The sequence below is a fragment of the Python bivittatus genome, unplaced genomic scaffold, assembly GCF_059951505.1.
Source record: "Python bivittatus isolate LINGU-HERP-01145 unplaced genomic scaffold, Pbiv_v1 ctg000960_np1212, whole genome shotgun sequence".
Lineage (NCBI taxonomy): Eukaryota > Metazoa > Chordata > Lepidosauria > Squamata > Pythonidae > Python > Python bivittatus.
In genome coordinates, this window is record NW_028277124.1 from 7,605,414 (window position 1) to 7,749,592 (window position 144,179).

A 144,179-nucleotide genomic window follows, 5' to 3' on the forward strand; every position below is an offset into this window, starting at 1 on the left:
ACTGATGACAGAGTTCCAAGGTAACATTCCTTTAAAGCAGTGTTTCCCAACCTTGGCAACTTGAAGATGTGTGGACTTCAACTCCCAGAATTCCCCATGATGGCTGGGGAATTCTGGGAGTTGAAGTCCACATGTCTTCAAGTTGTCAAGGTTGGGAAACACTGCTTTAAAGTGTCAGACATTGGAAACTAATACAACACTGGATAGATTGTTCCTGCCAGGAGCCCACAGACAAGTTTGCTTACTTGTCCTGCATTATCCCAGATCCTATTTCTGTGCTGCCCAGAAGGTTGACTGAAAGCAGGAAAGAGAGCTGGGTTCTTCTACCAGCCGTGTACTGCGGGCTCTGTCACCAGTGAGTGAACGTCAGGCTTCCACAATGATTGTACTTTTTATTCTTTTTATTACATTGGTGGTGGTAGGAGAGCTGCCATTTTGTCTACTCTGGTTACCACACCTAGGTGCAGTTGGCCATGGCCGCAGACTGCCAGTGGTACCACAGCCTTGCTGAGGGATGAAGCTTGCTTGTTATTGATCTCTCCTCCCATTTCACCTTGACCCTCTCCTCCATGGCTGCAACCTGTTAGCCAGTTTATTTTTGGACATGAGTTCGCATGCTGGATTTTTTTTTCATGAACCACTGAGACTCATTTTTGATTGCAGTGGCATACAAATATGTTTAATAAACAAATACTAGATCCATGTTCCAAAATAGCCTGACTGACAGGTAACAGGCACAGAGCACCTCTTCACCTGCACCGTGTTAGTTGGTCAACTTGATCAGTAGCAAAACCAGTCACTTTGAGCATCTTCCTACATTCTCTCATCCCTGATGTCCTTTCTTCCTGTTAAAGAGAGAGACTGGAGATTGTCCTTCCCACCTGCAGGTGATATTCCATGGGAAGGGAAAGGAAGCAGGAAATCCATCATTCACCTTCTTTGACTTCTCCTGCACTAGGACAGTAAGGACAACACCACATGCTGGTGTTGTTACTAAGACAGAAGCAATAAGGGTGGCAGAATCAATGTCAGTATACTTTTTCTTCTGGATCATGGACTGGAGGAAACCATTTTGCTCTGAAACTACAAATCCTAAAGCTTTGCAAGTGGTAACCTGCAGTAAAAGCTAGCTGTGCAGAAGTGTTGAACACTGAGGTCTGCACTGTGAATGTGTAGACTAAGTGACCAACTGCACAACTCAGAACTTTGGTGGGGACTGATGGGAAAATGGAAGCGTAGATCTGCCCTCCCCAATGCAGTTCCCTCCAACTGTGTTAGACTACAATTCCTATCAACCCCAGCCAGACATCTTGGCCTGATTAATGGGAATTGCAGTCTATCATGTGTGGAGGGCATAGCCTTGAGAAAGGCTGGTACAGAGTTCTGAAGCTTTTTAAATCCTGTGGTTGTTTTTGTCGTAAGAAAAATCAGCACTTTTATTACAGGGCTTGCCCATATGTGCAAAAGGAGGTTGGCAGATGGAGACAGCCGTGTCAACTTGGGTTCTGGCATTTCTGAAATCAAATTTGTTATCAAAGAGTGTGAGATGGGAGGAGAACAATGTCCCTTCTTCTGGAACATCATTGCTATGCATGTGGTAACAAGCACCTCTCTCTGCATATGAAGGGCCCTCTTTCATTAGCAATAAATTAAATGGAAAGCTATTGTTTTTGTGCTCTGTGTGAATGAAACTGTACTGTTCTCAGCTCTCACATGGAGTGTTTATATAGGCCTGAGCATATCCAGTCATGAATGAACAAAAAGGAATAATAGCATGTGGTCATCCTGAGTTTAAGCCAGCTGTTTTTTCTCCTACCTTCAGTTATCCTGTTGGTGAAAGCAGCTTAGGAACGGTTTTGCCAGTCTTGGAATTTTGTCAAACTCAAGCCGGGAAGGATATGGAAAGTCAGCCTTCAGTGTCTGGGAGATGAAAGACAATTAAAAAAAACACGTTTATTTCTGTGATGTGAAAGATATGGTTCTGGTTCAACTCTGGTGTTCAATTTTCTTCTTTTATTTGGAAAAAATACTCTCAGAATGTCTCAGAAAACCAGCAAAGTTCCATTCTTTCCATCTTGGGGAGAATCACATACATTGAATGCTCTTCTTGTGACCCAGGCCACATTGGAAGAAAGAAGTTCCTCAGTCTGACAGTAGTAGATATTTGGAGTCCTTCCAGCTCCATTTTCAAGTGTTATGGGGGAATTGAACTCAGCCTTGCCATCATAGAAAAAGTCTCTCAGAAAAATTCCTCTCAGGGCTTCTACCTCTGGATGGCTATGCCAGCTGCCTACTCAAACAGGCATGATTTTAGGCAAAAAAGTGCTATCTTCTCTCCCTCTTTGGGCTGGGCAATTCTCATAAGCCATTGGCCCAGCCTCGACCTAATTCAATGCATCAGGACCCCCAGGATTGCAGCAGCTCAGTTAATAATCCCCCAGGAGGTAAGAGTGGTGCAAAATTCACAAAGCCTTTTGGCCCTTGAGGAGACAGCAAATTCTTGTGTAATGGGCAGTCCAGTTCTTTGGATGCACAAAGCAGGATCCTCAGTTGGTAAATGGGTGGGTATCCATGTGTATGTTTCCATGTGTCATGTGTCATATGTCAGAAATGCCAAATGTATAAACTGTGTTGTCAATAATGTTTTGGCATAAATATATGTAAAGCAATTGCACTGATCATTCACCAAGCCATGCCGGTGTTACCATAAACCTGTACAAAGATTTAACACTTCCAGTGGGATTAAAACCCACTTACTTGATTCAGACCACTATGGATAAAATACTTTGATAAGTTCTAATTGAACAATTCTATGCATCTTTAGGTAACTGGTTTTTGTATGCTTGTGCCATAATAAATGTATCCAATTCCCAAATAAGGATAGGCCACCTTTGTTGGCTGGTTGGCCATCAGCCACCCTCCTGACCAGCTGACCATGACCCAAGGAGCCTGGGCTGAATCTTATTGGCTGCCTTTCAACAGCTTGGGATGGGGGTTAAAGATGGGGATAGAAGCATTTTATTTCACACATAATTTATTTGCTCCCCAATTCCCATCTTTATTATACTATTTGGGGGCCTAAGAATTGTGCTTTCAAAAATGTTCGTTGTGCCTGCAAATTTCAGTCGTGGCAAATGGGATGGTGGGGTAGCTGCACATGACCTGCTGGAGGTTGCCCACCTTCCACTCCTTAATGATAAAAATCAGAGCAGGCTAACATGATATAAATTTGAGACTCTGTTCTGACCATTCCCACAAAAAAGCTGATGTGGGGACCGGTTTTGCCTTACTACAAAATGATTGCTGTGGTGGGGCATTTGCATGGTCAGTCCCAAAAGCAAACCAGGGTGATTTTTCCCTCACATCCCTCTGGCGATCCTGGATGTGTTTTAATATCCACACTTATTTTTGTTCTTTTTTTTTTTTTCTGGGCATGCCCACTCTTCCACAGTAAACAGTTGGCAGCAGTCACCTGCCATTTTGTTTTCTAAGAAACCTTATGGCCTATGTCTAGAGACATTACTGGGAAGCAAAATGCTGCTAGAGGCTGGGGGTTTGCTTTGGAGCCTGCCAGCTTCCTATTTATATGTGTAGGAATACATACATACATACATACATACATACACACACACACATACACACACATACATACACATACACACACATACATACACATACACACACATACACACACACATACACATACACACACATACATACACACATACACACACACATACTGTACATACATACATACAATAAATAAATAAACAAACAAACAGTCAGAGGGTGGGGAACCTGGTAGATGTCAAAATGCTAGTTCCACCAGCACATTGGTGCCAAAAACCATATTGCCTAGTCTAGGCATAAAACTTGTATTGTTTTTCTGCTGTTGGCGAAGATGACTCCTCCATAAGAAACTGTTAGAATTATGGTTTCCAGGATTCAGACTCAATTCAGGCATTATAAAATTTGCCCTTCTTAGATGGGGGGGGGGGCAAGGGGGCTTCAGACTGTCACTCATGCCCTGGTCACCTCACAGTTTGACTACTGCAATGCACTTTATATGGAGCTGCCCTTGAAGACCACCCAGAAGCTTCATCTGGTCCAGCAGCAGTGCAGACAGTGATGGGCTTGCCTCAGAATGACTATGTAACACCTCTGCTTTGCAAGCGGCACTGGTTGCCAGTTTGCTTCTGGGTGCAATTCAAGGTGCTGGTTGCTACCTATAAAGCCCTGCATGGCATAGGACCTGTCTCCCATAGTATTTGCTTGGCTGACTCAATCTTGCAGGGTTGGTGCTCTCACGGTTCCTTTGATTAAACAATGCCATCTATCAGGACTCCAGAAGCATGCTTTCACTGTAGCAGCGCCTGCCCTCTGGAATGAGGTTCCTCCCAAGATCTGTAAGACCCCACTCTGTGGGTGTTTCAAAGAGCCTCGAAGACCTGGCTCTTCTCTCAGGCCTTTGGCGATGGTGAGTGAAGGCCTCTTTAGACTATGTGAGTTGCTTTTCTTTGTTCCCATCCAGTTTTGCCCTCCTGCCATCGTTGTCCTTTTTTTTTTTTGTCTCGTTGTTTTTCTTGTTATTGTTTTAAACAATTTGTAAACTGGCCAGAGTCGCTGGGCGTCAGGTGGCATATTGTTCCCTTTAGCACCAAAGTTAAAAGACCTCTACTCCATAATTGGTCAAAGACATGTGATTGCCACTTCTGCCCCAGTCACAGTCCAAACAATATTATTTGCCTCGGTTCCCAGGCAAACTCAGAAGAAATCTGAGCTCCTGAGCACTTTGTCAGAACAGCCAAAAATGGAAGACTGGAAAGTCTATACAGATTTATTAGATTTAAGCTTATCCCTCTTTGCTGCTGTTCTAATCTGCAGAATTTAAACAGCACTTTCTGTACTATGCTAGACTTTGAGAGCAGCACTTAGAAGTAGTACTCAGTATTTCTATGGTGCCCTGAGAAATTGGAGAAATGGATGCATAGGTACATAACAATTTACAAGTCTTCAGTCGTTGGCTTCTTTTTTTGATCCTCTGGCAGTGCAAACCTGGACATGTCTACCTAGAAGAAGGTCAAAATGACTGTGAGTTTGAAGCCTAAGCCTAATTGATCTCATTTCCATAGTAAGCACAAGTCCACAGTAAGCACTATAGTTTGGAAGCAAGAAGCTGACATTGAAAAATAAATGCTTGGAGAAATGTTTTTAATTAATCCTCCTCTCCCAAACTGTGAACTCCTACAGTTACACACTTCTCAGGACCCAGTATTAGCCTGATTAATGACCTAGCCAGTGACAACATTACTTTCTGTACTTTAACAATGACTGAACCAACCCCTTACTGTTAACACCTCTGTTCTCATTAGAAAAAAAAACCCTTCTGAGCTGGAGCCCTTGACAGATGGGCTACAGTGTCTGACCCCCTGACTTTGCTTTTGGTGCTTTGTTTTCCAAGAGTTAAAGGCTCATCTATGGAAGAAAAATAAATGAACTTCAGCTCATTTGTTTTTCCATCGCCAGTAGGCATTGCTGGAAAAGTCTACTGAGGAGATTAAAGCGATAGGGTTTGGAGGGAGAGTGTAAACGTTTATACCCTGTAAAGGAACACTCAGCATTCCTCTGGTTCAGGAGGAGATTATGGCAAATGTGCAAAACACATTTACTTAGGAGTAAATCTAATCAACTCTGTTGGGTTTACCTCTGAATAAACATCCATCAGGCTGTCTGGGCTATGCAGAATAAACATCCACCCCAAAATAAACTAAAACCAAACTATGAGAAGTACAGTCCAACTAAATTTAAGCATTTTAATTCATACAATAAAGTATATTATGCCTTTTTTTTTAGAAATGAACTGATAATTTCCTTGACAGCAAACAGATCTCAGTGACTGAATACTCCAGATTATAATACTAAATTATGAGCAGAGAAAAGCTATTTCACACACACGCACAGCATTGATACTGTGTACCCATATAACAAGTAATTTAAACACATATTTCAGCATGTATTTTCTCACAAATTGCTTGAAAGTCCTCAGTCTTACCCCATTGAAGAAAAGAAGATTAATGCTGACAGACAATCATGAATCTCCACAGTGACAGTCACTGGCTTAAAAATGGTGGGCATTTTTGGTTGATCAAAGTCCTGACCTTTTTTACATGTGGGCTATGTGTCTGACACATGACAAAAAGGAACTGGACTTTCATTGCTAGATCTGCCTTTCGAAGCTAGCGACAGTCGCTGAGGATGCTTCTGAAGACAGCATTTATCAACAGTCCATTGCTGCAAATCAGATCTAGATTTATTTTTTCATGTTATATAATCCTTGCTTTAACCATCCCCATTGTACAAAAGGTCTAGCATTTTTGATAGAGTCCAAAATATTGGGAGTATAAAAAAAAGAACAGAGATATCTCTGAAACACAATCAGTCTATGTTAATAATCTTGTGGGTTTCAGTCCAAATTCAGGCAATGGGAACAGAAGCTCAGACCACATGATCTAATGCATCAAAGCCTGAATATGTGTACTTGATGTGGGATAAAATTCTTAACCCTTATAAGGTTGAGTAAGCTCATCCCAGGATGATATGGTTATTTCTGTCGATTTTAATCTAATGAGTCAGATCAGCAGTAGCTTCAAGATGAAGTATTTGTGGGCAGAATGAATGAGCAATAGAATTTCCTACTATAATAGAGAAAAATAGATTGGTCTGAAACCAACCAAACAAATTAATGCAGGATAAATCTATCAGTCATTACTAGTTTTCATAGTTATATGGGCTCTTTGTGTCAAAAATAATAGTAGCATACCAAAATAAAGTATATCCAGAGCTGAACTCCCAGCAGTACAGTAATATACAGTGGTACCTCGGTTCACGAACTTAATTCGTTCCACGATTCTGGTCGCGAACCGAATTGGTCGGCAACCGAATCAAATTTTCCCATAAGGTTCAATGTAAATAAGGTTAATCCGTTCTGAACTATATGTATTTTTTTTTAACCACAAAAATATGAAACAAAGTACAGTACAGTACAGTATGAAGAGAGAGAACACTAACCTTGCTTGAGGCGACACCAAAAAGCTTCACAGCAAGTGTCTGTCTGCAACCGCGATCTCGCCTAGACCACATGTCTAAGCGACCACATGTCAGAGGAGGGAAGATGGCAGCGAGTTGTGTTTGTCACCTGATGCGGAGTTCACAAATGGAAGCAAAAATTTGTGAACGCTGCTGTTTGCGAACCAAATTGTTTGTGAACAGAAGCGTTTGTGAACCGAGGTATTACTATTGTTTCCTTAAGATTTGTGTCACTGAGGCAATGGGTTTATCAAGGCTGTTGCTGACTGAAATGACTACTCAGAAGCACCACCATCTTTTACCAATGAGCACCCAGCCAGGTGACTCAGGGAATCAACAGAAGACCACCAACTTGATGCTATAATGAATCTTTCTCAGCTGCTTTTCCTCCAGTTCCTGTTGAACCACATATTCAATATCCTCCAGGCAAATACTATAATTATTGGAGGGAAAGAAGTTGTAGCATAACACACTAAGAAGAGACCAGGTTGAGAAAGGCTACTTTGAAGCCACAGATGTGATGCCCTATTTTCAGATCAATTTTAAGGAGAAGATTGGGTCTCACTCTTCTCCTACACCTAAGGGTCACTGAAGGCCTATATTCAACTAGCCTTCATCTGGCCTTCTCCAGCATGACGGCTAACTTTATCCTCTCCTGCAGGTTCCATTCATAGTACATTTTAAAATAGTAATAATGTCTTGCAGATAAGCACATAAAAAGTTACCAGCTCAGAAATATTTTTACTTGTCTGCCAGCAAATCCTGGGCCAGTCATTTGTTGGGGGGAAAAAAGGCCTGTCACCACAAATAATCAGGCAAATCTTTTTGTTTTTAGAAACTTGTTTCAAAGTAGTACCAATTGGTGTTATGTAAGAATGGGAGGGAGAAAGCAGCTGCTTATTCAGTTGTCTATATTGATCTATTAGTTGTCTGTTAGTATCAATAGAATTAAGCTCTTGATATACATTACTGCTCACCCAGGCTTTGGGCTAGAATAGAAGTGAGCCCAGCAAATATAAGAGCATGGGAAGCCTATGTGATGTTGTAGTGCTGTGTTTGGCATAGGTGTTGTCGTGGGGTTGGTTTGTTTTATTTCTTCTGTTTTTATTTAATATTATTGTGAGCCACCTAAGATTATCTTGCATAAGATAGGGGATCATATAAGTTTCTAAATAAATAAACAGTTGCCTTTTGCAATATTCTAGTGAGGGTTAGAAAATGATATGGCTGTAACAGCATGGCTGGTAACTACAAGAGGAAGCTTAGAGAGGCTCCTCATTCAATCCTCGGCATCACAGCAATTCTCTAGTACACCGTATGGAAATGTATACCGAGAGATGCACATTTACATTAGAGATCTGGGTAGGGATCTTAGCAGTTTGAGAATACAGAAAAGGTGCTTCAGAGTATGTAGGAACATGATGTAGCACCTTTAGAAGAAACACATTTATGGAACTGAATCCGAAGCAGTGCAAATCCTGGTACTCTCTTAACTTCATGGTACACGCAGAAGGTGGGAATATATCATCCATCACATCCGGTCAGCCTCTGTGTCCAACGTGGACATTTTGAGGGCTGTCCTACCTCTGACTAGCTTGCTTGTTAACAAGCTGATTTTGGGTGAAGGGGGTTGTGTGTGCATGCATGTGTGTGCATGCGTGTGCATGCGTGTTTGTGTGTACATGCATGTGGGTGCCATTGAGTCATGGAACTTCCTCACTTGCAAAAATTAACAGGCATGAAAGGTACTTCAAAAACTTGAACGTGATAAAATAGCAAGTTCTGTCAGGAAGGACTGAAAGAGACTGGATATCAGTCCTCCAATGAGTGGTGATTGCAAGGAAGCAGGTTTCAGGTAAAATTAGTCGCTTGTTGGTGGAGCAGATGGCCTTGGAAGGGGATGTTCTCTCCTTTGTTGGAGACAGTTAGACAGTAACTGGGCAGATTCTGTCTTTGTATCTTGCACTGCAGATCTTCCATTGAGCAAGGGTGCAGCTACATGATCTCCAGGTCCTTGTCAGCTCTAGGCTTCCAGGATTCTGAGTGCCTTGAGTGGATGGAAAGATGGTATAGAAATTGTAAAACTAACTATATAATAAAGTGTATATTACTGAACTGGACAAATTCAGTAACAGATACATAATTTAACAAATAACTATACAATTTATTCAATTCAACATTATTGAATTCTGTAGATAGGTTAGGTAATGTACTGTGTTGCTTTCTCAGTTCAGTACCTGTTAGAAGTAATGTATTATATTTTTAATATTATTTTCACTAGTATTTCTTCAGTGAGGTCAGGGCTGGAATGTGTTGTTTCTTCCTTCTCCCTGCCACTAAATTTTTTTCCTCACAACAACTATGTGGGATAATTTAGGTTGAAAATTAATGACTGGCTCAAGGTCAATTTGTGAGCTTTGCCACAGAACAAGCATTCAGATCCCAGTCCTTGCAATGTTACTCTCACCGGCTTACTGCACCACCCTGGTTTGTGAAAAAGCAGAACACTCCACCCTCTGGGTTATTTTCTTTTTCATGGTGTCATAACTATAATATCTAAGAGATCAACCACAGTCAGCACATACAGTTGCTTCTGCCCAAAGACTTGGGAAAAGTTGTCACAAGGGAGGGCTAAGACAGACAAGACAGAATTGTGGCAATTTGTATGTAGATTTTAAATACCTGTTTAATTAATTGGTAAATAATAAAGTTATATGCTCTCATTAGTTTACTATAAACATACATCTGCTTGATTAAAAATGGGTATAGGTAAAGATAACCTCAAGTCAAGCATGACTCCCAGTGACTACATGGACATAGCTATGCTGTTTTCTTAGCAATAGTACAGAAGTGGTTTGCCACTGGGTTCCTCCATTCTTTTTCACTCTCCAATCTAGCCTATAGCTGCCGTTTCCCAGGAGCGTCCCATCCCAAGTATTCACAGGCCTGCTCTGGCTTAACTCCCAGACAAGATCAGCCACATGTGCCACCTGCTGATTCAACAACAAAAAGTGTGCTTGATCAAACGAAAAACTATGGAACCCTGGTGGTATTAGTATTGACATTATACTCTATCTAAGGTTCATAAAGAATAATATAAGGAACATAAGTCATTCTTTTTGTGATGATGCTAAATTATCTCACTGGCTTTTGAGAAGGAACAACTGCATTTCTTTGCTTTTATAAACCTATCACTTAGCTTTAACTACAACAACAATCTTTGGTGGCTCATCGTGCATGAGCAGCAGTCCCCTAGCCAATCTTAGGGAGAATTCTAATCCACTTTGTCCCCTTCTCATTTTCTGCACATAAAACTATGGAACAATCATGTAATAACCAAGAGCCAATAACCAAAAGCATGATAGTAGATGCTTTCATAACAATTTTAAGTGACGTTGCAGGCACCAAAATAATAATCAAAATTATTAAAATTGCCATAATAAAATTAATTTCAAAAATTGAAAATTAAACTTAAAAATGCGGTCAATATACTCAGCATCTCAAGATGAGATTTTTGGGCATTTTGAGTTTTTAAAATGTTATTAATAAAATTATAATGTTATTAACAATATTGAGGTCAGTAATGCCACCTTGTAGCATTTTGGATGCCATAGTGCCATAGCTCCAACACTGCTGACCCCTTTTGTAAGACCTAGTGATAACTGTGGCTCTCACAAAATCAGGATGCTCACACGTCCAAAGCCCAGACATAGCTTATTGGGCCCTTCTCATGCTCAGCCTCCAAACAAATAAACAGCAGCTGTAGAAGAGCACAGCAGAGCTGCTGCTCAGTTGTTATTCACATCAGTGGAGCAGATTCTAACTCAGTGCCCAAAGAGCCAGTATCTATATTCTCAGAGGCTAGAATATTAGCTACGGATCCAGAGGAGGTAGTTCAATCATGGACACAGTCAGGGAGGCGAACCATTTGCAGCAACAGAGATTGAATTCCCCTCCCCCCATTTCTTTGGAGTCTTTTACAGGGGGGATTTAAATGTTTATAGGTGTGTTAAGTCTCTCAAACTTTTTTTCCCATTGCCTTTTATTATGAATATGAATTATGAATTTCTATGTTCCAATAGAAGAGAATATAAGTAGCTTAGGGTTGAACTGCGGAGTCCTTGGTGCTCTCTGAGCTTGATTGTTTGCTTGTAGACATTTGATTACCCAACTAGGTAACATCATCAGTGCTAGTGAGTGTAGGTCTTGCTCCCTGCTACAATACAGTAGCTTGCCCTGCCAGTGTTGGTGGGGTTATGTTTTCTTCTTGGTAGTTCCTTGATTAGGGTATTGTTTTCTGCTTGATTGTTTGTCTGGTGTTAATCCCTGCTTATCTGGGTGATGGTTGCTGGAGAATGTGTTCTGGTGTTTTTGGTTCCTTCTTAGCTTTTTTTAATTGTCTCTTTTGAATGATGTGTAAATGTGGTTTATCTCTATGTATCTATTGATGGCTGATTTGTCTGAATGCCATGTTTCCAGGAATTCCCTACAGCTTTTGGATTTAGCTTGGTCTAGGATGCTCAGTTTCCCAGCTGAAACTATGGTTGAGTCTGTCCATATGTTGTGAGATTAAGAATTCATTGTGTCTTCTGACCGCTAGTTGGTCTGACTGCTAGTTGGCCATTTTTCAGTCAGGATTCAGGACTGGGCATGGACTGGAGATATCACTGGTCATGCTAGTGGATTACTTTTGTTGGCACTGTGATAGGAGTAATATACCCATTTCTAATGGGCAGGAGGGACAGGAGGAAGAGCCACAACCAAGAAAATCGTCAGATAAAAGAAATTTGACTCCGAGGCAGAAATATAATTTGAGAAAGCATCTCAGACTTGACTCTCTCTAGTTCTCACAAAGATAAAGGGAGGGAGGAGGGAAGTGTATTCAGATTTGCAAGATTCTTTTACTTGTAATAAAAGTAGTATTAGCATTCATAATTTTGGTTTCCTAGTCTGGTTTACCTTGAAGGGCTGACACCATTAGACCCCTTTGGTGGTTTATGATGCCACTGAGTATGATAGCCTCCTGGGTGGCCTGAAGGGGCTAGGAGTTGGGGCTATAGTTCTGCTGTAATTCTATTCTCTTCCTATGTGAATGGGTGAGTCTAGTCAGTGCTAGTGGATAAGAAGAAGTTAGCCCAATGGCCATTTTCTTCTGTGATGCCATAGGGGTTGATCCTCTCCACGTGCTGTTTAATATCTATACAAAATCAGTGGGACACATCATCTAGTGGTTTGGGATGCAGTGGCATCAATATGCTGATGATATTTAGCTTCAGTTTGTCATCCAGGCTCTAGCTAAAGATACCACTGGTGCCTGGAGGCTATTGGTGTCTGGATGGGATAAATTAGTTAAACCCCAGCAAGATGGAATTACTGTTTGTTTAGTGTAGTACTGTCAAGTGTTGTCTTTCAGAGGGGTGGCACTACCCCTAAGGGAGCAGATCCAAGACTTGGCATCCTCTTAGATACATTTTTGCAAGATCAGGTTGTAGCCAGGGGCCTTTGCTTAGCTCCAGCTGATATGCCATTTGTGACACTTCCTGGAGCAGAAGGACCCACCTATAGTGATGGATGCCTTATCATTATCAAGTTAGACTTCTACAATGCAGTCTTCACTGAACTGCTCCCCAAGTCCACTTGGAAATTGTGGTTGCTACAAAATGCAACAGCCCACATGTTGACTCGCACTTATTATGATCACATTACACCTATCTTGTAGACCCTACATTGGTTATCATCCAGCTTCCAGGTGCAAATAAAAGGCTGGTTTGATTTGTAAAGCCATATATGGCTTGGCACTGACCAGAAATTGCCTACACCAACCAGAATCAAGCCTACTGTCAAGTCCTCCTGGGAGAAACTGTTCATGGTACCCAGTTTTATGAGGTGAGGAGGCCAGAGGCCAGCAAGGGCTGTTTTTCTTTCATGGCACCAATACTCGGGAAGTGCCTCCCCTAGAAACTAGATTTCTCCCTTGGTGGAGGCCTTCCAGAAGTTGGAGAAGACTGAACTTTTTCAGAGGGACTTCAGGGAATGATGGCTTGCCATCAGTATTTGGGTGTCTAGTGTCTTGTGTCTTGTCATTGCTGTTTTGGTTTTGAGTTATGAATTTATATTGTTAATTTTCTCATTTCTTACCATGGACATTTTACTGTATTGTATTATGTTGTTGTAAGCAGTGTGAGTCTGGAAGGATTCTACAGCATACTAATTTAAATGATAAATAATATGATAAATGATAAAATAAAATTATTGTTATTATTATTCAGGTTTTTCTGGAGACAAGAAACTATTCTACATGTATCAAAAGTATCAACCCCTAAAATATGTAAGTTTTGTTTTATGGGCAATAAAAAAATAAAAAAAAAATAAAAATAAAAAAGTAATTGTTTTGTGCAGGTTTTATGTTTTATGTTTTATGTAATTGTATATTTATTTATTGTTTTAATGAGTTGTGAACCACCCAGAGTCCCCCATCAGGGGGAGATGGGCAGGGATACGTTTAATAAACAAATAAATAAATAAATATGAGGTTTTGACAATGAAAGATACAATATTTAAACTCTGTTTCAATATATATTACATGACGAGAATCATAGAATTGCAGAATTAGAAGTTCCCTCAGAGGTCATCTAGTCTAACGTCCATTTGATGCAGGATCTGCTAAGGCACATTGGACAGATAGCTACCAAGTGTCTGTCTGAGGACCTCCAGAGAAGGGCAATATAATGTTTCAAGAGGCAGCCTTACATTACACACACACACACACACACACACACACACACACACACTTATACATTAACATTTAATACATGTAAATGTCAAAAATATGCATCTGAAACTATTTTAAGATTATCTATATATGTACGTGTGTGTTAATTAACCAGAAAATCTTTCTGCCCCCATTATTTATAGCTAATCTAAAAAATATCCTATGATCGTAACATATATTAAAGCATTCCTCAGTACACAGTCCTACAACAGTTAGAGAAAATTCCAACTATATAATCAAACATTTTAAAAATTCTGGTAGGTCAAGCTTCCCTCATCTTTCATCTAGTGTTTATAAAAGTGACAGCACAATTATCAGATCATGCATATAACACACAAGAATAATTTCTAGGGAGGAAACTGGGAGGTTTCAAACTTTGCACCAAGAAATTCACTCTCCCACCTTGCTTCTTTTTCAGATCGTTTCAATTTAATTTTTCAGTTTAATTTTAAATCTACTTGCGCTTCATTCAGTGTTTTTTTGAGCTTCTGTATTTTTAAAATTACTGTGGAAGAATCTCCTGAGAGATTTTAATTCAGTGAGTTAATCCATATTATCCAGACCAACAATACTTTGAGAATTCTTGACCTACCTGAATATGTATGAAAATCTGAAAGGAAATCAATAGTCTCTTGAAGAACTAACTCCATATTTAATATTATCAAGAAATAACCAGTGTGGAAACTGTGGGGCAAATTAATGTCATGATACATGAGATATTATTTCCCCTCATTCATCATTTCCCTGTGTTTGTTATTATAATTTTTGTTTGTTTTTTTGCAAATTGTTCTCTGCCTGCCTTCTGGTTTTGATGTACCATATGTTCAAATTCTGTATTTAGAGAAACAAACCCATGGAGTGTTCTCATGAAAATATCAAATGCTGCTTGGAATTATAGACCCAAGAAAGCCTCAACCACTGCTATTTGCCTTTTCCATGAAATATTATTAGCTTTGAATCGCAGAAAGAAATAAAAGCCAAGGATACCATCTGGTGCCTTTTAAAAGTGACAAAATAGGAAAATAATAATACAGTCTTTGTGCAAAACACTCTTTTGCATTGGTTTAAGCTCAAGAATTTGGAGCAGTTAGTATGACCTTGTTGTCAAAGCACATTCACCACCTTTGCAGCTGTACATTTATGCTGATAGCGACTGATTCATTGGAAGCTAATTGTGTCATGAGGCACCGTGGAATTCCCAGCTTCACCAGGTACATGAAACATTCTCTCAGGTAGTACTTTCTCGTCTGTATCTATACACAAAACAAACATATTCCTTTGTTATTTGTTAGATTTATGTCCACCTTCTCAACTGTAGTATCCTTATTGTGACTTAGTGTGACTCCTTGCTCACTAGTTTTGTAAACTTTGTTTCACGCATCTGTTCACTTTTCACTCTGGGCAGCTGGGTCTTTGGTTGTTGTTGCTATTCTGCTTCTTTTTAATTTGTTGGAATTCAGGTAGTTTCACTTTTTTTTTTTACCCAGCTTTGGGATTATTTCATTAATAGTAACTACAGGTAGTCCACGCTTAACAACGGTAACTGGGACCGTTGCTGTTGTTGAGAAAGGATCGTCAGTTGCTAAGTGAGGACCTCCTTGCAACTTCCTGCTGGCTTCCAACGACCAAAGCCTGTGGGGAAGCTGGCAAGAAGTTGCAAGTCCCAGGCAGCTCACAAGCAAGCTGGTGGGCAGGATAAGTGGCTGCTGCTGGGGGGGGGAGAGGGCCAGGGGGCCGCAGCGGCACACACAACCAATTTCAGGCCCAGGGCTGGCTGCTGAATCCACTGAAATACAACTGTGAGTTGGACCACAACTTTCATGTTCATCATGCTTCTATTTAAACCTGCTTCCAGTCAGCTTTCAAGCCAGGATACAGTACTGAGGCAGCTTTGGTTACACTTGCAGCTCAGAATGGAGATAGTGGATCCACCCTAGTCCACCTTGACTTTTTGATGGCCTTCAATACCATTGACCATAGTATACTTCTGGACCTGCTTAGAGGGTTGGGTGTGGGGGGCACTGTTTTGCAGTAGTTCGCCTCCTTCCTCCAGGGCCAGTTCCAGTTGACGTTGAGGGAGTGGTCTAGTCCTAGACCCCTGCTTTATGGGGGAATGCAGGACTCTCCTCTCTCCTTTTTAACATGAATGAAGGTGCTAGCAGAGGTTATCCATCTGCATGGGCATGGTATCATTAGTATGTTGATGATACGCAATTGTACATCTCTGACCCGGCCACCCAAGTGAAGTTGTCAAGGTTCTGTTCTAGTGTCTGGGGGCTGTGGGGATCTGGATGGGGAAGAACAGGCTTCGGCTCAACCCTTCCAAGATTGAGCATCTATGGGATTTGGGCTCTGCAGGTCCTGGAACTGGAGATTCTACCCTTGACTCTGAGCAGAGCTGCACTGCCCTGCTCAGATTCAGTACACAAGTTGGGAGTCCTCCTGGCTGCACAGGTCCTCCTGGAACAGCAGATGGCAGCTATGGCCAGGGGCTTTTGCACTTTGTCATGCTCCAATTGCACTCATTCCTGGACAGGGAAGCACTTCTCACAGTCACGCATGCCTTAGTTACCTCCCGATTGGATTATTGCAACGTGCTGTACTTGGCACTGCCCCTGTAGACCATCTGGAAGCTTTAACTGGTCCAGAACACAGTAGCATGAGTAGTTACGGACATTCCTTATCGTGCCCAATGTGACATTTCCACCCTTTAGCTGCACTGTCTCCCAATTGGTTTCTGGATGCAATTCAAGATGCTGGCTATCACCTATAAAGCCCTACATGGCATAGGACTGGATTATTTGGGGGACTGCCTGCTCTGAGGGGAACAGGCCATCCCACACTAACAAGGAGGGCATACTCCAGGTCATCTCATTGAAACAATTACACCTTGTAAGACCTCAGAGGCATGCCTTCTCAGGGGCAGCCTGTTTTTTTGGAATGATCTGCCCCCATGATATACAGTTGACCCCAATCCTGTGGACCTTTAGAGAAGACATGGTCCTTTTCCCAAGCTTTTCAGGTCAGTCCCAATTGGATAAGTAGCACAATATTTTAGCCTGGTTGTCATTTTACTGTTTTAGTGAGTTTTAATGCATTGTGTGGTTTTCCTTACATTGCATTTGCTGTGTATGCTTTCTTTCTTGTACACCACCCAGAGTCATGCTGTTTGAGTTGAGCAGCCATATAAATGTTATAAATAAAATAATAAATTGATTGATGTGTAGGTAAAGGCATGAGATAATAATATATTGACCAGTCACTTTGGTGATGCTTTCAAGACCCAGCTTAATGCACAAACATTAGATGCTCCTGAAAACTTTGAAAAGCCCATTTTTGTCTGACCTGGCCAGGATTTGTTTTGGATTAGTATTCAAGGGCATCTTTACATATATAGTCAAACCATAGCCAAATTCCATGAAATGCTTGGAAATTTGGGATGCCTTTTTGTATAGTATTTTATCCTTTTATAAATATACCTTGTTTGGTGTAAACAAAAATGGGTTAGCTAGAGGCTTTTCTTCATGACAAGGCCAGAATTTTAACGTTAGTTTCTCATATACTCACAAAATGTCTTGCTTTCCCGCTATTTTTTATATTAGGATTACAAAGAAGAGAACTCTAATTTAGGATTTTCTCATTATAATTTCTTCATAATTTTTCTATATGTTGCAAGAGGCATGAAATTGTACCCACTCTTTCTCTCTATGTCACACCCACACCCATATATATATACATGTACAGGTAATCTTGCTTAACGACCATTCGTTTATGATGGACTGGAGTTACAACCGCCTTGGGGAAAGTGCTTTACAACCCCTGCGGTCACATGATCACAATTTGCAACCTTTTTTACGACTCTCATTAAATGAATCACCACGGTTGTTAAGCGAATCACCACGGTCGTTAAGCGAATTCCAGCAAAAAATGTGCATTGGGGAAGCTGGATTCGCTTAATGGCTGCAGCTTAACGGCTGCAGTGATTCGCTTAATGGCTGTGATTCGTTTAATGACTGTTGTAAAAAAGGTCATAAAATCAGCTCCCATTCGCTTAATGACCAAATTGCTTAGCGACCTAAATTCTGGTCCCTATTGTGGTCAGATAGTGAGGACTACCTGTACATATGTATACATACATACATACATACATAATACAGTACATACATACATATACATAGATACATACACGCACCTGTGTGGGTCATTCAAATAAAGAAATTATGGGGATTTTCTCTAGCACCCATGGCTCTGAGCTGCACTGCAGAGGTGAATTTGTGGAAAAAAAATAATACGCTATTACTATTAATCAATCTGACACACTAAACATTCATATAGCTTTAAAGGAAATGTAAACTTGAACAGCTATGTTTTCCATTAAAATACTCCACATTTTAATCTCATCCTCCTCTATAACCAACATCTTGACTAGAGAGAAAAAGAGATATGTAATTGCCAGGAAGTAGTTCAGATCTTTGCATACTCTTTGAGAATCATCTCGAGTTTATGACTGAGCAGAATATTGCCCTTCACCTTCACCTTGCCAATTAGAAAAGCCTTCTGGGGCTTTATCTTGCCCAAAGCAAGCTCCATGAAATCATGATCAGAGAGAATGAAAACCGTGTTGGCAGGCTTGTGAGATACTCCTGGATAGATCTCACCAGAACCAGTCTTCAGATCTAGGGTCCACTGGGCCACAATCTTTCCTCCATTCATGATGTCCCACTGAAAGACAGCATTCACCTTTTTTACAAGTTGACTGCCAACGCCTTTGATGCGGCGACCAATTTCCTCAAAAATAAGATCACTCTGAAGCCCAGTGCCTTTTGGTGAAGAATTTGTAGATGCCATCAGAGGTGGATACAAATCTGAAGCAACAGTTTGTTCACTTGTGTTGATTTTCATTTGAAGACACTGTTTCTGTCTTTCTTTCCACATCTTCTTTTATAAATGTTTGAAGAATGAGCAATTGTTCTATCACTTTGGATATAAGAGCTAGGGGTGTTACCATACCTCCTTGTTTCACAAACAGCATTTACATTAATAAAATGAAGTAGAAATCATTGTTGGGTGGACACATTGTGCAATCAGATATGATAGCCAGTCAGCATCAAGATTTAGTTGGTTTGTATGCTGTAATCTCATTGGTGGATATACTTTATTGTAATAGACAGGATTTCTTACAGTTAAAGGTATGTGTGTGTGTGCATGTGTATACAATGTGTATACAGATTGTGTGCCTACATAATTGTGTTTTAATGAAGATATTTTTGCCATGCATTTTGCCTAAATTCTCAATAAAATTTAAAATTTTTTGAAGAATTTTGACTATATGAAGCCTGGGGGTTGGCAAAAATATTATTTATGTAGATGTAAAAAATGTAATACTCCTTGATATTAAGGAATGGGTTCAAGTTATGAGTCCTTTATCGATTTTGTTGAAATGTCTTCATATTCTAAAAATGAGAAAATGGAACAATGTATTTTGGTATGGTCTAAATTTAGTAATACTATTAAGGTTTGAAGTAATTTCATATTGATATTTATTTATTTAACATATTTATAAAGCCACCCAACTCCAGATGGCTCTGGGAGATGAACAGGAATAAAAATGGGAAAGATGAAAGACAATCAATGAAAGACAATAATTAACTCAGAGGTAAAACCCCATGTTCTTCTAACATAATCACATTTTCAAGGAGCCAAAAAGCCTGGGAAGAGCCAGGTCCCAAGGGTCCACCTAAAGGAGAGCAGGGTGGAGGTCCTTTGGACTTCAGGGAATACTATTCCAGAGGGCAAGCACCACAACAGAGGAGACCTGCTTCCTGGGTCCCATCAGATGGCATCTTCAGGACCCAGAACATGCCAACTCTGACTGCACAGGATAGGCAGAAACCATGGGGGACAGATGGGCCCTCAAATAACTAGGCCTTATGCAGTGTAAGGCTTTATAGGTGATAACCAGCACCTTGAATTGCACCTAAACTTTATTGGTAACCAGTGCAGCTTGTGGAGCAGAGGTGTTACATGGGCATACTAAGACTTGCCCATTACTGTGCATGCTGCTGCATTTTGGATTAGCTCAGTTTCTGAGTGGTCTTCAGGGCAGCCCCATATAGAATACATTGCAATAGTCCACACATGATGTGAACAAGCACGAATGACTGTGAGGAAGGCCCCCCAGACCAGAAACAGTCCAACTCGTGCACAAGATGGATCTGTGCAAAGGCCCTTCTGGTTACAGCTTCCTCTTGCTCTTTGAGGAGGAGCATGGAGTTCAGAAGGAACCCCAGATTGCATACTAATTTCAAATGGGGAAGTGCACTATTGTCTAGAACTATAGGTGGAAAGTCCCCAGACACTGATTCTCCCAGTACCCGCAGCCCCTCGCTCTTGCTAGGATTGAACCTGTACCTGTTTCTTCCCCATCCAAACCCCAACAACCTCCAAGTACTGAGATATGATCTATAAGCATCACTTGGACAGCCAGGGGTCAAAATGTACAGGTGAATACCATTAGTACACTGATAACACCTGACCCTGAAATCAATGGAAGACCTCACTCAGCAGCCTCACGTGAATGTTAAACAGGAGAGGTGAGAGCATCAAACTCTGTTGCACCCTGCAGATGTAGAGAGTAAGGAAGATGACCTTGACAGAGTTTTGCAAGATCTGTTACCAAACAACAAGGGGCGAAATATACCTTAAGCCCATAACAGGCAGAAAATATGTGGAAGATACTCAGACACCTCCCTAATTCACAAGACTATAAGAAGGGGGAGGAGGTACAGGACAACTGGACTTGCAAGATAATATTATTAAAGCCACTCTTAATAAAAGTAATTTTAGCCTTCCTGTAGAGCCTTTCTACCTGGTGGGGCTGACATCAGTTCAGGGGCTTTGGGCTTGATCTCGCCTGTCCTGTCAACACTACTGGAATTGGCCACTTAGAAAGGAGCAGAGCCACCTCAGAACAGTACCTCTTACTCCCAATCCCTGTAAACAGTCCAGAAGGATACCATAGACTGCTGAGAGATCAAGGACCAATATGGTCCTTCAGATGTTGTGGAATCACAACTTCCTCAAATCCTAATTAGCATGACTAGTACTGAAGAAAGATAAAGTGTTGTACTTTAATAGTATATGGCCAGAGCCACTTCAAACTGGACCAGCATCCAAAATGATCTGAGTTCCGATTTTCAACTTAAACTTTGGAGTTTGCTGCTATCTCCAAACAACAGGCTTAAAATTGCTAATTGTAATGCAAGCAAAATGCCTGGAAATCAGAGTGTTTTAAGACTTGTCTCAAAAACAGCCTACTAAGGACTGTAGTTCTAAAAAAGTTCTTTCCCAGTTCAGCCACTTTGATACATATCAGTCAGTACTTTATACGAAGACCTTACACCTAAAATATAGTGTTTCTTGCTTAAAACCCTCAAGCTGTATCAATAAGGAAGCATGGTTGACAAGGAGTATAAGAGAGAGGGGGGGAGTAAACTTTAGAAACGAATGACCAATTTAAATAAATATGTATTGTAGCAGCAGAAAGGGAGAATGCACTTGGAGTGGATAGACCTAGTTATTTCAGTCTGTTTCACCACTCTGTGCCTGTTCCATAAGCCTATAATTTCCCAGTTCCATGTTTGTCAGCATGGAAAGATCTGCATAGAATATTACATTTAAAATATTTAAATAATATTTTAAATGTAATTTATCAGCAAAGGTATATTTAAAAACATTTTCCTTATCTCAAAATACCAGTTGTTAAATGCATCCTGCTCTTTTAGAAGCAAAACTTACTTGCGAAAGATACCTATCACTTAATAAACGTATTTGTCTCTGAAGGCAGATCAGATGAGACAGCTCAGTTCAGTTTACATCTGAATTCACAATGTCAGAAATTTTCAAATACTCCTAGTCTGTACTTCTTTCAAAGAATTAAATGCATACATGAAAGCAAAAGATTTGAAAATAGCAAGTTCATAACTTTAATGGCAAGAGGTTATTTTTGTGAACTCTGGGCCATTCTAAACATTTAGCAGACAATATTTATCTGCCAAATGTTCAGCAGGCAGTTTTACTAATTCTGGCTCATTGACAAGAACATCTATGCTAAATATATATATATATATATATATATATATATATATATATATATATATATTATAGATGTTCTTGTCAATGAGCCAGAATTAGTGAATATATATACACAGCTGAATATATGTTTATTGGTGTACGTTTAAAAAATAGCATTAAGGCTTGCTGATAAGAGATACTTCAAATTAAGATAAAATTCAAGTTTTCATAGTGTTCTTTATTCAAATGTGTAGCCTAACCTAGTATGAAAGCTCAAGAAATACATATACTGCAATATGTATAACTTACATACATTAAATTAAACAATATCTTGCCATCATACAATCCATATTATTAAATAGTGACACTAGCAGATCACAATGGCATCTTAAATGACTGTTGTTTCCTAGGATACCGATAACCATGAATCACAGGCTAGTATAAAATCAAAAGATACACCATTTGGAGTCATAGCAAATTCTGTATTTGACAAAGCCGGTAGTAAGCAAATAAATTTGCTAACCCTGATTTATAAAAATATGAAATTCCCTTGCTTTTCAACATAACAGGGTGGTTGTTTTTGCAGACTGCTGCCTCTACTTTTTCACTTTTGTGTAAGGGTTGCTTGGCAAGATCAGACTGTCTTTACTAGCTCTGCAAAAATGTCACCATATTAAGAGGAGCATCAGTGACTCTCACGGCCAAATTATTTATGTTCGTAGTCAAACAGCCCTTTTCAAAAAGAAACAGCAGCTTGCAGAAACATGGCAGCAGAACCTCTCCTTTGTTCCACCTCTACTCCTACTGTAGCTTTCTTTCCCATATGACTGGGTAAAAAGTGCAGGACTGGGTGGGCCTGGTGCTTCAATGGTAGACCTTCCCATGCTGGGTGCAATTTGGTCATCAGCAGCCAGCCAACCCAAGAGATGGAAAATACCTAAGGAAAGTAAGAATTGCCTCAGCGATATTTAAAAGAAAAGAATGTGCTGGTGTGGGTCTTCCGGGCTGTGTGGCCGTGTTCTGGAGGTTTTGTTTCCTAACGTTTCGCCAGCACCTGTGACCGGCATCTTCAGGGGCACAGAGAGAACTGCTCCTGTCTGTGCTCCTGCACTCTGAAGATGCCGGTCACAGGTGCTGGCGAAACGTTAGGAAACAAAACTTCCAGAACACGGCCACACAGCCCGGAAGACCCACACCAGCCATCGTATGCCGGCCGTGAAAGCCTTCGACAATACACAAAAGAATGTTTTCATTAAACTTTCTTAACAGACAATTTTGATATCTAACACACTGTGCATCACTAAAACCTACTGAATTTCTTGAAAAAAAACAGGCTTACCAAACAGAAAAGTTGTTCAGATGCCATACTTTATTAATAAAGTTCTTCCCTTTGAAAAAATTTAAAAGACACATATAAACACACACAGTTCACAGGATAAATAACTGGCAAATTAATCTAATTTGAATTCAGTTTTTTCCACAGATTATACAGCCAGACACACCCAACACACAATCAATGCATATACATTTTATACTTTGTTTTGAAAAGATACATTAGATGGACCAAGAGTAGAAGCATGCTCTTACAAGGAAAGATGTAAGAGAAAAAAATATTTTTAATGAAATGGATCATAAGATTCATTACATTTATGCTGCTACAACTTGCATAACAAACCTTTCCTCATCAATAATGGAGGCCCCCCGTTACCATTGGTGAGATGAGGGCTAATGCAGCACAGCTCCTTCAGGGAGAGCCAAAGAAGTACAAACAGTCTTGTGCACAGAGAAGGAGCTTCTGCTGTGACTATCCCTCACTTCAGTTTCTGGAAGGTATAAGGAGAAATTGCAGGAGAGTCTTTCCTACATTGTGTGGGCCTTCTCATATTGTCTGGCAGTGTGGAAAGGAAGCACAGAAAAATGTCAGAAGGGGATCTGTAGAGAACCACACACAGAGCTCATTTTTAAACAACAATTGTGGTATAGTTGTCCCATCACACTAGCAATGCTTAGATTATGAAAAACATTCACACATTTCAGCTGGAAAAGGATTCTAACTATCAGGATTTAACTCATCCTTTACTGAGGGAGGGACAAGTTAAATTTCAAGTATTGAGCTGAGCTTTAAGAGACATTCTAAATGTTACAAAGCTCAAAATACAAATGATGGGCTATCCTCTGCCCTCTTCATCGGCTTGGAAAATACAACACAAAAAAGCCTGGGGATTCCACTGAGGATTAAGATTGTTTGGGGCAGGGAGTGGGGAGTGGGGAACACCTGCAGTTGTACTGAGCTTCCAAGATGCAGGAGGCATTTTTATTCTGCTCCTCCAGCCTTCCTCTCCAACTGTTAAGAGATTGATCATACCCACTGGAGGAGTAGAGGGGGGAACTGTTGTCATGATGAGAGCATTTATGCCAAGAACCATATACACTGCTCAAATAATGTGGGTGCTTCACAGTTATATGAAACCTAACTATACAGTTACATAATTTTTGCAAAGAAAATACTGCATAAACTGCAAATAAGAAATGACCCAAATGAATAGAAACTTGCTTTAAAACCTATTAACAGTGGACACAGATAACATTCCTTTGGTTGTTTGTAATACAGCATGATGGAGATCCTTACTTCTGATTCAAATTCTCCTTCTGCCTCAATTAATTTTTCATCTAGAAATTTAGCATCCTCGGCTAATGAGCACAGAAGGTCACCAGCAGTGTTTTATGAGCTTTCCTATTAAAAAAAAAAAAAGGGAAGAGAGAAAGCAAATCATAATGTGATAGAGAAAAAAACTCACATTCTCCAGATACAGGTTAAGTTGTCACTGGCTTTAACTCTCAACTTAAACTTTAAAAAAAGGAAACAATTTGATTTAGAGTATCATTTTAAACACCTGTTCAAATTTCCAAAATAATCTTCCTATAAGTTACCATGAGCAATTTGGCTGGCATTTCCCAGTATAAATTGCTGGAACAGTTTTTCTGGAAAATCCTTCCACTTAATAGCTACAAGCACATTTCGTACAGCGTACCCTGAACAACAGGCTAGTGATCTCATTGGATTTGTGTACTGTTAATGCTCCCCAGGAAACCTCTGCGGCTACCCTCCCCTTTACTCAGGAGTAATTGCCAAATATTATGCTACAATATGGGCACACCTTGGCTAGATGAATGATGCTACTGCCAATATTACTGGTGAAAGTGAAAGAGAAATAATTGAATAGGTTTTTTTTATGCTCAAGTGGCATGAAACGATGGATCCTTCCATCATGGGTACTTGTTTATTCTAGCCCCTGACAAGTGGTCCATGTTTTGGGAACCAAAGCTTTAATTGGGCCTAACCCCTTCTCACTATGCATCATCTATTATTTTGTCTATGGAATTAACTATACACAAGTGAAACATCACCACAGGAAACTGCTACATACAGTACAACTTCCCAATATGACATTAGCCTACTGGTAGTCCTCAGTTAACAACAGTAATTGGGACTGGAATTTCTGTCGCTAAGCAATGTAGTTGTAAAGTGTGATGTCACATGGACGCATCACTTAGCAGCAGCAATCCCAGCACTCCCCATTGTGTCATTAAGCAAGTCCCAGGTGGATTGCAAGCAGGTCGGCAGGCAGGTAAGATGCGGTGCAAGGTGTGGTGCAGGCACAGCACGGCCAAGGCTGGCTGTTGCCAGGCAGGGGAAGGTGCATGGGAGGCCTGCAAGGTGAGGTGCAAGTGTGGCTGGGGTGGGGGTGGCTGCTGCTGAGTGGGGGAGGGTGTGAGTGACTTACCAGAGTGACTTGCAACATTTCCTGCCAGCTTCCCCATGACTGTGCTTGTGGAAAACCTGGCAGAGAAGGTGGCAAATGACGATCATGTGACCGCGGGACACCATAACTGTTGTAAGTGCGAGCCGATTGCCAAGCACCCAGATCATGTTTACATGACTGCATGGGTGCTGGGACAGCCAGAACTTTGAGGACTGCTTGTAAGTACCACTCATTCAGTGCCATTGTAACTTTGAACAGTCGCTGAATGAGTGATCATTGAACAAGGACTACCTGTAGTTCATAATTTCTTCACTATCAATATCCCTCATGCTGTAGTACACAATAGAAGAGGATGCTGCATAAAACAGAAAAAAAACCCCAAACCCCATTGATGTAGTCTTTAAAAGGATGAAACAAGCCAATGGAATGTTAAGAACAATGCCCTTGTTCTTGTGGTATTTTCTTGAACAGATCTGCTATACACTTGTTTTTTTTTATCTTGATTGTATATTTTTTGTTCTGTTTTTATGCTGTGAGCTGCCCAGTTGATTGGAATTGGGCAGTGTTTAAGTCAAAATAATACAAGAAATATATATCTAATAAAAAAACAACAAACTAAGATAATCTGCAGAGAGACATCACGTTTTCTGACAATAGTGCTTACATTAATACATGATCAAAACATGTATTTTGTCAAGAATGCAAAGAAGAATGGAAAGAGAACAGGGAGGATAAAAAATGGGGGTGGGGGAATAAAAGCTTTATGGAAAACTAAGAATTGAGGCAGACAAACAGAAGAAGACAGAGAAGACAGATCAACCTTGATGCCAGAATAGCAACCACTGAATTTTGCAATGAATAAATGATCTGAATTGTAAAAGTAATCCAGGGTGTAGGAGTAATGGCACTGGAAGAAAGTCAAGAACAACATATAGCATAGGTTTGAAAGCAAAGGAAAGCAATAGGTTTGGCAGAAAATTAGCAGGAAGAAACACACTATCTTCCCAACCATGTGCCCTTCTGATGTTAGAGAATCATAGAATTGTAGAGCTGGAATGGCCCACAAGGTCTACTCCAACCTGAATGTGTGGAAAACCATTTAACTCATCCATGAGAGAGAGCTATCTAAAAACTTCTTTAAATCTCCAGAGATGGAGAACACACAACCTTCATAAGTAGACTGTTCCACTGTTATACAGATCTTACTCTCAGGAAGTTGTTCCTTACATTTAAATGAAATCTACGTAGCTGTAACTTATACTCATTATTTCTGCTTGTACTTTCTGTGGCCATGGAAAATAGTTCATGACCTCTTCCCTATAGTTTCTATAGGTACCTGTATGTCTTATGTACCTGTATATGGCTTACTGAATATCCCAAATTCTTTCAGCATTGTCTAAATAGGGCATGTCCTCAAGTCCTTGTACCATCTTTGTTGCCATTCTCTGAACCCTCTCCAGCCTGTCAATATCCATTTGAAAATGGGGAGCCCTAAATCATACACAGTACTTCGGGCATGATCTCACATTATAATGCCAAGTAGAGAGGAATAATGACTTTGTGGGTCTTTGACATTATGTTTCTTCAATGTAGCCCAGAATTGCATTAACCCTTCTAGCAGCTGTCTCACACTGCTGATTCATGTTCAACTTGTTGTCAATGTAACAGATTTTAACTCCCACAACATCCAATCAGCACAAAGGTAGAACCGACTGAGAATTATGACATCCTGCCTAGCTCATCTGGTCAGCATATGGCTAGAAAACGCTATGTTAAATAGTGTCTTAACAGTTTATTGATAATGCAGGTAGAATCTGAATTCAGTAGAGTAGAATCCAGAAAGGATAGATTGAAAACATGGGTGAAAGGGGGATTATAATAGGAAGACAGAAATAAGAATCAAGAGGAAATGAACTTGAACCATTTAGACTGCTTAAAGAGGATACCTGAGTGGCCATGTAAGTAAGTTACTTGGAGAAGAATAATGTTAGTTTGAGACAGAGGGGAGAATGGAGTGACTGTGGCTGACAACTTCAATTTTTGTTACTAGCAAAACAGAAATCTGTCCAATACAAAAGAACAAGTAGGAAACTTCTTTTTTATACAGTGGTGAGAGAAAGTATGTAAACCTTAAGAACTATCTGCATTCCTGATAGAGCTTCATCTAAGTCCTATAAAAATATAAGAGATACTGGTTAAACAAACAACACATGAAAACAGTGTACTGCATTACATCTATATTGAATATATTCAGTCAACATTTACTGTCTTTGTTGGAAAGGTATGTGAAGCCTTAGGGATAATCAGCTTTCTTAAGGGATAAGCTGAGAGACATTCCAATCAATAAGATCTACTGTGGGTTTGAGGGATCCTCCCCTATAAACACACACACACATGCATGCGCGCGCGCACACACACACACAGAGAATTGCCCCCATCAGAATCTGCCCTTCACAACACAGTTAGTGGAACTGAATCAGAGCAACTCTCTGCAGACTTCAGAAAAAAGGTTATTGATACTCATAAGGCTGAAAAGGGACACAAAACCATTGCCAAAGACTTTGGCCTCAGTCACTCCACAGTCAGGCAGATAGTGTACAAATGGAGAAAATGCAGCATCATTCTTATTCTTCCAGAGTGGCTGTTCAACAAAAATCACCCCAGGAGCAAGGCATATAGTACTCCAAGAAATCAGAAACACCTAAGGGTCTGCGGGCCACTCTTGCATTCATGAATCTATCATAAGGAAAACACTGAACAAGAGTAGTGTATATGGGAGGATAATAAGGAGAAAACCACTGTTTTCCTGAAAGCACTTTGCCACTGGTCTCAAGCTTGCCAAGACTACCTCGCTGATCCAGCAAGCTACTGGAGTTGTTTTGTGGACAGATGAGGCAAAAATTGAATTTTCTGACATTGAAGGGAATGTCTACTCTTTGCAGAAAGAAAAACACTGCATTCCAACCAAAGAACTTCATCCTACCCATGAAGCATCGTGATGGGAACATGATAGTTTAGAACTGCATTGCAGCCTCAGGACCTGGATACTTTGCAATCATTGAGGGAACAATGAATTCTGGATCATACCAGCAAATTCTAGAGCAGAGTATCAAGTATCTGCCTGCAAACTCAAGCTTAAATTAATGTAGACCATGTAAATCTGAAACAGAGTTGTGCTGAAGCACAGGAAATTCCTCTTTTGAATTCTGAGTCAAAGCCATGATCCTTAACTCAACTGAAATGTTGTGGCATGGCCTGAAGTAAGTAGTTCACACAAGAGAATCCCCAAATATCATTGAGTGGAAGCTGTTCTGAAAAGAGGAATGAACCAAAATAGCTCCCAGCCAATGTGCAGGACTGATCAACAGGTACAGGAAACATCTGGGTGAAGTTGTTGCTGCTAAAGGAATTGCCACCAGTTATCAAATCTAAAACTTCCAAATACTTTTACCAACAAAGAATGTTGGTCAATATATTCAATAAAGAACTGACACTATCCACTTAACTGCAGCCTAAATGAAGATGTAGGTGCTTATACAATTGCAAGTACACACTATTTATGGTAAAATTAGTCTGCACATTATTTACAGACTAAAGGTTCCTAAATACAGTTAATGTCCACTAATTACTTTCACATAAAGAAAGTTTCACACAAATCCATCCATCGTTCCAAGTGCCTTTTCTCACTGCTTTGTTCTTCTGCTACCATTGTGAACAATATGTATAATTTATTTAAAATTGAAAGAGGAAATGTCCAGAGAAGTAACAAAAGTCCCCTTCTAATATGGTTGTTGTCAACATAGCTTCTGCCTACATATTGTAATCCAAGCCAGGGTTGCTGTTAGTTCCAAGAATAGTGATTCCAGGGAAACACTAGAGCAGCGGGCTCAACCCCAGTTTCTCTCCAGTTGGTTCATAAAAATACGCAGGTTTCTGTATCAGCTTATTTAGGCATGAAGGATCCTATATTATTGTCAAGAACACTAAGCCCTCACTTTTACCCACATAATCAGTGGCTCTTGATCATCTGTCCGCTGAAAGCCATGGGTTAAAATACTTGTGTTCAAGGATCCTGTCCAAGGATCATCTCTCTATCTTCAGGTCATTTCTCTACCTAATCACTTTCTAAAGGGGAGGGTGTTACATTTTTGGTTCATAGAGAACCATAATGTGCTGGATGATGGAGCAAGCACTGCACAAGTATGCATACACATCAATCACATGTTTAAACTGCATATATGCACATATGTTCACACACACAGAAATATGTTTTCTCCGTTGCCATGTTGTTAATTACTTGGGATAGAAAATAAAAGCCCTACTCCCCATTTACCTGCCTGCATTTGACTTATCACTATTACAGCTGCTGCTAATTTTTGAAAGATTCTGATTCTATGAAGTCCAGCGATTGTGTAGATTGCTCAGAGTAGAAGCTAAAATATCAAATGTTCTGACTTCTGGTCATGAGAGAGCACAACAATCACTGGACTTGCAGGAAGAAGCTGATTGCCTGAAAGACATTGCTTCTTGCGAGGCCCAACAACCAGACAGCCTGCTCAGTTGTCAGAGTACTGGAGCTCTGACTTCTGCATTGGGAGGACTCTGTTGATTTCAAGGCACTGAAGAAGCAGGTCTTAAAAAAACAACCAACTATTTATTTATTTAAAAGATTTATATGGCCGCCCAACTTAAGCAACTCTGGGCAGCTCACAACAACAATAAAACCAATAACTATAAAACAATCATAAAACAGTAAAACAATTTTTAAAAAAACTTGTGCCTTAATTGTCCCCTTGGGATACCCCACAGCAAGCTCCAGTTGCCCTCATTCCATACTTTCTATTCAATCCTATCCCAGCACCTTGGTAAAGCAAGGTCTTAATGGCCTTCTGAAAGGCTAAAAGGGTGGGGGGCTGCCAAATCACCAGGGGCAGGGTGTTCCACAAGGGAGGGGCAGCCATGGAAAAAGCAGCTTCTGGGGTCCCATTAGGTGGCAGGATTTCAGGGAATGGGCCTGGAGCATGCCTACCCTACCTGATCTAGTGAGAAGGGCAGATATTCTTAGGGAGAGGCAGTCCCGCAAATAACCAGGTCCCATGCCATGTAGGATTTTAAAGGTGATAACCAGCACCTTGAATTGCACCTGGAAGGAAACTGGGAACCAGTACAGCTTGTGCAATAAAGGTGTAACATGGGTGAATCTATGAGCACCCAATACTGTGCACACCACTGCATTCTGGACCAGTTGTAACTTCCGAGTGGTCCTCAAGGGCAGCCCCATGTAAAATGCATTGCAATAATCCAACTGGGAAGTGACTAAGGCATGAGTGACCATGAGCAAGGCCTCCCAGTTCAGGAAAGGGCACAAGTGGTGCACAAGATGGATCTGTGCAAAGGCGCCCCCTAGCCATGGCTGCCACCTGCTCATCAAGCAGGAGCCGTGAGCCCAGGAGGACCCCCAAATTGTGTACCAACTCAGTTTGGGGGAGTGAAACCCCATCCAAAGTCAAAGATGACACGTCACCAGACCCTGGGGGGCCAAAAATCCAAAGCCACTCCGTTTTGCCAGGGTTGAGCCAAAGTCCGTTCATCCCCATCCAGACCCTTATACCCTCCAGGCACTGGGACAGCACCTCAACAGCATCCCCTGCCTGGCCAGGGGTAGAGATATATAACTGCGTATCATCAGTGTACTGATGATACTGTACCCAGTGCTGTCGGATGACCTCACCCAGCAGTTTCACATAGATGTTAAAGAGAGGGCAGAGACCTGAGCCCTGAGGCACCCCACATTGCAGGGGCCTAGGGCTCAACCTTTCCTCCCCCACCAACACCAGCTGGAAACGGCCTGGGGAAAGGAGGAGAACCACTGCAAAACGGTGCCTCCCACTCCCAACCCCCAAAGCCAGTCCAGAAGGATATCATGGTCAATGGTATTGAAAGTCACTGAGAGATCCAGGAGAGCCAGGACAGTTGCATCATCCCCATCCTGAGCCCTCCAAAAGTCATCAGCAAGAGTGACCAATGTCTCAGTGCTATACCCCAGACTGAACCCAGACTGAAAAGGGTCCAGATAATCTGCTTTATCCAGGGCTCTTTGAAGCTGCATGCCAACCACCCTCTCCAAAAAGGGAAGGTTGGAGACTGGATGAAAGTTGTCTAACACAGCTGGTCCAAGGCTGGCCTCGAGACCCCCTCCTGCAAAGAAGCATTAACCACCGCTTGGACCCAGCCACATGCCACCTCCTGGGAGGCCTTAACCAACCAGGAGGGGCATGGGTCCAAAACATAGGTGGCTGAGCTCACAGCCATGAGGACCCTGTTCACTTTGAGATCAACTGGCTCAAGCTCCGCCCAAATAACAGGGCTCAGACATGCTTTAATCACTTCCAAAGAATCAGCCCAGCCAGAGTCCAATTCTGAGTGAAATCGAGAGACTTTATCTGACAGATACCAAGAATATTCCTCATAGCAGTCCTGCAGGAGTTCCCCTGGCTCCTCCTTACCCAGGAGAGACCTGGTCACCCAAAACAGGGCCATTCAGTGGCTATCTGCAGATGCAATAAGGGCAGAGAAGTATTAGAAGTCCTAATATAGGCTCTTACCTGTGCTCGGTCAGCTTCACTCTTTGTCTTCCTCCAGCAGTGTTCTAGGCATCTCTTGTGTCGCTTCATCTCTTGGAGCTGCTCGTAAACCAAGGCGCTCTACAAGATCTGTGTGCACAGAGTCCACACAGATGCAGTTCGGTCCAGCGCCCATCACCTTATTCCAAGCAGCAATGAGGGCATCTGCCAAACTGCATGCCAACACTTCAAACAAAACACCAAGTTCCCTCTGAAACTGCACTAGATCCATCAGGCACCTGGGGCAGGCCAATCTAATAGGCCCCACCTCCCTGCGTGAGGGGCAGCTGCTGAGAACTCTAGAGCCAACAGAGAGTGGTCTGTCCACAGCAAAGGACTGATGTTAACGTCCCCCAAAACCAGATCATGATGCCACTGCCTCGAAGCAAACACCAGATCCACTGTGTGGCCCCCCGTGTAAGGTGGGACATGAATAAGTTGAACCAGGTCCATGGCTGCCATGGTGGCCATGAACTCTTGTGCTACCTCAGACCCCAGACCCAGAAATGGCAAGTTGAAATCCCCAGAACCATACACCTGGGGAACTCCACCACAGCTCAGACACAGAGCCCAGGAGCACAGGCAGGGATGCAGTTACACTGTAGGGAGGAAGGTAAGTGAGCAGCAATCCCCACTGATCCTTATGGCCCAGCCTCACAAAGAGGGTGTCACATCCCCCACCCCTGCCCGGGAGGCATGGCTGATGCCACACTTAAAACCCAGGAGGCACATTTCAGAGAGGGGAACCCCCCATTCAGTCCCAACCAGGTCTCGGTGATACAAGCCAGGTCGGCTCTCCCATCCGCAACCAGATTGTGGATGAGGTGAGTTTTATTGCAAGTCAACCTGGTATTTAGCAGCAGCAGCAGCAGCAGCAGCAGCAGCAGCAGAGAATAGAGCCACCAAAGCTCCAGAAACCAGGTCCTGGGGCCGAGCACAGGGTGTACCAGTGTTAATGCAGTGCCGGTATTAAACACTAGGGCTACCTTCCCCAACAGCAGCCTGCCCCATCTCCCACTGTAATTCCCCATCCCTATCACCATTGCAATGCCCTCTCCTACCATCTTTCCTCTTTCCCTATCTGGCTCCCCTCTTCCCCAGCCTCCCCTCCTCCCCAGCCTCCCATCCCCAATCCACTGGGAACCATCCACATCCAACCTTAACAATCTAGACAGACAGGCTCTGCTCAGGTTCTGGTGCTTCTGTAGCACACTCAGCACCTCTACCTGAGCAGGCCCTCCATCCAAACACCTCATACAAACCTTCCTTCCTTCCAAACTCTCCAGCACCCAAAAACAACTCTTTCACCCCCCACCTCCCTGCTCTCACCTGTGCAATGGAGAAGTCACACACATCCCAAAGGGACTGGGCAGCAGCACCCACAGCCCACCCCCATCTCTCACACAAGGGGAGCAAGAAGGACCCAGCCACACCTAGCCCCCATTCCAACTACCAAACTATATAAAACTCCTGGTCCATACAATGTCCTAAGTCCAGGTGCTGCTGCTTTACCAAGTGGCTGTTTTGAACGGCAGCTGCAAGACACAAAACAGCTCCCCCACTAGTCCACTCCCTTGCTCCTGCTCCCGCTGCCACAAACCACCTGGGCCCTCCACTCCATTGGAAACTCCAACAGCCAGGATCCCATAGCCACCACCACTTCCTTGTCCTGGGCCAGTCCAGTTTCTCTCTATGGCAGCAGACCCAAGAAGGAGGGGAGGGGCTAAGTCCTCCAGTATCCATTCTACACCACTCATCAGCTAAAGCAAAGGCAGCTGATCCACAGTGCCACTAAGTTCCGCTGTCTGCTGCCCACTCACCAGGGAGCCTCCACAATGGAGAGGCCACCGCCCAATGCAGTCCCATTGGGCTACCACCCAGGGAAACATCAATAGGGCTCCACTGGACACTTCCAGCCGCTTGGTCCACTGCCACTGCGCCAATTGTCTCCACTGTTGTTGCTGCTGCCGCTCCTCCCATTCCTCCTGCTGGCCCAGGTAACTGGTACCAAAGTTGCTGGCCACCCATCAAACCGGACTGGATCACCAAACACCTCCACACACCGTCCACACCATTCTCAAAGTCCTCAACAAAATGAGCCCACCAAACAGGCATCCACCTCAGCGCCATGATGGGAAAAAAAATTGGTACAGAGTTGCAATACTGGCAACTCCAGAGAGGACAGGCAACTGAGGAGGAGGTAGGGAGATTGCAGATACCTATGCTATTGCCCAGAAGTTGTAAATTCCATCTTCCCTCAGTTTTATATTTGATGTTATGCCTAGCAATGGCTAGCATAACATCATGCAGCAGAAGCACTCTACTAATCCATCCAGTCCTTACATAATGTTGCTTAAACATTGATATTAATAAATAAATCATAGATTTTCAGTCATGTGATTTTGTATAGTTTTTTTAGAGGAAAAAAGGGTGAAATGGCTTTGCAAAGTTTTACTATACATAAAAGAACTCTGAAAGACATTCATTCTCATCCTCTCTACTGATATCATCAACCACACCCCCTCTATACCTTGGAGGCAGATTAAAGTAAAATAAAGTGCAGTCTGCAGAGGAATAAAGTTCTCCATCACTGCCTTAAATCTATCACTGTGACAATAAAAATAAAACTTATTAAAAGTGTTTTTATATTTATCAACAATTCCACTTGTATTACTTGTAAATGTATTTTATTAACTGTTCTTTAAAAATTGTGCACGTGAAATGCGCATATAATGAATTCCCTTGGCACTCTATGGAAGCAAAAGTTGGACTTTCAAGAAGAAGCATAGAAAGAGTATTGATGCTTTTTAACTTGGAGAAGAATCAATCCCAAGTTTTATTCAAAATCCAAATGATGAGGCTCAAATTTTCATATTTTGGACACATCATGTGAAGACCCAACTCTCTTGAAATGTTTATAATGCTGAAAAAGGTGGAAAGAAATAGAAGATGAGAATGATCAGCAGCAAGGTGGATCGACTTGATTACAACAGCGATGGATACACTATTGAAAGATCTGAAGGACCAGATTGGGGACCAATCATTCTGGAGAAGTTCTATGTGGTCTCTAAAAGGTAATACTGTCTTGATGGCACTTAGTCAATCACATTCTATCAAAGCAGTCTGTATTCTGATATTTGAGTACTTTTCTTCAACATATCCAGTATCCTTTTTTCTTTCCTATGCTACTAAATTTGAACCTTTTTTCCCCCCTTTCCCCTCATTTGTTCCAAGCTTAGTCTCTCACTGAATGATTTAAAATGAAGAGATGTTATGTTACCATTGCCCAGCATGTTAGTTTTAAATACCTTCATGGTGGGAGGTAAGAGAGCAAAAGCAATTTTCAAAATGAAAACATCGAAAGCTGCTTGATTGAATGGCTTCCCTTCAGAATTTTATGAAACTGTCATTGAACTCAGTGAGGGAAATTGTGCAAAATGTTCAGTGAGTCATTTTGAGAGGATAGACTCACCCCTGACACACCAAAAATAGTCTCAGGTCTTACAGCAAATTCAACATGAAGTGGTTGTCAAACTGCTCCATCATGTGGACAAATAATTACTCAGCCCACACGTTTGTTAATTCCTTCTCAAGGTTAAAATAAATTGTTCCAGCAATCCAGTGACACAATTAGATGACAGCTCTGGCAGGCAAGCAGGGTCACCTGTATTGATCTGATGATGCTAGAGTGATTTTTGATCACATCAATCAGCTTTTAGAGCACTGACTTGCTTTTCTCAGGAAATAAAATGGAAACAGTAGATTAGTAGTTATACATTATTTTGTGTGTTCAAAATATTTCAGACATGTTATAGCTATGGTAATTTTCTGCACCATGAGCCCATAGGCACAAATCTCTTTAACATTATATCATAGTGTGCTGTGAGGTCTGAACTGGAAAATTATGGATAATGCCTGCCCTTGAATCAGAATCAGAAGGTTAATTCTGGTTTGAGGGCAGGTACTAATCATGACTTATCAAGTTGGACATCTTGGCACACAATGGTTCATGCTTAACTAAAAGCCAAAAGGGAACCCATGCTCAAGACAAGGGAGCCCAGAGTGGTTGAGGTTCTATTTTGAAGAATTATATGAATGATATATTCTTAGCCACTCTTTCACTCCTCTACAATAAAACATACATTGCTATCCACATTTTGCAAAGGGAGGTGGAAGAGCATCTAGTGATTTCATAGCAAAGTGAGAGCTAAGCCAGCAGTTTTCCCAGATTATTGCCATTCTTTCAATGGATAATGGAAGGGTTGGAAATCGCCCTCCAAATAATATTCATTTGTGCCCTTATGGGATGAATGGGGAGCCTGCTGGAGAGTGCAAGACGTTGTTAACTATTGAGGAGGAAGTATTCTCAATACGACAGACAGATGCTGAAAAGTGCTCTTTGGAACTTAGACTTTCTCTACATGATGGCTTTTTATTACACTATTTATTGGAACCTACTAGTTTTCTTCCCCAAAATTCAGATCTGGATACTGTTACTGAAAGTTCAAAAATCATCCAACTGGAAGCTACCTCCCAAACCCAGGTGGTGTCACAACAGGCAACACTAGGTGAAACTTCAACTCTGGCCCCATTCCAGATGTCAGAGGGTGTAGAGCATATTTCAAATACCCACATACCTAAACTGATGAAAGACTCTGTATGTCCAGCTAATTCCTGATAGTGCCCTTAGACTCTGAATGACTCTATCCTACAGAAGGGAGCATCTCTATCCTCCCCTGGAATGTTGCAGGCTGGAAAGCAAAGATATCAGAAGTTTCATTTATGGAACATATTTCTCCCTTTGATATTTTTTTGTTTCAAGAAACATGGGCAATGGAGGATCTATCAATACCTGAATATATTCCCTTTACTTTGAATGCAGTACCCAGTACAAAAAGGGGCAGACCATCAGGTGGCCTGAGTTCTATGGTTTCTGGGTACTGGGTTCTAATGTCCTAGTATTTACGCTGGAGTCTTGCTCAAATGTGGCTCTAGCCCTCCTACTCAGATTTAAACTCTACTCCGTCTTACTTGTTAATCTATATTTTCCCCAGTTCGTGGGCATAAGGAAATAAATAATTTATGGGATCAATTTGATACTTTCATAAATTTGCTATTATATCAATATCCAGACTCCATAATTATAATGGCCAGTGACTTTAATGCACATATTGGCCAATCTGATGCCTCTCTGCAAACTTATTTTAAATGGCCAATGCCCCCTTAAAACTGATGTGTGCTACTTATTGGCCAGACAATCTAAAGACCAACACTGTAATATTGCAGGATTCTGTTTGGCTCAATTTGTGGACAGCTTACATCTAGTTATATTTAATGGCACTGTCAGGGGTGACATAAAAGGGAAATTTACATTCTGGCGCCCTGACAGGGCCAGTGTAGTTCATTATATTATGATTTCCCAGAACTCTGTACATCATATAGCTTACCTCTATATTGGAACTCACCCTGATAGTGACCACTTCCCACTAATTTGGCTTTTTGATTCTAAAACAAGTCTTGAATCATTAGAAGTAGCCCACTGTCCCATCGATATTACATCAAAGGGGCGAGTAAGAACAAATGGTCTCAAGGTTTGGCTAAAGTTATGTCTGGGCTTTTGACCTAAGAGCCCCTGCTTCAAATGCATATCCAATTTACTCAGCTGATTCATATGAACAAGTAGTATCACTGTATCAGTCAATTATTGTTAATCTCCAAGTCCCCATGACAAGATTTTCAACAGCTAATGGTGTTTATGCACATAAGAGGTCCAAATCTTGGTATGATGATGACTGCATTAAGACTAAAAAGGCTCTCTTAAATGCTGTAACTTCCTTTCACCAGGAAAATTCTTTGACTGCTTCTAAATTACTTAAGATTAAAAAATATATAAAGATCTTTTGAAGATAAAGAAACTGCAGGCTATGAGAGAACTTAATTTCAGCAGCAAAACTTAAGAACTCCACTTGGTTCTGGTGTTTAATAAATCAGTCCCCTACAGAAAGACTTTTGATCCTATCACACAAATATCTGCAAACAAATGGGAGGATCACTTCTATAACATCTTTAAAAGGGAATCTGCTATAATCTCAGATGTGATTCCCTCTTGTAGTGACTTCCCGGACTGGCTGCCAATGTCCATAGCTGAGGTTAAAGATCTTATTGCCCAATTAAAACTAGGTAAAGCATCTGGTAGTGATCTTATCCTCCCAGAATTAATAAGGGAAAATAAAGATTGGTGGGCCCCAGTTTTGGCCACCTTATTCACTCAGATTAACAACACTGGACAATTTCCATCTGATTGGAATCAGGCCATTATTGTACTGTTATACAAAAATAAAGGAAATAGACTTGACCCTACAAATTATAGGCCTATTAGTTTATTAAACACAATAAATAAACTTTATGCCAGATTTTTATATCTAAAATTAGTGGATTGGGTATAAAATGAAAATATCATTGCTGAAGAACAGGCCAGATTTAGAGAAGAACAATCAACATTAGAACCATGTTTGGTTCTCCACTATTTGGCAGAAAAATATCCTGCAACCCCTTGTGGCTCCCTTTTTACAACCATTGTTGATTTTAAGTCAGCTCCCTTCTAATACCAAGGGAAAGACTGTGGGACAGTCTGAGACATTCCACTATTGACAAAAGGCTGCTTGTGCTTATTTAGTCACTGTATTCAAACAACCCCCTGAAAATTAGATGTACTCCTTGTGGAGATTTATCTAAAGCACTCCCAACTTATAGAGGTGTAAGACAAGGTTGCATATTAGCTCTATTACTTTTCAATTTATATCTAAAACCGATAATTCAAGCAGTTGCTATTTCAGCCCATCATCTACCCATTTTGGCTGATAATGCAATTCCAGCACTACTGTATGCCAATGATGTAGTTATTATGTTTACTTCACAGTGGGAATGAGAAAAGCACTTAGGGCACTAGTTTTATTTTGTACAAAACAAAAACGATCAAATTATCAGAAAACCAGTCTTAGTTTTGGCTTGACATTGTCATAAAATTCACAAATGGCAAATAAATGGAACTCAAATTGAACAGGTATACACCTATATATATCTCTCGGAGTACAGTTCTATGCTTCCTTATTCTGGAATGCCTTTTTTTTTTTTTTTTTTAACTGGGCAAGTGTCACAGAGCGTACCTCTACAGCTATTGTAAGATTTTACCATTGAAAAGAAACCCATTATAACCCTGCAGCTTGCAAGGTCTTTCAAGCTAAGGCAGTCCTTCAGCTGCTCTATGGCTCCCAAATCTGCTCCTTTACAAAGCTTAATATTATTGAAACCATTCAAAATAAGTTTATTAGAGCCATATTGATGGTTCCAAAAAGTATCAAAAATGCCATCTTATATGTAGAAACAGGTATAGTTTCATTGGATGTTAGAGCATGGTTTCTTCTTTTTACCTTCTGGCTAAAGTTAATTCTACTGTTCTTTCAATAGGTTTGGCCCCATTAGTATTCAGAGACTGTTTTAAATCGTCATGGCTTAAAATTCAATTGCTGGGCTTCTCTATGGAAAGTTTGTGCTCATTAAATTTTGATAATGTTAGAACTGCCCTTAAACAATGAATTTGGGGTATAGATCTCCAAACAAATTTAAACAAGATGTTACACCCCAATATTTATTATCATTTTCTTCCAAAAGGGTTTGTTCCAGCCTATTTATCATCCATTACAATTCTGAAATTTCGTAAGGCCTTCAAGGCCTTAGTCAGGTTGGATGCTTTGCCCTCAGCCGTCCTTTTTGGATGTTTAAGGATACTCCTATGCACCTTCGGTTATGCCCATGTGGTGATGGCTCAATAGAAACTCTAAGCCATATGCTACTATACTGTTCCCTATATAAGGATTCTAGAGAGACCCTTATGTATCTGATCTTTAAGAAATTTCCAGGTAGGGAGTATGATTTTTATTTAACGTTACTTCTTTCGGACAAGGACTCAAAAATATCCTCCCAAGTCACCCAGTTTTGAGCTACTATCTATAAGATACACCACACCATTACTTAGGTTTGGAATTTATTACAATAATATTTTATTTTGATTTATTTTAGTATCTTTGTTCTTAATTATTTTTAGATCCTATTATACCTATTGTTTTTCTATTATATATAGAGAAGGATGTAATACTTCTATTATTAGATATTTTGACTGTATCTGGCCTTCGGGCTGTAATAAAATTGATTTTATTTGATAGCCTGTCTCTTTTAATCAGTGCCTTGGGCTAAGTGCCATGCTTTATGCAAACATCAGCATTCATCTAAATCAAGTTGGTATATGTCCCAGCACATGAAGAAAAATACAGGGCCTACAGCAAAACAATTGTTTAGTATGACAGAATAATAAAAGTGACCATCTATACTAATGTTATAAACTGTCGTTCACAAACATTTGTTCTTCTCCTTTTATAAGATCCAACACATTTTCAGTCATCCAACCCTTTCAAGAGTAGGGATTTAAAAGAAATCTACCACAGACCCTGATGGAAGCAAGTTCTGGACTTTCGCTACAGCACACTTAGGTTAGCATGGATGCCAGCCAGAACAAAATCCAAATTGTGGGAGCAGATAGGAACTACACACATTTTGAGTCCTCCCTCCCTCCCTCAAAAAGTTTATGCTGGACTCTTTGAAGAGGAAAGGATTTCCCCCAGTATTTGAAGGATACTGTATGATGTATGGGGTGTCCAGGGGTGCATGGGGTAACCAGGGAGGGGTAGCACCTCTGGTGGAGGAACCTGCCGTGCCCTTTCTAGGGCTGCTTGTTCACCTTTGATCCCCATCTGATGCTCAGGTCTCACCTGTAGCTCCAAGTAGCTGTAACATGCACAGCGGCCACACCCCAATAATCTGTCTTGGCAAACAGGCCAAACCAGGTAAAGGTAGCCAACAGGTCTTTCTCTCATGAGATACGGGATTTGTCTATCCCAGCATGTGAAGTCTGGCCCAAGCAGATTGAGTGGAGACTGATCAATGGTCCAACGGTCAAGAAGACAGGCCTAGTAGGTGTTGTGGAGTGCTAAGAGCACAAGACACTTAGATGTCCTGGTCATCCACTGCAGCAAGCGAGGTCTCCAGCCGTAACGGTTCTCAGTGCCACTGGATTAAGGCCTCTTACGCCGAGAGAGTGGGACTGCCCCTGTGTAATAGCTGTTCCACTTAAAACTCCATCACGCACAGGTTTCTGTTGTGCAATTCATCTTCATCTACAACTCATCTGCAAATCATCTCAGTCCAAACTTAAATCATTGAGCCCTGCGACAACAGGTGGAGATGACCACTGGCAGTTGTAGTCACAAACCTGCACATGGGCAGCCCTTGGACCAGTGGTCATTCATCTCAGTACCCAGGGCAGCAGAGATGTCCAGCAGCATCCAGGGCAACTGGGCAGCCATTCTAGGATAGCCCTGCCCACCCTTGCATGAGGGAGATGGTTAGAAAAGGTACCCTAAACATTGCCTGCCCCACAACATCTGGCTAGCTAACTGCGGCTGGCAGATCATCTCCTTAGCGGTTAAGCATCAAGAAAAACAAATAAAAGAAAACTCATTTTCAGAGCCTGGAACATCTGCACCTTGCTGGATAGAGACAAGGTACCAAGGCCTGAAAGACACTCATAGCAGCCAAACTTCACCATTATAGCACTGACATTATTACAATGAGGCTGGCAGACAAGGGTTCATTACAGGAAGCAGCGAGTGGATATATGTTCTTTGGAAAGGGAAACCACAGACTGACAACAGGACTCAGGGAGTAGGTTTTGCACTCAAAACTGTTCTGCTGAAGAACATCTCTACTCTACCCACTGGAATAAATGAATGCATTATGAAGTTCTGCTTTCCTTTCAGCAAGTCCCAGTATATCACCATTGTCAGCACCTACATGCTTACTCTCACGAGTCCAGACAAAGACAAGGAAGGTTTCTACAAGGACCTGAACCAAATTATTACAAACTTGTCATTCTGGGTGACTTCAGCGCTAGGGTGAATCAACTGGGATGGAATTCTTGGGAGACATGGGGTGGATGGGAATAGCAGTGGCCTGCTGCTTCTGAGCAAATGTGTCAAGCACAACCTGTCCATCACTAACACGATGTTCAGACTTGCAAACAAGTACAAAACTACCTGGATGCATCCCAGGTCCAAACACTGTACCTACTTGACTATGTCATAGAACATGAGCATGATCTTAAAGACATTGCCATTACCCAAGCCATGTGAGATGCTGAGTGCTAGACAGATCACAGGCTGGTCCAGTTGGTCCTCAACCTGCACATAGCCCCTTTACATTGTAAGCAACCAAGGACTATCAGAAAGTCATTCAATATCAGCAGACGGCAAGACCCAGGCAAAGTCCAATGTTTCCAAGATGTATTTAATGAAAAACTTTCTGGCAATTTAGTATTTGTAGAAACCTGTTCTGAAAAGTGGATGCAGTTTAAAGATGTCATCACGCAGACTGCAACAACTATACTCGGATTGAAAACCTGGCACATTAAGACTGGTTTGATGAAAACCATGAGACCGTTTCAGCAGCCCTCCAGGTCAAGAACAAGGCCTTTGCAGACTGGCAGAACAATCCATGGTCTGTCTCAAAGAAAGACAAGTTTAAGAACCTGCAGTCCAAAGTAGACAGAACTGCGAGAAATGCAGGACGAGTGGTGGCAGAGAAAGGTTGAGCAGGTGGAATGCTATGCAGACATGCATGCCACCAGAGAGTTCTTCAGTGCCATAAAGTCAGTTTATGGTCCTTCTAAATCAGGATGTTCCCCCCTGCTGTCATCTGATGGGTCAAGCCTAATCAAAGACCAGGAAGAACTGAAAAACTGCTGAGCTGAACATTTTTCCAACCTACTCAATAGGTCCAAACACTGGCACTTACTTCACTATGTCATAGTATGGCAACGCAACCTTAAAGACGTCCACAGTTGATCATGAAGTCTTATAGCAGATTCCTCAGTTGCCAGTCTTGGATGCCCTAGACCTGCCTCCCTCTACTGATGAGATCAAGAAAGCAATCTTGCAGATGAATTCAAATAAAGCAACAGCAGGATGGCATTCCTGCTGAAATCTGCAAAGCACTCGACCCAAATGCCTTATAGGCATTCTAAGACATCTTGAAAGACATTTGGTCCACAGAGGAGATGCCTGATGACTTCCGCACTGCCCTCATTGTGGCTTGCTACAAAAATAAGGGAAGCAAATCAGACTGCGGAAACTACAGGGATATCTCACTGCTGTCTATTGTCTCACTGCAAGATCTCTGCTTGCATTCTCCTGAACAGACTTGTCACTCCCTCAGAAAGGAAACTCTCAGAGGCGCAGTGTAGCTTTCAGCCAGAACAGAGTACAGTAGACATATTTGCCATGAGGCAAGTCCAGAAGAAGTGCGTCGAGCAGAACAAGCCTCTTTACTCTGTCTTCATTGATCTGACAAAGGCATTTGGCCCTGTAAAGAGGGAGGCTTTCTGGATCATCCTGAGATGTTATGGATGCTTGAGGAAATATGTGAAGTTGATTCAACTACTCCATGACTGAATGACAGGACAGGTTCTTTACGGCGGTGATACATCACCTGTATTTGCCATTTCCAATGGGGTAAAACAGGATTGTGTGCTAGCCTCAGTCCTGTTCAATCTATTCTTCACTTGCATTTGTCACGTGCTGTCCAGGGTCTGAAGGAGGGAGTGTATATCAGGTACCAACTGGATGGCTCTCTGACTTTTGCTGCTTGAACGCATGGATGAAGTGCCTGCATTCAATCATCCAAGAAACCCTCTTTGCTGATGACTGTGCACTCCTGGTGCACAAAGACAGTGATCTACAGTTGATGCTGAACAAATTCTCAGATACTGCTATGCTCTTCAGCCTGACAATCAGCCTGAACAAGATTGAAGTACTTTACCAGTCTGTGCCAAATACCAACCCCATAGAAGCAAATATCACTGTTGATGACAACCAGCTGACAAATGTAAACAGCTTCAAATACTTGGGAAGCATCATCTCGAGCAATGGGTCTTTGGACAAAGAAATTGACTCCAGGGTCAGCAAGGCCAGCCAGGAATTGGGGGAGCTGCATACTAGAATGCTCAATCAATACAACATCTCTATCTCCATAAAGCTGAAAATCTACACAGCTATGGTTATCCGTTCTCTCCTATATGGATGTGAGTCCTGGACTCTGTACCAAAGGCACATCAAACTTGAGAAATTTCACATGCACGCTCTCCGTTCCATTCTTGGCACTCATTGGCACCTCTAACCTAGAGGTCTTGGATCATGCAGAGTCCACCAGCATTGAGTCCCTGATTATCAGAGCCCAGATACGGGGGTGGGACACGTCATCAGAATGGATGGCCAGTGTATGCCTCGCCAGTTGCTCTACAGTGTACTGGAGTCTGGGAAGAAACCTTGAGGTCAACCATGCAAGCGCTACAAAGATGCTGTGAAAGAAATCCTACGCCACTGTGACATCCAGCCAAGGGAACTAGAAGCTGCGGCTCCTGACAGAACCCACTGGCGAGCCCTGCAGCATGAAGACTCCACCAGCTTGGAAGACAGGCACCGCCAAAAACTGATAGAAAGCCGTGAGCGGTGTCATAGAATAACACCCACAGTTACTACAATGGACTTCCAGTGCCCCCATTGTGCTAGACTCTGCGCTTTCAGACTGGGACTACAGAGCCACCTCCATGTCCATAGATGAACTGCACTACAGCATGTCTTCTTTGAATCTGAAGGACTACCATATATATTTAGGTAAAACATGATAGTGGGGAGAAACTGAAATTTTTCAGACTTAATTTACCATCAGAACATCTTCTTTGTGCTCTTTTCTTTTTTATCTAATATCTGTCAATGAACAGAGGAAGCAGCCCCTTTAAAGTATTAATGTCCTAAACCAATTCTTTTTACTGGGACTAAGCACTCTGCATTCTAGTCTCTTAATTTCTCCTTATCCAGAAGAAAGCGAAAAAGAAGCAGAGAATAAAGTGCTCAGACTAAGATTTTTTTTAACCTTCCTGTGGCACAAATCCATTCTGAATGAGTTGTTCTCCAGAAGGAGCAGGATTCAACTTTGGGGCACTTCTGACCTGAAATCTTTTCTCTGGCTTCCCAGATTGGGGCAACAGCCAAGATCATCTTTATCAGCCTCAGTTGATACCTGATGTCCCTTTCTGAAAAAAAGTAACTTTAAACCATGGTTCCATACATTGGTAAATTCTAAGCTATATTGTCTTAAGTGTTCTATCTGGGGCTATCTTTGTATCAAGTCTGGAAATTTCAGTTGGTACAAAACTTGGCAAGCAGACTGGGTTCAAGAAGAAACCAAAGAGAAGATTCTACACCTATACTGAAACCACTGCACAGGCTGCTAGTTCACTTCTGGGCAAAATACAAATCGCTAAGAGAAGGCCCCTTCTGCGTACCGATACTATCTGGTTACAATGAGCTCATCTAGTGGCAACTCAGGATCAAGTCTTCTGTGTTGCTGCCCAAACTCTTTGAAAGGAGGAGTCTAACATCTTCACCACCTTTTTAAAAAACTCTTCAAATGCATCTTTTTATACAGGCTTCTAACTATCCGTTTTAATTATTTTACTTGCTTTTATTGTTTTTAATCCTTTTTAGCTGTTTTTAATGTCTTGATTTTAAAATGTCTTTTATTCTAAGCTGCCTTGAGGCTTCAGTGTCTGTGGTATGCTAAGTTGAATATAAATAAATAAATATTCCACAAATGAGCAAGAAAAGTTTTAATCATAACAGATTTTATTTATATATTTACAAGGCTTAGGTGGCTCTAATCAACTGAGCAGTACACAGCAGCTATTAAAGCCAGAGAAAGAATATTATTCCAAGGTAAAAAAAAAAGTCTGCTTCATAATAGTGATTTGTATTATTTTCTTCTCAAGATGAGCCATGTACAACTTAAAGAGAGAGAGGGAGGAAAAGAGAAGCAAGTAACCTCAACTGCTAACTGCCGTATCAGCCTTTGACTAGTCCTGTCTCCTTCCTCTCTCAGTTTTCATGATTCACTGTATTCTATCCCATCCTAGAACATACAGTCTCTCTTCAGATTAAAATAAAATTTCAAGATACATGGCTTCACTATCTATGCATTGATTTCAATTAAAAGTAGCACATTCTTTCTCCTTCCTTCCATCCTTCCTTCCTTTTTCTAGTTTCCAGGTAAATTTCATTCCATTATCCATTCCATTACAACCCTTTTTCCTCATGCTAACTTATAGGAGAAATAAAGCTCCTTTAACAGATCTGGACCTATTTTGCAGATTTTAATTTTTATATTGTAGGAAAAATTGGCATATTCCAGATCACAAAAAATGTCACTAAAAGCATACAGTCAAATGAGACAAACATGCCCTGGTCTGCTTTCATACTGAAGAATATATAAGTTATTTTTAACATTCTGTTCCTCAAACATCTCTCAGTGTGATGAAATGTGAGAGCGACCTTGGAAAACAAGGAGAAGAGATGCCGCCTAGGGAACGATCAGACAAAAGAGAAAGGAGTCCGCAACAAAGTACAGCAAGAGAAAGAAACTTAGGAAGGACCCACCCTAACTACTCAGGCGATAAATAGGAAGGGAAGGAGATTTGTACTTTCAGACTTGTAAGATTCTGTTAAAGTAGCCTTACAATAAAGTAGAATTATCTCACCTAGTCGTGTTTCCTGTCTGGTTTACCTGGAGGCTGACAATGAGTGATTAAGAAACTGGAATATATAAATAGCCATGGCCATAGCCCAGGATGGTTTGGGAACAAAGGAAATAGTTTAATTGTTAGAGAAAGTAAAGCAGTCCCAGGCATAAGGGGGGAAAGTGAAAAAAAGCACTAAAAGTAGAAAGAGAGAGAGGAAACTGTATGAAGAGAACAAAAATGAGCTACATGAAATGAAAGCAGCTTTAATTATTGAAAGTGGAAAGCAGTGGAAAGCGGAAGCAGCTTTAATTATTGAAAAAGGATATATTAACAGGATTGAAAGTTCATACCTGAAGGTGCTCTGAGAAGTTACGGTTCCCTTTCAGAAGAAACGTCCCCTTCAGCCCCACTGCTTGCACTGGGATCGTTTTTACTTCTAGGAACATTTCGTTCTCTGCTTGACTCAGAAGGTACCTTCATTCTGGTTTTCTCTTTTCTCTGTTGTTGTTTCTCAAGTTTTGCTAACTGTTGCAAAGAAAAGATTGAAAAGCTTGTTTATGAATGAACATGAAACAGAACTGGCACAACAGCATGGACAATACCCTGGTTTTCAAAGAACTAGCCATGTTAGCCTTTTCCAGCACAGCAAGACAAAAAATAAAGAACAGGAAGTCTTGTGTAACTGTAACATCCAACTGATTTTATTTTATATAGCAAAAGTTTTTGTAGATTACACCAATCTTCTTCATCAGACATATAGGATATAGGCCTCAGAGAGGAATATTTTACATGCACAAACTTATGGGAGTGGGGGAATATGGCAGAATGTTTATGAAAAAGGCTGAGGACAGAGCTAAAAATAATTTGGAGGCTGGAGATAGTGACCATGAATTAAAAAAACAAACATTCTTGCTTCTAAGGGAGTAGCTGTGTCAGCCTATTGCAATAAAAGCACCAATAAATCAATGAGTTTATTGTCCTGAGAAAAATGCAGTTTGATAGGAGAAAGTGAGGGAGAAGGAAATCATGAAGGGAAAGTGCAGGGCAAAACTGCATAAAACAGTAGTTAAGCATGACACAGACATTCTTGCAGTGAATAGTTAACCTATCTTGTTTGATAAGAAATCATTCCATGAGAAAGGCTATTGAAATTCTTCTAATGAATTTCAGCCCTGTTGTTTCAAGGTCCTTTTCTCACATATCGCCACCCTGTGGTCAAAGTCAGAATGTTCCATGAAATTGGTATGTTTCTCAAGGTTTAGAAATCACCATTTGTGTCAAACTCGTATCCATTGATTCTGTTGCACAGAGATTGGCTATTTTGTTCAGCATAAAACATTGTGAGGAATTGGTAACAGATGATGGTATATCTTATATGCCACTGATAACGAGCAAGTAATATATACCCTGAATTTGTGGGTGATGTTTATTAGATCTTAAAATAGTGTGAGTAGACAAAATATGTGGAAGAATTGGCATTTGGGTCTGCCACTCATTCTGTCTCACTGTGGTGTGGTATAGTTAGTAGTTGTTTAGGATAGGAAACTGTCTCTAAATAAGTGAAGATCTGCCACCAAAGTTTTAAAAAAGGGATTATCCAAGATGTGCTTTAAATCACAGAAGATATGGTTGACATCACTGCATAAAACATTTTTAATCAATCATTTCCATATCCCTCAGAAAGATTATGCACTCTAGTTTTTGTTAAGAATGACAAGCAACTGCATACTTCTGGGGTTCTGCTAAAAAATAAGAATCAAGTAAATTGTAATAATATTTAACATTGCCTGCTACATTAGCTACAACAGTAACACTAATAATATGGGGGGGGGGCAAAATAATGGCCAGACTAGCTAAACTTTAAATTTTATCAATTTAAGTTCCACATATTGAAAACAATAAAAAGTTCAATTAATCTGTCAGGAAGTTAATATTGCTAAAGAACTCCTGCCATGTCAAAAGATGTGCAAGTGACAGATCCTCACTTAATGACTTCCTCTCATTAAGATCATCCTGTGATCAGTAATGAAAACCTTTAAATAGAATACTGGCAATGTACACTCATCATTACAAGATTGCTATTAGAACTTATTTACATGTATATCAACAACATTCCCAGAATGGACTCCTTGGCAATCCTCCTACTTTCTCACATCATATCTCCAAATGTCAGTTTAAAATAGCACAGCCTGATTTCCAACGGGCAATAGGAACATATGAGATTTGCAAAATAGTTATATTGCAGAATGGGCATTAAATGTTAAAATAATTTTTTTTTTCTAGTAACAGCATTAAAAGAGTATCTTTCTAGTAAGTGTAGTAATTCTCTTGGAGTTTTACATCTCCTCGCATATCACTGGTATTATTTCTCCACCTCTTTATAGTTCCTACATACCAAGCCCTAGCCAAAAGACTAGAGGATGATTTATTATTATTTTCTTTCAATTTTTTTATTTAGAAAGAAGTTTGGGAAGAACTAAACAATTTGAGGCTTGCTGAAATTGACTGAGTAACATTAGCAAACACTTTGGAACCGTTTCTTTATGGGAATAAACTGCCTCTGGAAAGTGTGGATTAGTCATGAAGGGACCAAAAACAGGTAAATATAACATTTCAGTATTTGCTTATTTTAGAATTCAACTACTGTACATCAAATATGAGTTTCAGTGAATTCAAAAGGCAGGAGCTAGAGTAGTTTGAAATACAGCCCAAACTGCATGCTGGCTGGGGAATTCTGGGAGTTGAAATCCACACAGCTTAAAGTTGCCAAGGTTGAGAAACACTGGTATAGATCATATGGTCAGGACTTCAGATGTATAGTGACTTGTTGACACCATCTCATATTAGGGGAAAGAACAGCAATCAGGGACAATATATTTGTTTAAGCTGTGTGATTACATTTCCTTTTCTTAACTCAAAACACAACAAACCAGCATGTAAAATGGAGGTACCTGACATTTTTGAGAATACATCTGGACTACTGCTATATCTGTTGCCATAATAGCTGCAATACATACTTATATATTGATTTTTATAAGGTTACTTAGAAGTAATTTCCAATGTGTTTAATGTGACTTAGTTTGAAGTAACTATGGAGATTGCCAACCTCAGTATATACAATATATAGTATAGTGGTACCTCGGGTTACGAACGTAATCCGTTCCGTGACTCTGGTCGCAACCCGAATTAGTCGCAACCCGAAGCAAATTTCCCCATAAGGTTCAATGTAAATATGGTTAATCCGTTCTGAAACATATGCATTTTATTTTTAAATAATTTTATTCTTCAAAATAGTTGAGATGGTCGACTTCGCCATCTTGTACTCCGAGGCCAGATCAGTCACATGAATACCACGATCGTGCTTTTCTATAATGTCCTTCTTCAGTTCGATCGTCACTTTTTTCTTCAAAGCCTTATTCTTGCCAAGCCTGCTCTGCATTTTCTTTGGAGCCATGCTGACAAGCACACCAAAAACCTTCCAAAACCTTCCAAAACGCCACAAAACACACCACAAGCCTCACCGAATGTCTCCTTGCTGCCACGATCTCGCCCACAGGAAGCCGCAACCGCGTGGCAGCAGGGAAAATGGCCGCGGATCCGGTTTGTAACCCGAGGCAGAGTTCGCAAACCGAGGTAAATCTTTGCGGCCGGAGCTGGTCATAACCCGAAAAGTTCGTTAACAGAGGTGTTCGTAACCCGAGGTACCACTGTATTCCAAACTACTTCACATGTGTCATCTTAGTCACAAGTAATCTATACTACAAAGCAGACTAAAAGTTTTTCTTTTAATGAAAGGGCTGAATTAGAAATAAATGGCTTGCCAAAGGTTACTCCATTTTTTAATCAAAGGAATTTTAATCAAACTACTCAATTTATAGTTTTTAAGTACTGTACTATATCAGTTTTCTTTTGTGGAACAGGAATATATTCACACCTGAAAGATATGCCATTCCTAGCACATTAAGTAACATTAATGGTACACATGTTTGCTGTTGGGAAGACATATTAGTCCCTAATTAGGTCTCATTCATCCTTTATTGATAAGGGTACAACTTATAGTAAATACATAAAATAATGTTAGAATATATAATGGTTTAAATAAATTTATTTTTTTTACCATAGATGTTTTAATTGTTGTACTTTATTATTCTTGTAAATTGGCAGGGGTTGCATGTGACAGTATATAAATTTATTAAGATAAGATAAGATAAGATAAGATAAGATAAGATAAGATAAGATAAGATAAGATAAGATAAGATAAGATAAGATAATTATATATGAAAACTCGAAAGGAAACTAGGTTTGGGGAAAATTTTATTGTGTTAGACCCAGCCATTAAAAGCGAGGAGTAGGACATTAAAAGTAGGAAAGTTAACTTAACTGAGTTTTACTGACACCTGCTGTCATCTGAATCTTTTACTGGCTAGATAGGCAGATAGATAGATGGAATTCTTTATTTGAAAAAAATGTGATAAACTCAGTAATATTACCTCCAGAATTATAAATAAAAATTAGCTTCATATCTCACACTCTGGTTTACAAGTGCTGCCACAAAAATGGCACTAAGTATCTAGAAACATCAGACTCAGTGTAATAACGCATGCATACTGCAAATACTATTGTATCCATTATATATAAATATATACTTCCCATTAACTTCAATTAAATAGAAATGACTTGCTCTTTTCCATTAAAACAGGCTTCGGTCAGCATCTATTTTTCTAGTTACCCTGTCTTATAATCCAGGGTCTGTAAAGGGCATCACCACTGGGCCTAGATATAAAACTATCAAGCACTCAAAGTATCTTAACTCATAAACATAAAAAAAATTTTTTTTTTAAAACTCATTTTATAACAATGCCATGGCAACATATAAAATCTCAGTTGAAAAGTGGCAGCAGCAGTAAAGATCCAAACACATCACAGCCCTATTTTATCATTAAAACTAGATCACGTTTTCCATGTTTTTTGTTGCAGTATTATTTTCATAACAAGTTTTTAATACTCTCAAAGAGAAAGTTTGTTTCTTTTTAGAATAATCACTGTCCAGAAAAGGATGAGCTACTCTCAGATCAGAATATAAAGATGATGCCCACAGAACGTGATAAACCTTTTCATATCAACATACGTACTATCTCAAAATAGGTAGGTGAAGGAAAGCACTGCCGTAACATACTTGTTTGGAGTCAACAGGGGCTGCAGGAGACTCCAGTTCAATGGTCACAGGTCCATCATTCTGGATATGTACCTGCATGTATTCGCCAAATTTGCCATCTGGAAAATTAAAGTTGGATGGCAAAAAGAGAAAGGATGCTTATCCATAAACAAGATTTAATTCTCCTTTTGTTAAAATCACAATACCTCTATTATCAATTCAAACCAAAAGCATAATGAACAGAATTCAATCTTGGCCTCTTTTTTAACTCTTTCTTCATGAGTATGACATATTCAAACTGTAAAGAAAAAAATAAAAAATCTCAAAATGATATCTTTGTATATATCTCTCCAAGTATCAAATCAATTTGGACATTACCTTTTCTTACTGGGGACTAAATACACAGCCAAGTGCCATGTTCTAGCTCAGAAAATCATGTTTTAAAATATATAATTTTATCAAACCAAATGTAAAAGGCAAAACTGTATGGTTCTGACTGGCTCTAAAGCAGGCACTGGGGGACTGCAGGGGCATGTCTGAGAATACAGTAACATCACCAAGTGTCAGGGATAAAAACAATAATTTTGAGGGCTGGGGAGCTAAATGTAGAAACGGATGCCTTTACAGCATCCATTCCATCCTGGTTTGCTTACAAACAGAAAAAAAGCACCAATGAAAATTCCAGCAGCATGAACTGCAGTGCTCTAGTGGCCATGGAATGTATGGGCTCAGGTTACTTACTCTTGATTTGAGGGAAACTCATGGTGAGTAGAGGAGGGACAATTTGGGGAAAAAAATGGTGAGAGGAAGAAATGCCTCAACAAAGTATATTCCCAGAGGCATTTTTTTCTCTCACACACTTTTTAACTGAGAGGAATTGATTCACTCTGGAACCAAGACAGGAGAAGAGAGGAATTAGGCTTAGAAAATACATAAACCCAACTGAAAGAAATCAAGAATAATCCTACTGTGAGACTTAACCAACTAAGAGCTGAAGTCTACCAGGCACCAATGGGTGGCAAAATATGTTCTTGATCCTAGCTGACTTTTTAGATGGGAGAAGATGCTATTTCAGAAATCCATTTTTTTTTCTTCATATGCTTAGGATTTCTCCTGTGATTCACAGGGACTTTCTCTTTCTTACATCTGCACTCATTTTTCATTCCCATACACCTGCACCCAAACACACCACTTTATTAAAAGAGAAATTATCATTTAGTGTAATAGATCACAAAGTAAGTATACCAATTCCAAAGGAACCTAGCTTACTGCCTGAGAAATATTTTCAATTCATCAATTCATTTTGCCTTACCTTTAATGAATTCTGGCTTGTACGTTTTGCGAAGGTGTTCTAAGAAACTGTTATAGAAAGATTCTGCTTGGTCTGAAGGCATTGCCATATGATAATCTGGCTTATTTCCTTTCAGGATACACTGAAGAGTAAACTGGCTAACACACAGCACTTCATACTGCTTATCCATTACACTTTTAGACCAGTGTTTTCCACTTTCATCTTCAAACACGCGAAGATTTAAAATCTTTCGAACCCTGTATGAAAAGTCAGAGGCCTTTATGGAACTTTTCTGAAGTTAAGATGTTCATTATTCTACATAAAAGTGAAATAAAAAGACCAGAAAACAGGGATCAAAGGTAATATGAAGAGGTTCACAGTGGATATGGATTCTATACATAACAACTGATCCATAAATTTAGGAAATGGCATTTGTCTAAGTAAAATATGTATACATTACAAAGTGGAAGAAAAGTTAAATACTTTTTATGACTTACATGTGCTCAAGCTCTTTCTGTGTGTCTTCCACAGAGATACCCAGCAGCACACAAATGCCTCGTCCAATGGAACTTATTTGTTCCTCACCAACTGCAGGGGATATTTTTAAGAAGTTAAATGCATAGAATTTATTTTATGTCATATTCCTACAGACACACACATACACACACATAAAGGTTTCTTATTCCTAAATTAAGAAAGCAACTTACTGCATAGAGTTTTATTCCTGTTATATGTCAATTCTATTCCCAAAGGAGGAGGGTTTTTTAACAATTTGTTGCAAAACATAGTATGCATAGTTCCCCTTTGAAACAAAAACAAGAAACATACACATCCCTTTGGGATCTAAAATATATGACCTGCTTAGCCCAAGGTTAATATGTAGTAAGTCTGTTACTTTTACAGTCCTTCAATCAGCAACTATAGTACAATAAGACAATTGGAAATAGAAGGAAAAAATAGAATACATCCCTGAATACACAGTACATAAAAATGCACACAGTACATAAAAATGCTCATATAACCAAATTACATATCATGGGATAATATAAACATTTTAATACCTAAAAGGAACCTTCTTTCAGACAAAATCCCATTTTACCACTAAACCTCTTCAGTGGGAATTTCACACATACAGTATAGTTTAACCACCTGTGAAGCTATTAACTGAGGAAAATTTTGGGATGAGTCTTCACCAACCATTTAATGTGAATATAATCCATTCAGCCCTTAACTAGAGAGTGATGTCTAGCTCAAGCAATATTGACCCCCAAAGAGAAACAATCAATGGGAGGTGGTCACTAACTAGATGATTCCCAACTCTGAATTCAGAGACAGATAAAACCAGATCACTAGAATCGATTACATAGCCATCCTGTTCTCATTCCATATCCTTACTTATAATCCCATAATCAAGCTAGCCCCCTCCTTACTGGTTTTCAGGAAGATGTTAAAAGCAGAACTATTTCAGTGGCAATTTTAGCTGAGTTCATGCACTGTGCCATCTTTCATTCCTTTTTATTTTCTTTTACTTTTTTAGCATTATATTTTGGTTATATTGTATCCTTCAGTTATGAGTTTAATTATTAGTAGTAGTATTTTAATCATATTGTGGATATTTTAACTTTTTGCTATATTATATGATATACTCTGTTGTGAATCATTCAATTGCAGCGGGATATAAATGCAATAAATAAACAAACAAAACTAAAAAGGATATCATAAGCTTGATAAGAACAGATACGGCCAAATTAATGGAGGAATTTACTAATTTAGCAATTGAGGCCTTACATTTTATAGATCTAAAAAGACTGAGGTCACCTATAGTTAGCTCTCAAATGGTCTACTGATCAGGCCTCTAATATATACAAATATATGCTAAAACAGCGATGTCTAAGCTGTCTAAGCAACATTTCTATTTGTCCATGTGGATCAGTGGTTTCTCATTAGGATTCTCTCTACAACAGCATTCTAAGGGGTTGAGAGAAGCAAGCAATGAATATTTCCAGAGGTTCTTCAGTTATGCCATTGAGGAAATTCAAGGCAAAGGAACCCTCACTATGCAGATCTAACAAGGAGCAATTTATTCCAAGACATTTCCCAATGCCCAAGACAGTGCTAAAGGCTGCTGGATTTAGGTCAAAAGAAAGAAGCCATTATTCTCCCCATAGAACTAATTGGCATACTTGAAGCTTCTATTTCACAACTAACTGCCATGTCTATTTCAGTTTGAACCTTGGAATGCTGAGTTTCTTAAAACCAGGAAAAGAGGAGGGGTAGCTACTTCTCATCTTTGTTGTGTCAGATGTAGCAAGGGCACCTGTGCTCCCATACTGATGTTAATGGTGAAATCAAGAGTGAGAGTGATTCTGTAACAGAGCAGATCATGGATGATGCTTTAAAAAATTCTTAGGTTTAAGAATAATCTCTACTTATCTTTCTGCAAAAAAGCTTTATATGAATTACATTTTTTTTCCTCATTCATTTCTTGCCGCTCTTTCTCCTCTGCGACGATCTGATTATTTGAACTCACCTTCAACAATTATTCAGTTTGCTTTACTAAAGCAACTTGATGACTATTTCATAAAAGCAAGGGGAAAAATCTTGTGTTTAACTGATGAACAGAAGGGGGATAATTTGAAGGTGAGTTTTTTCTAGCTTCCAAAATTCTTTTTTTTTAATACAAAGTGGAGAGATTTTTTTACCAGGAAAATTGCTGACCCACAGCAAATCAGCTGAAGACTGCAGCCAGTGATAGTTAGAATGGGAAGGATTTGCAGCACTGAAAATAACTTTTTCTTGTGGGTACCGATTCATCTCTTTTCTATCCCATTTCTCCTTCTTGTCTTTCTTTCTCTCCCTCTCCCACAGTCTCCCACTTTCTCTCCCATACAAATAAGTAGCAGTGATTTCCAGGAAGGAGTCCAGGAAACAAGAAAGAACTCTTAGTGCCCAGATTATTCTGAAGACCAATTAAACTAAGAGTTGCATTCAGACCAGGTTCCTTTCCCCAAATCCAGGCAAACAATCATGAATCCAATCCTATATTAAATCCATTTGACAACAGTGGCTAGTGAATATTCTAGCACTTTGTTCTTATTGCTATAATGTAATAAAATGCACTCTTGTTTAAATCAATCCTGTTTATGTACCTAACATTTCTTTTAATACAATTTTGTCAGCCTAGTCAATAGGCACTTATATAATAATTTTATAGAATCAAAACTATAATTAACCTACATTTAAGCACCAATAAATGCAAGTGATGTTTGTATGCCTGAAACAGCCATTGAAAAATGAGTGCTGTTATCTCCTCTCTGAAAAACAGGATGAAACTGACATTTGTTCTATTTATATTCTACCTACAATATTATCCAAAGCATAACAGATATGACACTAACCATTTAGTCAGGATTGTGACTTAGAGCTGCATCCTGCATGTGAACATGGTCTGCTGCCCATTAGGCAACAGAGACAAGTGAAGAGAATTATACTCTAAGTTGAAATCACTTCTTCAGTACTTTGCTGATAACAAGCAGTTCACTCAAAGATTTTACTTACAATTGATATAGAGCTTCCCAAGTCCCAAGTCAAGATTAATGGGTGCACATAGAATTTTGAGTTGATATTGTAGATGTTGTAATGAAATCACTGGCACTGGGGGGAGGGCTACCCATTCACCACAGTGGATATGGCCAATCATAAAAAGGGTCTAGCAAAATTAGACTGGTAAAAATGTTCTAAGCCACTCCGTATGGTCTGCAGGACATTCAGTGCTACTACTACCCTTATCTTCTTCTCTGGGCAGGTGGACAGACAATCTTTTGTGCTGCTCTGCCCTGTCATCTTTTTTCTCTAAGAATGCTTCTGGGTGGGAACCACATGGGATATGTCATGGGATATTTTTAGAAATGATACATTTATAAAAATTATCACCAAAATGACAGTGAGAGATGTGCATCTTTTGGGGCAACTAACAATGTAGATATAGCTCTTAAAATACAGTGAACAGAAAAACCCTGAATCTATTCATCTGAAACTTAACAATATTAATCTCCAGTGTTTTAATTTTGCCTGCAAATGTCATTTCTGCACTTCAGTTCTGCAAAGAAATAAAGTATTCAGCAACTATCATTTTTAAAAGAAAAATCAAAATACAAAGGAGCCTTTAACAATCTACCCCCAAATCAATCTTTTTACGAAATTCTGCTGTTTGTTCTATTATTACATCAAATTCCACCCAATTATGACAAAGGAAGCTATAGCATAGGATTAACTTCCTATTTTAATCAACAGGATATTACAATGTTCACAAGTTAAAGGAGGTGGGTGGGTTCTAAGTAAGTCTTTGTTGAACTGTTTTCCAAATCTGGACTCGTATCAAATCTAATAATAGTTCTTATGGCATATAAGCAGTTCCTATTTTCTGTTTTTATTCTACCAAACATTTCACTGTTTTTCACTGCTAGTGCCCTGCATATACTTCCTCTGATTCTATTATGTTCCTCTATTTTCCTTTATATATTTTATCATATGCTAATTTGTGAGGGTTTGCCCTACAAAGATAAAAATATTGTAAATAATATACATACAAGTTACATACACTATGCTTATAAAATCCTCATACTAATATAAACTGATTAAATAATGTAGAATTTCTGAACATTCTACACAATAAAAAACAGGACATTATCACTGCCTAAATAAATGCATGCATGTTGTCAGATCTGTCCATCTGTTCTTCTGTAGACTGTTTATTCAAAGGGAGGAAGAAAGGAAATAAAATGAAATAAGCAAACCGCTTCATGCCAAGTCTCCTATTTCTGAAGCAAGTTATCTCATGGCACATTCTCATGCACTTTTCCATGCATATTAGACAAATTCATCACTAGGCCTGTCCCCTTCCCAAATGTCAAGACGGCTAGCTGGAACCTTCAGGAGCAAAGCTCAGTTGAATAAGACAACACTTCCTTTAATATTTTTCACAGATATATCCTCCTAATTTTTTACTTGTATGATTGTCGGCTTAGTTCTTTAAACTCTTCAACGCTGAGAGTTTAGCAGCGGAGAAGCATGCAAAGCAACAGAAGGACAGGGATAGGAAACACTAAATATTTGCAAAGTAAAGCCAAGCACTGCCACACATCTGAACATATTCAGGATGGCAGCCAGATCAGTGGACAAATTTTGCACATGCTGTATAAAAGATGTAAGGAGACTGCTCATCCTCACAAATTTACCATCCTCTAGAGAGCACCTTGTGTATTGTGTCATGGCACAACGTATCAAAATTCTGCCAACAATTTAGGGCTTCTTCTCACACTTTTTTGTTTCACATCTAAAAGTTGCTTCAAACATAAAGGATGTGAACAGATGTTTGAACCACGTGGACATGGCACAAAGAACTGGGATTCGCTGCAATGTCCAGCGTGAGGGTACATTCCATGTCAAATCAGGAATCAACGAAACATAAGGCCCTTCAACAACGGGGCAACGGGGAGGTGGGTTTTCAAGGAGCCGCGGCGGGAGGAGGTGAAGATGGCGGGGCTTAACTCGGCCACGAAAAGCCCCGCCGGCACGCCAGAGCCGAAGACACAGCCTCTAAAGCCAGCGCTTAGAGGGGCAGACGCGAGCATGTCGGCGCTGGACAGCCGACGAAAAACGGAATCGGAAAAAAAGCGGCACCCGCGCACCTGACACACTGGCTCGAGTGACGCGCTGGATGATAGCCTTCATCACGCCGGGCTCAAAGGAATCCGGAGTGGCCGAGCACAACTTCCGGCCTAAACCGGAAGCAAAGCAACACTCCTTCTTTTCCCGCCCCATACTGAGCTATGGATGTACACCCGTTAGATGTGGTTTGCCCCCACACTTCTGAGTTCCCTGAAAACGTTTTTCCCCCTCCCGCACCCACTATTTCACCCAATGGAAATAAAAGCTTCTCGCAAAAAGTAATGTCTCCCGAGTCGAGTTTTCTCGGCAGCCAAAGGGAAATGCTGTAGTTAGCTGTCTGAGGTGCCTTTACGAATTTGCAATATATTCCCCAGCCTGGTGGTCATTCTACCACACAACTATTCCGGTCCAACCTTGCTTAGGATTTAGGGACCCGCCAAGGTCGCCTAATAGCTGCGATGGAAATCCACGACGTTTAACGCAGCAGCTGAGCGCGCCTCTTTTCCATTAAGCGGAACAACATGTAGCAAGAAAGACCGGAGCTCCAGTTTTTTTTAATTCCCGGCTTTCTGTTGCATCAATACTAGAACTGGCAGGGTAATTTTTAAAAGTTTGCACGAGTCACACAAATTGCACTTTCTCTTCCAAGTAATTCTCAGCTGAAGAAAGGCCCTCTTTCTTTCTGCAGCTCACCCGCCGGCATCAATTCCATCCGTACCGAAATGCTTGAAAACTCCGCTATCTCTAAGGGAAGATCTCGATTCTTTTTCGCCTGAAGCTTGTGGTTCACACAATGGTGTGAATTCTTCTGATTTCTGTAATGTTTCCAAAGGTTACTCTACACTAGGCCAGAATCAGAAGGAAATCAGCGAACTCTCCAGGGCGTGCGAGAAACAGCAGGGATCGCTCCGCGGAAACTAAGCTACGACTCCCCGAGAAGGACTGGCAGGGAAGAGCTGTTTTCTCGTCCCGCGCAGAGACGCCTGTCTTTAATAGCTGACGGCCCGCAGGAAAAAATGTGGAACAATCGCACCCATTCCTATCCTCTTCACCGCAAGAACAGTGATAGATAGAAAGATGAATAGCTATATAAGGGCACAAAATAATACAAGGACGTGGATATATAACTCCCACTTTCGGAGTATCGGAATCCGAAGAGCTTCTGCACTTCTTCATTAGAGGGCCATAAAATCGGGTATCACGGGACTCCTATTCCAAGTGAGAATGTAGAATTTCAGAATTCAGTTGCCTCTGGTCAGACCTTGAGACTTATTAACTCCATAAAAACTTGACAAATATTAATCCTTTTTTATTTGGGGATCCATTTCAATATTGGCCCAGAATGCAGCAATATATACATGGAAAATACTGAGTAATAGTGTTTCCATACTGTCACCCATAATTAAAGTTGGGGAATAATCATGGCTTAAGAATACCTGGTAAAACCAGGAATTAGATGAAATCCATTATTATTTGCTAATTATCCCATCGTTCTGTCTCCGCACCATTTAAGGCAGTTTATAATTCAAAATACTTTACAACAATGCTCTTAAAATCAGAAGTGTAATTAAAATCAACATCCTTAAAGTCAATTTTGTTTCCAATTAAAAGCTGAGTGGAAGAGACGGATTTTTGCCATTTCCTAAACACTCGGTGAACGGGGGCCCCAAACACACCTGTTTAGGGAGAGCCTTCCATACCCTGGAAGCCAGACAAGAGAGAGCCCTTTCATGGATGCCAGTGTGCGTGTCTTCAAAATGATCTACCTAAGTATCTAGGCAGAAGATGGAAGTCCTTGAGACCCTAAGCTGTTTAATGCTTTGAAGATCAACAACAGCCCGTTAAAGGATGCTCAGCAACCAACTGGAAGCCAGTAGAAACCTTTTATTACAGGCACCCTGTGATCCCCATATCTTGCATTGGTTAGAAGGGTAGCTACCACATTTTGTGCAGTTGCAATTTCCAGACCCTTTTTAAGGGCAGTCCTGCATAAAGTGGGTTATACCAGTGAAGATACAATATAACCAAAGTGTGGATAACTGTCATTAAACCCAGTCAGCTCAGAAAGGATTGCTGCTTGCCAATCTATCACCTCAAAGTTTAGTGATACCTGGAGATTAAGGAACACTCCCAAACCATGGACCTGCTACTTCTGGGACAGTCCATCCCATTCAGACAGGCTTTACCTGGGCTTCCTCCTTACCAGCAGCACCTTGGGCTTGTCTTGATTTAGTTTCAGCTTGTTATTCCTCATTTAGCCCATGACTGACCTTAACCGATCTTCCAAACTACAACTTCCTTGGAGTTACAAAGTAAGGAGGGTGTCTCCAGCACACTGATGGCAACCCACTCCAATGCTCCAAATGATCTCATCTAGTAGTTTCACGTAGATGTTAAATTGCAAAAGAAGGAAGATAAAACCCATGTGACATCATAGGCCAATGATCTGGATGTCAAACAATAATCCACACTAACACCATCTTCTGGGCATACCCAGCAAAAAAGGAACAGAACCAGTGCAAAGTATTGCTTGCACACCCACACCATATGGTCTCAGAGCATACCATTATCAGTGGCATTAAAAGCCAATGAAAAATCCAAGAGAATTAGGAGATCTCACATCTAATTTCTTGCATAGATTATCAAGGTAAAGTGGATGCAGGCAGCACTATATCCTGGGCAAAACTCTAATTGTAACTGGTCGAGATATTCAGTTTCATCCAGATATATCTGGAGCTACAAGATCACCACTTTTTCTTATCTCTTTATTCAAGTATGGAAGATTTGAAACAAAGTTCTTTTGGATCCAGGGAAGGCTTTTTCAATAAAGGTCAAATAGCTGTCTTCCTTGAGAATATAAAATATTCTTAATATATAAAGGTTATATAAACATATCTAATAAAACATAAACATACAAAATACTCCTTTACTCAAGAAAGCATTAATTGCTTTAAGAAACTGTGGACCAGTCCTAACCTGGCAGATTTATTATATTTGTAGGACTTTGTAGGATTATTTGTGTGACCTTAGGAAAAACAAGCTTCAATGTCTGTTTTGTTTTTTGCAAACCAGTAATAAGAGTTTTAAAAATCATGAACTGTAGTTAATATGACAGAAAAAACTGCTTTGAGGCCATTAGGCTCCACAGGGAAAGTTCAGTAAAGATAGCTCATGAACGATTTGATGTTGGAGATGCAGTTTGGGGGTTGAAGCTCATTCATGGTTTGGGCTTGTACTGCTGTATTTTGTACCATTTGTCTGCCACTGAACTAGTCTTTCCTCCACATGAAGAGTTGGAAGCAATATAGTTTTTTTGAAGTTGTCTTGTCTACAGGTTCCCAATCTTTTTGTCCTTTTTTTCCAATGTTGTAACATAATAGCTTTATACTGTTTTAAGATCATATTGTTTATTAATCATTATACAACACTGGAAAATCAATTTCACTTTTCCATTTTGCTTGTATCATTGTTTAAAACAAAACATTGTTTAAAACCAAAAATACACTAAATATCTTCAACTTGAGGTTGATCTACTGTAATTTCTAAAAATGCCAGCTTCCATCAAATAATCAAGTAAATGCTCACAGGTATAAAGTGGCAACACAGCTCATAAATATATCATGATTTGGCAGACCCTTTACAGATGTGTTTGCTTCAGCTTTTTCTTATGCTTAATTCTTTTCTATATCAGTCCTCACACCACTGCACAACTCTTCTGTTAGTAACAAGCAAAATGCATGGTGTATACACAGCATATTAAACCAGTTAATTTAAAGACAACCTTGGGCAAAATATTAAGACAGAGTACCTTAACTACACTTTGTACTCAGCATTGTTGATCTATACCTTGTGTTATTCAGACCCAGAGAAAACACAAAGCTACAGCATCTTTTTTAAAATTGTTCCACTACCTTACAGGTATGTGGAAAAATGAAATAGGTAGGGGTGAGGATGACAGGCTAAACTCATCTTACAGTAAGGAATATGCCACCATAGATTTTTAAAAAACAGTCCAAAATATATGCCTTTATAAACTCTTGTTTAAAAAAGTTAAATGTATTTCTTGTTGTGAAACCAGAAGTGTGTAGAAGCTAGACTGAATTGTATCTGGGAACCAGACCTGTAGGAACAAAAGTTGCTTCCACCGCACTCAGAAACTATCAAACACCTTTCCTCCAACTCCAACATCAGAGGTAAGTGCTAGAGAAGTTCTCTCTTCTTCAAAACAATTATTTTCTCTATGGGAAAAATGTTTATGGATGGATTCCCGAAGAGGAAATAAGGAATCAATCACATTTATCTTCTCTGTCATTTCAGGCACACGCTAGCAGAATTTCAGGAAAAGGTATTAAAAATAAACTATACATAAAAGAAAAATATAAAAAATTATATTCAATATATTCAAATCCATGATGGTAAAGTAGTATTACAGATTCATAATAGGCTGACAGAACATGGAACTTTCCAATTACTGTTAAAGCTGGATCTCATACAATTCTTTAATGAAAGTTATAGACACTGTAATACTCCTTTTTTCAACATAATTTACTTTTCTTTCCCAGCATTGTCATAAAAAAGCGACAGCACTTGATTATACAAACTAGAAGAATATGGCACAAAATCTGAAGAACTAGTTGTTGCTGTTAACATGAATCCAGTTTCTGTCTTGATCTTCTGCTCCTATGAAACACTTCTGGAATATTCCTAGTGGTTATCTAAATGGATAAAGATAAGTAAGAATTATAGGACATCAGATTATACAAGAGTAAATACATTCTATTTTTATAAGACAAATGAAGTTTCAAAGTCTTAACTTCATCTATATCACATTCTGCATCAAGGTAATTGTGCATTATCTTAATACAAAAAAGTCACATTATTCAGAATGTACAAAAATCAATTATTCAGTATATTTCTTGAAAATGCTTAATCTAAAATTACAGCATGCAAGTTTGCATATCAGCATATTTTGAGCCAATGAGATATAAACTAGAATTCGGAATTAGCGATTTTTATTTATTAAACATTTTTTCCAAGAAAAAATAAGAAATGTTGGGAAAAATTTAAATACATAATAAAATATATTAATTCCCTTAACACCCCTTACTCAAGTTGACTTTGGTATTCTTATGACAAAAAAATTGTCTTATGTATACCTTGGCTTACTTAAAATTATTGTGCTTAGCGAATTAAATGTAGACATATAATTCACTGAGATAATTAGGTTTACTAATTTGCCCCAATGCTTTTTAAATTTGTCAACACCAAAACTGTAAACTGCAGAGATTAAAAAACTTAACATCCTTAATAGTGTCAGTTTGAAAAATTGGTCAAAAATAATAGTTTTTTAGTCTTTTGGTCTAAAACAGAAGAAACTATCAACATAATAGAAAAATTGTGTGTCTGAGACTTCCACATATTTGCATTTTCAGGAAACAAGAAAAAAGAAGCAGTCTCCTTGCATAAGTTCTCTTCAGGCACTGTCTACTGTATTCAATCTCATTTTTTCAGCTATCACTATCAGCCCTTTCTGCTTCTGAGAAGAACTCATTAAGTTTTTTCAGACTGAGACAAATCTGATCACCTCGTCTTGTTGATCTATTATTCTAAAATAAATTTTCATTTTAGTTTTTACTCTTTCTGAAATGTTTCAATTTTCTGGAAAAAAGCAAAAGCCCTTAGGAAAATATACATTTCTCCTAATTTTTCCAGATTCGCTCTCCCCTTCCCCCATACCTTTATGTCTAAAGCTAACTCATAATAGCAGAGTTGACATATTTGTAACCGGCTTCACAAACTACAATACTTCCTTGTACATCATCATCCTTTGTACACTGTTCCTTGCCGTTTGACATTGTCTAAGGCCAGTTATTACGGCTTATTCAAATAACGCTAGTTAACACCAGTTATGGCTTAGCACACTATGTTGGAGGGCACTCAATGCTCCGAGAAAAACACTCTATTTCACTTCTGTTTTAAAAAAGAAGCTGCTTCCTAACAGAAGAAAAGGCTCACGTTGAGTGTAATCTTCCAAAATCTTCTCTGAATAGGAACGCCCATCGCCCTAAGCCACACGTAGGTGACTTCGCTTGGCCTTCGTGTGACATGAGTTTAACCACCGCAGTTTGGGAACCACAGACTAGTCTAGAACCCTGTTACTACCGCAACCTATTCAGTCCACCGTGTTTAAACAAACAGTGGCTTAGCCAAGGAGGGAACTCAACCCCAGAAGACCTTCCGAGGGGAGAAGCCGACGCGAGAAACTCGGCCTCCCCAGGGCCAAAGAGCTACACGGCGTTCAGGATATACCGAGTGGCGGCGGCGGCGGCGACTGCCCGCCCTTCTCCTCCTCCTTCGGTGGTATCTCCCTGAAACGCATCGACCGCATAGCGAAAAAGCCAATGATCGTCCATACTCCGAACGCGTACAGTAGAGAGAACCGACGCGACCACACAACGGCCTGCTGCGTCTTGAGGTACTCACTCTTCATCTCTGCGTCCAAACGGACGATTGCCCTTTTAGCGGGCGAGGGAAGGAGTCACCACGCCAACCCCGCTCGACGCAGAGAACTTGCTCCCCGCTTCACCCACTACCTACCCTTGCGGTTTGCTTTCTCCGCCTCTTGACGTCACATCCTCTCCTGTAGCCAATCGCGGCGTGCCCTGGGTCTCTCTTCCCTCCCTTAAGAAACGCGACTCGAATCGTTTCTCAATCTTGGCGACTTCAAGATATGTGGCCTTCAACTCCCAGCCAGAACTGCATGGCTTAAATATCAGCGTTTAAACCAGTGTTTCTCAACCTTGCTGAGTTTAAGGTGGGTGGACTTCAGCTCCCAGAATTCCCCAGCCAAGCCTTTGTTCATTCAGGTAGCATGCTAGCTGAGGAATTCTGGGAGTTGAAGTCCACACATCTTTAACTCAGCAAGGTTGAGAAAGGCTGGTTTAAACAGTGGATTAAAGCACCCTCAGTCATTTTCTGGCAATGATTGATTTCCATTCTGAAGTGTCTTCAAATCTTTTTAGTGTTCAGCAATGTGCTTTATCAACGTTCACATTCCATTATTTTTTGCAATCTCATTCTGCTTTTCATATCAGCTGCTGGAGAAGTCTACAATCCATTCCGTTCATCAGCAAGGCCATATATCAATGCACTCATTGGAACACACAATAAAAATACTAATTGAAGTTTAATCCTCTGGAAATGTGATCACCCTGTTAACTTTGGGAGTACTTTCTCAAGTTCTCCAAAGCCTTTGAACCAGACATTCTTGATAATCTAAATAACTGTGCCTAGGACAGCTAGTCCTGGAACCAACCGTAGAGAAGGCAACCTGAGATTTAATTGTAAATGGTGATAGGGGTCTGATACAAAGCACGAATACTATGGAATTAGAAGAAAACAGTGACATAATGCCATTAACATTTAGCATACCAGATTTATAATGGCAACAGGACCACCTTCAATCACACACCTGTTGACATTTTTAAAACCTCTGGAAGGTTGGGGAGATAGGACTTACCTTTGCAGAATCCATACTGCTTTTCTTATGGGCTTAATTGTTCTTTGATTACACTACCAAATTGCCCAGAGCAAATATTAGTGCTGATGGGTGCCGTCAGGACTTGGTGATTTGTTAATGTGTAGTTTTAAAATGTTCTGTTGTTACCTCAGTTTGTTCTAATTGTTCCAATTCTTTTCTGGAAAAAGTCAGTATAGGATCAGCACAAGAAAACAATAAACATAAAATCCTGTATCCAGATACACTTCCTCTAGCATAAAACAGGGACTCCACAAGCATCCTACCCCCAGGCCTAGGAGAACAGCCAAATTTTTAAAAATGTCTGAAACATCAGGGTGTGAACCAGAGAGCAGGTGCCATGAGAGAGAAGGCACTCTTCCTGGGTCCTGATGGATGGCATTGTTTGATCGAGGGAACCTGACACATACCAACTCTGCTCTGTCTTTCTGGGTAGGCAAAAACCATGGGAGATAGGCAGTCCCTCAAATAACCTGACCCTTTACCACGAAGGACTTTACAGGTAGTCCTCACTTAACAACTGCAATTGGGACCACCAACATTGCTAAGTGACCCGGTCGTTAAGGGAAATATGTAGCAGCACCCAACTTACGTCAGTTCCACTGGAGTCATTAAGCGAATTGCCCGTGGTTAAGCACCAGATCACACGACTTACAACTTCCTGCTGGCTTCCCCATTGACTCTGCTTGTCAGAAGCCAGCTGTGAAGATCGCAAATGGCAATCACATGACTGCAAGACACTGCGACTGTTGTAAATGCATGCCAGTTGCCAAGCACTCAAATTGTGATCATGTGACTGCAGGGACATTGCAACAGTGGTTAAGTTCAAGGACTGGTTGTAGATCTACTTTTTCGTCACCGTCGTTAAGTTTGAACAGCCGCTGAAGAAGGCAGTCATTAACCAAGGACTACCTGTACTTAATAACCAGTACCTTAAATTGCACCCAGAGCTGTCAACCAGTGCAGCTTGTGGAGCAGTGGTGTCACATGGGCATACCAGGACATGCCAAACATTCCCTGCTCCACTGCATTCTTGACCAGCTGTACCTTCCAAATAGTCTTCAAGGGCAGCCCATATAAAACACATTGCAATGTTTCAATCATTAGATAGTGTAGAGAGCCACAGAGATGGCCTTGTGGGAAATATTCAGATGCCATTACAAAAACAAAAAGTTGAAGTTTGATATTGATTAAAAAAACCAAATGTTCTTTCCTTTTGTCAGTTAACAGCTGAACTGACATAATCAGTGTCTCAAGAAAAGGCTTCTCTATTACTATCTTAAATATAGACCCACTCCTTTATATAACAAAGAGATGTTCCAGGTATCTTCATCTCCTTAGAATCTCCTTTCTTCCATGCTTTGTCTAGCCATTTCCATTGAAGGTAAAAGACTTTAGCTGCTATGAAGAGACACATCACACTATGCTATATTTGTCGGCATAAAGCTGTAATAGCTCGTTTATAGACAATAGTAAATTGTAACAACAGGGTTCAATTATAAAGACAAAAAGAAGCAACCCGCATTATTGCTTACCATGATAAATGAACCCAACTATTTTCAAAGGGAAACCCTAACCCTAATGTCAAATAGTATGTACACATAGTTTAAGGTTTATGTAGATGTAAACAGAAAAAAAGCTAAAATTAAGATTTGATTAGGCTAGGATTATTGAAAAATCTTAGCTACACAGCTACACTATGATGTCAAGCCAATTTGAACTGATAATTCTAGGAGTGGATTAACAGTAACAGGAGAGAGGCAGATGCTACAACCAGTCAGCATCCAATTTATATAAATATGATTGTATTCATTAACAAAATCTTGTCAGTTGTGTAAATGTTTTTTACCTTCCTCTCCTTCTTTCATAGTTGAAGGATGTAGTATATCTACTAAGGATAGAGTTTTATTATAGAATAGTATCCTGTGTGACTGCTGTTAGATTATTTTGCATGTTATTCTACTTTAATATTCAAATAAATTCCTATATTTATCATAAACCATTTATATTCATATTATTCTGTACAAATTACATGACTATTCATAGTCTGGCTATGTTAATTCATTGCATCTATACAAGCTAAAGAATTAGGAACGGTAACCTTCCTCCTCTCACCCTGCCCTGATCAGTGGTAGATAGCATTATACACTAAGTATTAACATTGTTCTCAAATTTTATTTTGCTTAGTTATAAGAGCAGAAAAATGAATTACATAGGACAGTATAAGTGTAGATTGTAATCCTGGTATAACAACATGAAAATTAAGAATTGCCAGAATAAAGACAAGAATATCAATAAGTTAAATCTAAAATATAAAATTTCCCTTTTTTATATGAGCTAATTAAAACTTTGATTCAAAAGAGGGAAAGGAATGTTATTGGTTTCTGGGCAGATTGTAATTTATCAGCAGCATGATTCAATAATATTATTGATTTTTGAGACTTTAGTATCAAAATTAGGATGCACTCGATACAGCCAGTTTTTTTAGATGGTCCATGAATACTTGTAGACTAACATCGTCTGTTAGGATTGGAGCACCAGATTCCTGGAATAAAAAGTTATAGTTTAGAAACAAAACTTGAGCCAACATAAAAAGTGGGAAAACTGGACAACTGCAGCATAATTAACATGGTGCATAACCATGTTGACTCCCATTATGCTTTTATTAATTTCCAAGTTTTAAAATTAACAGAATTAAATAGTTACACCATAGAATGAATGAATGAATGAATGAATGAATGAATGAATGAATGAATGGCCCTGAAGGATACTCCAAATCTAGTTTATGGAGTTTTGGTCCATAAACCATATACTATATCTTCCCAGCTAACAAAGCCCAACCCCCCCGAGTGCTCCAAATCAACTCACAAACCCCTGCTTCTTAAGTAGTTTAAAGTCATAAATTGTGAGCTCGTGCACAACAGACACAGAAGCAAATACATCATTACTTACTTGTCCCCATCCATAGAGATTATTATGTGTCTGAGAAGGGTTCACTTTAGATAGGAGAAACCGTGCCTGTAAAAGCCAAAATAAGCAGTGTAGATGCAATATAATTAAGACTTGTCACATGAATTTGCCACATGACTTGTATGTTTCCTCTTAATACAACTCAGAATAGATTAAGTAGGCACATTTGGAAAGGAAAGAAAATAGAAGGAAGAAAGCAGATAGGGAATTCATATTTTGAAATAATAAGTTCTTGAAGAATAGTTTCTGCTCCTATTAGACAGAAACCATAACCAGTAGCTCCTTACAGGTAGTCCTCAGTTTATGACCACTTAGTCAGCGACCTTTCAAAGTTATGACGGCTCCCACTGCTTTATCACCCACACACCCACGGCACCCCTGCATCTCTGTGGTCCATAGTGCCTCCCCATGGCACCTGCCACCCACAGCTCTCACCCGCTGACCTGTTTGCCCAGAACACCTGCCACTTCCTACGTTGCAGTCACACAAGATCTTCGCTTAACGACCCAAATGGTCCTGAGGTTACGACAGCAACTGGGACTGCTGTCACTAAGCGATGAGGTCATGTGACATCATGCTTTACGACCACAACACTTAGCAATGGAAATTCCAGTCCCAATTGCCACTGTAACCCAAGGACTACCTGTATTCTGTCAACTCACAATAGGTGCCCCTCAATACTGAAAAAGTGGCCAAGTTTTGGTTGATTCAGAAAGGTAGGAGGGAAAAGCCCAGGATTTAAATTCTGGAGCACAGACCAATGTATACATCTGGCCACTACATACTGCGGTAGGCAGATAAGCTTCAGTGCCTTGCCTGCAATAAAGAAACTCATCCAGCCATGTCATTCTTTGAGCCTTCTGCCCAGTAAGCCAGTTCCTGAATAAAGGATTTTCAGTCAAGCCTAACACTAATAGTTCTTGCAAAATTAATCTAGATTTTTTAATATGAAAAAATGTTTAATCAAGCCTGAGAGACTGTTAGACAGTGGACCTGACATTTGCTGAGACCAAGATAGGAAGCAAACCAGAACACCATCTAGAGGTTTATGATTGGTAGCCCAAGAACATTTTAATATCTGCTGGTCCTTGCCAAACAGGACAATGCCAAGAACAAGTAAGGCCAAGGGTGCAGCTCTGGGGCTGCTTGCTATACTGCAACTTAGGGGCTGCTTGGTGCGCCATGGCTCTGGGGCTGCAGGAAGCCCCTCAGCCACTGCATGAAGTTATAACCACCTCTGGAAGTCTCAGCGGCCCCAACCCACCCCAGCAAGCATTAGTTCACCCAGCTGCCTTCTCTCCCAGTTCTCTGCACTGACCTTTCACCTTTTGCACCCAGCTGCCAAAGCAAAAGCACCTTGTTGCCTTCGCGGTCTCCTTTTTGGACCTGCAGCCGCCATGCTACCCTGGGTGAATGCTCCTAGGCGTGGCTCCCCACCCCAGCCGGGGAGCACAAATAAGGATGCCAATGAATGGGGAAGGCCAGAAGTGGTTTCACTCAATGGGAAAATGCCGGGGGTTGGCTTAGCTCCTCCAGCGTTTATCCATTGGGGAAACCCCGGCACTTTCCCATTGGGCAAAACCACTTCCAGCCTTTCCCACTGGCTGGCATTCTTATTTGCACCACCCGGCTGGGCTGGGCTGGGCTGGGCTGGGCTGGGCTGGGCTGGGCTGGGCTGGGCTGGGCTAGGGAGCCACGCATAGGAAGCATTTGCCGGCTGCAGGTCCAAAAAGGAGACAGCAAAAGCAGTGAGGGACTTCTGCTTTGGTGGCTGGGTGCAAAAGGTGGAAGGTTGGTGTGGGGAACTGGGAGAGAAGGCAGCTGGGCAAATGAATGTTTGCTGGTGCTTCCAGGGGAGGCTACAGCTTCACACAGCTCAGGGGTTTCTTGCTGCCCCAGAGCTGCGGTGCTCTAAGAAGTCCCTAAGCCACAGCATGAAAAGCAGCCCCAGAGATTTTTTTTCTTTTTTTTCTGGGGCTGCTTGCTGCCCTGTGAGGATGGCCAAAAGGGCAGAGATGGGGGGAAGACAGGCGGGTGGGGGGAGTTGAAGCACCCCTGCGGTTGTAAGTGCAGGCAGGCTGCCAAGAACCCAAATTTTGTTCACATGATTGTGGGGGTGCTGCAACAGCTGTAACCTCAGGGACCAGTCTTAAGACCATTTTTTCAGCACCGTCATAACTTCGAATGGTTGCTGAACAAATGGTAGTAAGTCAAGGACTACCTGTACACCACACTGGTTTTCACTTGATACTATCCTCAGAGTCACCATGTGCTGGATGAGGTGGAATCTCTCCAAAAGCTCAGGACTGATAGTGCAGACACTCTGGTATGATATATTAAGACCATCATTATCTATAAATACAGCTATGGCACATCTTTATTAATGTAGTTTGAATTTTTTAACAGTCTTCCTTACCTGGCTGCTTCCATGCTCTGTGTTAACATAGCGTGGCATTGGGAATCTTGTCTGTAAGATTTCTTGAGCATCATCCAGCGGAGCCTGCAGTAAATGCTTGAAGTTTTCATACTCAGGAATATCTTGATAGCCAGCTTTACGCCACTGGGCAATAGTCTTGATTGTGGAAAACAATATTGCAAGAGATATTAATCAAGGAATTTTCATAAATATTTGTCTTTTTACTACCTAATTCACATTATGTGCAAAATCCTTATGTATGATTCATTTCGCATTTTAGAAAAATCAACAAAACCAAATAAATAATGCCATGCAACTGTTTGGTGAAAAAAATCTTGCCTGGGAACATTAAAAAAATACTATGTGTCTCTTAACTAATGAACACTTTTATTCTAACCACCAACACTTGTGCTAGTTTGGTTCTAAGGCAATTGTGCACATAATGAAGGGAAAGCAAGGCCTTTGGAAGGAAATGGAGCCTGTTATGGTCCCAATCCACTTGCCGCTGCCATCACTATTTGATACAATCCCCTCAGCCCCACAGCAAGGATAATTAAATCACTTCAACCACACATGTGGGGGGAAATCTTTATCACTTACTGTTGTGCTTCCAGCCAGAATTTGCCATTTCAGAAGTAAATCCTTTGAACAAGCAATTCAATATGTCATTCTGGACAAAAGAAACCTGTTTGGGGACCAGAATTCCCACACAACACTTCAGATCACTTCTGATTCAGAGGATTTATTTCCAGAAACCCTCGAACTGCCCTAGGAAACACTTGGTTTTGACAGAAAAGGAACTTTCTGGAGCTCTTTGGAATTAACTAAATTTGCACATCCCTAGCAAGAGATAAGATCATATGAGTTCTCATATCACATGAACTCATAATATAGTTTGCATAGTTTCAAATTAGCACAATATGGAAATGTAGCTCTTCTGGTTCATAAACAATGGTTTAACTTAGTATAATGTATGTACCATTTCACTATGACACGTTTTTGCCAAATCATGCTAAAAATAAATGATGGCTTATACAATGTGAATACAGCCACAGTAAAAAAATACACACACACACACACATATCTATATAGTATTAGAGAGATGCAAAACATTTCGTGTATGAATCTTTGTGCTTCAGATCTGGTGTGGGCACCCATAATGTACCTGGCAATAGCTCTTTAATTGAGCAGTGTCTTTTTATGGGCTTGCATGGCAGCTGTGCAACCTCAGGAAAATGTTTGTTTGAGTACAAGAGGCAACAGGGTACAACACATTTCTGCTCTCTGGTGGTTTCCAGATTTTTGCAGCCCAGATCAGGTATCCATATCATTTCCAGAATGCACAGACATATGATTTACTGAGGTCTGACATTCACTGCACCTTATCTCCTTTTGATGTCATAAGGACAATGTAAATGGAAACAACATTAATTTAGATCAGGGGATAAATTGCTGATTAGTGATCTGCACATACACAAAAAGCCATAAGGCTTTATCATTGTGAACGTGCCAGCAGTTTCCTCACCTTAAGATCACTAGTCTGTGGTACTTTCTTTTCCAAATAAGCATGTGACTTGAATGCTCTCAGTTCAGATGAGAGGTCAAGAAAGAAGCAGTGGACCTGAGATACCTGAGAGAATGCTATGCCCTGCAAGAGTCCTCTCCCCAGCCTTGGTCACCTGGAGAGACCCATTTGAGTGGTAGCCAGAGGCTGGCTGACACCTGGGAATGTGTTTTCTCCATGATTATAAAGCTTCCATGGAAGGAACTCACCAGTACAAAACAGTCTTCCATCACACTGACCTTTAAGGAGGCTTTAAAATACAGCTCTGACAATTAACCTACAATACTTAATTGCTTTTTTTTTGCCAACACGATCATTTAATTCTATTTTAGCACGAGATTTTATAATTTTATATGGTTTAGCTTCTGAGATATTTTCTGTTTTGTGCACCACCTAGGGATTTCAGCAATGGTGGGTCTAAAAACTAAACAATTAAAGAATTTCCTTATCCTTCATAGAATTCAGCTGTGACAAAGGTTTAATTGCTTATTTACCTCACCAAGATAGATAACAATCTGGAAAAAAGTGTCCATCAGCAGAATCCTGTCAGCAAGAATGCTGCTGCTATCCAATAACACAGGCTGCAAGACATAAAGAGGGAAAGAGTAATCTTAGAAATAAAAAGGTAAATATAGCACTTCATTTTTTACTACAGAATTTGAAGAGATGCACCCTTGAAATTTTTATTTTTTTCCTCTTCAAAGATTGTGAAATTGAAAGACTTATTCATTTATTTGCTAACACTTGGAAATGCTACACCCCATTTTGAACATCAATTTTATTAAGGCTTTTTTTTTTTTTTTTTAGAAAAATCACTATTTTCAGCCAACTTTCAGTAAACCATAGATTTCTATAGAAGGAGAATCACCTCAGGTGGTCCATAGAATGAGTAAGAATAAAGTATAGGCTGAATCATAATAAGAGACTGGGTCAAATCCTGCCTGGCAAAGTGATGACGGTAATAGGAAGATTCATCTGGACTGTTATTGAACACTTGAAGGAATGGAGATCGTCGCAAATGGAACATGAACTACATGGAACAGAAACAACAGAGATGTCACAGTGAGTATAGTTAAAACATCTGCTTTATTCTTCATTTCGTGCCTGTCTGAATTATTTTGAGATCCAAATACAAAAAAGAAAAGGCATGCATCAAACATAAAACATTTTACACTGAATACAGTCTTCTGATAAACAGAAATGACTCGAAGGCTAACTGCTACTTCTTATGAATTGTCCTATTTCTTTTAACATTTTTAAGATAGATCATCTTACCTGGGGGTACAAAGAGAATGAATCAGACAGTCTAAAAGAATTTGGATCATCCTTGCTGTATTGTCCAAACTTCTGGCACTGTTGGAGAAATATGCAGATCTCAATAATCCCTTGAAGACTATACAAATCTTACAAAGGAACAAGGAAGGAAAATAAATAGATCACCTGCAGTGAATTTATTTTTTTTTTCAAAAATAATGTTCATTTTACAGCAGAAGAAAATAAAATTTGTCTTTTTATTTACTGTATTTCAGTAATAATGTAACCAAAATTACATTTTATAAAAGGATATTGTTTCAGATTATTAAGAGAAAATCACTTTTAAGGACATCAAATGCATGACATCATAAAGAGCAGCATGGGTTCCTACAGTAAACTGCAAAAGCCTAATATAGGCTTTGTCAAGCATTTGATGTTATCTGGTAAATGCATGTGTATTATTAATTGGGATTAAATTTAGTGGCCAGCTTTGAACAATCATATTTTGACTTAAAAACAGGGTCAGGATTTAACAATAAATACACTGACTTATGATTTTGGGTCATCTTGCCCCTGTGTAGCTCAACATTTCCATGAACTGCTGGGAGGGAACTTTGGAGTGAGGGGTGTGGTCAGTAGCCTGTTAACATCTAATTCCATGGAAGCAATCAGTACCCTTGAACATTGTCTAAGTTCAGTAAGATCTGGATGAGGAAAAACAAGCTAGAATTAAACTCACAGAAGACAGAGGTATTGTTGGTCAAAAGGACACTGGACTTGAGAACGGAGTTTTACCTTGCATTGGAAGTGTTTGTACTTTCCCTGAAGCAGTAGGTCCACAATTAGAGTAATGCTACTTAATGCTCAGGTGCCACTGGCTTTCTAGGTGGCTGCTATGGCAAATATCATATTTGGGCAATTATGTCTAGCACACCAAGTTGCAACTATTCCTAACCCAATCAGATTTCGCAACATTTATTCAGGCTTTGATTACATCTTGATCTGACTACTGCAACATGCTCTTTGTGAAAGTGTCCAGAAATTTCAGTTGGGAAATTCTAGGCTCCTAATTAGAGTTTGTTACTGATATTGCAGGATGCTTATAAATGGGTTAATTATCTGAGGATCTCATTATGCTGGACACTGAGATTTATAGGAGGGACCATTCTGAAGACGACCCTGCTTTCAGAGTTATCTTTCTTAGGCAAGAGGGAGAAGACCGCCTTCAGGATCACTTCTGGGCTACAGAATGTACTTTCTTAAGAGCAGCATCTGGCTCCCATTCCCTGCTTTTAGAAGAACAGCTAAAACCTCTTTCACAAGGTTTTTAATTATTAATTTTAATTATTAATTTTAATTATTATTATTAGTTTTAATTAATATTTTGTATTTTAGTCACTGATAGGCAAGCTGAGTATCTATCTTAATAGTAAAATGTGGCCACATAAAATGAATAGAGTTTAACTGTCCAACCACATTCCTCTCTGAACCAGCTAAATGTCACAAAACTAATTTACATGTATTAAATCAATCATTTTCTGAAAAGCAAATTGAAAACATACTAACTAGCATTTACACCTGGAATTTTCAAGACAAGTATCAAAGCTTTTGGAATGCAGGGTGCTGAGGGGAGTATGTCTGATCAAGTGATCAGCTTAATACCTGTCAGATTCTAAAATTCACAGGCTTACAATTGATCATACTCACAAGTCTAATTAGTTGCCTGTCCAGCCATCGCAAAACATCAGGCCCTTCCTCTGATTCAGCTCTGTAGACACCCAATCGAGCCATCAGGACAGCAGCTGCTTCTTGGTCAAACGCAGCTTCAATGTGTTGCAACTGACTCTGTGCATCTGCCCAACTAATTTATGGCAAGAATTAGTGAACTTTAGATTATTAAATGCCATAAAGAACTTTCTACCCGATTTGCAGAAGCTTATGTTCATTCTGTATCATTTTTACACCAGCCACAAAAATGGGACTGATGGTCCACATGAGATTCATAGGCTACCTTATTCCTGGTTTACACAACATACTACTGCAGAGTGCCTTAATCACAATTTCTAATCATAGATTGGTTTTGATTAGTTTACCTTAAACCATGGCTGGGAATATCATACAAATCCAAATCTCTGGTTTGCTGGTCATCAGCAACCATCATTTGTCAGCTGGGCATATTTCTTTCTTCTCCCATAGAAGGGCAAATTAGTCAGGATCATGAAGGGAATGAGGAAATCACAGCTGATCTTCACCCCAAATGTAATTGTTCTGATTCCCAACAGGATTGCTATACTTTTCTTCCTCCATTTTTTAAATTTTAGAAGAAAGACTATAGAAGGCAACCAAAGGTGGCTGGAATAGCCAGCTTGACCACAGAGAAACCAGAGTGGTTGACCTAATCATCTGTGGGATAATCAGCAGGCTCACCCCCCAACCACAGTTTATGTTGAGTATACTATTAATCTGGCTTATGAAGCAATACAATTTATGCAACAGAGAACACAGCCAACAGAACCCAGCCTAATTATCACAAATGATTCTCACTTTCTAGCAACAGTAGTCACACGAATGCGTCTCTGTGTACTGGAATGCTGATAATGTGTAACAAACTGGATAGCTCCTCTGCCACCCTGAGGTATTGGAGTGCTGTGCTGAAAGTCAGTGAGATAAAAGTTCTCTTTAAGATACAGCTTACATTTTAAAGACACGTTGAAATCATCATATAGGATTAAAGAAGAAAAATGAAGTACAAGCAATATAATATACTCATTAACAACTAACAAACTGGCTTCTTGGAGGCATAGAGAATACAATACTAACATATAGTGCCAAAAGTAATCAGAACTAGACTGAAAGTGCAATAAGCAGTGTTTACCTTTAAATAAGGTTTACTAAACATAAAACAGTTTACTTCTTACTCTTAGTAAATGGTTCTGGAACTGCCACTTGAGTAAGGTCTGAATTTCTTGAAAAGAAGACAACCCAGAATTTTAAATGATTCTTTATCAGAGAGAGAGCAAGAATGAGAGCATTCCTTTTTAGATAAGACTTGAGTCTTCCTTAAGATGACAAATTTGGCTTAGTGCAGCTTTTCCTTCCCAGCATTAGTTACTCTCATTTCTGATAAAACCATCATTAATCTCAAGTACTGTAGAGGATTTGGGACCTAGATCTTCAAACAGATAGAACTAGAGTTTCCCACTTGCATTATAGCTCAATAATCACCCATCCTTGGTCAATTACCATAGTTTAAAAAATATTTTACACATTTCACACAGAAGACTTTTCACTTTGGTCTGACTTGGCCAGTTGCCCAAACATCTACTGATTTTTAATGGTATCAAAGTTTCAGAAACAAGGCTGAGGGAACAGGGTAACAGCATTTTTTTTCCTGCACATGCTATCTCCTCTGCCTCTCCATCAATGGATTCCACATCATATACAATCATATACATTACAAAGATTTTTTTAAAAAAACTAGGCTGACCTGATTTACTACTTCAAAATAAATGGCAAGAGTCATGGTGGGGTCAAGACCACAAATTTTCCATTGATATGTGCCACCTATTCCAAGCTCCTGTAAGACAGTTCAAAATTCAGGTTTTATTCTAGAATCTTAACAGTGAAATATATTTATATTATAGCTTCTATATATTATATAAAATTTACAGCACAGATTACAGACTTACATGCTTGCTGAAGAATTTGCATATACATTGAAAGAGACATTGAAATATATAATTATTAGCTGGCAACTACAGAGGGAATAATAATCTATCCTCCTCTTCCAGCTTCATTGATGCTAAGACAATATTAATTTGTGTTCCAACAAAAAAACTCTACAGTTGCCACATGTAAACTGCATATTCAGAGGTACAATTCTTTAAATATTAGGAAATTCCTAAAGTAGCAGTTAGGAATATGTAATGTCAGTCAATCACCAAACCCCATAGGAGAGATCTGGAGTTGAAAGCTGCATTTTATCTTTTCTAATACATTACAATTCCCATTTAAAATAGGCAAGGCCAGTAGAAATAGAAAAGAGAAAAAAAAACCCTCAAGATATAAGTTTTTAATAGATCTAAACCTGTGAATAGAAAAATAAATAAGTAAAATAAGTACATGAAATTACAAATAAATATGAAAGCCTTGTTTGTGCTAACAAGTGTGAAAAACCTAAAATACTGGGTTGTTTTGAATGTGTACGTTTACTCAAAAATAAGTCCCTGTCAGGAGAGCTTAATCCTAAATAAGTGCCCACAAGATTTCTGCCAAACATAAACAATTTGCATCAACTAAGTATCGCAAAACAATAACATTTTTAGCATGTTCTCTCAGTGTCACCCAAAGCATTCTATTCTTCAGAAAATAATTTTTCCACTTTTTTTTTCTGCACTGCCATTTTTCGCCTTTCCTTCTCCTCTTCAGTCAGCCCAACCCCACAAAGCATCTTTTTGCAGCCCCATAAGTGCATCACAAGTACCAGAAGGTATTCCTTCCAATCATGATCTCTTTTGCTCTTTGCAGTGTTGCCTTGGTCTTTTTCCAAAAATCTTTCATTTATGACAGCATAACATATTGTCATACATTCCAAATCAAGAATGGGCAACTTTTTTTGCCATCAGGGGTTCACTGTTTAAAGAATGTTTACATCCAAGGAGAAAATGCGGGTGAAATTTTTTATCCTTTTTTGTTCTGTTTTGTCCTGTTTTAATAAAATACCACTGAATTTTAGTTCAGTAATTTTGAAGGCATCTGGGACTGGAAGGCCATATGGGGCACACCTGCTGTTAATTATCCACCTCTGATTTAAATAATCTATATATACATATCAATTTGTGTACTTCTTCCCCATCACCAAAGAAAACTTACATTTTCAGAAACACTTGACCCTTTGGCATTTAAGGATACACAAGGTCCAATAGCTCCAGCTATCTTCAGTTCTCTACAAGTCTAAAATAAAAAGAATTCCAAATTAAACTCCAAGCAAAATAACTGCCTATTTGATCTCTTGATGATCCCTCAGCATGACAAACCCTTCTACAAGACTCTTCATTTTAGAACTGTGAGTTTCAAATAATGTTCAGAGATAAGGAAATACTGAGAGAGTTCAACAATTTGTTGTCAGTTTCCCCTTAAAACAATGAGTTTAATACTAACTGCTGGACAGAAACTATCCTTTTCCATTACAAGAGAATAGGTAAAGGACATAAACTCTCTCTGAAATCAAAAGCTACAATAAGCAATGTAGATTATCAATTCTTTCAGTTAAGAAGATGTTTCATTATAGGCAGTACCCATCACACTTACCTTCACTTCTAGAGTTGCTCCAAAAGCCATTCGGAATTCTCCACTGAGATCTTTGCTAAACACTCTCTGGAAAGTTTGCTTGAAGAGAGAAGTATTGAAAGAATCTCCCATCACCATGTGACCTCTGAGGAGAAAAAAAGTCAGTGAAATATTGAGAATAACTGAGTTTATGCAGTGACCTAGACCATAACATTGCTTCCTTGGTTTTTACTTATTGTATTATGTGAACCTAGCCATCACAGTTTGTAAATCAGAGTTTATGCCTAGAATTTTATGGGAACCAAGCCAATTATTGCTTGTTAAACAAACAATAGTTCAGAATGATTATCAACTTAGCCACTGAATTATAAAATTAATAGTCACTGTTAAATATTAAGCAATATCAACTTTGAAAATGTTTCTGTTCAGCATTAAGAAATTAGTTCATAAGAGAGGGAAGGGGAAGATCAAATGAACTAAAAATTAATTTGCCATCTGCTGTGACTGAGCCTCTAATTTAAATCAAGGACAGCACAGGTAGTCCTTGGTTAACAATGGAAATTGGAATTTCCATCACTAAGCGATGCAGGCATAAAGCGTGACATTACATGACCGCAATGGCAGTTCTGGCAGTCCCAGGTTACCATCATTAAGCAAGGACCATGCAGGTTGTTAAGTGAGGACCTCACATGATCACAACTTCCAACTTCCTAATGGCTTCCCCATTGACTTTGCTTGTGGGAAGCCGGCAGGGAAGGTCACAAATCACAATCGTGACCATGGGAAATCCGTGCCAGTTGCCAAGCACCCGGATCACAAACATGTGACTGCAGGGGCACTGCACCGGCCAGAACTTTGAGGACTGGTCATAACTACCACTCATTCAGTCCCATCACAAGTTTGAACAGTTGCTGAATGAGTGGTCATTAAACAAGGACTATCTGTAATGCAACACTATTAACTGAAATATGTCTTTTATGATGCCTGAAGCAGAACAGGGGAGAAAGACTGTATGTTGCAATAGTTCTAGAATAGTTCCTCTTGTTCCCCTCCCAACAAAGGGCAAGGAAACCAATGCCAAGAATGAAGAACAATTTTACTTCTTTACAACTATTCCTTCCCATCCCCTTCATTTCCCTAGAAACATTAAAGAAAAAAAGAAAACCATGAACAAATGCCTTGGGATGGGAGTTTAAATCTACTATAAAAAAACAGCTTCTCAGGAAAGTAAGTGTTAGTTCTTTTTTGCTTCCAACGAAACTCAAGTCTGTCCATATAGACTTTTTTAAAAATTCCATTTCCAACAGGCCAGTTCTATGCATTTTTACTTTGGAGCAATTCCTATGGAATTCAATAAGGTTTATTCACAAGCAAGCATTAATAGCATCAATTATCTTACAATATGATGCCCTTGTATGATAAACCAGAAACTGACACTATATGCATATGACCTTTAAATTACTTAAAAGATAAATGCAGTGATTTCGAATCACCACTTCTTCTAACATGTACACATACATGAACACACACACACAACTTCCACTGAACATATGTTCTTCATGGTGATAGAAACAGCTTAGAATATGTGTGCTAATCCAGGAATATATCTCTTCTTTGTAACAAAATAACATTTTTAGTCAGGACTAAGAACATACCCAGTTATATTTGTACAACACTTCATCTCCAGAAGACCAGTCTGATCAAGAGCACATGCATAAATATCAATGCAGTGTCCACTAGCAGCAGTGCGATTAGACAATGCCTCATAATGCTGTGGAAACATAATAGCTTTAAGCAATTTTCTATGACAATTATGAGAAACGATTATTTATAATTGTTCAGCATGATCTAAAGGCACATAATACAATAGCTTTGCTGACCTGAGATCTGAACTGGTAAGGGTCTGCATGTTCTATATACAAAGCTATGGACTCTCTGGAAGGGATGAACAATTACTCAATAAACATTAAAAAAATAATAGCAATTGGCTACCCAGAGCTTTCCAAAGCATTTGTCCTATAACAGAATAACTGTAAAAGTAGTAGTAGTTGAAGAAGAGAACTGATACATCTGAGAAACCACAAAGGCCAATTTAAATGCAAGAAATGCAGTGTTACTTGAGGTGACTGAACAGAAGTTTTATGTTAAGATTCAAAGCGAGAACATGGTATGCCAAAAAACGTAAGTTTGGGAAAGCCTAGCAAGAAAGGGGTTCAGGAGATCAAGGAAATAAAGGAACAGGGCCTTAGTACATAAAGTTGGGACAGGTGAAGGCAAAGATCCAAAAGAAACAAAGTCAACTGAAAATTAGTACAAAAGATAAGCTGGAGGAAATAATGCCACACAGAATAAAGACTTGTAATTGTAGAAATACTAAACACACAAGGCAGCTGACGACCACGTGAAAAGGCAGCCAAGAATCAAAGCTTCTGAAGCTATTTGGCAGTGAAAGCTATGTTCAGCAGAAAACGTGATAGAAAATGTTTATCTGATAGAGTTCAAACTAGACACTAATCCTTACTTTCATAGCTTTCTTCATGAATCGTGCATTGTCTTTCTCTATATCATGCCAAGAACGGATTGGAGTTTTCAGCTCATCTCCTACCACCATGCCTGGCCCTTGAGTTGGTGGCCCTCCAGTAAACAACATTATTCTAGCCCCAGTATTTGGAAACGTTCCCTTGGAAGTGGAAAAAAACAGAACAAAAAACCAATAGATTATTATATAAATTACTAAATTAGAATTTAGCTGATTACAATCATCTCATTTGAGAATTAGGTCAATCATAACTTGCATTCTTTTTTAAGAATGATTTCCAACAGTATCTGCCTGGCCAATCTGATCTGACAGGATTGGCGCACTCCGGGTTCCTCCGATTGACAAGGTCATCTATCAGGACCCCAGAAGTACCCCTTCTCTGTCCCAGTGCCTGGAATGTTCCCCCGAGATTTGAATGGCCCCCACCCTACTGGTGTTTCAAAGGACCTTGAAGACTTGGCTCTTTGCCCAGGCCTTTGGCAAGGGTGACTGAAGCCCCCATTAGATTGTCTGGGTTGTTTTCCTTTGATCCCATCTGTTTTTTTTCATCCTTGCCATCTTTACACTTCATTTTTGTGTTGCTTTTCTTGTATTTAATGTTTTAAGCAATTTGTAAACCACCCAGAGTACTGGTAGTTGGGAGGCATATAAGTTTAGTAAATTATTATAACTATTATATTATACAGATAGACAAAAGAAAAAAGATGCAAAAAAGAAAAAAGAAAAAAGAAAAAAATACAAACAAAAGGGAAAAGAAAAATACATACTTAAAAAAAGTTTTAAATTAACCATTTAAATCTTGACCATACAAAATAATATTGAGCTTTCTTCTTTTTTCAGTATCTCAAATGGTTTAAAATTTTTATTTGTAACAAGTTGATCTAAAGTATTAATACTCCTATTAGCCCATAAATTCCCCATGTAATTTGGTTTAATCCCAAAGTGTATATTTCATGTAAATACATGTGAATTCATCAGAATCATACTTCTGTCCAATTCTGCCTTCCAGCCGTTAATGTTAAAAATGCCATAGAATTATGACTAGAAGAGGAAAAAGGGACCAAAAGCACCTGCCATGGTATTGAACTTTCTAATTGTTCTCATAGTAATTTTTGATCACTTGGATTCCATAGAGAAATGGAAATCAAACTTTATGCTTAGTCCCCCTAATCAGTATATGATATATGAAAAGATTAAAAAAAACTTAAGGACTTGTCCTCCTCATAAAAATAGTCTTCATAACTTTTCAGTTTCTTTGAAATATGTTGATGGCATGTGAATCCCATAACTTATATTATGTCTATATATATATGGAGCATGCCTTTAAGAGCAGGAAAAAAAACCTGCTTATGGCCAATCACCAACATTTTTCAAGGTTTGATTTGGAACATAGGAGGAGAAAGCATGACATTCTGGAAAAAAAAAAAGAACTTTCAAAAAATTATTTTCACATAGCAATCACTTGAATTTTCTGAACAAAGGTTACAGGATATTAGATGATAGTTAATCTGTTGTGAGATGGCCTCCCATGCTCACTTACATTGCCAGTCAGTATCTGATTCTGAATACCCATCACACATAGGTAGGACCCACAGACCCAGAAGGATCTCAATCCCTCCTTCTAGCTGGGAAAAAGCAGTATTCTGTTAAAACTAGAGCAAAACTCCAGAAGGAAATAAAAAACTTGCTGGGCTGAGGCAGAAAAAAGTGGAATTAAAATCTCCCCACAGCCTCAGAATTAACTTATTGGAATTTCCAGAAAAAAGGCAAATCTAGCAAACTGAAGCAGAAACAACAATACTACAGGCTCAGCTGTGCCACATCCAAAAATACATATATTGGAAAATATATAGCTTTCAGACAACACTAGTATAGTTTAGATTATTTCTAAAAGTATTTAAGTTTGTCAAAAAAGTAAAGATACCTCTAGTAGTCCAACAGCAATTGACAAAGCTACTCCAGTGGATCGCAAGGGTCTCTTTCCCTGAGTAACTGGCCAGGGATCTCTTTGCAGTTCTCCTAGAAGATCTGTCATGTTCATGTCAATTTTGTGAACAGGCTGCAAAAATCTACATTATTTTAAAAATGTAGATTTTTAAATGTAAAAAGGAGAGAGGGAAGGAGAGAAAGAAAGACATAATATTGTTGATTATGCTCTAGATACTAATTCATTTATTTAGAAAATGTGTAGTGATTTAATCATAAACTCAAAACAGCTTTTTCAATAAAACATAGTACAATAACAACCAATACTTATTGAATCAGTAGATCAGATACCAACATTAAAAAAAGATAGTACACCCAGAACTCAGACAACAGTAGTACTCATTCCCCAAAGTCTTTATAGAAGACTAGAGTTTTAACTGCCCTCCTAAACATTAACAGGGAAAGAATTTAATTTCATTTAATTTGTTATAGCTGCCTCCTCTATTTAGACACTCCACAAATACATCAATAAACACATGAAACCCAGGTCTGGGAACAGAGCCAGGTTTTGAGGGCTTTCTGGAACCCCAGGAGGTCAGGCGTCATTTGTATCTCCGGAGGGATGCTGTTCCAGAGGGCAGTGACAGTGGCAGAGAAGGCACACTTCCTTGGTCCCACAAGATGGCAAAGTTTAATAGAAGGGACCTGGAGTGCACCCACTCTGCCTGAACATACCAGGCAAGCTAAGACAATTGGAGACAGGCAATCCCACAGATAACCAGGCCGTACGCCATGAAGGGCTTTAAAGGCAATGACCAGCACCTTGAATTACACCCCAAAGCCTCTGTAAACTCTGGCTGCATGAATGAGCCAGGAAGGGCATGTATCCAGTCATACAATGGTGCTTAAAAGTTTGTGAACCCTATTGAATTTTCAATATTTATGCATAAATATGACCTAAAACATGATCTGTTCTCCACACAAGTCCTAAAACTAGATAAAGAGCTCCCAATTAAATAAATGAGTCAAAGACATTATAGTTGTTCATGTATTTATTGAGGAAAATGACCCAAAGCTACATATTTGTGTATGGCAAAAGTATCTGAACCTTTGCTTTCAATCACTGGTGTGCCCCCCTTGGGCAGCAAAAACTGCAAGTCAACATTTCTGAGAACCATGGATCAGTCCTACACATCAGCTAGGAGTAATTTTAGCCTATTCCTCCTTACAGAACAGTTTCAATTCAGGGATGTTGGTGGACTTCCTTGCATGAACTGCCCACTTCAGGTCCTTCTACAGCATTTCTATAGGATTAAGGTCAGGACTTTGGCCATTCCGAAACATTAACTTTCTTATGCTTTAACCATCCAAATCCCAGATGGTATTGCAGGACAGTCCACATTCTCAACCCCCAAGAAAAAGGGCCATCCTGTCCAGCCCCTTTGCCATTTCATATTCCAGAGGCTGAGTAGGAGCATAGTGAATCTGGATAGCTAAATCAGTGTAAAATTATTAAGATTGCTTACATATTCATCTTAGCAAAATTTAATATATAAAAAAGGAAAAAACCAAACTGAATACTAAAGAACATTAATTGAACATATCACCCACCTATAGATAAAATAATTCCTTTGCACATTGTCTGATATTGTCATAACTTTATCCCGCAACAAATTTATAAGTGCCTGAAATGCTCAAGCGAATCTATTGCTAGATCACATGCATGGAACTGAAATATTCACACCAACTACATTAGCAGGGCCTGCTCAGGATTTCATGGTCTCTGGGATAAACATGGGAGCAACTCATATTGTTATTGGATCAATGCATGGGACACAGCATACCTTCAACATAGTTTTTGCCTCAGCACATAAGAGGGATAGTCTGAATATTTGGGGAGAGGTGAAAGAGCACACTCTTAATTTTGGAAACATTCCTAGAACCATCACTGCCCTTGGAGGCCAAATGACCTCTGTAGCTTGATTTATCTATTACCAGCTGTATCTTTTCCTGCATACAGATGGCCTGGCCACTGCTCCGGTGGCTTGTTTAGACTAACATAATGCACTGAATGCAGCACTAGTTTATGTTTGAACCAGGGGTTGCAAATTAGATAAAAATGTGGTTGTCCAGAGAGGAATTACAAAGAGCCAGTCTACTTGCTGGCTCTTCATTCTGCTGCGGTCGTCAGCCCCGCTTTTAGCAGAGTTTAGTTTGCCATTTCTTCCCTGGAAATGATTAAGACTGCAAACAATTTGGAATTAGGCAAATCACCTTTCTTCTTCAGTCTCATCACTATAATGAGAGAAGATTCTGCTGCTTATATCACAACCTGCAGATTGTCATCCTGTGCTTACTTGCATTCTTCACAGTAGAACATTCTTTCCACTGTTATTTAAGAGCATCTCCTACTATATCTTCTCAATTCTATGGAAAACTTACCTCCAGCTATATGTTCCTTGTGTGAATGTTATGGATGAATGTCTTTCCCTTCCCCTCTTGAATGTATATGCTTTTATATTAACTGTTTTAATTCTCTGTAATCTTATTAGTTGTATTTTACTAAATTTATTCTCATCTATGTACTACCTTGATACATTTATATAGGAAGCAGCATAAAACTATAAATAAATAAACGGTAAAATGTAACGAATTCCATATCTCTAATTATTTATTGCATATTAATAATAGGATCAAATGCTAATCTCACATCTTTTGGAACTGAAAATGTTTACTGGATTAAACTTGTGGGATATTAATACTTTGATCTTAAATCCGAAAAGGCAACTATTTCAAATAGCAAAAATAGGCCTGTTTTTTAAAAGTTGTCTCTTTTGGGATTTAAGAAAAAAATTAATGCATTTGCATCATTCGAAATATTCTTTGCTCTGCAGAGCTACATACCTGCTAGAAATGAGAGGTGGTTCTTGGGACTGATGAGGTCTCCCTTGCTGAGTAGGCACAGCAGGCCTTGAAAGACCCAACATATCCTGACAATGAAAAACATCCATTAAAACTGTAAAAGATCAGAAGAATTTACAAAAAAATGGGAAATAAGAAATGGGAAATCCTGTTCAACTTTTCATAGAAGACAATGCAAAGTATACCTGTATTTGTTTTGCTGACAGATCTTTAGTTCCTCTGAAAACATAACTTTTGGAGATCCCTTCACAGCTCAGTTCATGAACTTGAACCATTCGACCAAAGGTAATTAAGCCCACAAGAGCATCAGGAGGGAGCAAACTTAAAGACATTTGCAAGGATTCTTTCAAAGCTTGTAAGTCCTCCTCTTCCAAACATGTGTCTACCACATAAAGAAAGATCAGGGGTGTCTGAGGGCCACGCTTGGGTGGGAAAAAAAAGGAATATGTATCACACAAAAGTACATATAGTGGAAGACCCTAACTTCCATTACAAAAAACCATGGTTAAAGCACTTTATTCTTATAGCCTGCCATAGAAATATTGAATATAGTTATGGAGGAATTTCAGACATAATAAAAAGGACTACCTGGACTATATATTCTATTGTGGAAAACTGCGGCATAAGCTCTGCTGGCTGATTCACTTCAGATATGCCTGCGTACGCTGGAGGAAACTGAAAAAAATACATCAAGAATTAGAGCTTGTGCTGAAAAATACCAACATTCTTAATAAAATGTAATGTTGGCAAGCAATTTTTTTCTTTCAATTAAACATATGAATCTTGATTTCATTTTCCCTTTATAATGGTATCTGGCTTCTTGGCCTTTTGCTTGCAATCAAATGTAGGTATGGCTTATGATTTTTCTGAAAATCATATCCCAGACCTGCATACCAGTTTAACTATTATCTGAATGTCACTTGTACATTCAATACAAACATAAAGCCATAGGTAAGAAACACCAATTAAGATTTGTTGTGATGTCTGGATGACTAAGTGGTGTGCAAATCATCAGCAAATCAAAATCAGAAATCATCCCATTTTCATATCTCATGTTATCATTTGTTTAACAAGATACATTTTATTAGTCACACATCACACCAAGCTGTCATTTACAAACTACAATGGCTTTTTTTAGATTTTTTTATCCTTCCTTTATTATTTTTATAAATAACTCAAGGCGTCAAACATACCTAATACTCCTTCCTCCTATTTTCCCCACAACAACCCTGTGAGCTAAGTTGGGCCGAGAGAGTGTGACTGGCCCAAACTCACCCAGCCAGTTTTTCATGCCTAAGGCAGAACTAGAACTCAGTCTCCTGCTTTCTAGTTTGGTGCCTTAACCACTAGACCAAATTGGCTTTGTTTATAGCAGATGCACAGTGAAATAAAAAAAAATAATGAACCCAAGCATGTGTTACCTTTGGTTTGGTATGATGTGGTAACTGAGAAACCATAATTATAGCTATTGTGTTTCATCCAGAGATTAATAAACAGGAGTTCAGGCTGCCTGTTCTACACAATCTGTGGTTTGATTTCTAAACTATGATTAGCACAACCCATATTTTAACATGAACTAACTGCAATTAATCTGGAGAAAGTCAGTGGAATCACTTTAGCACCAGCAAGATTTTTTGAAAAAACATACTAATGTTGGAACATAACATTTTCACACTTACCTGGTTCCTCTGAAAGCAGAAGTTACAACTCCAAAGCTTGGCTCGGTAATCAATTTGACTGTAAGAAAGAAACATATAAAAAGAGCAGTAACCAAATTTTGAAACAAATAATTAATTTTTAGCAAATAAAAATTACTGCATTCCATTTCTCTCTCAAACACTTAGTGTTAGGGATAAACATTATTAAGGTAAACGTATAACACAAACAGGACCCATATAAATTAACAGCAAATTGTTATAAGTGTTATCTCAAAACAATCAAATTCAATTTTCCCGCTTGGTATCACTAATTCTAGTAAGCCAATTATCTTTGATTAGGCAATGTTCAGAAGGAGTCTAGGAGCACCTTTTCTGTTCTCACTTCATAACTTACTCCTTTTAATAAAATTTGCATTCAGAAAAAGTGCTACCAGACTCCTGATTTTTGGCCACCATAGACTAACACAATTCTTCTCCTATAATAATTAGGCAAAGGCATTTTTCTTCAAAAATAAAACTATCAGGTTTTGGCAATATGGTTTTTATTGCTTTAATATACAAAAAGAAAAATATATATAAATATAACACATTTAACAAGAACTCAGATGCCATAGTGTAGTCAGCAGGTTCGTTACCAGGCTTCAAAGTCAGTTACGTGAGGTTCAGAGGAGGAGACTGGAAAAACTTTGTTTAAAAAGAGATACTTATAAACCTCCAATAACATGGGGACAAAGAACTTAATACCACTTAATTTATATACCACTTATATTTTATAAAATATATCTTATATCACTCAATGGGATAATCATCCTGACTGGGAAATTTTCCTGTTTCATAGATTTAATGATATCTATTATTTCTTGGAGAGAGAAAAAGAACAGCATATTAGGTAGCTTTATCATGGGTAATCTGAGGAAAAGCTATATTATATAAACGTTGATTAAACTGTATTTTGTTTGATATTAAACAATAAAAGTAAAAAAGCCTAAATCAAGTCATAATCCTTATATATTTTACTTGGAGCATCCTTATTAGTAGAAAAAAATTACACTGCTGTAACTGTTTCAGCCAAGAGACTAATAATTTATCGGGTCTTTCATCTCACTCCCAACATCTTTGCTTTATACAATTCAGTGACTATTCTGCTTCAATTACATAAAGGAAATTAAGATGTTATGAAGCACTCATACAAGCTTTATATAATTCAAGTGAGGGCCACCTTGCATATGTAATCAAAAGTTTCTTAACTTTTTTCTCCTACATTTTCTTGTTTAACTTTTTTTTCTTTCTCCATGAAGTAGAAGCAAAAATATGACTCTGTATAAAAGCTTTCAAGGTGCCTCACACAACCAATACATTTGAAGAATATTTATAAGGAAAAAATTACATCTGCTTTATAAAAAGATCCTTTAATAATTATATATTTAATTTATATATTAAATTAATTTATATTAACATTTAGAAAAATGGCATAAGTTTCTTGTAGTAACTGATAATGCTAATGGGCTACGATCAGATATAACAATAGAATCCACTATATTTATCTATCTATCTATCTCTCTCTCTCTCCCCATTCAACTAAGGATCAAAAACCATCTAATTGTTACACAAGAACATCCTTACATTTGCTTAGTTGGCTCTGCTTAGACTGTATAAATATGACCTAAAATGTGATCTGTTCTCTGCACAAGTCCTAAAACTAGATAAAGAGCACCCAATAAAACAAATGAGTCAAAAACATTATACCTGTTTATTTATTTACTGAGGAAAATGATCCACAGCTGAAACAAGAACTGATCGTGTTTTTGGTCATATTTATGCAGAAATATTGAAAATTCAAAAGGGTTCACAAACTTTTAAGCACCACTATAAGTAATTCCCCTACTCCAGAACAATCAAAACAATTCACACACAAAACAAATTCATACCAAAGTGGATTGAGAACAGTTTTGCAGGTTGGTCTACTGCACAGAACAGGCTCATACTGGACAGGCGGCAAATCTAACCGTTCTTTCAAGGGTGTTAGAAGACAAGCCAATGGAACAACCATTCTGGTGGCCTCCAATCTGCTAGAGGGCCATACGTTCCAGCTGAAACGAACTCCATCACGCTCTTCGTTTTGCTGGATAAATTCTAGGTAAGTTGCCATAGAATTGTAGTATTTCTGCAAAAACAGAACACATGTTTGAAATAGAAATTTAGAGCCCTGAATACAATAGCCATTGTAGGTTTCTTTCCACCCAGTGAACTGAAAGCCATATCCAGTATATTATTCAGGTAGTCAGAGGCTTCACTACAAAGTTACTTAACTGGCTACATTCACCCATAATGCTAAAGAAGGCGGGGAGGGCTGCCCTGATCTGTTAAATAAACTACAATGGCTAGTTCACACAGCAACTAAACTTTAAGCCATGGGTTTATAAGCCACAAAGGGCCAACTGACATATTACAAGCATACATTATGGGTAATGCTATGTTGGAAAACAGCCACTATCATTTGTAAAGCATTAATTCTTTCAGACAAGCAATTCTGTTCCTTTGGAACTAACAGTAAAATAAAAATGAAGTAAGTCTTGGATTGTTTTTCATGTCTTTCATCCGCCATTCCCCAGATGGTATTTCAAACAGTTTACAATTATAAATATTGTTTTGTCTTTTGTTTCTCTACACCTTTTTTCTTGTTTATTGAACAATGTGTTTTTTGCTTCTGTGTGCTGCATTTTTTCGTTTCTTAATAAAAGAGGAATTTCTTATTGTGCATGTTTGATGTTTTGAAATATTAATTGAAAAAGTTAGCTTAAGAGAATAAATACCACTGCATGACTATTCTATTTGAATTATAAATGATCTTTAACTAAACTCACTCATCAGATTTTTACCAGGAAACTACAGAAAACAAGTAGGCAGAAATTCAAAAGGGAAATAACTTTCTATATGTCATACCACTTCATTGCTCTGGCTTAGGAGAAAAGGTATTCTTAAACAGCAGGGTATACAGCAGTGGGATTTTATTTATGTAAAGCTGAAATGACCATTTGCTAATATACAGGCTAACTATAACCCACAAAAAATAGTTTTACCTGCAACAGTTCTATCACATTTTGATTAAACAAGATCATATTTTTCACCAGTCCTTTTTCATCGACAAGACTCATTTCATAAAATAAAATGCTGTACCAGTCTTGCACATATCTACTTCATGCACAAATATGCTACATACCTCATTACTAGGAGGCAAAGCTAACTAAGTCCATATGAAATGTTAGTTGGTCTAACAAAATCTACCACTGACCCCCCTACCACCAAAAGATGCTTTAGGTGAGCCAGGTATTCATGCAAGTAATTATCAGATATCAAGGACACATTCACACCAGCTGCCAAGAATAGCTTGCAAAATTTAGTTAACTCACCACTGAAGCAACTCTATCTGGTAAAAGAACAATCTATTTTTAAACTACTTAATAGGAATTTAAGACTGCAATTCTAATTTAATCTACCTGGAAGTAAATCTCACACACTCCAAGCTAAACCACAATTAGGCACTAATGCAATGCATGAACCAAGGCATTATGTGATACAGGATAAAAAGAAGTTTGGGACACTGCTATACTGTAGTAAAAAGCAAACTTCCTGTTGGAGATTATTAGGGAAAGAACGGAAATAAAATGCCAATACCATCATGTCTTTATACTACTCTGTGGAGTAACCACACTCATTCATGTTATACTTTTCAAAACAGAAATAGAGCTACAAAAAGATAACTTTTCTAAATGGAAAGATGATTGTATGGATGGTAACCAGCATTTCCCAGAGCACTTTTCAAGCTCCCTGTCCCACCTGTTGTTTCAGATATTTTTAATTAAAAAATAAATATACTATACTATATCAATTTATAAATGTGCATGTTGCAAATCACCAATCTCCAGCACTGGATTTATTTACAATAATAGCTTTAGGCTACTTAAGGTTGCACTGGCAAAGTCGAAAAGTATTCTGGACAGCTAGCTGAGCTTTGGAAAAGGGATTTTTTGCAACTGGCTATGCCCATTACAGCAGATATTTTATGAATAGGCAAATTTCCCATAGCAGCTACAGTATTAACGTGTGGGCCCCATGCTCTCAAAATTCTACATGTGGCTTTGGCCCCAAAAGATTCCCAATCCTTGGACTACAACCCATCTGAGGCTTTTAGCCTTAGGAATAAAGAGACAACAAAAGTCTTCAATGTTTCCATAATGTGGAGAGTAAATAGGAAAATGTTTCCTTCTCTCCTATAGCTTGAGACCATCCAATGAAACTCAGTGATAGGAGTTACATGAAGCAAAGGAAATACTTCATAAAGTAAACTCAACTCCAACGATTTCATGGGTATATCCATGTTGTTTTATTGGGAACAACGTGGAGGTGATTTGCTACTGCATTCCTCCATTTTTTTTCAGCTTCCCAATAAAAGCCTTTATAAAGCACATAGTTAGGTTAGCGAATTCTCTAAAACAAAATATGGTGATACCAACTGACAACTTTCACTGATTCCTACCCATAATGGTTTTGTATCATCACCAGAAGATCAATAATACCTGCTAGAAAATAGGAGGCTGGGATTGCTTTCACTTCACCCTCCCTGCCTGCATTTGATTAGCAAAAATGTTACCCTCCATAGAGCTTTGATCTGAAGCAGCCTAGTTTTTCTTTCTGTCCTTCCTGAAAATGCCACCGATTAATTTGAGAGAAACTAAGTAGAAGCATTTATGAAAGAGGAAGCGCTTTTCTGTCTTTCCCCCAAGGTCTTTTTACAGGTGCTCTGACAGCTGTCTTCAACCTACTTGTGGGAATTTTCTCATTAAGAAAAACAACTCACTGAACCCTTAAGGCCAATTCTCATTTACTGGTGATGCTCTCTGTACATCACATAACGTACCGACGGCCGGCAGCTGGAAACGTTTCAGTAAACAGGCTTTTAACAGGATTTTCCCCTCTCTTAACAGGCTGATGTATTAAGAGAGAAGAGAAGGAGGCGGAAAGAAGATCAAGCCAGGGAAAACGAGGCCCAAAGGCCGAGAGGGCCCTGCCAGGCACCACCCCTTCCCCCCAACAGCCTCCGATGCCGCCTCTTCTTCGCTTCCTCCCCACAGTTCTTGAAGGGGAAGCATTCAGCGACAAAGAAAATTCACCCTCTACCACTCACAAGGTGGGGACTCCCCGCTTTTCCTCCTCCTTTTTCCCTTCACCTCAAAGACGGCCGCTGCCTTTTCGCCGGAAGGACCCACTTCCACTACCAAACCACGCCCACACCTCTCCAAGGACAGCTCAGCACCATCTCGCCCAGAGTTAAAATGGGGGGCGGAGCATCACTTCCTCCTGTTGTCTTACCCCGTGAAGCAGCTCCTGTCTTATTTCAGTTCCGGGTGACTTCGAATGTTGCGATCTTAAGGGCGGGCGGAAAAACCAGCTGTTCGCGATAACTTCAAAAGCGATCGGAAAGTTTTATTTCTAAAGAGTTTGGTTACGCTGTCTTAACTTTTTCTTTATTTCTATGGTTTAGAAAAGCCCTTTGGCTCTTGAGGAAGGTGTCATCGCCCCTATGCCTGAGTCTCGCCCCTCAATCTGGAGAATTGCCCTTTTCCAAAATGGCAAACGGGGGCGGGCAGGCAGAGAGCAGCGTGTAAGTCATAGATGTTGGAAAAGATAATTGGTTGCTGTTTCCGTTAGTGGATATAGTAATAATACAGAGGAGAAATTCCTCTGGGGTTTCCTGCGCCTAGTCGCAACTTCTTTTCTCCCTCCTTCCTGCCCTAATAACCGATGGAAACGAAAACAACAGTTCATACTTCCTGTAGCACAGACTTTATTTAAGCAAATAATTTGTTTCTTTCTAGTTTCTTTAACCCTGGTGAAAGAAGAGGGTTGTTTAATCCATGTGGCAGGCAAATTGCAGGACTTACTGGATGTGAGAAAGTGACACGTAGCAATGCTGTAAACGTGCTCCTTGCACTGCAGATACTTGTGTCGGTACCCAAGCTGAGAAACGGCAGCTGAGCAAAGAGTACTCAGGTCACAAGGACCGTGTGCCTTGATCTCCATCTCTTAGCAAGGGCTGAGGGGCTATTAGTCAAAGAAGTTTATAATCAAAATTGAAATAATAATAACTTTAAAACATTTATTAACGAAGAATGCAGTCTCTGTTGCTGGACACTGCTTGTGTATGCCTAAAGTAGTAGCACACCGCCATGGAAGCCCCTACAGAAAGAACCAGGAGAGACTTTATTTCACTCAAAGACTAGCATATAGTAAGATAAAATACAGTACTGTAACATACAATAAAGCATCCATACAAATATGAATAAATGGAATAAAATGCAACATAAAGTCTATAAAACTAAGTAACTACACCTATAAAACATTTTAATCTATGAAAGTAAAAAATGTACAAAAACAAGGAATCATATATCAAATAAAATTCATACTAATGTGCAACAAAATGTAATGTGTAAATTATAATTTATAATAATATAGTATCTAATAGGTATAAAATACTGGCACAGATTCTGTATCTTCACAGACCAATAAGCAGTTATCCCCTTTCAATATTTGCAGGCGATATAGCAGTATTTAGAGACATTCAGGGAGACTGTATTATGTCTCTCAGACAGAAGGTACCAAAGATAAAATTAGTCTGATTCTCCTAGACAATTTGCTAGTAGCAGTGTTAAAACAGTTGCACAGAAATCCCTGTAAAAGGGACATGCAGAAAAAAAGGAACAGCAATCTCAATATTCTATGCAATATAGCCATTCTGCACAATATACTTATTTTACACAGGCTAAAGAGGGGGATGGAAAAGTACACTTCTCTATGGGCTTCTTGGAATAATCTCTGAATAAGTTTATTTCTTTCATTGTTTTAGTGCTTTTTTTCCTTAATTTTTAATCTCACATAGCTTTTATCTTCCACTACTGGGTATTTCATTAGCTCTGTCATGCAAAGAGATAAGAAGATGGGAAAAAGAAAGGAGCAACAGAAAATACTGGAATAGTATTAGCAAATAAACCACAAAAGCAGCAAAAATTTATAACTTCTTAGGAGTAATGAGGATAAAAATTGTAAATAACTCTAATGATAGAATGAATCCAGTGCACTTGTCAAATAGATAATCATGTGCTAGTGCGGGACTTGCAAACAGAGGTTAAAAGTCAACAAATGTTAGAATTCTTCACCTTTCTGGAAGAATCAGATTACCAAGGTCCCTCCACTTCAGTAACCCCTTCTGCTGCTGCCACCATTTCATTCAGCCACTTCATTGATTATAGAAGGTGTTCATGATGTTCAAGGGTTGATATTACCCTTTGGGTAGTCAATAAGCATTGATTAGAGATGACATCCATAATATTTTCATTCTGGGTCTAGAGTCTTTGAAAGAGATGTTTACTATATTTCCAAAAATGTCTTGAGACAAAATAACAAAGATTGTGATAGCGTAAAACTTTGGAATTAAGAATGAATAATCTGCTATGAACTAAGAAAAATCTCAGATCAAATTAAAAGAATGATAAAACACAAAAAGAATTTCTTCCAAATACAGGAGAAACAGGGAGACTGGAATTAAGAGTAATTGCACATTTCAAAATAATTTGATCACCACACTGATTATCCAAAATAGTTTTAATAGGGGCTGATAGATATCAACCCCTTTCCCCACCTTCTTCTGTCTTCTGGCCAGTTCTTCTGCTGTCAATTTCATCAGATTGATTTATTAGTAATAGAGTGGCTGCCAAGTTATTTTGTCTGTAGGAAAATTTTGTTGACATTTAAGCACACCACAATTCCTAATATGCTCTTTAAAATGAAACAATTGGGAGCACTTCCAATTTTTTCCAAAACAGGTATTTTTCAAGGAGAAAATGATTTCGCTTTCGGATCTACTCCACAAAGAAGATGGTGGCATTGTAAATTCAAAACTAAATGCTGTAGCTGTAAGAAATCACATAGTGGTGTCCTTGAGAATTAGCTTTTTTTAATAAACAGCTTCAGATAATGACTGATAACAAGTTTACTGAAGAACTTTTGGAAGCAGACTTAATTGACTCCTTTGGAGCTTTGCCAAGGTGCAAACAGAAGGATATATTGGAACAGATTAGATGAACTTTGACAAATGCTGCTAGCTCTACATGTAACAGCTGCACCATAGATTGATTTAGTTCTCTCACCTCTCTAGATGGATGCAATAATGATAATATGTTAAACCATTCTTTAATACATTTTAATTCACTAGAGAATATAGACCAGAATGGGAAACAAAACGGAACTGCTCTGTGAGATATAGGTTTTGGAGAGGAACAGCCCATAGGAGCTGGTGATGATTATAGTACATACAGTATACTTCCAGTGCTCTTTCTGAAGTTGTTCAAAAACTTGAAAAATAGGATGTGAATAATATGCATTTTAGCTCAGATTTTATTTCATTCAACCTACCATGTGCCTTAGTCATGATCTAAAAACAAGTTTTTACTACTCCAAAAGTTGAAGCATCAAAAAAGGTGTGCCGTCTGTTTCTTCAATTAGTGAATGCACTCCAGTCTGTTTTAATTGCCATAATTCTAATAAGCTGCCTCTGCACTCAGAGGTTCAGATAAATCCTAATTTGGGAATAGTTGAAGATTCTCAGGAGAAATCTCAAATAATGAAAACCTGTCTTTCACAACCTAATTTGTTTTGGAAACTTCACGATCACTTTCAGTTATATCACGGAGTGTTGCAGGGTAGAACTCCAAGTTAGATGGCCATGCTTTTTTAAATGTATGTAGATAAACATTATATACTTTTACAGGAGACATGAATTGCAGAAGACCCTTTCTTAGAGGACTTATAATGTTAGAATTGCCTTCAGTGACTATGAGCTTTATACAAATTTTCATTGCTATTGCCCTGATTTTCAGCAGTATATCCCTTATCACCTGGTCAATCAATAGACTCCATAACCAATTACAGGGGCTGCATATGATGCAGATGTTGGCCAGTTTAGACCTTGTGTCTTGAATGGCACATTGGATACTGACTCTCCAACAGAATATATCCATTGGGCTGGTAGAAAGCCCTCACTGATAGATTACGCTGTGGTTTCAAGGACCCTAGTTTTCCACTTGTAAATATTCACAATCTTTACATGTTCTGATAGTGATCACTTCCCAGCTGTTCTTCACCTGAGACTACCTGAAAATATTGATACTTGAATATTAATTCTATTCCTGAAATGGAGTATTAAATGGGTCCAACTTAAATGGTCATCTTACCAGGACTATTTGGTGAAAAGCATATTATAGTCTGAAGAGGGAACCCAGGTTTGCTTTGTGATTATGGAAGGAAGTTTGGATGGATCTATTCTAGAGAATTATACTAAACTTCTATCACTGTTACATAAAGCACAGAGCAGCACATCAGCTTTACATGCAACTGTATTCTTGTTCTATGCCTCAGCAGGATTGTTGCTGGGCTTGTACTAAGCATCCAGGTATGGTAGGGAAGCTCTTCTTGGGGTGTGGAGAATCAGAGGGGACAGATGTAAACTGGTAGCCCTCTGATGGGGTTGGACATGCAATGAACATGGCACCATTGACAGTGCAGTAAGAGGGATCACAGGTAAGGATGTATGTTGGCAATGTTGTATCCCCCAACCAGGGCAGATGTTGCCCTGCACTACTAGCACCACTGATCTACAGGGATGTGTTGCTGGTGGATTGGTGGCCATGTTGTACTTGCTAATGGGCCCAGCAACATTCAGATTTTCTGGGTCTTGGTGTGAAGCTGCTGGTTCCTCGGTACTCCCTTGTGGTATCTCACATCCTTGTTTTTACTCTGATCAGAAAATGCTGCAGACCATTTGTTGTGGGGTTACACTGATGTCATCACACAGAATTTAGTACAAAGAATGGTAGAAGAGACAGGGACATTGCCAGTTGTGTGCTGATAAATATATAACCACCAGCTCTGCTGGCTCCATTGCTGCAGCCATGCCACAAACCACCAAAGAGCTGTTTGGCACACTAGGCGTTATGGCTCAAATCTGCTCTCAACTAGCTTGGAAAATTCCTGAAATTGTAACAATTGGCTCTCACAAGCCAGTACAAGCCAGCTGTAGCATACCACTGGACATTGTTCAGCTTGGCACTGTGTGCCATGAGGCACTTTTACTCAAGTTGTAGCACCTTTGTCTGGCACTTTGTGCCAGAGTGGTGAAGCCCCAGCTCCTGAGATCCACAGCAGTCCTCTCACAGATGTCAATATTTCTGTGGATGAAGCAGAACTTCTCCTCCACCTTCTACTCTTCCCAGATTTTGAGGAGAGTAGTGGTCTCCTTCCTCCTCATAATCCCCCACCAGCTTTTGCTCTACTGTGGTTGCTCACTCATATTGCCCCTGTGGCAGGCAACCAAGGACTGGTCTGAAGAAGAACTGGTGAGGAGCAATGCATGGAAGTGCTGCCAAAAGTGAGAGGATTCAAACTATTCACACACACACACGTGCATACACAGATGACAGGATTTAGTGATGGCAACCTCAGATCAAAGATGATGAAATCAAAAAGGCCAATGTTGTCTGCAGACCATCGGGCCCCCAAACCTGGCAACCTGCATACATGCATTCCCCCTGGAGACTGAGCAGCCAGGCACACTAACACTGGCAGCACAACCAGCACAGAGAAAGGGGGAATAAATTGTGTTGATCTTTTCTGCAGTTGAGGGATTAATCAAATGAAGCATCCAGAAAAAAAAAAATGGGGAAAAAATTAAATACTTTAAAAAAATCTTTAAAAGCCACTAGAGAGAGAGAACAGAATGGAACATGGGCTATAGGAAAAATTCTTGATTTGATCAATCTTTTCTACCACTGGGCAGGTCAGCCAAACTGTGCAAAAAAATAGGGAAAATAGTAAGGAATGTGTCAGGGAGATCACAGAAAAGGAATAATTGGCAGCACTACACCATGGGGAGGCAGCTGGCCTGGGTTCCATGGGTTGTCACATTGCTGAGTGGCTTCCCTGATTGGTCAAAGAGGTTACCTGAAGAGTGGGCAGCAGAAAAAAACCCAAAGCCACTGGCATCATCAAAGCATTCCCAGCCAGACACAGGAGGCACGAGACAGGGGAGCAGAAGTGAACAGAGTGAGGAAATTGAGCAAGCAGGGATCGCCATCAGAGATCAGGGCATGCAGCAATGTTCATTCCATCACCCCCAGCACATCCTGGGATGGCACATCACAGAAAACACTACTTCCAGCATGGAGCACCTTAATCTACCTTAGGGGTAGCACAGTTGCAGTTGGATAAGTTCAGTGGCATGCAGAAATCCCCTCCAAAATGTGTGATGAGTAGTCCTCATGTTGGGGTGAGAGGCTGTGTGGATTGACTCAAGGAGCAAATTGACACAGCCACACATCCCAGTTGGCATCCCATGCTGGTGCTGTACAGAGCAGAAGGCACCTGATTTTCAACTTGCCCACACATTGGGCATTTGATGTGTACCTGGAGCAAGCATGTGCAGTGTTCTGATCTGGGTTTGGTACCCACACCAGGGACATTACTGGATGTCACGTTTCCAGGCACTTCTAGAGTCTCCAGACAGTTTGTGAGGCCACTGCCAATTGATACCACATCAATTTCTTTCCTTCTCCCCTCACTCCCAAACCATGCCATTAACTGAACAACCTTAGGCGAGTCATGCTTTCAATCCAACAACTGTGATCTATGCAAACTCACTTGCTGCTAGGAAACAGTGGCTGCATGTAGCTGCCAGACACTGCCTATGCACGCCAGTCTCCCTCTGCAGGTTTCTGCATGGCTTCCAAAGCTAACTTGTTAGCAACTAAGCTTCTTTAGTGTTCAGCATTTCCAACACAGCATGGTCTTCTGGGGAAGAGTGTGCTGGCAATCTGGCAAAGTAGAGGCCATTTGCAATGGCTTGCCCAAAGTTGGGCCCCATGGAGACACATTCCCTCCTCCTCAGTGGACCAGCATGATGCCTGAGGCTCAGGCAAGGAAGGCTATAAATGACCTCAGCCCACACAAAATTTCAGCAGCTGAAGGGTGACTTCTGAAGCTTCCTTCAGGAGCATGATAGCCACCTCCCCTTGCCTACCAACCCCCATTATAAAGTCCAAATTATGAGGAAGTTGTCCCTTGACAGATACAAAAGTCAAAGCAAATTTCTAATCAAAACAGAAATAATCATTGTTCATTATTTATTAGCAAGGAGTATCATGCCTTGAAGAGAAATCATCTGCACAAATTAAAGATTGGTTAACACATTTTGCTAGCCAAAAAGTGATTTGTTCTAGCTTTATCATGGTAAATGAACCTAGGTATTGTGATTTGTACCATAGTTTATGTGTAAGCCAGTCCAGTTCACTGTTTTATTCAAAAATATGGTTGAAACAAACCATGATATTTGAGTATGTACTTCTCTATCTGATAGAAAACGATTTTCTCTCAAATATACTGCTTGCTAAAAATCTCAGCTGTTCATTGGCAATATCCGGCTTCCCAGAGGCTTCTGTGAGCATTTTCCATATGCCCGGCCTCCTTGGTCCACTGTTGGGCTGGAGGCTAAAACAGTGTTCTGTTCACAATGTACCCAACTGACAAGATCATCAGCAATGGGACCACAGCAAAGTAGTTTGTAGCATACAAATTTAATAATAAATAAATAAATAAATAAATATTGGAAGATGGGGGTATCTCATTCTGATCAGTTGTGTCTGTGCAGAGAAATGGCTTTTTGCTGGAAGGAGTGCTTTAATGGGAACCTGAAGTTAAGGGATGTGCCTTGGATTTTTCTGAGGCCAGGAGTTTCCATCATTAGAAGCTGAAGTTTCCAAGAAATCTTCAAGAACAGCCCCATTGCAGCAGTTATCCAAAATACCTTTCCATAAAGGAGCTGCCATTGATGCCTAAAAGTAATGTGCTGGGACCACAGCAACCTCAAACAATTTGTCTGTTATCTTGGGGAAAACACAAACCATCTATTAGACCTTCTGTCAGCAGACTGGGTCTTATTTTATCCATTCAAATCTCTGCTAACTCACCAAAATCTGATGAAAAAAATTGAAATAAAACTTGGAATTATGTCAATTTACAATTTAATGTGGATGTGAAAAATCTTGAGAACCCTGCAAAGCTGTAGAGGCACAGCAGAGCCCATCGGCTGAAAGAGTGGTGGTTTCAAACCTTCTCTCCCAGAAGTCCTCCAGATCTTCATACCCTGGCCCCACATCCTGCTCCTTAATGTAGCGGCTTGATACTTCTATTTACTACCACCTAGCATCCCCCCTACAACCCCAGTGTAGGAGGGAGATAGGGATCCATACCCTGTGCTGCTCTCATGGCTATATAGCATCCAAGACATCAGGATTTGGTCCTTCAGGGTACGGGCAAAATTAAATTGTATTAAATAGAAAAACGTTCAAATGTGGAAGCCCTTTTAACTTCAAATATTAGCATACAAATACTCAATACTGGGGGGAAAAGTAAATTTCAGAACTGTCCAGTTTCATAGGAAAACAACAGCTTCTGACTGAGTCAAAAGAGGAAACTGTCTAATGCATTGCTCTCATCAGACCACTGGACAGGAGTGATATTCAGATTCTCAACTGATATTAATGATCAATAAAATAAAATTGAATATCTTAGATTTGTAAAAGATATTTTCCAGAACCCAGTCTGATTTAAGTATTTACTGCTGCAAGCTGAATGCCCAATTTTCATATATTTTACAAAGCTATAAACAAGAAACACTGAAGCTTAACTAGCACAAACAGAAGATAAAGCTTAAACTTAGTCCAGTTCTTATTTAACGTTTTTCCCACTCCTCTACGGAACAGACTATCCTTGAATTAGATTCCCCTTTTCATTAGTTGTTACCCGGACATTCCACTTTAATCAGACGCTGGAGGAGATTTTTGATAGCTCTCTCTGTCCCCCTCTTCCACCTCCCACCCCATGAGGCACCTTCTTCCTCCTTTTCACCAGTTCTCCCTGCAGCTTCCCCAAAAAAACAAAGCTGCCATCTCCCAGATTGGGAGGCCAGAGTGGCAAATCTGCCTTTCATGTCTGGGAGAAAATGCGTATTCAGAATGTCTGCAATCTGCTGGATGTGCAGCTGACTGGCTGGAGTACTGTGAAGGACTAGGCTTCATAACAAAAGCCTTGCAACATGAGTATTCTGTTTCTTTTGTTTTCTTAAATTCCTTTTGGAGCTCTTACGGCATCTCCATTATTTACATCATAGTGAGGCTCAGCATTTAAACTGAATAAATTAGATTACAAATTAGGGGTAGTATTCATGGAGAATTCTGAATCAGGTCAGGTAATTAGAATTCACCAGGTGAATCACAATACATCCCAAATTGCCCCAGTTCCATTTGACTTTCCACTTTGCCTCAAGTTGAAGCTGAGCAATGGTACATAAGCAGTAAGACATGTTTGTATGTAACAATACGCAGAGTTGAGATTAACCACTGGAAAGTAACATGCCATGGTTATGGCAGTCCTCTTTTTTTGGCTGGTATTGTAGCTGCCTTTATGATATCTAGCTGATATTTCTGATTTAAAAAAAAAAAAAGTAAATCAAAGAAATCTAATCCCAGCCCTTTTGTTTTTTGAAAAAATCCACCTAACTGCAGAGAATGAAAAATTAACAAATAGCAGAGTTATTGCTGGGGAGGGGGGGGGGCTCCGCTTTGTGGCCACTCATGCACCCTACTTCATTTTCAGGGTTAACTAATCCACCTTCTTCCCCTTCATGGATCACTGCCTTGTCGTGGCGAAGGGGCTTGCGTAACTCAGTGAAGCCATGAGCTATACCGTGCAGGGCCACCCAAGACGGACAGGTCATGACAGAGAGTTCTGACAAAATGTGGTCCACTGGAGAAGGAAATGGCAACCCACTCCAGTATCCTTGCCAAGAAAACCCCATGGACAATGTTAAAAGGCTAAAAGATATGACGCCGGAAGATGAGCCCCTCAGGTCGGAAGGTGTCCAATATGCTACTGGGGAAGAGCGGAGGGCATTTCCAAGTAGCTCCAGAAAGAGTGAAGCGGCTGGGCCAAAGCCGAAAGGACGTTCAGCTGTGGATGTATCTGGAAGCGAAAAGAAGGTCCGATGCTGTAAAGAACAATATTGTATAGGTACCTGGAACGTAAGATCTATGAACCAAGGCAAGCTGGATGTAGTCAAACATGAGATGACAAGATTGAACATCGACATCTTGGGAATCAGCGAATTGAAATGGATGGGAATGGGTGAATTTAATTCAGGTGACCATTGTATCTACTACTGTGGGCAAGAAACCCTTAGAAGAAATGGAGTTGCACTCATAGTCAATAAGAGAGTGGGAAAGGCAGTAATGGGGTACAACCACAAAAACGACAGAATGATCTCAGTGCGTATCCAAGGCAAACCATTCAATATCACAGTAATCCAAGTCTATGCCCCAACCACCGATGCTGAAGAAGCTGAAGTTGACCGCTTCTATGAAGACCTACAACACCTTCTAGAACTAGCACCAAAAAAAGATGTCCTTTTCATCATAGGGGATTGGAATGCTAAAGTAGGAAGTCAAGGAGTAATTGGAATAACAGGCAAATTTGGCCTTGGAGTACAAAATGAAGCAGGGCAAAGGCTAATAGAGTTCTGTCAAGAGAACAAGCTAGTCATAGCAAACACTCTTTTCCAACAACACAAGAGACGACTCTACACATGGACATCACCAGATGGTCAATACCGAAACCAGATTGATTATATACTTTGCAGCCAAAGATGGAGAAGCTCTATACAGACAGCAAAAACAAGACCAGGAGCTGACTGTGGCTCAGATCATGAGCTTCTTACTGCAAAATTTAGGCTTAAATTGAAGAATGTAGGGAAAACCACTAGACCACTCAGGTATGACTTAGATCATATTCCTTGTGAGTACACAGTGAAGGTGATGAATAGATTTAGAGGATTAGATTTGGTAGACAGAGTGCCTGAAGAACTATGGACGGAGGTCCGTAACATTGTACAGGAGGCAGCAACTAAAACCATCCCAAAGAAAAAGAAATGCAAGAAAGCAAAATGGCTGTCTGATGAGGCTTTACAAATAGCTGTGGAAAGAAGGAATGCGAAAAGCAAGGGTGAAAGGGAAAGATATAAGCAACTGAATGCAGATTTCCAGAGAATAGCCAGGAGAGATAAGAAGGCCTTCTTAAATGAACAATGCAAAGAAATTGAGGAAAACAATAGAATGGGGAAGACTAGAGATCTCTTCAAGAAAACTGGAGATATGAAAGGAACGTTTAGTGCAAAGATGGGCATGATAAAGGACAAAAAAGGCAGGGACCTAACAGAAGCAGAAGAGATTAAGAAGAGGTGGCAAGAATACACAGAAGAACTATACAAGAAAGATCTTAATGTCCCTGATGTCCACGCTGGTGTGATCACTGACCTTGAGCCGGACATCCTAGAGAGTGAAGTCAAGTGGGCCTTAGGAAGCATTGCTAACAACAAAGCTAGTGGAGATGACAGTATTCCAGCTGAGTTATTTAAAATACTAAAAGATGATGGTGTTAAAGTGCTGCACTCAATATGCCAGCAAGTTTGGAAAACGCAACAGTGGCCACGGGATTGGAAAAGGTCAGTTTACGTTCCAATTCCAAAGAAGGGCAACGCCAAAGAATGCTCAAACTATCGCACAATTGCACTCATTTCACATGCTAGCAAGGTTATGCTCAAAATCCTACAAGCTAGGCTTCAGCAATACATGAACCGAGAACTACCGGATGTACAAGCTGGGTTTCGAAGAGGCAGAGGAACTAGAGATCAAATCGCCAACATTCGCTGGATCATGGAGAAAGCACGAGAGTTCCAGAAAAATATCTACTTCTGCTTCATTGACTATGCAAAAGCCTTTGATTGTGTGGATCACAACAAACTGTGGCAAATTCTTAAAGAGATGGGAATACCAGACCACCTTACCTGCCTCCTGAGAAATCTGTATGCGGGCCAAGAAGCAACAGTTAGAACCGGTCATGGAACAACCGATTGGTTCAAAATAGGGAAAGGTGTACGACAAGGCTGTATACTGTCACCCTGCTTATTTAACCTATATGCAGAGTACATCATGAGAAATGCCAGGCTGGAAGAATCACAAGCCGGAATTAAGATTGCAGGGAGAATCATCAACAACCTCAGATATGCGGACGATACCACCCTAATGGCAGAAAGTGAAGAAGAACTAAAGAGCCTCTTGATGAGGGTGAAAGAGGAGAGTGCAAAAGCTGGCTTGAAACTCAACATTAAAAAAACTAAGATCATGGCATCTGGACCCATCAATTCCTGGCAAATAGAAGGGGTAGAAATGGAAGCAGTAACAGACTTCATTTATTTGGGCTCCAAGATCACCGCAGACGGAGACTGCAGCCATGAAATTAAAAGATGCTTGCTCCTTGGGAGGAAAGCTATGGCAAGCCTAGATAGCATATTAAAAAGCAGAGACGTCACCTTGCCGACAAAGATCCGCATAGTCAAAGCTATGGTTTTTCCAGTAGTAATGTATGGCTGTGAGAGCTGGACCATAAAAAAGGCCGAGCGCCGAAGAATTGATGCCTTTGAACTGTGGTGCTGGAGAAGACTCTTAAGAGTCCCCTGGACTGCTAGGAGGTCAAACCAGTTAATCTTAAAGGAAATCAACCCTGATTGCTCATTGGAAGGATCGATAATGAAGCTCAAGCTCAGATATTTTGGTCACCTAATGCGAAGAGAGATCTCTTTGGAGAAGACCCTGATGCTGGGAAAGATTGAAGGCAAAAGGAGAAGAGGACGGCAGAGGATGAGATGGTTAGATAGCATCACTGAAGCAATGAGCATGAAACTGAGCAAACTCAGGGAGGCAGTGAAGGACAGGAAGGCCTGGCGCGATATGGTTCATGGGGTCACGAAGAGTCGGACACGACTTAACGACTAAACAACAACAAATCCACCTTCTTGGAACGGACATTTGCTATTTCATGTCCCGCTGTTTGGAATGATTCAGAAGCAGCAGCACTGAATGGCAACACAAGGGCTACTTCATCTATCCCACTGCAGCTATTTGCTCTTAGGCTGCTCCTAAGCTACTAGTGGAAAATACTTCTTTCCCCAGTGTGTAAAAAAACCAATTACTGAACTGGGTGTGATTGAATAGAAATGAAAGATGGAGCATTCCCACCCCTTCACAGCTTTTATTTCTCACCTCTCATAGCACCATTTAGCTTTTTAGATTATAGAAACCTGGCTTGAGTTTGCTGTTCACCATAGTATGCACTCAGTTGCTTAATTTTCCTGTTCAGCTCCTTAGGAAGAAACCATTAAAATCTTGCTAATTCTTACTTTAAGTTTAAATGCTAATCTTGGAAGATGACATAAGATTTGAAGGGCAGCCTGTGAATATTTTAGGAATCTTCATTGCTTGATGAGTCAAGATAATAGTTCTTTGGAAATGACTTTGACACTTTTTCATCTTTTTGCAGAGGGTGAGATATTTTTAAATATATCCTCTCGTTACATTTCAAGGGTTTTATTATATTTTCAATTGTAACAATAATGTGTGCCAATGAAAATTTCCTACCTTAACAGAAGAGTGCACCAAGCTGCTTAAATCGCCTAATCTTATTTGTTGTAAGAGTCTGTTTAAAATCACTTTTATCTGCCTTTACCTGAATATTTGCCACCCACTAGTGAATTGCCTATTGATTCAAGGGCTTTATGTGAGCAAATTCTGCTAACTCTGCTGCCAGCTGTCCCTGCCATAAAAATGTGACATAGTGCTAGTATTAAATGGGGAAATAAAACCAAGATATTGGCTTGTGGGAGGCAAAGACAGAAGACTCCATGGGGCAGTTCTGCTTGTCTGCCAAAGTTCATGTGTCTTGTTCACCTGCAAAGGCAAAACTGGATCTTTCTTTGACTGGCCATATTTGGCCCAACCTCCCTCTATCCTAGAAGGAAGCTGTAGCTCAAGGATGTTGCTTATGACCCCACAGTGCTGTCACCGAACCATCCTGCTAGTCAGATGGCAAATCTGCAGTTTTTCTAGAAACTAGTTCCTGGAGTTGCAGATTTGAAATCAGTAGGCAAAAGGCTGTCTGTCTTCCTTGTAGAGTCATCACTGAGTTAGGATTTTATAGATCCAATTAGTATTTTGTTTTATAAAATGATAATAGCATCCAACAATCTCTACAGTTTGCCCTGGGAGACAAACAGCAGTTTCCAGGAAAATAGTATGAGAGAAATCGGCTAATGTATCTTGCCCATAGCAGGTCTAATTGGCCCTATTTTATCCTCTACAGAAATTTGAGCATAACATGGACCACCAAAAATCAGAAAATTCTGGACTACTACACAGTACTGAAGTTTGCCTTCTACCCATTGCCACACTAAGAATTTACGTGGGCTTGGATGACTGATTTGCCATGGCATATACATGTATATGAACACCCTGGATTCAGGCCCTGGGGCTTTTGGGAACAAGTACTGGACAGGTCCCACTCTCTATTGTTCAGAGAAGACTGCATTAAAAATGCAGCCGAGGGATGGCCAGATGTGGGTCTACCTGGGTTGGGTTCTCTTAGTGGGACGGGAACAGCTGCTCCTAATCATCCAAATACAGATTTGTTGGGAGACATATCCTGGGAAGAACTTGCTTGAAGAACATAGAGAGAGGAATGAGTTGTTTGGTAACAGGGCCAAACCTCCTCTCCCACAAAATCATGCTGGGGGTGGTGGTGGAAAGACACAGCATTTGGTGATAAAATAGGCCGTTTTCAATTCAGCAGGACATCTGCAGGCATTGATTCTGAAAAGACACCCGGCATGGTTGTGTAATTACCTCATTGTTCCAATGTAATTCCTTGGGGTCTGTTTTATTTATTATTTCAGAGCAAGAGATGTAAGATAAGATGCTTTCTTGGTGAGCTGGGTAAATGAACGGAGGTGGGTTTATTAATGGGAAGGCTAGGAACACAGACATCCCTGTACGGTGTAGAAAAAATTGAACAGAAGTCTCAATATTCTACACAATACAGGTAGCCCTCGCTTACCAACCATCCATTCAGTGACCGTTTGAAGTTGTCACAGTGCTGAATGAGTGATACTTACAACTGGTTCTCAAAGTTCGAGCCATTGCTGTACCCCTGTGGTCACGTGATCACAATTCGGGCGCTTGGCAAAAAGCTTACACTTACGATGGTTGTAGTCTCCCGTGGTCATGAAATAGCCATTTGAGACCTTCCCTGCCAGCTTCCCACTCAAATAAAGTCAGTGGGGAAGCTGGCAGGAAAGGTCAGAAGTTGCTCTGGTAATTCCCTCCCAACTTCCTGCACATGGCGCTGTGTCTTCCTTCCCTCAGCTTTCCTGAGTACCATGCCATGCCCTCCATCCCTTGGCCTCCCTGCATGTGCCCTGACCCGCGCCCTCCTCCCCTCACCCTCCCAGCATCCACCCCGACCTGGGCACTCCTTCCCTTGGGCTCCCCACATGCGCCCTGACCCGTGGCCTCCTTCCCTCCTCCTCCAAACGCCCGCCCTGAACCTAAGCTACTCCGTGTATGCCAAAACTCAGGACCTCATTCCCTTGCCCTCCCCATGGCTGCCCTGACCTGCAGACCCCTTCCTTGGCATACCCGCGCCCACCCTGACCCTCGGCCACCCTGTACCGGCTCCAACCCAGGCCCTCCTTCCCTTACCCTCCCAGGCCCGCCCGGATCCTTGGCCACCCCATGCACGCCCAAACCCAGGCCTTCCCTTGGCCTGCCCATGCTCACACGTTGCCTCCTTCCCTTCACCTCCCTGCATCTGCCCTTACTCTGGGGCACCTAGTGCCCACCCCAACCCAGGACCTCCTTCCTTTGGCCTCCCCGCACCAGGCCTCTCAGGTACACTATGCCCACCCCAACACAGGACCTCCTTCCCTTCCCCACACCTGCTGTGACCTTTGGCCTCCCTGAACCCACACCAATGCAGGACTTACTTCCTTTGGCCTCCCCGTGCCAGGCCTGACTCTCAGGTACCTTATGCCCACCCCAAAACAGGCCCTCCTTCCCTTTGCCTCCCTGCACCTACCCTGACCCGCGGTCTCCTTCCCTCGGCCTCCCCATGCCTGCCCTGATTCTCAGCCACTCTGCACCCGCCCAAACCCAGATCTTCCTTCCGTTGCCAGCCCTAAACTGTGGCCTCCTTCCCTCAGCCTCCCCGTGCCCATGATAACCCTCAGCTATCCTCTACCTGCCCGAACACAGATCCTCCTTTCTTTGGTTTCCCTGTCCCAGCCCTTACCCTCAGCCACCCTCTGCCCACCTCAATGCAGGCCCACCTTCCATTGGCCACCCTGCGCCTGCCCTGACCCATCACCTCCTTCCCTCGGCCTCCCCCACGCTTACCCACCCAAGAGCCAGATACACAAAATAATCAGTTGTCAGGGCACTGTTCTTGGGGTTTCCCCCCGGGAATTCCTTTTATAAGGAAGATACTATTGTCCCTTGACAGGTGTGAAAGAATGCTCGCCCTCTTTGAATTCTTAGAAAAGTTAATTAACCAGGATTCCAAGAGAACACTCTCTGGTGCAATTGACTAGGGTGAAATTGACTACAGAGCATTCTAAGGTCAGGCGCCCTACTGAACTGGGGTTTCCTGGGTTTACCTTATCTGGTATTGTCTAATCGGAATTTCTTTGGGGAAAGAAATATTTTTATGATTCAATTACAGCTTCAAGGAATGTTGGCCCTTCCTGCTTGGTCTTTATTTAATTTTTTATTTTTTTAAAAATTAATTTATTCAATTTATTTAATTTTGGGCTGGGGTGGAAGACTCTTGATTCTTCCTGCTACCTTTTTAATCTTTGTAGGGGAGCCCATTCTTAGTATAGTTTAATCATATGCCTTGATTGCTGTTAAGATAAACAATGGTAGGGTGAGACAAATGGGAAGCTTTGACTTCCTGCTGACATGGGCGGGGGGGAGAATTTGATTTCCTTCTCACACTAGAAATATGAATCTCAGCTAAATTCCAGCGAAGGTATCAACAATAGCAGCAGTTATCCAGTGGGTCTGAAGTCAGATTTAATCCCTTTTTATACAGTTAGTCTTTAAGCCCACAAGCTCTTAGAATTTCTCCATTATTGAAGCAGACACATCTTTTGCTCCTATCTTTTTCCTACAGGTTTTAGTTTGGATTGATTGATTTCTAACATTTCTATGTTGTTCCATTCCAAAGTGTCTCTGAACAGCATACAAGGAAAAAAACCTAATGTATTAAAAAAACAACAATCAAAAAAGAACAACTACATTTTATCCCATCAGCATTCTGATCAGCTCTCTGTTCTTGCTGAAATCTGCCTATACTTTCCACTGTGAATTGAAAGAGAATATTTAACCTTGCCATGTGTTCCACTTTCCCCATGCATAATCCAAGGGTCTGAATGAGGTGGTGTTCCTGCTTCTGCAAAACTGGCATCTCTGGCATCAGGCCCTCCAATTAAGCTTCAAGGACATAATGTTGACATATGGGCAACATTGGCATCGTGCAGGAGTGAGCAACTTCAGGCCACATGCAACCACTGAACCCTTTTTGGTAGCCCTCAGATGGTTATCTGACCAAAATTTTCACTGCATGATTTTTGCCCATTTGAGAGGAGAAGCCCTGGAAAACTGTAATGTAAGAAATTTAACATTATTTTAAAATGAAAAAGAAATAATTGGAATATAACAGCAATGGGATCAACAGTAGATTAGGATGAAAACAGATTAATCTGTAGTTCATTTGTATCCATAAGAGGAGAAGAAAAGCAAGAGTTAGCTTGCTAGGAATCTCAAACAACTATATATATGTTAATAAAATGGAAACTTCTCCCTCACACCTTTCACAAGCAGCTCTATTAGGGATGTAAATTGAAATTACCTCATTCTCTGTGATCTATTTAATGATGCTAAACCAAATAAAGATATTTTTTATTTTAAATCTGGATTGTCTCTGAATCTCAGCTAAATCTCAATAATTAGCACTCAGCATTAGAGTGATATGCTCTAACAGGAACTAGAAATTTCCTTCTCAAAATGGGTGAGAAAACTGGAACATTCTGCCCCTCTCACTTTACATCCTCACTTCACCAAGTGTGGCCTTCGTCCTCCCAGAAAATGTTCAGAGTAGCTTTTGAATGATACTTGAAATGGAGGGACATATAAGGAATCTCTGTCACCTGCTGTGATGGTGCTTGCGGCATGAGCAAGCAGAGGTGGAGAGATGTTTCATGAAATAAAGATGAAGAAGTGGAGTTTATAAATGAAGGAGGGGAAAAAATGCACACAGAAGGCAGGAGGCAAATGCGTAAACAAGCAAAGTGAATTAAGTGGAGGATTAAAATGTAGCAATAAGGAGGCTCCCACTGTCAGTGGTAAAATGACTCTTTAATCAAAAGGACTATTCAGTACCTGAAGCATTGCAAACACACATATACTGTGGTGTAAGGGGAGGTCCAACTCTCTTGAGAAGTTTATAATGCTGGGAAAGAGAAGAAAAGGACAACCAGAAGCATAGGAGCAACAATTATTTTTAAGGTGACTCTGGCACCAATGCAAGAGTTGATACCACCTTGATGGCACATAATCAATTAACCCAGGGGGAGAAGTTGAGAGGTTTTTAGCTTAACCAAGTTTGCCAAGTTAGGATTCATTCCCAGAATTCCCAGATAGCATAGTGAACTCCAATTCTAGAAGTTATAGTTCCAATACATTTGGACAAGGTGGAAATGCTGTTTCACCAAATAATCTTGGTAGCACCATTTTGCATCTTCTTGTCTCATCTGAGATAGGACGTCTCAGTGGACCAGAATGCTCTGAGACTAGGTTCACATATCAGATTGGCTTATTTAACTATGATTTATTGAATCCATTCTAGTTAGCTGGATTCACTTAGCATGATATGTGAACCCAGCCACTGAGAACTTACGCTGTTTTAAGCAAGAGTACACATCTGCACACATCCTTATGATTTTTAGGATCTTTAGGATGCTTGGTCATTTAACCTTCTCCAACCTTCTAGAAACCTTGGACTACAGTTTCCATCATCCTCATTTAGCATAGGTGTTTGAAGTAGTGCATCTGAAGGGCAGCAGTTTGGGGAAGAGTTGACTGAATAGGTAATCCAAGATTTTCCAGTAGAAAAACATGAGCATGATGCAGGTTCATCTTTTCCCTGAAACAATCAAGAGGGACAGTTTGGTATTTGTGTAATGTAAGCTCCACCAGACATGGCAGGATCTATTTCCAGGTAAAAATACATTGGACTGCACTGTAAACACAGATCAAGTCAGAGGAGAAGCACCAATCACTGGTCTCATCTTCTGCCACTTCCTTGCTATGCAGCAGTCATCTTTTTTTTTTTAATCTGCGCTCAGTCGTTACCGACTCTGCAGTGACTGCTTGGACAAGTCCTTGCAGTTTTCAAGGCAATTGTTTCGGAAGTGGTTTGCCAGAGCCTCCTTCCTAGAGCAGAGCCCAGCTGGCGAGCGCAGGAGGCAGGGTTTCCGTTGCTTCGCGCCCTTTTTGGGCGCGCATGGTTTTTCGTGCTTACCAGCAACTGCTCCCAACTCCTTTTTTTGCAAGGCGCCGCCAGCATTTTTCCTCCCACCGGAGTGACAGTACCCATTTATCTACTCACGTGAGTTTTCGAACTGTTGGGTTTACAGGAACTGGGGAGGAAATAGGAGCTCACCCTGCTAACGCAAAGGCTGGACTCGAACCGCTGAAGCGTCGACCATTTCTGGCCGGCAACTTTCAGCGTCATTAAGCCGCTGCACCACTGCTCTGGTGAATTCCTTAGGGAATTGCTTTATATCAGGTTATGTTATTTGGCCATCTAAGCCAAAGTTGTTTGGCTCTAGCATTCCAGTGCAGTAGGCAGAAAGTAATTCCCATCATTTTCTATCTGATATGTTTTACAGAACACATCAGGGCCTGAATTTAGGGTTTCCTGCATGTAGACAAACAACTCTGGTCCTTTCCATAATGGCCTGCATAATTTCTAAGTGACCTGACCAATATTAGAAACCTAGTTTGGGGTAGTTTAATTGTTTTTCTTTTTTTAAGACAACTCAGCATCTTTTAACATGGAAACTTACCATTTTATATAACAATTGCAGCATCCTAAAGTAGAGATGAGTAATGACCCAATTTTAATGTTCAGAAAGCTGCTTCTGTAGGTGGCCCTATAATTAGCATGTACCAGATGCAATGTAAGAAGATTTAATAAGTTTTGAGTCTCTACCATATAAAAATAAAAGTCTCTTTTGAGTCATGCTCAAGTCCTGCTGAGGTCACGGGCACAACCATATAATTTCCTTGGCAGGAATACAAAATACAGTCTGCTATTGAAGTGTTCTGCAATGTTTCTTTGACTTCCCTGGAGTCAAACGCCCCCTAACTGGGCCTGAATTTCCCAGCCTGGACAAAGTCAGCCACCATGACAACCTATACAAGTGCCAGGAGGAAAGCTATCCAGGATCCTTCCTTTGAAATGCTCTTCAATGGGCAAAGCACAAAATATTCCTGGAGGCCCACTGCAGTCTGCCAAACGTCATTCTCATTTCATTTCAGAGTCATATATATGAGATGGGTGGCTATATAAGTAGAATTAAACAAATAAAATGTTCATGTGTTGCATCTTTAATATTACATTTCTTCTTAGATTTTTTTTTGGGGGGGGGGTTGCAGTGGTTGTAAATACATGGTTTCCCAGCATGACTGAGTGACAAGAATGTGATGAATAGGTAATTCCTGCTGATTTGTTCAGGTTTCAGATTTTGTGGGGCAAAATACAGGGCTTTTGTGAACTTCAGAAGAACGGGCCATTTCAATGCTAATTGTGTTATTTCATCTTTTATGGAGACCCAGGTGTTCGATGATTCATCAGCTTAACATTACTCATCAATCTACCCTTCCTCCGTAAAGAACATAGACTCTTTTTCTGATGAATTATGTGAAGTTGTCAAACTTATAAAAAAAAAAAAAGGTGTTGCCAAAAATTATTCAAGGCACTCCCTGATTGTACTTGGGAGCACATGGAGGTTGCATTGCCTTGCTTTTTAATCTTCCTGATATGGCTTGTTTTGTTTTGTTTTTGCTTTTTTTTTTTTTACTTTTTAAAAGCTTGGTATGCTTATGTGAGAAAGAAAGCTTACGAAGTTTGTATCCAAGCCAGGAATAAACACGCAGGCGGTTGCTTGAAGGAGAGAGAAGACTATTTTCCGAGAGCCAGATACACAAAACGGCCACCTGTCGGGGCGGCTGCCCTTGAGGTTTCCCCAGGAGTTCCTTTTATAGGGAAGATGCTATTGTTTCTTGAAAGGTGCGAAGGAACGCCCGCCCTCTAGGAGTTCTTAGACAAGGTGATTAACCGGGATTCCAAGAGAGGGCGCTCTCCGCTGAAGTGGACTAGGGAGCGTTCTAAGGTCAGGCACCCCGCTGAGCTGAGGTTTCCTGCGTAGATCCCTTGGGGAAGAAATCTTTTTATGATTGGATTACGGCTTCAAGGAATGTTGGCCCTTCCTGCTAGGTCTGGGGGGAGAATTTGATTTCCTTCTCACACTTACAGTAAACCAAGTGATTCCTGGAATAGCTTGTGACCACACAGTGTCCCAAACAAAATTTTAAATTTGGCCAGACCATTTTTACCCCTTTTATTCTAAGACTGAGAGAACTTGTCAAGAACAAACGTAGCATTTGCTGAAAGGAGGGATAAGTTTAAAATAAAGGTTATTTATATATCCTCCCATCTCACACAAAGTGATGCTCTAATTTTAGTTACCGTGCAATAGTTGCACATGCACAATTACTCAGAAGCAAGTCTTACTACATCCCAATCAGCTTACACAGAGATCACTTAGTAAAGGTACTAATGTTTATTGTTGCCATTGTTGCCTGCAGAAAAAGGGAAGGGAAGAGCAGCCGTGATCTGAAGGGATGGGTTTCCAAGAATTTTGACTAGACAGTCAGGTCCTTTTATTTCAACTATCTAGTTGATACTGTGTGAAACAAGCATCACAAATCTCTCTGAGTTAGTCAGAAGTAAAGTTTATTGGAAGTGTTTGCAAAGGCTGGTGGAGTTTGTTGCAAATAAGAAGCCACACTTCTTACAGATTTCAGCACATTTTATACAACCCTAGGCCGACGCTCAAACTTCCTCATTTCCCCCATTGGCCGAGGTACTCTGAGGTCACAATCTTTCCAGCTGCTCTAGGATTTCTTCCTGGTCCCTCTCACCTCATCTATTGCTCAAGGTTTCAGCTAATTGCATTATACTGATAAAGATTGCTCCAAATTAATTTGTATTTACATTGTCCCACACAAGGAGACAACTTCCTCTCCATCTGCCACTATTTGATAACCATAACACTTAACACTACTTCCTTATCTCTCACACAGCTGCACTCTTAGCATGCTCAAGCTACTATTTCTTTGTCAATAATAACATATTTTATCCATCTCTCACAATACTGTATGAGTCTACAAACGGAGTATTTAGTGCCAATTTTGCAACAATTACTTTTTAGGGTGAGTTGTTTATTCAGTCTAGGAGCCACCAGTCCATACAAGAATAATGAGCATACTGAACGGAATAGTCAATAGACTGGGGTTGTGTCTGTCCAGACTGTTCCATTTTTCTGCCTGAGTGTGGGAGTGATGTGTTTGCAACACCGAGTCTGCATACTCAAGAGCAGCAGCATGTACCTCTTCAAAAAAATTCAGAACACAGTCTTTCTTTCATCTTCCTGTTTTCATTGAGCCTAGGAGGTTTTGCAGGAAAGAACAAGTAACTTTAAAAGCGCTTCTTTATACATGGTCAAGGGGAGGAGAAATTGTGGAAGTTACTCCTTGTTCCTGCTGAATGTCTCAACAGCTCCAAACACAGGTGGCTTTTTCCCCCCCAAAGGGACAAAACTCCTATGATGTTGCTACAGAAAATTTACATGAAAGCTGACAGAATGCCTTCTTCACATCTAAAGCAGAATTAGGAGTTTTATCCTCTTTTGCATTTGGTCATCTTAAAGCACCCCCACCCTCACCCCATGCCCAGTTGCTTAGAGAAGAGGTTTTCAAACTTCAAACTTTTGCAGGCTGAGGGACCTATTAGTTAAAAAACAATTACCAGAACCCCCAATCCACAAAATGGCAAATGTAACTTTTGTTTTTCTGATAGAACAAGTTTGATCCTTTCTGCTGTACTTTAGGAAAACTCTAGCTGCATCTGAGTGAGCCAGTTTGATGTACAGTAGTGGTTAAGGCAGCAGGCTAGAAACCGGGAGACTGGGAGTTCTAGTCCCACCTTAGGCACAAAGCCAGCTGGGTGACCTTGGGCCAGTCACTCTCTCTCAGTCCTAGGAAGGAGGCAATGGCAAGCCACTTCCAAAATCTTGCCAAGAAAACTGCAGGGACTTGTCCAGGCAGTCACCAGGAATCAAGACTGACTGGAAGGAACCCCCTTCCCTCCAAAAAACAACAGCTGTGTTTGAGTGAACCTTTTTCCCCTTCTCATAGAACACCTTCAAGGTCTCAGTCTGAAAAACTCTGGCTTAGAGCACCCAAACAATACCCAACCATTGCTGAGGTGATATAGAGCCTATCCTGTTTACTGTTATATTGGCCCAACAATGATTGGATGATTAAAATATGTTGTATGTCACTCACAGGGATCCTACTTATGCATTCAAAGCCTGTGTATATGTCCTGCATACTTGCCTAGGGGCCCATCCTCATGTTCCCCTAACTGCAGCCTAAAGATGCTCACTGGCCATTTTTAGAGGACACATACTTATGACATCATCTTCAGCTGTGAAAGAAGCTTACACTTGTACTTACTTGTTCCAGTTTTAAACTAGCGTTTTCCATCTTTTTCCAATACAAGTCTTGCCATGTAAAGAAGTGCAATGCTTCATTAACTATTTTGGCAATGACCCAGTAAGGGACTAGGATCTGCCCAGTTGCCTGTGGTAATTCTGATCATTATACATCATACATTATACAGGCATTATACATGTATGCATGGATTTAGTGGTGTTCTAGACAAGGACCAGCCCTTTTTTAAAACATGTGGTTAGCAGTCCTTTGCAAGAGCACTAAACTGGTCTTTAAAAAAGGACTGGCACTGGAGTAATTTAAACCAGGAAAGAGATTTTCATAGCTCTTGAGTTCTGGTTCTGCGGTACAGGTTTTCTGCTGCTTCTGCTGACAAGGGGGTTTCCATTATTCTATTTTCTACTGGTTTTATGATATTGGGGAAACATCATGTGGCATATTCTATGGGTTACTTCCTGCTGCTTACAGCTGTGGCCATCCCTTGCACCACTTACTGGCCTGGGGATATTTGGAATCTTTGATGAAATTGACAGCTGATGCTGGATGAAACTGGCCACCAGAGGAATCCATCAATTGCTGCCCATATTAAAACTGTAAAAAGTCACCAGTTTTGTCTCTGAGGGCTTGGCTGTGGGAGCAGCACATATTGTGCCAAGGATGGTAGGAATGCATAATAATGTGGGTGTCAGACATGCCAGGTGCAGGTGAAAAATGTAGTTGCAAATCCCCACTAGACAGGAGAATATTGGAGAGAGTACAATTTTATTTAAATTTAATTACTGAAAGAGGAGGGGGAGGATTGTCTGGTCTTCTTGATGCTATCCAAACTCATATATGGTACCTTTTGCCTGTATTTATACAACTGAATCATGTATTGTTCTGTACAAGAAGTACCTTTGCATTCTTTTTGTCATCATTCAAAAGATTGTTTCTGATTTATGACAACTTTCCCTCTGAAAAATAGACTTGCAAAGCAGCTTTCTGAAGTGTCAGAGGACTGTACCTTAATACCACAAACCAGAGATATCTTCAACTGATTAATTCAGGGCTGATGCTGCTTTTCCCCACACATTAGGGAACATTTGTTTTCTGATTATACATTCTGTATCTTCCTCAATGGTCTTGTCATTTAAGTTGGTTCATGGTGTTGGTGCCCACTGCCAGTCTTTAAAAATGTATTTTAAAATGCAACTTTTATGTTGACCTTGGAAATTTCTTTCAGCATTTTGATTATGTGCCACCAAGTTGGTGTTGACCTTCAGAAACCCCATACATTTTCCAGGATGATCTGCCCCCAACCTAGCCCTTCAAGTCTCCCAACAGTGCATCCATCACTTCTGCAACTGAATCTACCACCTTGCTGCTTATTGTCCTCTTCTCTTCCTTCCATTTCCCCCAGCATTTTGGACTTCTTGTACTCTGAGTGAGAACTCTGGAATGATCTGTTGCTTGATCTATTTTTTGTTTGTTTTCTTGTAGTGTTCTTAAGAGTCTTTTCCAACACCAAAGTTCAAAACTTTCAATATTCTTTCTATCCAGCTTCTTTGAAGTCCATAGAATGTCAGAGGGAAAAGCATTGCCCGCACAATTCTGAATTTTGTAACTATACACACATCATGGCATCAGAATATCTTTTTCAAGGCCTTCATCACTACCCTACCAAGTACTACTCTGTGGTATATTTGACTGCTGGTCCTTTACTCTTGATAGTCAGTTCTAAAAGAAAGAAGCAATCCACAGCTTCAGTATGTTAATTGTCAGTCCTAAGGCTGGTTGCTGTATCCATTGTCATTAGTTTGTTGTTGTTTATATTTAATTGTAGTCCCCCCCCCTTTTTTTTTACTATGGTCCTTGACTTTCCTTACTAAAGCTTGTATTTGCATTTTCCACTATCATAGTGGTGCCATCAGCACAGCACAGGTTATTGATGTTTCTTCATCCAATTTTAAAACCATGCTCATCTTCCAATCCAGCCTCCCTCAGTGTATATTCAGTATATAGATTGAATAAATAAGCGTAGAGTATACCGCCTTGTTCCACTCCTTTGCCCACCTGTAGCCAGCCAATTTCAGTGTACTCCTTCCATCTCTATGATCTTGGAATCAGTTACCATCTGTCCATTGGTATCCTTTAGCACAACACATTGAGGTTGGAACCCCCTTCTGAATTCAGAGATCTTTTGGAAATCTTTCCTTGTTTTTGTGTCAGTTTCATGTATCTTTACAGATGTCGGAATGCAGCTCCTTGTCTCTTTTAATAGCTCTTTGAAATTCTTTGGTAAGTTCCTTTCTGAGATCTTCTCTCTCTTGGCTTTGGCTTCTTATCTCAGCAATTTCCAGTGTCTGTTCTGAGGGTTTGGTTTCTTCTTTTTTTTTTTTTTGGTGGTTGACAGTCTCTTCTCACATTCATCCTTTGATTTCACTCCACGGTTCCTCTAGTTCCCTACAATGAGGTTCAGGATTTCAATGCAATCCATAATTGTCATCCTGAAAATGGTGGATATACTGTATGCTCAAGATCACGTCATGGAGGCTACCTTCTTCTTCTTCTTTATCTTGACTTGGAACTTGCATATGAGCAATTTATGATCTGGGGCTTATGGCCATATGTTTTTATTATTATTATTATATTATGTGATTTGCTGTGCACTGCCTTTTTGCTTAACAAAAATGTTATATATAAATAATAATAAAAAGAAAAATGTTGATTCAAATAGATCAACATTTAGTGCAAGCTTTTTGCACTCTAATTTTAGTGTCTTTAAAAAATTACAATAATTGAAATGCAAATTAGAAACATTTGTTTCAAATTCTGGTTATTTTTGGTTGCAATGTAGTTCATGTGTGCATGGATATAAATCTGAATATACATTTATTTTTAAAGAAACAAGCATAGGATCAGTCTCTATGACAATATTTTTCAGACTATATATCAGAAGCTTTTATTAAGAAACAATGTTGAAAAACATGCCCAATTTCTTGGTTAAGAGCTAATTATCTTTCATAAAACTGGTATGTGGGTAAGGGAGAGGATGATGTTTTTAAGATATTCTTTGATGTGTTGATTGGAAATCCACAAGTTTCCAACCAAAGAAGGTATATTTTTATGTGCAGATATATTGGAATATAAATCAGTATCTAAAGGGTTCCCAAGGATGGAAACCTTTAAAAACTACTGAACATTCAGAAAAATACGATAGTTTAGGTTCTTCAAAGTATAAGAATAAACTTTATTGTAGGCCAGTGAATGAAGTTTCTCTCCAGGAGACTTAGTTTCAAAATTCACCTCTTCTATGGACTTCATATATGGACTATGGCAAGTCACTTTGTCAGCCCCATGTACAAATATAATACCTTACTTCATGATGTTGTGGGAATAATGACTGATTATAATTTGATCTACTCAACATATCCCTGTGCAGCATTGTTTCCACAATATGCTAATGTCAATTTCTAATTATACTCACACAGCAGCTGTTAGAAATTTCAAGCCACCTGTAGCATAGGAGCAACAATTATTTTTAAGGTGACTATGGCAGCAATGCAGTTCTTCCCCAATGAAAGATCACTGAAGAAGCATAACTTAATAGCCATCAATAGCTAGTGGTGTTACTAGTATCAAAAGCTAAGATATTGCCCCATGACTAGTCGAAGTCTAAGGGCAGCCTTTATCTGACTTTCCTCAACCTGTTTGGCCCTCCCCTGTAAGATCTATAACTGTATGAACTGGCAGATCCATCCAAGGTATTTCCATTAGCTGAGTTCAGGGATTCAACCGATACCAAACAATTTATAAAAGGTGGGGGGGAGCCATAGATTTCCCCAGGCTGAAAACCTCTTTAATTAAACAAGGTTTACTGTTAGTGAAGCCAAGATTTTAAAATGAATTTACATTGGTACCTTTTGACTTGATTTGATATTTGGACAAGATTTCCTTGAAACTTCAACCACCCACTTTGTTTCCCCAATCTAATCTACAATCTAATGGAAGTTTTGACTCATAAGCTTAGAAGCTTTTACAGAAAAATGATATTAATCCCAAAATAAACAAATTTTAAAAATCCTCTAGTGTTGAAAATACCTTGGATTAATACTGTTGATAAAAATCAAGACAGATAATACCGTACCTCATTGCAATGAATGGTTTTATAAGGTTCTTTAAAATGCCACATGAAAAGATTGCTTCAAGACAGCAAAAGACCATTAAAAGAGATGTGCAGTAGAATCGTGATTTTCAGATGATTTTTTTTAATATTAATTACATTCTTTACAATATGCCCATTGCTTATTCATCTTTTTACTAGGAGCCATATTCCTACATATTCCAGCTTTGCTCAGGTGGGAGTCCATAAGCTAAGAAAACATTTTTGTGCCAGTAGGCTGATTTCTCAGCGGTAGATACTTCATGCCTTGCCATGAAATTTATGGATGGGCTTCTTTTATTTACTTGCTGAAAAAAATCCTCTCTGGAAAGGAGATGCTGCTAGAAAGAATAGCATGCTTTGCAAGCAAGTCTTTTTCAGGACAGGAGCAGGGCCAACTAGCACAAAATGCTTTGACTTCAAAGATGTTCAATGAAATCTGGAAATTATCCTGTGTGAGTTACACTGAGGCAAAGAACAGGGTTGCACAAGAACACTGCTATGTGTTGCATAGCTTCTGTGTATTCCCGTGCAGTTTATGCAAAGTACATAACAGCTTTATACTATGACTGGATCCCTCACTTTCCTTTTCTGCTGTCCCTTATAACACCCAAAATCTGCCATCTCAGCTACTGCATTTCATTTGGCTCAGGGGTGGCCCATTTCTGATTGTGATTGAATAAAAGAACTAACAATCCCATGCTATTCCTAAAGTACATTCATTCTGTAGCTTTATTTGAATTTTAATCTTAGTCATGGATATGCACTAAGCCAGTTACTACTTCTTAGTCATCCAGAATCAAGAATTAGCTTTCTTGGGCAGCAAAACAACTTTCAGACCTTCCACCTTTAGTTTTGTACATTCAGATGTCTCTCACCTTTGGACAGATGATCCCAGATCTGAGGTTGAGTCTAATTTAGACCAGAAACAAACTACAAGCAAGTTCTGAAGCTAACTTTTGATATTTGGAAATACTCATGGCTTTCTTGGTTCCTTGCAATAACAGTTTTGCCAATATTAAAAATAAACCAGAAAAGTAAAAAAGATCTAGAACATTTCTCTTCAGAATTCAGATTGTATAAATTTCCGACAGCCCTTTTCATTCTCAAAACTATTGATATTTGAAAGGTACAGTATCATTCTTCTATAGCTTTCTGTAGCAGTCTAATTTGTCAAGTTTCATAAGTGATTATTTTTGGACAGATAAGCTATGAGTGCTACAGCAACCCCTACATAGATGCCTGTTCCAATGGTGATTGATAGCACAGCCAAGAAGAGAGCTCGCCGTGAACTGGAGCTTGCTTGGTGGAAATCCCCTTTAGCAATGGCTTTGTTTGTCTGCAAGAATAGAAAAGGTTTGCATTAGTGAGCCTGAATATGGCAGCTACTTGACAGGAAACAACATGAAGAGATTTGATAAAGAATAGGAGATTTGGGATTTTAACTGCTGCCAAGATAGAAACAGCCAAATATTGTAGAGGTCATATCTACCCAGCTACTAAATCTTAATATAAGTGATACAGAATCAACACATCATTGACAAACTGTCACACAAAGTAAGGGTTTCTTAAAACATCCTAATTTGTAACTTTTTAAAGGGGAGGGGGCACATAAAGAGCAATCATACACATGTACGGCTGTTACTTTTAAATCTCAAATAGCCTTGACATACTTTTAATAATTTATTTTCTACTACAATGTAATACTCAACTTGGTTTATTATGTCTGTTTCTTGTACGTGGTTATGATGCAACTTTATCTTCTGTCAATTGTTTATCTGCTAACTGCTGTTCAAAAATGAAAGGGTTTATATTTTTAAAAAAGGAACATATTTGCCAATTGTAATCTAATGAAATGCTAATCCTAAAACAGTACGTTTTGCTCAAGAGCTGACTTATAACACTATTTTACAAATACACTGTGTTTTAGCAATGCAGAAGGAATTGTTAAATGTGCAAATGGCCATGCACCCCATTTAAAAACAACCCCAAAAGGTTTCAGTAATACATTGGCCCTGTCCTTACTTGCCACTATAGGCAGCATAATAGGCCATTCTTCTGTCTCAATCACACAAAGTTGATCTCATTTTTTACTGCAATTCATAGGTGAATTTTGCATAAAACAGAAAAAAGTGAACTTATGATTTATGGTTTTGATTATTAGACAGGCTAGATTATAGAAAGAAAAAAGTCATGTAACCATAGAGTAAGAGGTAAATTTATAATTGTACTTATAACTGCTGTAAAGATCGGAAGCTACTTCTTTCTATTTTTTCTTTCTTTTCTATTTTTCTTTTCCTTTCTTGCACTTTTAGCTTTCTTTCTGATTTCTTTCTCTTTCTTTTCTTCTTCTTACTTTCTATTAGTTTGTACTAGCTTTTAATCTTCCTTTTTAAAACTATATACGTACATACATACATACATATACACACACACATACATACATAAGAGTCAATACAACCAAACTAGTTCTAAAAAGCACATTCACCATTAAGCACTGGCAAGGGGCACAATCCTTTAGAAGACTCTGCACAATGCTCACAGAAATGAAAAGTAACTGCATAAGAGCATTTGGGGGCTGGTAGAACAAATAAATTATTTTCTTCACCTAATTAGTTGAATTTGAAGGAAGCAGGGGTGGATTTTATGTAAAATAGCTGTGAGCAAGGCAGTGCTGGAACTGAAAATAAATCTTAAGATTAGAATATATTCAACTACACACACACATGCAAACTTAAAATTAATGAGTAAGCTGTCTTTAGTTAGTGGATCTTAGAATTTTGTTTTTAAAAGTAAATCCCCTCTGAGGAATTAAAAGACAGCAAAATCCTGGTCTAGAACATGCTCTAACTCTGAAGTAGCCAAGCTCAGTGCAGATTCTGCCACCAGAGACATCCATTTCATACAGTTGTGGTAAAACCCCCATCTCTCTTTTCTTTGCTGTCCTGAAGGGCATTTCTGCAATAACTATGCATTTCAACTCTCCTTTTTTGAAAAAAATCCCATAGTGAGACTATGGTTGGCATCAAAATGACTGATGAGCCAATTTAAAAACCTCTCCAGGCTGAAATGTTTTCAATAGCAGACTAAGAACTTTAATAAACAAAAGTCACAGCAAGTACAAGAATGCTAAGTTGAGAACCCTTCATCATTAACAGCACAGGGCAAGCCAACTTGTTCAGCAGGAGATATTAGTAGAGACTGCAGTGCAGGTCCCTTGCAAAGGCCTTAGATCCTTCATCGCTGATCATTCTTCATTGTCTCTGCTATTCTCATCTATTTGCATAGGATGTCTCTGTGATTCTATGGGTTTCTCTGCAATTCTGTATTTGCAGTGTATAGAAAATATATTCTGCTGTGAAATCAAAATATCAAGCTTGATGGCAATTCAAAAAAATATGCTTTACATGCTTGTATGGGCTAAATATCTTCATGAGTGAAGTTCTGCAGTGCATCAGCAGAAGGAAGCTAATTGCTTAACCTATATTTGAATAGCCGTATTCCTATTTATTTATTTCTAACACATCTAAACAGCCTTTCCATGTTGGTTGAGGAATTATGGAAATTGTTTTCATACCTTTTCAAACCAATACCTTTGAAGGCAATAGGTTGGGGAAGGCTGGTCCAAAGTAGGTATTCTACAGTTACATAACCAAGGTAAAAATCATAGACTGGGTTCACATATCATGACATATCATTATTTGAATCATGGTTTGCTGAAGAAATCAGAGTGGCTGGTTCATATAAGGTGCTACAGCTTTCACACCAGAAAGGCCAAGGTTACTTCCCAAGCCAGAAGTAAACAAATCACTTTGTAGGTGAACACAATACATTAAAAGTGAATGTTTCTGGACTAATACAAAAATTGCTTGAGATTCATGCATTCTTATGAGATGGAAATATATATGTGAATCCAATTTAACAGATGGCTCAATTCATGCCATTCCTATTTCTTTTTCCAGTCCAAAATAAATTTATTTTTTAAAAGCAAGGATAAGCAAAAGAGATTGACTCACGTACAATAGAAATGAAAATGAAGAACATGTCAATTTAAAACAGATGCTGGTTGCAGAGAGCGAGAAAGGATGATCAACTAGTAAGAAACAGTAAGCAGGGCAAGGTAAAAAGAGTTGTGATTTTCAGCTGCTGATGTCTGGCAATCACATCTTCTATTGGAGGAGCCATAGGACAACTGGTCCCTGCAGGGAACTCTGGGAATACTTTGGATCAAATTATACCCATTGGCTAAGCACCAGAACATTTTAGGATTTATGTGGCTGTGAAATGAATATACAGACATTAACATGAATAGGGCAATCAATATTAGACCTGGGAAGATAGTGTAGAAGGACTAGAGTGACATGCCCAATATCATAAGGCACTTAGGGTAGAATAGGGACCGTACTTTATAGGAATGTGCTTTAGGAAGATTTCATCCCTGAACTAGACCCAGACATTCTGGAAACTAGAAAATATTCCTAACAAATCTGCAAAAAGTGACAAAACACCAACAGAACCTATTTAAATGATGTAGTTAAAAGCGCTACTTATAGTGTCTAAGCAGCTATGGAAAACACAGAAATGGCCGAATAACCTGAAAAAGAACAATTTGTATTCCAATACCAAAACAGGGCAGTGCTAAAGAATGCTCAAAATACCATACAATTGCACCTCTCTCACATGCTAGTAAGATAATGCACAAAATTTTGCAATTCACGCTTCAACAATACATAGAACAAGAACTGCCAAACAGGATTCAGAAGAGGCATCATGAGACCACATTGCTAATATTCAGTAAGTAGTAGAGAAGGAAAGGGAGTTCTAAAAAGACATATATTTCCCCCTTATTGAATATACAAGGGCTTTTACTCCGTAGACCTCAACATACTGTGGATAGCCCTTAAATTTCTGGTAATCAGCCATTAGAAAGGAATATGGAACAACTAAATGGTCCAAAATTGGAAAAACAGTGCACCAAGAATGCATACTGTCATGTTATGTTTTAATTTATATGCAGAATATATCATGAGAAATGAACCAGAAAAAATAGAAATTGGAATTAAAATTGCTGGGAGAAACATCAACAACTTCAGATATGCTAATGGTACTTTGATAGATGTTTTAGAGTATCTTGCTGAAAATAAAAGAGAGTGCAAAATTTGTCTGTTGCTTGGTATAGTATTAACAAAAGATTATTTCAACAGGCAGTATTAATCCAGTGCAAATAAGCACAGAAGAAGTAGAAACAGATTTTATCTTGCTAGACTTAAAAATTCATGGGGATAGTGGCTGCAACCATTAAATAAAGAGGTGTCTACTACTTTGGAGAAAGTCTGTGATAAATCTAGACAAAATATTAAAGCGCAGAGACATCACATTGACAGTAAAGGTATGTACTACCAAGGTTATGGGTTTCCCATTTGTAACATATGGCTGCGAAAGCTGAATCATGAGAAAGGTTGAGTTGAACAAAGGAAAATTGTGGCTTTGAAACATGATGCTGGGAGAATACGTTGAACTGCAGGAGAATAAATCATTCAATATTAGATGAAGTAAAACTAGACTGCTCACTGGAAACTAATAAAGAAGAAAACACTTTGATAAGTTGGAACATAATGTGAAGGTGAGAGTCATCGGAGAAGACCTTGATGCTTAGAAAAAGCCGGCTGAACAAGAGGCTGAGAAAACAAGGTAAATAGATACTATCACTGATGGCGCAAGCTTAAACTTGTAAGAATTCAAAGAAATAATGTCTGTTGGGTCAAAAAGATACAGACGTGACTGAATAACAATAATTTAAGGATGCAAAAAACTTCGGCATGAGAGAAAAGGTAAGTCAATTACAAATTCACTCATGTACCAACAAGGATGGAAAATATATATGGAAACACTCATTTAATGTATATGTGATGAAAGCAATAACTGAATTCTACAGCTATTCCTGCCTGTTTCATATCCCCCAAATGTGTTAGGACCAATTCTCAGAATTACCTGGGAACTGCACGAGTTTCATTCCCAACACATCAGAACATATTGGGAAGGCTATTTTTCAACCTTGTATACCACTTACAAATTAGCCCCCAAGGGTTCACAATTTTGCTGGTGCTTTCTCATGCATATTTAATCAAAAGTAAAACTAGTAATGTAAATCAAAATTTATTATGGCTTTGTGAGCTGTCCAGATTTGTGACATATAAGATGGGTGGCCATACAAATCTTTTAAATGCATACAGGACATACATACATACATAATTTTTTCACATATTTGTGAAAATGTGGCATTTTGATTAGTAATAAAAGCACTGTTCAACTGTGACTGTTTTCTTTTTCCTCGTGGACCAGCATGTTTAAATATATCTATCCAGTTTTCTTTATATTATCATCTCTATACTAATGGGATAGTGCCTATCTGCACACAATGCTAAATGGAATAACAAAATTGTACAAATACCTCATGTGACAAATAGAAAGCAGCAATTCCCAATGGCCAGAAACAACAGAGCATGGAGAACACACTGAGTCCAAGATGATCCCTGGGAGGCATCATAAGGAAATGGTCTTCACTATCAGTGTCACTTGAATAATCACTCTGGAACAGTAAGAGAATAGGACCATGAAACAGATAAATATTGAACCTGTTAGAAATCATAAATAGACTGAATGGATAAAACAAGAAAGATACGTTGGCCAGCAGCCGAAACACTTGAGATAGTCAACTTGTGTTGGGTTCAGATAATACTTCATCTGTGTAACATGGGATACTCTTGCATGCAAAACAATGTTTTAACAAAATCCTTGCACTGTGGCTGTAACAGTGCTTGAACAGCTCTTGAAGTAGATCAGGTTGGAAGCAGGTGACATTGAGACCCTGAGACACAGATATTTGAAGTCAGTTCACCCTGACTGGTGATTAGTGGCTACAGAGACACTAAGCAAAATAAACAAGGCTAGAGAAAATTGGAGAAATTATATCTAAACTGGAAATGTACCAGTTTTCCCTTACTTAAGGGAAAAAGCAGCAATATAAAATAGTGCTAAGATACAACCACTGTCTAGACTGCATAATATTTATACTCTTACCTCTACTCCTACTTCTATTGGCCAACTACACAATTTCACTCAGTGTATACATTTAATTTCATTTCACCCCAAGGAGCATGCAGGAGGAATACAACTCCACAAAACTGTTTGTTTCTTTGTTTATTTAATAGAAGTTATTCACTGTCTCAATCTAGTCAGACTCTAGGCACTTTACAGTAATGCAAATACAATAATAATACTATAAAAATAATATAATTTAAATAAAATACAAGCCAATTTCAATGTTGATGGCTCTGCAATCAACCCCAAAGGTCCTTCAGAAGAGCCAGGTCTTCACCAATTTCCAAAATGCTGTAAGAATGGAGGCCAGCCTCACCTCAGAGGGCAGGCTGTTTCATGGCGGGGGGGGGGGGGGGAGCCCTCACCAAGAATGCCCACCATCAGGCCCCCTCCTGTAGTACCTTCTGGTAGGTGGTAACCCATAACATGTTAACTTAGGCCATCCCAGCCAGGAAAGCAAAATTTACTTCAGAAAGGCATCTCTTATTACTGAAGATCCAAGCCATATAGAGTTTTAAAGGTGGTAAGCAGCAGACTTTATATTGAACTTGGACTGGAACCCAGTACCTATCCCCAACAATCTAAGTCTAAGCCCAACAATACCAAGTACATTCTGCTTACTCTTTAGAGTGCTTATGCATTACACATCTTAACAAAATGCCTTGAAATGTGTAGAACTGCTTTGCTTTCAAATGTGATTGGTCTACATCTCTCATCATTCCAAGGGTTAGGGTTACTTGATCTACTAATTAGGGATTATGGGATCTGTATTGGGGATACCAAGTTGGGGAAGGCTAATGAAGAACAATCTGCAAGATATTGGTTTAGATTGATAAACCGCTGGAGTATTTGATGGGCTTGCCAAGAGGGGACCATAGAAGATATCTGAGTGACATTAAGAATAAGGACAAGAAATAATGTAAGAAGGGTATATGAGATGAATCCCAGTAAAAGAGGATAATTTGACTGCAAATAGGAGTTCTGATCTGTATCTTGAAATGATATAGCTCCTGGGACATGCTGCTGACAGTGACAATGTCAAACCCAGCATATTTCTTTAAAAAGTAACTTGAATGTATATGTTAGCTGCCAACAGACTGAAAAAATGTTACTTATAAAAATGTTCTTAAACTCCAAAGTGAAATTAAGGACAGTACTGCCAAAGAGGCATTTGGGAGATGGCCAAGTGAAGGGAAAGACTTGAATATTTTCTTAATTTTAAGTGATTTGAAATTGAGCCACAAGGGACTTAAAAAAAAAAGTGAAGCTTTTATCTTACTTACTGGCAGGAACAATAAAAAAGCGAAGTAATTTCATTAACTGACTACTTCAATTCAGGTAAGCAAACAGTAACTGCATCCCATTTGAATGTACTGTACTGACTACTAGCATTTTAGCAATCCTTGTATTCAAATGTATTCAACAACAGCTGGCTTGCCAAAAGCTAACCACCTCTCCCACAGACATCCAATACAAACCACCATGGGGAAAAAATGACAACACCTGTATCACTGCAGTCAGCACTGCAGCACAAAGCCCAGCCTTTCATACTTGATCCCAACATAAGACACAGTATGCACGTCACATGGTTTGCATCATAACATTACGGTGCACATTTTGTCCTGGCCCCTTTGTAAACATTTATCCTTCTTATCGTCTCTCAGGTGGCTTCAACGTATCTTGCTTCTCCATTTTTGTTTTCATTTACATTTTTAAAACATTATTTGTGCATGATTCTATTTCCCATGTAGAGACACAAAGCTGGTTTCCAATTGTGGGTGCCTCCCTGTGATGTTTTAACTTCTTGTCTCTGAAATGATAGTGATGTCCTTGTTTGCTTGAATGAAAATGTCTTAAATCAGTAAAGATCTGGAACAAAATATTTTTCAGTTTCATGCAAACTTCATTTTTTTTTTGCATTTTAATTAATGAGTCCATAGTATGTATATTATCCTTGTATTCGTAAAAACAAAAAGTGACTTTTAAGGGTTGTTTTTGCTACTGCAAAAAATATTAAAATAGAAATCCAGACAGCATACAGACCTACAGTACTTGTTTTTGTTTTGTTACATTTTGTAATTTGTTCCTTTTTTGGTATTGAACTTTTTGTTGTATGGGTGTTAAATGTATTGCTGGAGCAGAGAAAGATCTTTGGAGCAACACTGGCCAACTAACTGTTTAACAAAAGTGTCTGTCAAGTAATGAGTAATGTTATTGAAAATGAATGGGCATTTAGATAAGAACATCAATTCTGTACAAACTTACTACAGTACTTAAGTGTGTAAATCAAGAATGGATACCAGTTATCCATCCGGATTGTTGAGTGGCATCAGCCCTATCCGGCATGGTTAGTGGTAAGGGACCACAAGAACTGCAGTGCATCCCTGTTTTAAATACACTTTCTATAGAGATCCAATGGCAATTACAACTACCAGATTACAGATAACAATCTGGCAAAGTTAAATGTTCAGATGCTAAACAGGTGTTTATGTTTTCCTGTTAGCCTATTGTAATAAAAATAATATTCTTATGGCACCTTAAAATCTAATGAATATATTACAGCATAATCTTTCACAAACATCACAAAAATGTACAGGGACATCACAATAAATACCTTAGGAACAATACACCTGTTTGTTTACTAAATGCCCTCAACTGAAATCAGCTGATTTCCACTGCATCAGCTGGTTTTTACTTTGGATTGTTCCATAAGAGAAGGAGGGGACAAAAGACAATGATTATAAATATCAAAAGGACAAAATGATAAATGATTTTTTTTAGCTCACATTTACTATGTACAATCTTGTCAAGATGGAATAAATATATTAGGGCAGAGGTGATAAACTGTTTTGGAAAGTAACAATTCCTCAGAATATGCTGGCAATGGGTGGAGCCAAATCCAACAGTGGGCATGGCCAGAACCTAAAGTAAGAAAGCCACCCCTATTTATTTCCTCCTAATCCAACAGACTGCAGGGATGAGATTAATTACCCTTGCTAGAATTTTTGACATTAGGTCAACAGACATGCATAACTCCTGAATTGTTTCCCACTCCTAATTTAGGTGTTTCCACAGTATATTTCATAAACCCAAATAAAGGATTTAGATAAAAAAGCAGCTGTTGGAGAAACATTTGATAATATTTCACTTTACAGTATGCACAGTACTAACTACTCACATCATATAACTTTGCTTTAATAGTTGTGTTCTAACTGAGCTTTTCAATACAGAACAATGGATATATGGCTACATTTTGTCACAAAAGCAACATGGCACTTCTTATGCTGCTTCAGTAATGTCTGAATCCTATTCCATTCCATACTGTGGTCTGAATTATGGAATTTTTTCTCTTTATCTTTTTTGGACTTTATTTTTGGGTATAATTTTTGCAGTTTTAAGAGATGAACCAAATAAATAAAGCAAGATGTTTTGAAGATCGTAAGGGCTGATTTGCACATATAAGCATATCAGCTGATCTCTTAGTTTAATTCCTTCATATGAATCATGAAGTACATCATAATCTTCTGGTGGATTGGCCAGTTTCTTCTCTTAGCTATGGAGACCTCCTAAGAACTTGATCCCAGGAAACTTTTCTTATGTCCTAAGTATCAGTATATCTCAGTTTAGAGAGATTAGATTTCCCCTAGCTATACTGATTTTGTGTATTTTCATGAAAACACAATCACAGAAACATAAACATACAAGAAACCTGTCCAGGTACAGTTATTTAGAACATGAAAGTTTACATGATAAGCTTGCAGCTTATCATGTAAACCATACCTGATACATTTTTGTTTACAAAGTTACAGGAGCTCTGTACTTTTCCATATTAATCACTCTGTTGTTAAAAACAGCTTTCCCACCTCTATTTCTGCCGTGTCCCTCAGCCCAGCAAATAGGGCAATATTTCCTGAACTTCTAGAATCAGAGGAGCCCTTTCTTTCTGAATTAGTACTGTCTACACAATTGACTCTTGCATCCTAAAAGGTTCAGCCTGCACAAGAAGAATTCATTGTTAATTAGGGTTTCCTGCCCACACCTCCCAATTCTGAATTTGGCTTCTGATGAAAATGAAGCCAACCAGGCGAAATGGGCGCTATCTTTGTGCATGGATAATCCTCTTTCTCCCTGCACTGGGACTACTGTACATGAATGATGCAATCACACTTGCTGCAGCAAAGGAGATGAACAGGAAGAAAATAACAGTGACTCATCCAATCAAACAAGCCTTTTCTGTGGGTGGGCACTATTTCATTATTTAAATAATGTTAACACTTTTAGCATGTTTTAAAACAGAATGTATCCTACCACAATTTATCCTACCATATTGTTTGCAACTGACAATACACCAACAAAATTTCCCTGACCTCTAGTTCCTGGAAGTCGTCATCATCATCTTCTTCTTCTTCTTCCACGTCATAGGAGAGGGTCTGGATCTTTATCTCATCTGTGGACAGACTGACAAATTTGCCATCAGGATAATCCAGGCAGCCTTTGGTGGGTGACTTGTCCTCAATAAAGGTCGTTTCACAGCATTCTGCACTCAGGCTTTCTCCCCACGATCGTAGCATGCTCTCTGAATAGAGGATGATGTTTGGATGATAGCGGGATTCTACTGTCTGTGGCAGAGTACTGGGGTCAAGAAGCTGTTGTATCGGGTCATTTTGGGAGTAGTTTGGGGAGTAGAGAGTCCCAACTGGCCGACCCTGATACTGAGCAGCTGGGTACACAGACACCAACCCCTCCCTGTTTTCAGCCATTAAGTTCCTTGTGTTAATCAACCCATTCTTCTTCTTGGTGTCAATTGCCTTATTATGCTTATTAAGCACACCTTTCTGCTTAACTAAGCCATCCATCCTGGATTCCTTTTCCTCTATTGTATCAACGAATTGTCATTCCTCTGATAAATATCACATAGAAAAAAATTATTCCATTTTCCTGAGGCAGAGAGAGAAAGGGGGGGGGGAGAAAGAACGCTCATTATAGAAGAGAAATAAGCATCCACCTTTATGCCAATCTGATACCAGCTCTTAACAGTTGAAAATAAATTTAGCCCTTGCAGATGCAAATCATATTTCTGAAGCATTTGGTACAAATGCTCATTGTTAGTAAACTGAAGATAGAACTGAAAATTATTTCACAATAGAGAAGTTTTTTACATCATTGGACAGTTAATGCAGCATAATGTCCAAGAGCCAGAGAGGTGGCCCATGAAGCATCTGGCTCAAATCATACCTCTGAACTAGGCCTTAGACAAGCTAATACCTTTCAGACATTCTTATATATGCAAAATAATACTAACTTACATTTAGAGGTATTATAAAATATAAATATATAAAATAAAATAGAAAGGAATATACTTTGCAAGAGGTAGAATACAAACATTCCATCAAATGCTGTCCCTCTTTAAAAAAAAACTGCAACTCACTAATTCATTTTACAGACTTAACACTGTAGAATCCTTGGGGTTCTCTGAGCTTGGTTGTTTACTTGCAGACGTTTCATTATCTGACTAGATAACATTTTCAGTGCTAGAAGGGAGTGGGGTTTGGTCTCTGTTTATATACAGTGGCTTGCCCTGTCAGTGTTGGTGGGGGTGTTGTTTTTTCCCTGGTAGTTCCTAGATTAGGTTGTTGTTTACTGTTTGTCTGGGTTGGTAGTTCCTTGATTAGGGTATTGTTTACTGCTTGATTGTTTGGTGTTCATCCTGGTGTTCATCCCTGCATATTGTTGATTACTGGCGAGGAGGTGTTCTGATCTTTTTGTTTCCTTTTTATTGTCTTTTTTGAATGCTGTATAAATGTTTACCTCTATGTGCCTGTTGATGGCTGCCTTGTCTGAATACCAAGCTTCCAGGAATTCCCTCGCATTTTTGGATTTAGCTTGGTCTAAGATGCTGACAGTTTCCCAGTTAAAACTATGGTTGAGTCTGTCCATGTGTTGTGAGATTAAGGAGTTTTCATCGTGTCTTCTGACTGCTAGTTGGCGTTCATGGATGCACTCTGCAAGACTTCTGCCTGTCTGTCCTACGTAGTGGCTGTTGTAGTTCTTACACTGTATGTTGTAGATGGCTCCTGTTTTTCCTTCTTGGGCTACTGGGTCTTTTGGTTTACTTAACATGTTTTGGAGGGCTTTAGTTGGTTTGTGTCCTACAGAGATGCCATGTGGTTGTAATAGGCTGTTGGTTGTTTCTGAGATGTTGCTGATGTATGGCAGTGTTATCCTTTTCATAGCTTGTGTTGGTTGTGCTGTAGTGGGTTGAGTGGTCAGGTACTTTTTGATAAAGTTGCGTGGGTATCCATTTTGTTGGAAGATGTTGCATAAGTGGTCTGTTTCCTTTTCCTGCTGTTTTGGATTGCTGCAGTGTGTTTGTGCTCATCTGAATAATGTTCTTACATAACTCCTCTTGTGGGAGGTTGGGTTATTACTTTGGTAATGGAGCACCTGGTTAGTGTGAGTTGTTTTTTTGATAGATTTATGTTTCTAATTTGTCAGAGAAAAAACAACACCCTCACCAACACTGACAGGGCAAGCTGCTGTATATAAACAGAGAGCAAACCTCACTCCCTTCTAGCACTGAAGATGTTACTTAGTCAGGTGATGAAACGTCTGCAAAAAAACAATCAAGCTCAGAGAACCCCAAAGACTCTACTGTTCAACCCTGAGCTACATATATTCTCCTCTATTGAGACTTAACACTATCAATAATTCTGATAAAACAGAATGAAACATATGTATTTTATAGTTACTTTCTGAATAACTACATTCAAAGAGCTCAGGAGCAATGATGGGGCCAAAATTCTCTAACATTATTACAACCAATCCCTTTGATTTTTTCTAATTATAGCATTTCAGAGGTGACTACTTATACACCTAGGTCCTTGTCGTCTTAAATGTTTTTTTTTAATTTAATTGATTAAAAACTAATTCAGTTTAAACTAATTCAGTTTAAAAGACTGATATTAATTGTACCTCTGATGATATTGCTGCAGGAGAAATCAATGCGGTAGACTTTGGTCTGGAGCATCTAATAAATGCAGATGCCAAACAGCATAAATCCTACATGGTTTGATACACTTTGTTCAGCTCACACAGAACTCCCCCATGTTTTAGTATGGCCAGCACATTATTTAATATACAAAAGCTTACTTGGTTGCATTTATGAAAAAGAGAATCATGTAAATATGATAAAGAACTAGTGTGTGTATGGAATAAAGATCATATTTCATTGGGCACAGATTTGGCACTGCAACTATATAATCTACCCAGAATTTAAAATTAATTTGCAGATTAATTTATGTACACTATCACAACTAAGGTGCAAGAGTCTAGTTAAATACTTACTTGACAGTAAATTGGGAAATAAGAATAAGAATAATAAGATAAATTACTCTGTAATGTCACCTTCTGGCCCTTGAAGCTCTGAGGCATGTGGCCAGAGAAAAACAGGTCCCTCCTTTTCTAAAGGAGATGGAACAAATGTGCAATATCATTTAAAAAGTCATTTTATTAGCAATAAGAAAAAAGTAATATTTCCTTTTTAACTCTAGACAGAAATTTTCTAAAACAATTACAAGTGAATGAAATAAGGCATTGAGCATTGATAAAATCTCAAATGGTATCTTAAACATCAATAAAATGCTGTTTTAGCAATTTTTTACTTTACTGATTTTTTAATTCATTTTTAAATGATACTTAAGTATCTTAAGCTTCATAAAATGCTATAGTGGAGACTAGTACAGATCCACAATGGGTGGGCCTAAGACTGAGAAAAACTACAGGGTGTTTGCATGCAATACACTTGGATACAAACCCTACTAGAAACAGCCAAGCAGATACATCCCCCAGAAAATAAAGCATACAATAGTCATGCTGCATTTTAGCTTACTGATCCCTGTTAGTCTGTGATTCAAGTTTACATGGATAACCTTGCTACCCACATATATTTAAGGGTTTAGGAGCTCTCTGGATCCCAATCTGGAGCTCCTTCCCTTTCCTCCATTTCTCAGAGAAACCAGCTTAGCTCTGTTTATAATTGAGCCAAATACTTTTACTTTTCCATAGACCTGGAGAACTGCCCTCTGCTTTTCAGAACAGGGCCTTTTTCGGCTGACTTCCAGGATGTTCCTGAGGTCCCGTTCCTTCCTTCACCTCCAGCCTCCATCTCCAGGTACATCTTCCAGTGATTCCCCCCACTCCATCTCTCTTACATGACTCAAGACAAGGCCTTTTAAATAAAAGATGGGACTGGAGGAATTTCTCTTCTTTCCCACTCTTTTCTTATGGCTAGGATTCTGAAATGATTGAACTTTTGTTCTCTTTTGACAAAAAGGAGAGATTGTTTTGATTTATGTGCCACCCCCCTGTTTGGGTTTATGTGCCGTCAGGCACATTCTCCTCAGGAAGCAAAGAGATTCCATGTCTAATAGATTGGCCATCTGGGATGAGTGCATTGGGAGGCAGACTGTCTAGCTGGCCAACGTCTGGCAGATTCTGGAGTGCCCATTCAGTACAAAAGCAGACTGCAGCTAACGGTTAAGAAAAAAATTCTAACAGTAATCAACAATGGAGTCAATAAATCAGAGAGGTGATGTGCTTGGTATATGTCACCAGAGAAATTGTCTAGAATGTATAAAGGCACTTCAAATTTATGTTGGAAATGAGAAGAACAAGAAGGGTCATTTTATCATGTTTGGTGGACATGTAAAAAAGCTATAAAATTTTGGATTCAAATACACACACTGATTCAGGGGATTTAAAAGATTAATATACAATTGAAACCAGAGGTTTTTCTTCTGGGACTGATGGACAAACAGTTGGGGGAAAAAATCATGAAACTTTGTTTTTGTACACGATAACTGCAGCGAGATTATTGTATGCACAAAGATGGAAAGATCTGGCAATATGTACAATGGAGGAATGGTTGCTGAAGATGATGGAACTTGCTGAGATGGCTAAATTGACTTCTTTCCTCAGAGAAAAGACAACATCTACATTTATTGCTGACTGGAAACCCCTTATAGAGTTTTTGTGTGAAACAGAAAAAAAATGAACTTCTGATTTATGGTTATGATGATTAGACAGGATAGATTACAGAAAGAAGAGAGTTACATTGTAACCATAGAATAAGAGATAAACTTGTACTTATAGCTGCTGTAAAGAAGATTGGAATCTACTTCTTTGTATCTTTTTTCTTTTCTATTTTTCTATTTTTTTTCCTTTCTTGCACTTTTAGCCTTCTCTTTGATTTCTTTATTTTTCTTTTCTTTTTCTTACTTTATATTAGTTTGTATTAGTTTTTCTTTTTTTAAAAAAATGTTTAATAAAATTATATTTAAAAAAGAGAGAGATGTGAATGTGTTCAAATGGGAACCAGAGTCGCTGATGCTTTTGTGTGGATTCCAGTACTACATGGGAGGGAAGGAGGGAAGAAGGGTTTGAACTACAGCCCCTCCCAACTCTATGGTTCTCTGCTAACTCAGAAATATTCTCTTTTTGTTCAATATTCCCAGTCAGCTTGGTTCTGCTTCACACAAAATTACTTTCCTACCCCAGGAATGACAAGCCTTTTATGACATGCAGGATATAATCAGACTTATGTGGCTTTCAGAAAGGAAGTGTAACTTTAAAAAGTGGATGGAGCTAAAAGTAGGAAGTGGATGGGGTCACAGCAAAAAGATGGGCTCTGAATGAATGTATTAAATAAATGAATAAATAAATAAATAGGCTGTCTCTGGAAGTTCCCAGATATAACTTCCAAGAGATCAGGCAGAAGAGCTTTTAAGTTTTAACACATATAATATATACACAATTATTCCATTTCAATTTTACCTCTCTGTAATATTGAGCAAAACACAGTAACAGAATTTTCCAGGGACAAATGTAATGAATTATATATTCCATTGCCGAAACAAATAATGAACAACAGAATTGATAATAAAGTGTTTTTAAGACTTGATTAAAATGTCTCATTTATTCTAATAATGCCTGGCCAAGTAGATGTTGCAAGGCATTTCTGAAAAGCATCATCCAAGCGTCACCCAGCATTAATAACATTTCATACATTTTCGTCAATCATCCATTCTTTGGTGAACTAGTACTTCAACTTTAGATATATTTACATTAATTTAATTCAAATGAAGGTTCCATATTACATAATTGGTCAACTACAAATTACCAATATCTGCTCTATTTATGCATGAAATAAACTTTAACATACTCAACTGTTAGTCCTGCACAGAAGAATGTGTACCTGACCATTGAACCACTCTGCAGCTGCTGAAAATCACTACATCTTACTTTTTTTCTTTTTGAATATGCCTTTTTCATATACCAGGGCTATATTTCTGCAGAATATGGAAGTATGGTTTCAAATAAAGATATTTACATTCCTACTGTATTTGCAACAGAATCTTAACTATTCCTTCATTTATACATGGCACAGGGCCTGGTTACTTGAGGGACATCCTGTCTCCCATAACATCTGCCTGGCTGATTCAATCCTGCAGGGTTGGCATGCTCCAGGTTCCTTAGATTAAATAAAGACATCTCTCAGGACAAAAGTCTTCAACCATTGTTCATATCCCCACAACCTAGGATTCATAGGCATTCTGCTTTAGAAGTCCTATTCCCAGATATTGGCTACTGATAGGTTTATTCTCCATGATTTTTTCTCAATCCCCAGTTTCCATCACAATCTTGCAGCAATACCTTCCACAAACTGATTACGTTATATACGTTATAAAGAAGAACTTCACTGTCTCTTCTGTACTTACTACCAAAGTAGATAATGAAAGACAGAAAAGCTACTGTAATTTGAAGTCACTCCCTATACCTAACGAGAAGGAAAATCTGAAACAAGTTGAAGATTGTATTTAGATACTGGGGAAGCTATTTCCAATATATAAATAGTTTCAAAATTCACTTTGAATACCTTAGAATTGCCTAAGGTAGTGAGATCAAGGAAGAACAGATAGCAAAACATTTCAGAAGGCTACATCTTAAACGACCTGGCTTCCATTGGATGCTAGAAGAAATGCTTTAAAACAAGAAGTCAAAGAACAGAAAGCTAAGACACATCACCGACTTTGGTCCAACCCACCCTTTTAGATCTTACTGAGTCAGAAATGGTACAATGTTCTACTGTATAATGATTTTCCTAAATATTTACACATTGAAACCCAATTATCCACATTAATTCCCTAACTGCCTACATCAGAATTATCTCAAACTCTGATTTCCCCACCTCAAAATAAATAAATAAATAAATCTAGACATGCAGTAAACCCCGTAAAATATGAATTAAAACCCTCCAACTTTATGTTAAAGTTGCAATTCTAGTAACTTAGGCATTTTTACAGAAATCTGGAAATGAGAAATAGAAAGGTCCCTCATATAAATCTACATTTAAACATCTATTTTTGAGCATTTGTTTATTCTAAAACATATACTTACAAGTTACAACACTCTTGGCAGATACCACAGAAAATACCCTCTGTGCCCCAGGAATGCAATGAAGCTCCAAGGTGACAGCGCTCAGAGCCTATCCAAAAGTTGCTACTGAGGTAAATTTCAATTTCAGAGAAATCTTTTAAATCTATGAGATAAATCATGTTAACTGTATTTAATTAACTTTTAATTACATTTAAATTCAATTAAATCCGTTTTGCCTTTTTTTCTGAAATGTGTCCCCCAGCCACATAAAAGGTAAGTGTGTTTTCTTCAGCCAGCCCTCGAACCATTCCACATTTCTTTCTTATACTGCATCATCTATGCACAGCTTCCCGAAACGTATACTGTATGAGTTATTTGAATAAACTGGTATGGCATATTGAGGACCAAGAGGAAGGAAAGAACCCAAACGTGCGTCTCCGGTGCATTCCTGTATTATTTCTCTAAGCATGTCCTCCGCATGCCAAATGCCATGCAATGCAGAACTGGGGCATCTCGCCAGCAAAGTCTGCGCGTGCAAAAGACTACAAGCGCGAGCAACTTTATCTGACTGGACGAGCGCTCGGTCCAGAGGCACATACTCGCTCTTACGCGAGAAGCAGCAAGCTGGGACTGAGGGTCCGGAGCTCCGGGGAGGCGCACGTGCCTCGCATGCAGAGTCCCAGGTATGACGATCCCGAATGATCGGGGGCGAAGCACAACTGGGACAGCCTCTCTGCCCGAGAACCTGGCGATTGGCTGCAGATCGAAGGGGGACCGCTCCCTAACACCGTCGAAGGGAAGGCGAATCCACGCCTTTTCCCATGGCATTTTCGACGACATTCAAGTCCCAGGCTAAGGTCCACCCCGGGAACGGCCTCTCGACCACGCCTCCGTCCTTGCTTATAGTCCTGCGCCACTTATAAATCGCTCCATCGCGGGATAAAATACCTCCTTCCCCGCGTTTGGAGGCATTTCGCGGGCTCTGCCTCGTCGCCTTTATCTCGCCCTCCCTCTGCCACAATTCTGTGCTGGGACTCACCTCCGGACGCTGCAGCAGCACAGCAGGAGGAAGGTGACCTCAGGCGTCACCGTCGAACTTGGGACGGCGGCAAGACCTCCGGAAAGCGGCTGTTTTTCCAAATCCTCCTCCCTCCCGCCCCGCGTCCCTCGCCTGCCGCGGCTGCCGTCGGCCTCTTAACTATGACGCCCCGCATACAAATCAAAGCAGCGAATTTGGGGCGCGAAGGGAAGAGGATCGGCAGCCACAGACGGTGATTCCACGGAGGGGTGGGCTGTAGCCGGCGAGGTCTCGCCTCGTGGTGGCGGGAAAAATACACGGGAGGTGGGAAAAAGCGGCAGAGAGAAGGAGCCGTACCATCTGCGGTTGCTGCCGCCGCCGCCGCCGCCCGCCCACCATGGTGCGGACGGGGACTAGGAGTCGGTGCCGGGCGCTGCAGCGCTAGGCGAGCGAACAGCGGCGGGTCTTCCGAGCTTCTGCTGCTACTGCAATCGCGGCTGGGCTGCCTTGACAGAAGGAATTTACAACCCTGCACAGAGAACGGGGGGGGACACCAACACAGAGATCCCCCCGGGTCCTAGAGAGAGCCAATGCACGCTGCCGCGTACTGCGGAAGAGAGCCGTCAGCCTTTATCGGCGCTCAGCAGGAGGCGACCCCCCCTCCCCAGGCTGAGGCGAGAAGAGTGGACTCTTGTGAATCAGTACCAAGTAGCAACAACCCTCGAAATACGTGTCGCCTTCATTGCTTACACCTACTTGGTTTATTTACTGCGTTATGACGATCGGAAGCGAGCAAACATGGCCAAGTGTCAGTGATTCCAGGGGTATTATGATCACTGATAGTGAAATTATTGCTTATATTAATTCACAGCATTTTCAAAACATGCAACAATGAAACAACGTCCAGCAAGCCAAATTCAAAAGCAGGAAAGGAAAGATGCACAACCTGCATAAGACAGAGCATAAAAGATGCAGCAAAAACGAAAGGCTTATGGAAAAAGAAGAGTTTCCTCTTCCCAAAAGTAGCACAAAAGAGCCTGAATGTGCTTTCTTGTCTTGGGGCCGGGTCATCCCAGGAAAGGCTAATTCAGCTGCATACCAAAGCAACTTGCTATTCATAATTCATAGGTTTAATATATGGCCTGTAAGTTGCCCCGTTGCTGTTGCCATCAAGTTACCATAACAAAATATAAATCTGCCCTTCACCTCTCTTCCATATAATGTGAGAAGCAGCTAACAGAGGAAAGGTAATATGCTTGTGCTCTGCCTTTTAATCATCATCAGAGGACAGTGTCAAAGCTGGAATGCGCCAGGTTGGAGCATGCAGTTTTAAAATATAAACTGATGCCAGAATGGCTGAAGCGGTTGAGACAGAGAACTGCAACCCTCTAAATCAGTGCTTCTCAACCTTGGCAACTTTAAGATGGGTGGACTTCAACTGGCTGGGGAATTCTGGGAGTTGAAGTCCACCCATTTTAAAGTTGCTCAGGTTGAGAAACACTGCTCTAAATAGTATATCCCCAAACCATATTGAACAAGGCAGAACTGCCCACCATTTCCATATCCCCAGTCAACCAAACACCTAAACTCATAGTCACGTAGGATTAGAAAGCTTAATGCAAATAGAAGAAAAACTTCCACAAATATTATCATCTGCCACTCATTCAATAACAGTTCTGTAAACACCTTCTCAAATCAATTTAAACTAATCCATCTGTAATTTTTACATTCACTCTTGTTACCTTCCCCCTTCTATAGGCTTTCTTCCAAATGTCACAATATCAAAATATTATAACATTTCCCAGTTGCATAGTATGTACTTGTAGCCTTACCATTCTTCAACATTCAGTATTCTCACAGCATTTTTACTTTTATTATTTTATTTATGTACAGTACAGTATTGCTATAATCAGAACCTGGCTCCTGGACATTAACATTAGACTTGACATGTTACTATCATTCCCACACAAATCTCTAAAAGACTCTTTCCAGTATTCCTGTAGTTCTGTTTCATCACAAATCATTTATATCTAATCCAATCCACCCTAATTTATTTTTAATTCAGTTACTCTATTGGAAGCTGCTTGCTTAGCCCTCTTCCCTCACTTCTAAAACAATGTTTATTTCCATCAAAAACACTCAGCACCAGTTAAATCTGACTAGTCAAATCAACCAAACTCATCAATCACACAAGGCTAAAAAGTCTTGATCAGATAAAACTGAAACATTCTACAGAAACCTTATTTTGGTATCCATTTCAGGGAAAGGTCTATATTTGGGGATTTGGCAGAGAGGCTACTTGCCAGCCAATCAGACCAAGCTCTCTGGTCAAGTCAGACTAGAAGGACTTGATCAGATAAAACTGAAGCCCTTCATGACTATTAGTC

At 39.6% G+C, this 144,179-nt stretch overlaps 4 protein-coding genes across 10 annotated transcripts; all 4 read right to left on the reverse strand.

The window, feature by feature from the left end:
- Positions 1 to 18,322: 18,322 nt before the first annotated feature.
- Positions 18,323 to 18,793, reverse strand: SCP2D1 (SCP2 sterol binding domain containing 1). Its single transcript, XM_015888705.1, has one exon. The coding sequence runs from the start codon at positions 18,791 to 18,793 to the stop codon at positions 18,323 to 18,325; it is 471 nt and encodes a 156-aa protein (XP_015744191.1).
- A 4,321-nt stretch (positions 18,794 to 23,114) lies between these two features.
- On the reverse strand, positions 23,115 to 59,254 carry DTD1 (D-aminoacyl-tRNA deacylase 1). Its single transcript, XM_007431931.3, has 6 exons — positions 59,138 to 59,254; positions 53,945 to 54,035; positions 53,469 to 53,704; positions 52,178 to 52,275; positions 47,352 to 47,526; positions 23,115 to 24,665 (listed from the first exon to the last, which is right to left on the reverse strand). The coding sequence occupies exons 1-5, from the start codon at positions 59,178 to 59,180 to the stop codon at positions 47,371 to 47,373; spliced, it is 624 nt and encodes a 207-aa protein (XP_007431993.1). The 5' UTR covers positions 59,181 to 59,254; the 3' UTR covers positions 23,115 to 24,665; positions 47,352 to 47,370.
- Positions 59,255 to 68,809: 9,555 nt separating this feature from the next.
- On the reverse strand, positions 68,810 to 94,505 carry SEC23B (SEC23 homolog B, COPII component). Of its 4 annotated transcripts, none has more exons than XM_007431927.4 (20): positions 94,421 to 94,505; positions 91,121 to 91,356; positions 89,214 to 89,271; positions 88,123 to 88,209; positions 87,720 to 87,956; positions 87,517 to 87,602; positions 84,611 to 84,755; positions 82,669 to 82,827; positions 81,803 to 81,918; positions 80,169 to 80,292; positions 79,731 to 79,811; positions 78,346 to 78,435; positions 77,403 to 77,509; positions 76,566 to 76,719; positions 74,880 to 74,957; positions 74,473 to 74,634; positions 74,099 to 74,185; positions 72,041 to 72,196; positions 69,607 to 69,672; positions 68,810 to 69,199 (listed from the first exon to the last, which is right to left on the reverse strand). In XM_007431927.4, the coding sequence occupies exons 2-20, from the start codon at positions 91,339 to 91,341 to the stop codon at positions 69,110 to 69,112; spliced, it is 2,304 nt and encodes a 767-aa protein (XP_007431989.1). In that variant the 5' UTR covers positions 91,342 to 91,356; positions 94,421 to 94,505; the 3' UTR covers positions 68,810 to 69,109. The 4 variants fall into 4 exon arrangements, 3 of the variants coding, with proteins under 3 accessions (XP_007431989.1, XP_007431991.1, XP_025024769.1); XM_007431929.4 differs by having other exon boundaries at positions 94,378 to 94,504; XM_025169001.2 differs by lacking the exon at positions 94,421 to 94,505 and adding an exon at positions 94,111 to 94,256.
- A 26,847-nt stretch (positions 94,506 to 121,352) lies between these two features.
- SYNDIG1 (synapse differentiation inducing 1) lies at positions 121,353 to 142,299 on the reverse strand. 4 transcript variants are annotated; one of them, XM_088131490.1, is made up of 5 exons: positions 142,150 to 142,299; positions 140,796 to 140,937; positions 133,709 to 134,279; positions 128,692 to 128,829; positions 121,353 to 123,579 (listed from the first exon to the last, which is right to left on the reverse strand). In XM_088131490.1, exons 3-5 carry the CDS (start codon positions 134,195 to 134,197, stop codon positions 123,421 to 123,423), a joined length of 786 nt encoding a protein of 261 aa, XP_087987616.1. In that variant the 5' UTR covers positions 134,198 to 134,279; positions 140,796 to 140,937; positions 142,150 to 142,299; the 3' UTR covers positions 121,353 to 123,420. The 4 variants fall into 4 exon arrangements, with proteins under 4 accessions (XP_087987616.1, XP_025025268.1, XP_087987617.1 ...); XM_025169500.2 differs by having other exon boundaries at positions 141,814 to 142,299; XM_088131491.1 differs by lacking the exon at positions 140,796 to 140,937.
- Between the last annotated feature and the right edge of the window lie 1,880 nt (positions 142,300 to 144,179).

Excerpts from the sequence above, each read along its gene's own strand:
- SCP2D1 (XM_015888705.1), bottom strand. The coding sequence starts at position 18,793 with ATGTGGAAAGAAAGACAGAAACAGTGTCTTCAAATGAAAATCAACACA.
- DTD1 (XM_007431931.3), bottom strand. The coding sequence starts at position 59,180 with ATGAAGGCTATCATCCAGCGCGTCACTCGAGCCAGTGTGTCAG. Across the intron at positions 52,276-53,468 it reads CAAGCCAGAATTCATTAAAG|ATGGCAAATTTGGCGAATAC; the intron begins GTAAGGCAAAAT and ends TTAATTTTCCAG. Across the intron at positions 47,527-52,177 it reads CCCCTGTTGACTCCAAACAA|TTAGCAAAACTTGAGAAACA; the intron begins GTATGTTACGGC and ends TCTTTGCAACAG.
- SEC23B (XM_007431927.4), bottom strand. The coding sequence starts at position 91,341 with ATGGCAACTTACCTAGAATTTATCCAGCAAAACGAAGAGCGTGATGGA. Across the intron at positions 87,603-87,719 it reads TGTCAGCAAAACAAATACAG|GATATGTTGGGTCTTTCAAG; the intron begins GTATACTTTGCA and ends TTTCATTGTCAG. Across the intron at positions 78,436-79,730 it reads GGTCAAGTGTTTCTGAAAAT|GAGCTTGGAATAGGTGGCAC; the intron begins GTAAGTTTTCTT and ends ACTGTCTTACAG.
- SYNDIG1 (XM_088131491.1), bottom strand. The coding sequence starts at position 134,197 with ATGGATGGCTTAGTTAAGCAGAAAGGTGTGCTTAATAAGCATAATAAG. Across the intron at positions 128,830-133,708 it reads ACGACTTCCAGGAACTAGAG|AGTGATTATTCAAGTGACAC; the intron begins GTCAGGGAAATT and ends TTACTGTTCCAG. Across the intron at positions 123,580-128,691 it reads CTTTCTATTTGTCACATGAG|ACAAACAAAGCCATTGCTAA; the intron begins GTATTTGTACAA and ends CTATTCTTGCAG.